We start from the raw sequence: 140,812 nt of genomic DNA, 5'->3' as shown, positions 1-140,812 counted from the left end.
GAAAGAAGGGTAGGAAGCAGCCCCGGGAATGGGACTGTAGTTATGGGTCACTGAAACTGTAGTTACGGGTAACTGAAACTGATTATAGAAGTACCGGTTCCCTAGGGCCGTGGGTCAGGACCCAGTGGAGAAGGGTGAGCCCAGGTCCCCCTACCTCGGCCCAGTCCCACCGCCAGAGGCAGCTAATGCCTGGAGGGGTGAACTTTGCCACTGAAGAACAGCCTTACCTACTCTGGCCATTGGGACATACTACCCTGGGCTGCAGGGCCGCTACATAGACCCTGGCCACTTGGGCTGTCAAATACCCACTTGGATAACCCCCAGAATCTGACACTCCATGATGGGGTGCACCTACCCCACAAGAAGATGTCAAAAAAGAGCTGTGTGAGTAAAATCTGACATCTCATGTTCAAATGTAATTATTCAAGTCTTAGAAGTCTGTACAAGCCTTTTGTGAGGTCATGTCTCCTGTATTTCTAGCAGGAAATGTGTTGTAAATGCTGTTTGCATTCATGAAAAGCTCTTTCACTGTGACAGAAACAAAGAGTGAGGAGGAAAAATCTTACTAACAAATCTGCAGAAAATACCCTGAAGTGCTATTCTGTGCAGCACTGATCGGGTCAAGAGTTAAATTTTCTTTATGTTGGCCATGGCATTTCTCAAAGAATGAGGGCGTGAAAGGAAGGGGCGGAAGATGGGCCCCCTCCAGAGATATCTCCTTATCACAGTGCCCTCAATAAGCACCCTGGAACAACTCAGAAGATTCCGTCTGTGTCTTTTCAAGAGCCTTTCCTTCCCAAAAAGCTCTGTTCACAGCCCTGATCCTTCATCTATACTGTCAGGTCATGTGTGTTTTCTGGCCCTCACCTCAGGCTGTCTCTCTCCTGCTCTCATGAGCTTTATCCCAGCGCTCGCTCTCCACAGTGCAGTTCTTTTCTCCTTGGCATTAAATGTGACAAATGCATCCCACTTTCTTTAGCTACTTTTAGCTCCACAAAGTGCCCTCATTTACTACTCCTCAGCTGTAGTAATAACATGACCTCTCTTCATTTTTCATCCTTCGGCTCTCCTGCTGTTTTAACCTTGCCTACACCTTGCATGATCTGGAGCTTTAGTCTGCAGGATTTTTATACAACCCCAAGTGCAAGGAAACCTGTATTGTGCACAGTTTTCTTTCTGCTCTGTTGCAGGTCACAACTTATAACTCCATATATCCCTAACAGCAATCACTGCAAGGACAGCAGCTCACTTTGGATGACGGATTATGCTCCACTTGAGTCCTGTTTCTGAGTTGTAAGTGATGCCCAGACATTGTACTAGCCATCATCACAGAGATGAATTTCTTTCATTGAGAATTCTTGGTACCAATGTGACAGTTCCTTGTTTTCCATCTGTTCTTATCCTTGCTTTCATTGTATTTTTTTTTTCAGCTCTTTGATGTTAACTCTACCAGTCATCATCTTGACCAGCTGAGCAGTGGACCAGCTGAGCAGCGAACAGCAGAGCGGCTAACAGAGGGAGTTTGCCTGGGATCTGCCTGAGAGGAGGTACGCTAAGGGCTGCTTTAAGGAGGCTGTGTTGGTGAGTATCTGAGTGCCTGTTGTGGGGACAGTTTGACCGTGTGCTTGATTGGTGGTTTGAAAAGTGTGAATAGGGAGTGCTTTGTTCCAGGTGAGCCTTGAGTGGGCCTGACTGTATAAACGCCAGTCAGCCAATCAGCTGCGAACCAGCTGAGCAGCGAACAGCAGAGCGGCTAACAGAGGGAGTTTGCCTGGGAGTTCGCCCGGGGAGAGCCTGCTGAGGCTTATATCTGGCCGGCTTCTCTGAGTAGTTACTACAACTCCTGAGTGAGCTCATGGAAGGAAGGTAATATGGATGTGGGGTGTTCAGCTGTTGTGACCTGCACTGGATGTGCCATGTTTGTCTTTCTTCCAGAGGACAGAAGCGACTTTGTCTGTACAAAGTGCAAGCTGGTCTCCATATTGGAAGAGAAGGTTCAAGGTCTGGAGCAACAGGTATCGACCCTGCGTTGCATAAGAGAAACTGAAGATTTCCTGGACAGACGTCAGGATATGCTTCTACGGGCACAATGTTCTGAAGATTCAGAGCAGGCTGCGCAGCAGGGCCAGGAGGACAGTTGTCACGGTTCCTCCCCACTCTGAACTCTAGGGTACAGATGTGGGGACCTGCATGAAAAAAACCTCCTAAGCTTATCTTTAGCAGCTTAGGTCAAAACTTCCCCAAGGTACAAAATAGTCCACCCTTTGTCCTTGGATTGGCCGCTACCACCACCAAACAAATACTGGTTACTGGGGAAGAGCTGTTTGGACACGTCTTTCCCCCCAAAATACTTCCCAAAACCTTGCACCCCACTTCCTGGACAAGGTTTGGTAAAAAGCCTCACCAATTTGCCTAGGGGACTACAGACCCAGACCCTTGGATCTTAAGAACAATGAACAATCCTCCCAACACTTGCACCCCCCCTTTCCAGGGAAATGTTGGATAAAAAGCCTCACCAATTTGCATAGGTGACCACAGACCCAAACCCTTGGATCTGAGAACAATGAAAAAAGCATTCAGTTTTCTTACAAAAAGAATTTTAATAGAAATAGAAGTAAATAGAAATAAAAAAAAAATCCCCCCTGTAAAATCAGGATGGTAGATACCTTACAGGGTAATTAGATTCAAAACATAGAGAACCCCTCTAGGCAAAAACCTTAAGTTACAAAAAAGATACACAGACAGAAATAGTTATTCTATTCAGCACAATTCTTTTCTCAGCCATTTAAAGAAATCATAATCTAACACGTACCTAGCTAGATTACTTACTAAAAGTTCTAAGGCTTCATTCCTGGTCTATCCTCGGCAAAGACAGAATATAGACAGACACACATACCCCTTTGTTTCTCTCCCTCCTCCCAGCTTTTGAAAGTATCTTGTCTCCTCATTGGTCATTTTGGTCAGGTGCCAGCGAGGTTACCTTTAGCTTCTTAACCCTTTACAGGTGAGAGGAGATTTCCTCTGGCCAGGAGGGATTTTAAAGGGGTTTACCCTTCCCTTTATATTTATGACAACGGTGAAGAAATTTGGCAGCATGTGACCTCCAGAAGAAGAAAGGGGAGCGTCCATGTACCAGCAACGCAGATACAGGTAAGTAACTGTTTTCATGTTCTCTCCACAGGTACTAATGCGGAGAGTGGACTAGATGATACATCTGAGGGAAGGGAACAGAAGGAGACTCCGCTGATTGGAAGGCATGAGATGCGCTGTCCTAGGGTTGGGGGTTCCACGACCACTGCTCCCAAGAGAAGGAGGCGGGTGGTGGCGGTCGGGGACTCCCTCCTCAGGGGGACTGAGTCATCTATCTGCTGCCCCGACCGGGAAAACCGAGAAGTCTGCTGCTTGCCAGGAGCTAGGATTCACGATGTGACAGAGAGACTGCCGAGACTCATCAAGCCCTCGGATCGCTACCGCTTCCTGCTTCTCCACGTGGGCACCAATGATACTGCTAAGAATGACCTTGAGCCGATCACTGCAGACTACGTTGCTCTGGGAAGAAGGATAAAGGAGTTTGAGGCGCTAGTGGTCTTCTCATCCATCCTCCCTGTGGAAGGAAAAGGCCTGGGTAGAGACCGTCGAATTGTGGAAGTCAACGAATGGCTACGCAGGTGGTGTCAGAGAGGCGGCTTTGGATTCTTTGACCATGGGATGGTGTTCCAAGAAGGAGGAGTGCTAGGCAGAGACGGGCTCCACCTAACGAAGAGAGGAAAGAGCATCTTCGCAAGCAGGCTGGCTAACCTAGTGAGGAGGGCTTTAAACTAGGTTCACCAGGGGAAGGAGACCAAAGCCCTGAGGTAAGTGGGGATGTGGGATACCGGGAGGAAGCAGGAGCACGTGAGAGGGCAGGGCTCATGCCTCATACTGAGAAAGAGGGACGATCAGCGAGTTATCTCAAGTGCCTATACACAAATGCAAGAAGCCTGGGAAACAAGCAGGGAGAATTGGAAGTCCTGGCACAGTCAAGGAATTATGATGTGATTGGAATAACAGAGACTTGGTGGGATAACTCACATGACTGGAGTACTGTCATGGATGGATATAAACTGTTCAGGAAGGACAGGCAGGGCAGAAAAGGTGGGGGGAGTTGCATTGTATGTAAGAGAGCAGTATGACTGCTCAGAGCTCAAGTATGAAACTGCAGAAAAACCTGAGCGTCTCTGGATTAAGTTTAGAAGTGTGAGCAACAAGGGTGATGTCGTGGTGGGAGTCTGCTATAGACCACCGGACCAGGGGGATGAAGTGGACGAGGCTTTCTTCCGGCAACTCACGGAAGTTACTAGATCGCAGGCCCTGGTTCTCATGGGAGACTTCAATCACCCTGATATCTGCTGGGAGAGCAATACAGCGGTGCACAGATAATCCAGGAAGTTTTTGGAAAGGGTAGGGGACAATTTCCTGATGCAAGTGCTGGAGGAACCAACTAGGGGCAGAGCTCTTCTTGACCTGCTGCTCACAAACCGGGAAGAATTAGTAGGAGAAGCTAAAGTGGATGGGAACCTGGGAGGCAGTGACCATGAGATGGTTGAGTTCAGGATCCTGACACAGGGAAGAAAGGAGAGCAGCAGAATACGGACCCTGGACTTCAGAAAAGCAGACTTTGACTCCCTCAGGGAACTGATGGGCAGGATCCCCTGGGAGAATAACATGAGGGGGAAAGGAGTCCAGGAGAGCTGGCTGTATTTTAAAGAATCTTTATTGAGGTTACAGGGACAAACCATCCCGATGTGTAGAAAGAATAGTAAATATGGCAGGTGACCAGCTTGGCTTAACAGTGAAATCCTTGCTGATCTTGAACACAAAAAAGAAGCTTACAAGAAGTGGAAGATTGGACAAATGACCAGGGAAGAGTATACAAATATTGCTCGGGGATGCAGGAGTGAAATCAGGAAGGCCAAATCACACCTGGAGTTGCAGCTAGCAAGAGATGTTAAGAGTAACAAGAAGGGTTTCTTCAGGTATGTTAGCAACAAGAAGAAAGTCAAGGAAAGCGTGGGCCCCTTACTGAATGAGGGAGGCAACCTAGTGACAGAGAATGTGGAAAAAGCTAATGTACTCAATGCTTTTTTTGCCTCTGTCTTCACGAACAAGGTCAGCTCCCAGACTACTGCACTGGGCAGCACAGCATGGGAAGGAGGTGACCAGCCCTCTGTGGAGAAAGAAGTGGTTCGGGACTATTTAGAAAAGCTGGACAAGCACAAGTCCATGGGGCCGGATGCGCTGCATCTGAGAGTGCTAAAGGAGTTGGCGGATGTGATTGCAGAGCCATTGGCCATTATCTTTGAAAACTCATGGCGATCCGGGGAAGTCCCGGACGACTGGAAAAAGGCTAATGTAGTGCCCATCTTTAAAAAAGGGAAGAAGGAGGATCCTGGGAACTACAGGCCAGTCAGCCTCACCTCAATCCCTGGAAAAATCATGGAGCAGGTCCTCAAGGAATCAATTCTGAAGCACTTAGAGGAGAGGAAAGTGATCAGGAACAGTCAGCATGGATTCACCAAGGGCAAGTCATGCCTGACTAATCTAATTGCCTTCTATGACGAGATAACTGGCTCTGTGGATGAGGGGAAAGCGGTGGACATGTTGTTCCTTGCCTTTAGCAAAGCTTTTGACACGGTCTCCCACAGTATTCTTGTCAGCAAGTTAAAGAAGTATGGGCTGGATGAATGGACTATAAGGTGGATAGAAAGTTGGCTAGATTGTCGGGCTCAACGGGTAGTGATCAATGGCTCCATGTCTAGTGGCAGCCGGTATCAAGTGGAGTGCCCCCAAGGGTCGGTCCTCGGACCAGTTTTGTTCAATATCTTCATAAATGATCTGGAGGATGGTATGGGTTGCACCCTCAGCAAGTTTGCAGATGACACTAAACTGGGAGGAGAGGTAGGTACGCTGGAGGGTAGGGATAGGATACAGAGGGACCTAGACAAATTAGAGGATTGGGCCAAAAGAAATCTGATGAGGTTCAATAAGGACAAGTGCAGAGTCCTGCACTTAGGACAGAAGAACCCCATGCACCGTTACAGACTAGGGTCCGAATGGCTCGGCAGCAGTTCTGCAGAAAAGGACCTAGGGGTTACAGTGGACGAGAAGCTGGATATGAGTCAACAGTGTGCCCTTGTTGCCAAGAAGGCCAATGGCATTTTGGGATGTATACGTAGGGGCATTGCCAGCAGATCGAGGGACATGATCGTTCCCCTCTATTCGAAATTGGTGAGGCCTCATCTTGAGTACTGTGTCCAGTTTTGGGCCCCACACTACAAGAAGGATGTGGAAAACTTGGAAAACATTCAGCGGAGGGCAACAAAAATGATTAGGGGACTGGAACACATGACTATGAGGAGAGGCTGAGGGAACTGGGATTGTTTAGTCTGTGGAAGAGAAGAATGAGGGGGGATTTGATAGCTGCTTTCAACTACCTGAAAGAGGGTTCCAAAGCGGATGGATCCAGACTGTTCTCAGTGGTAGCTGATGACAGAACAAGGAGTAATGGTCTCAAGTTGCAGTGGGGGAGGTTTAGGTTGGATATTAGGAAAAACTTTTTCACTAGGAGGGTGGTGAAACACTGGAATGGGTTACCTAGGGAGGTGGTGGAATCTCCTTCCTTAGATATTTTTAAGGTCAGGCTTGACAAAGCCCTGGCTGGGATGATTTAGTTGGGGATTGGTCCTGCTTTGAGCAGGGGGTTGGACTAGATGACCTCCTGAGGTCCCTTCCAACCCTGATATTCTATAATTCTATGATTGACGGGAGACTTTCCCAACTAAGGAGTCTCACAAGTTTGATAGGTCTCCCCTTTAGATGTTCAGCTAGTATCCCATGCTCATATTTTCCATTCAGCACCACCAGATGCCCGCATTTTGCTTCTTTGAACGTCATCCTGGCCCATTTAATTAACTCCTCTAATTGGAACTATCTGTGATTTAACTTGCATTACTGTGTTTTTTGTCATTATTTCATCAGTGTAGGCCATCCCTACAGACTACTTTACTCTCCTGTCCTGTGTATACTCCTTCATTATCATATTAATTGAAGCTGCAAGCAAAATCACTTCACATGACTTTACCTTTTCCTTTGCATGCTTAAAGGATATAGGGCTAATAGAGTTTGGAACTAACAGAGATTTAGCCTCTACAACTGTTACTTGTCATTATAATTGTTTCAAATGTATAAGCTCTAGAGACTGCTTTGCTATCCTCCTACTACAAGCTTGGTGTAGTTTTCATTATCACATTCTTTGTAGCTGCAAAGAGAATTAATTTACCTGACTTTACATTTCCCTTTTCACATTTAACATGTATATAGCTAATAAGGTTTAATAGTCAAATACAATCCAATTGACTGATGGAGTCTTGTGCCCTGAAAATGTTGTTGTACTGTTCTAGCTGGCCAATAGTTTTGGGTGTTGGAAGCTGATTAACAGGATAACTTGACCCTGTGGGTACTTGATCCAAAGCCTATTGAAGTCAATGCACATCTTCAGTGAGCTATGGATCAGACCCTGTGATTGGGTGTCTGCCCCCACATAAGGCCTGACGATGTAAAAAGGGTCAGTTAACCCTGCGACAGGCAGAACCTGGAGATGAGTCAGGGCTGATAAGTTCTGACTGATGATGAAGCCTAGCTGGGCAGGGGCAGGCTGAGCTAGTATAAAATCAGGAAGTAGAGAGCAAGAGGGGCTGTGGGAAGGAACTTTGAAGTCACTCCTGAGAGAGAAGGGAAGTTGGCAAGAGATGAGGAATCCTAGCGGGGAGTAAGCCCTGGGATCCTGCCTGGGACTACAATCATAGAATCATAGACTTTAAGGTCAGAAGGGACCATTATGATCGTCTAGTCTGACCTCCTGCACAACGCAGGCCACAGAATCTCACCCACCAACTCCTGTAACAAACCCCTAACTTATGTCTGAACTATTGAAGTCCTCAAATCGTGGTAAGACTCTCTGGCAAGAATCTGAGAGGGGGTGAAGAAGTCATGGGGAGCAGAGGAAGCTTTGGTGGCAATCCAGGGGAGCAGAAGATAGGAAAAGTAGGAAGGATGCTGAGGAAATAGCAACAGGATCTGAGATTGTGTAGACCATGGTTGCTAGGCATAGGGTCCCTGGGCTGGATCCCAGAGTAGTGGGTGGGCCTGGGTTCCCCTACCAGCCACTGGAGAAGTGGAGTCCAGAGAGAGAGAGAGAGAGACTCCCGCCCACCCCCCCATGGTGAACAAACAAAGGAGGGAGTGTCAGACTGGTTGAGAGCCAACCCCTAGATGGTTGTGGCACCAGTGAGTAGTGAACCCTTTGACAGATTTTAATAGAGAAACTTCAGCAGAGTCATTCTGATGCTGCAGAATGTATAGGGCAAAAGCACCCTCTATTTGAGATTTTCACATAATACAACAGCTCTTCTGTTGCGCTTTCATCTTTATACAAGCCATAGAGGATCCTGGGAAGTATGGACCAGTGAGCCTTATTTCATTAATTATCATTCCAAACAAACTTGTTGATAAAGAGAGAATTTTAAAACAGCCAGATGAATATGTGCAAATAAGTTTATTTAGCCTCTGTAAAGGAACATTTTGCCTTTCCAATCTAATAGCATTCTTTGACCTAGCTACTATTTTGTTGACAAAGGGAGAATCCCTGAACCAGCATGCCTCAGCTTTCAAAAACCCTCTGACAAAGTCCATCTCAAGAAGCTATTAAGGAAACTAAGCAGTGATTCGAGGAAGTGGTCTGTCATGGATTATAAACTGGCTAAGAGACAGCTGGCTTTAGAGTAGGAATACAGGGACAAGTATCAGGGGGTAGCCGTGTTAGTCTAATCCACAAAAACAACAAGGAGTCTGGTGTCATCTTAAAGACTAACAGATTTATTAGGGCATAAGCTTTCATGGGTAAAACACCACTTCTTCAGATGAATGGAGTGAAAATTACAGATGCAGGCATTATATAATGACACATGAAAGGAAGGGAGTTACCTCACAAGTGGAGAACCAGTGTTGACAGGGCCAATTTGATCAGGGTGGATGTAGTCCATTCCCAATAATAGAGGAGGAGGTGTCAATCCAGAAGAGGCAAAGCTGCTTTTGTAATGAGCCAGCCACGCTCAGTCCCTATTCAAGCCCAAATTAATGGTGTTAAATTTGCAAATGAATTTTAATTCTGCTGTTTGTTTCTGAAGTTTTTTGTTCAAGTGTAGCTACTTTTAAATTTGTTCTAGAATGTCCAGGAAGATTGAAGTGTTCTCCTACTGGCTTTTGTGTGTTACCATTCCTGATGTCCGATTTGTGTCCATTTATTCTTTTACGTAGGGACTGTCTGGTTTGGCCAATGTACATGACAGAGGGGCATTACTGGTACATGATGGCATATATAACATTAGTAGATGTGCAGGTGAATGAGCCTCTGATAGTGTGGCTGATGTGATTGGGTTCTCTGATGGTGTCGCTAGAGTAGATATGGGGACAGAGTAGGCAACGAGGTTTGCTATAGGGATTGGTTCCTGGGTTAGTGTTTCTGTGGTTTGGTGTGTAGTTGGTGAGTATTTGCTTCAGGTTGGGGGGCTGTCTGTAAGCAAGGACTGGCCTGCCTCCCAAGGTCTGTGAGAGTGAGGGATTGTTTTCCAGGATAGGTTGTAGATCATTGATAATGTGCTGGAGAGGTTTTAGCTGGGGGCTGTACGTGATGGCCAGTGGTGTTCTATTATTTTCCTTGTTGGGCCTGTCCTGTAGTAGGTGATTTCTGGGGACCCGTCTCGCTCTGCCAATCTGTTTCCTCACTTCCCCAGGTGGGTATTGTAGTTTTAAGAATGCTTGATAAAGATCTTGTAGGTGTTTGTCTCTGTCTGAGGGATTGGAGCAAATTCAGTTGTATCTTAGGGCTTGGCTGTAGACAATGGATCGTGTGATGTGTCCTGGATGGAAGCTGGAGGCATGTAGGTAAGTGTAGCGGTAGTAGGTTTCCACAGATATGCACTGGCTGAAATTATGAACAAAGGGCATCACTTGCCCTGTAACCTCAGCCGTACAGAATGCAATGCCATCCACAGCCTCAGAAACAACTCTGACATTATAATCAAAGGGACTGAGAAAGGAGGTGCTATAGTCATAATGAACAGGTCAGATTATGAACAGGAGGCTGCCAGGCAACTCTCCAACACCACATTCTACAGGCCACTATCCTCTGATCCCACTGAGGAGTACCAAAAGAAACTACACCATCTGCCCAAGAAACTCCCTGCTACAGCCATGGAACAAAACTACACGGACACACCTGCAGAGCCCCAACCAGGGGTATTCTATCTGCTACCCAAGATCCATAAACCTGGAAACCCTGGATGCCCCATCATCTCAGGCATTGGCACTCTTACAGCAGGATTATCTGGCTATCTGGACTCTCTCCTCAGACCCTATGCTACCAGCACTCCTAGCTGTCTTTGAGACACCACCGACTTCCTGAGGAAACTATAGTGCATTGGTGATCTTTCTGAAAACACCATCCTGGCCACCATGGATGTAGAATCTCTTTACACCAATATTCCACATGAGGATGGACTACAAGCTGTCAGGAACAGTATCCCTAATGAGGTCATGGCACACCTGGTGGCTGAGCTTTGTGATTTTGTCCTCACCCACAGCAATTTCAGATTTGGGGATGACTTATACTTTCAAGTCAGTGGCACTGCTATGGGTACCCACATGGTCACACAGTATGCCAACATTTTTATGGCTGACTTAGAACAACGCTTCCTCAGCTCTCGTCCCCTAGTGCCCTTCCTCTACTTGCGCTACATTGATGATATCTTCATCATATGGACCCACGGGAAGGAGGCCCTTGAAGAATTCCTCCTGGATTTCAACAATTTCCACCCCACCATCAACCTCAGCCTGGACCAGTCCAAACAAGAGATCCACTTCCTGGAAACTACAGTGCAAATAAGTGATGGTCACATAAACACTACCCTATACCAGAAACCGACTGACCGCTAAACTTACATTCATGCTTCCATCCAGGACACATCATACGATCCATTGTCTACAGCCAAGCCCTAAAATACAACTGAATTTGCTCCAATCCCTCAGACAGAGACAAACACCTACAAGATCTTTATCAAGCATTCTTAAAACTACAATACCCACCTGGGGAAGTGAGGAAACAGATTTCAGAGAGAAACAGCAGAACTAAAATTCATTTGCAAATTTAACACCATTAATTTGGGCTTGAATAGGGACTGGGAGTGGCTGGCTCATTACAAAAGCAGCTTTGCCTCTCCTGGATTGACACCTCCTCCTCTATTATTGGGAATGGACTACATCCACCCTGATCAAATTGGCCCTGTCAACACTGGTTCTCCACTTGTGAGGTAACTCCCTTCCCTTCATGTGTCATTATATAATGCCTGCATCTGTAATTTTCACTCCATGCATCTAAAGAAGTGGTGTTTTACCCATGAAAGCTTATGCCCTAATAAATCTGTTAGTCTTTAAGATGACACCAGACTCCTTGTTGTTTTTAATAAATGGACAGTTTTCAATATAGCACAGTGGGGTGACCTCCAGAATGTTGGTACTAAATATCGTCATTAATTATCTGAAAAAGGAGTGAACAGTGAGGTGACGAAGTTTCCAGAAGATACAAAGATACGGGGATTTTCTAGTTTCTTCAATACTAGAGAAAACTTCAAACCAATGTAGCAAATCTATGCAATGTGGCACATGAAACTCAGTATTAGCGAATGAAAGATAAGTTATTATTAAAAGGAATAAGGTGAACTGTTGGGTTCTCAGTTAGCCATCACCATTCGGAGGGGGAAAAGACCTTGGCATTATTTGTGGACAGCTAAGTAAAACGTCTCCTCAATTCACAGTGGTGATGAAAAAAGCAGACAAAATGTAGGGATACATAAGGATTGAGAGAGAATTCTGAAACTATTATGTCCAAGTATAAATCTGTAATAAACCATCCTCCAGAATCCTATCACCAGTTCTGCACATGAAATATCAAAAAATCTATAACAGAAATGGAAAGATCTAAAGATGGGTAACAAAGATGATTGGATGCATGAAAAGATTTTCATTTGAGGGAAGAGAGCTAAGATTATTCAGAGGGGAGAGACGGATGGGAGCACATGACAATGAATGGTCTAGAGAAGGTAAATCAGGTACTACTATCTATGCTGTCTCATAAAACAAGAAGGGGGCACCAAATGAAGTTAAAAGGCAAGAATTTTAAAACGAATAAAGGGAATTAGTTTAATACAACACATAATTAAGCGTGGAACTCATTACCACAAGATGTTGAGGCTGAGTGCTTGGCGTGGTTTTTTAAAAATTGATAGGACGCTTGCATGGCTAATGGAAACATTCAAAGGCTTCAGTTGCCTTGCTGCAGTGTAACCACTGGAATTTAGAAACCAGTTCTGCTGATGGTGCAAAAGAAGGGATAGAATTCATATTGCACTCTTATGGGTGTGGTTGACTGCGCTGGGACTAACAAGCAGTCAAATTTACTACTTACGACTGTAATCAGAATCCTCTCTAAATGCAAAGAGGGAGCAGATCTTTTGCACTGATAGTTACTTTTGAGAGTAGAACTGAGCTTTGAGCTCTGAAGGGGTGGCCAAGAATATTTAGAGTGTGGGGAGGGGACTCAAATGTGAGAAACAGTGTAAAAATAGAGGAAATATTTTCACTTAGTTATTCAAGTTGCCTGTCCCTTTTACTGCTGGTGCTACATTTTGAGCCAAATTTAAGCCATAGCAAAGGCTAACTGTTGCCATCTACATTTAGGTAAATATATATATTTCAAAGGGTATCATCTGCAGTTTTGCCTTAAACATTATATTCCACCCTTGATGAGTTTTTCAATTCAGGAGATAGTCATTTTCACAATAACCAGTACTCCAGTGCTTCAGTTTCTCTCTCTCTCACATATGATCAATATATATGTGTATACTCACTGGGGTAGTTAAGAAAACCAGCATTTTGATTCATTTTGAATCTCTCTAACATGGAATATTCCAAGGAGTTGGAAACAGTTAACAAGCTGCTAACTGTAAATTACAGATAAAACTTACCTTTTATTGTAAAGAGCTTTGTGATCTTTGAATATAAAAAGCTATGTAAGTGCTAAGTATTATTATTATTATTATTTATTATTTATTAATTAATCTCCTGAGTTCTTCCAGTTCTCTTTTGGTCAGAGAGATGCTTTTGATGCCAAAACTTGTTATTGCAAGTATATAAGGCTACATCTACACTAGTACTTTTGTCGGTAAAACTTTTGTCTGTGAGGGGTGTGAAAAAACCACACCAAGCAACATAAGCTTCACCGACAAAAGTGCCAGTGTGGACAGCACTGTGTCTCTAGGAGATGCTCCCACCAACATAGCTACCACTGCTCATTGGGGGTGGTTTAATTTCGCCGGCACAGGGCTGCCAGCTCGAGGCGGGGAGGCTCTGGTGGCAAGGCTCCAGCTGTGAGTCCTGTGCAGGGCTGACAGCCAACAGGTGATGTAAGTAACACAGTGTCTACACGGACACTTCATCCCCCTAACTACATTGATCTTAGCGCTGCACCTCTCATGGAAGTGGAGTTATTAGGTTAGTGTAATGGGTGATTTACATGGCAGAAGCAATGTTGCAGTGTAGACACTTACAGAGTTAGCTCAACACTGCCTTATGTCGACCTACCTGTAGTGTAGGTCAGGCCTAAATTACCTAACAATTCTTTTCCATCTGTAATTACTCTGAATCTATGGGTGGTAGGTACCTAGCTAAAGAACATTTCTTGAAACATTTCTTATAGACCAAAGGTTGTCACACTGCAGCTGATGGACCTTTAGTGGTCCATGAAGAGCTGGCTGATCACACGGCACTCACTTTCTCTGACTTCCAGCTGGTCAGCTGCATTAAAAGTCAGCGACTATATTAAAAAATTCCTAATACTACTTTTCCTTCTAAGCAACTGCCAAAGATGTTCTGCAATGACCAATGGGGAGTAGACCTGATCCAGAGAGAAGCTCTGTATTCAAATGTGGTCTACATTAACCCAAAAATTTTCATAATCTGTTCTGGTCTCTTTGGGCCTTATTTTTCTCCCATGTCAGTTTTACTCCATTGACTGTAGTGGATTTACTTCTATGTACACTATTTAACTATTCACTCAGGCCCTCTATTTCTGTCCCGCCTAAAGGAAGAAGCGCAGCTCTTTCTTTTTCTGTGGAAGTCAACAAAAACTTATTTAACGGGCAGATTTATTTCCTGTGATGAACAGCTTGCTTTGTAGTATACCACCTCTTCTCCCATGCCCTCCAAATGCCAGAAATTAATTCACAACCAGGTGAATGTGTTGTATACTTTCCAAACAGGAAAAGGAATTTGGAAGGTAGGCAGTCCTAGCAGGAATCTAGCAAGAGACTGACTAGCCTTTCCTCTAAAATGGATGACTAGATCTGGCCAAATTTCAGCAATTAACTTGGACCCAGATCCTCAAAGTATTTAGATGCCTAACTCCCATTGTTAGGAGTTGGGTGCCTAAATACCTTTGAAGATCTGTGCCTTGAAGATCTGTTCCTAAATTTTTAATCTATATTTTGCTAATATCTGCCCCAGACTATTCCCAGCCATTGACATCTTTGTTAGGTCCCCTCATCAGACAACCAGCAATGCTGTTTGGAAACCCCTGTTGACAGAGGGGAAGCAAGAGCCCAATGAACAGCTGTAGTAGTAATAACAGCTTCTTAACTGATTGATTTTTGTACTGTCTCTCTGACATACCAGCCTCCTTGTAGTTAGGTAAGTTTAATATAGAGCTGGGCTTGAATGTTCAGATCAAAATTTCCCCAATGCTCGGGGGTGTTAGAGGTGGGACTTTTGGTATGGCTCCACTTTACTTTTACTTTACTAAAAATACTCTGTATATTTAATTCTTCAGCCTGACTTTTCTACAGAAATGCTTTTGCCTCATGTATGAAAAATGTTCTAAATACCTCATCTAATTACTTCTGTACATCCTGGGTGGTGGTAGTTTGTTTTTTTTCAATTTTATTATTTATTTCTCTCCCCCACCTCACCCCGACAAACACCAACTTCCTTGCTGTTTTGTTTTCTAATCCCGTTCTTGTCTCATTAAAGGAACTGGGAGATCTACCATTTATTTTCAAATGGAATCTAAGATTTCCCCTTTTCTCTTTTCTTCCTTTCATTTTGAAGGGATATGGGTCCTGCAAAAAAATTGTTCCTTCAAAGAAAAACGTATCTTCCTGCCCACCCACTGTTCTCTCAAATATGAGTAGTGGCTAAACCACTGAACTACTCACCTTTCATTTGGGGCCCTGAGTTCAAGGTTACTCTAACAGGCTGAGAAGCAGAGTTCATTTCTCACAGGTCCTTCTCATGACTTTCACTTTTCAGAAAGCCACAACTAAAAAGCTGGGTCACAAGTGGCAGGAGCTGTAATGTGATGGTCTGGCACAAACTGCCAGCCTCTATCTACTGAGGTGCACCTCTGGAGTATATGCACATCATCTGATCTCTGTCATGCTGGTAAATGACTTTCAGGGCTCAGAAGGGCAGCCCTTATGCTGGTTAGTATTTACACAAGTGGTCTCGCTGACCTGAGTGGGCCTATATATGAGAATAAGTGCTGTCTAATAAGAAGAGGGGTTCCACTACTGGTCCCTTAGCTAGCAAGATAAAAGGTATGAATTCCAACAGTTATGAGAAAAATCAGACCTAATGATACAAGTTCCCTTCACTGCAGGGTTGTAATTCCTATTCACATTAATGGGAGCTAGTATATGCATTAGGAGCAAAGAGTATATGTCTCAATCCATATTCCATTTCAGATGAGACACCCTCTGCCCAACCACAAACAAATTATTAGGAGCCTATTGAGAGAGTTCTTTCTCTTTTATGTCACTTGGATAATTCAGTTTATACCATTCCATTTTTAGTCAATTTTCGTTCACTTACTGTAGTGTTACAGTGACTCTCAGGAAAATTACCTGAAGGAATAATCTTCCATTGTTGTTTACTGTGTTGTTGCAGCCATGTTGGTCCCAGAGTATTATAGACAAGGTGGGTGAGGTCATATCTTTGATTGGACCAACTTCTGTTGGTGAGAGAGACAAGCTTTCAAGCTTACACAGAGCTCTTCATCTTCTTCAGGTTCTCTTCTTCTTCCGGTCCTGAAGAAGAGCGCTGTGTAATCTGGAAATCTTGTCTCTTTCACCAACAGAAGTTGGTCTAATAAAATATATTAATTCCCCAACTATGTCTCTTTAAGGAGGTAAGGCAAGTACTCTCTTTTCCATCAGACAGTTGGGCAACAAAAACATTATGATTAACAGCTGTTGTCAGCTCTGTTAACAATAAATCTTTTACAGGTTTGAGTAATTATTTAATGTATTTTAAGCATAATTTATTACCTATGGTGCCCTGTTCACCTCCCTCATCAAAATTAAAATTCCCACTTCCTTCACAACATGCTGTAGCTGGAAGAGAATTTGCCCTACATAATTCTAGTCAGATTTTAATATACTTTAAGAGGAAGGTCATCTTGGGTTTTACTTACCCTCTCCTCCCCATACACCCCTCCAAAAAAACCCAAAACACATCTTTCACATAGAAGACGCGATGTACTCCATTTCACTGCTCTTAGAGAATGTTAACTATTTCTTGCTGGCTCTTTCATTTTGTGTATGTGTTTGTAAAATAAAGGCACACACTGACTTTCATGCTGTTTCAGAATTAATCAAAAATGCCATATACAGTGTAAAAAGAATTATTTTGACCAATTGGTTAAACATAAGAAATTTCAACAGAAGCCCTACCTCATAAATAGATTGATCCTTCCTAAATTTACATAAATTGCATGACATTCATTCCACATAGAGCTCTGGTTCTCTGAGACATTGCAGTGCAGGGTGAAGTGTATGAGAACAGAAGATAAAGGGACAGATCCTTAGCTGGTGTAAATTGTTATAGCTCCACTAACTTCAATGAAGCTATGACAATTTAACCGGCCCCAAAGCATTCTCGGTTAACTTTGTTGGAGGTCAGGCTAACTTTAAGGCACACTGGAAGGCCCTCCCTTTGAGAGAGCCTTCCTATTGTAACTGGAATGATATGGAAGGAGAAGAAACAAATGAAATTATGGATATATATCCCACACAGAGCCTTCTATAACCAGGAGTGGGAAGAGCAGAGACAACATGATATCAGCTAGGGACTTCACCATGTGGACTCTAGTTTTCCTAACAAGTGCTTACATACTGTAGCGCTGAACACTATAGAAAACCCAATGACAGATCAGAATCGAGCCTTTACAAGATTTATATAACCTACTGTGGATACATCTATTTCAGATAGGCCAATCAGTGATTGCTAACAAATACTGCTTCAGTGATGTTTTTAAGACATTAGAAATTGATTATAAAACATCTTATAATGAATTACCTGTAGCTGGGATAGCTGTGCAAAATGTCCTTTGTGAGACCCATGAATTGGCCAGAAGGGGTCATCCAAAGAAAAGGTCAATTATTTCTGTTCCTCTAGGGAGTCTGCCAAACTGGAATTTATATGTAGTATTGTTGTAGCCATGTTGGTCCCAGCATATTAGAGAGACAAGGTGTGTGAGGTAATATTTTATTGGATCAACATCTGTTGTTGAGAGAGACAAGCTTTCGAGCTACACAGAGCTCTACCTCTGGTCTGGGAAAGGTACTCAGAGCCCTGGTCTACACTATGAGTTTAGGTCAAATTTAGCAGCATTAGATCGGTTTAACCCTGCACCCGTCCACATGACGAAGCCATTTTTGTTGACTTAAAAGCCTCTTAAAATCGATTTCTGTACTCCTCCCCGATAAGGGGATTAGTGCTGAAATTGACATCGCTGGGTCGAATTTGGGGTAGTGTGGACGCAATTCAACAGTATTGGCCTCCGAGAGCTATCCCAGAGTGCTCCATTGTGACTGCTTTGGACAGCACTCTCAACTCAGATGCACTAGCCAGGTAGACAGGAAAAGCCCTGGGGACTTTTGAATCTCATTTCCTGTTTGGCCAGCGTGGCACAGGTGACCATGCAGAGCTCATCAGCAGAGGTGACCATGGAGTCCCAGAATCACAAAAGAGCTCCAGCATGGACCGAATGGGAGGTACTGGATCTGATCGCTGTATGGGGAGACGAATCCGTGCTATTAGAACTCTCTGTTCCAAAAGACGAAATGCCAAAATATTTGAAAAAAATCTCCAAGGGCATGAAGACCAGAGGCTATAACAGGGACCCACAGCAGTGCTGTGTGAAAATTTAAGTTGCTCAGCCAAGCCTACCAAAAAAACAAAGAGGCAAACGGCCACTCCAGGTCAGACCCCTAGACATGCTGCTTCTGTGATGAGCTGCATGCAATTCTACCCTACCACTGCCCCACCCCTCTATGTGGGCTCCTGCAAGTGGGGAGTCTCACGCAACAGGAATGAGGATTAGGGGCCGAGGAAGATGATGATGAGGAGGAGGCGGATGAAACCATTCTCCCTAACAGCCAGGAACTGTTTATCACCCTGGATCCAATACCCTCCCAAACCCTCCGAAGGCAGGCTCCCAGACCTTGAAGGTGGAGAAGGCACCTCTGGTGAGTGTACCTTTGAAAATATAATACATGGTTTAAAAGCAAGCATGTTTAATGATTAATTTGCCCTGAAGACTTGGGATGCATTTGCGGCCAGTACAGCTACTGGAAAAGTCTGTTAACGTGTCTGGGGATGGAGCAGAAATCCTCCAGGGACATCTCAATGAAGCTCTCCTGGAGGTACTCCCAAAGCCTTTGCAAAAGGTTTCTGGAGAGGGCAGCCTTATTCCGTCCTCCATGGTAGGACACTTTTACCACACCAAGCCAGTAGCACATAGTCTGGAATCATTGCATAACAAAGCATGGCAGCATATGGTCCTGGTGTTTGCTGGCATTCAAGCAACATCCGTTCTTTATCTCTCTGCGTTAGCCTCAGGAGAGCGATATCATTCCTGGTCACCTGGTTGAAATAGGGGAATTTTATTAAGGGGACATTCAGAGGTGGCTGTTCCTGCTGAGCTGTTTGCCTGTGGCTGAAAAGAAATCATCCCCGCTTTTAGCCACGTGGTGGGGGGGAGGGGTGAAGCGATCATCCCAGAGAATTGGGTTTGGGAGCGGGTTTAGTTGGGTTTGTGCTGCACGTTAACCTGAAAACTGCAGCCCCTCCTTTTAAATGGCCAACCCAACGGGTGCTTGGTATGGGAAATGAGGGCGCTGCTGTTTGAAACCATTCCCATGTTATGAAGGTTAAAGAAGCCAAAAGACTGTGGCTTACCATGGCCGCCTGCAAGCCGAATTCTGTTGCCTGGCCCTGCATGTGTGATCTCTCACACCAAACTGGCAGGCCCCAATAAAGGAGGCAAAATGAGACCTTGTACCGAAAGCACATGTACTATGTAATGTTAACAGCTTGGTTCACCATGAAAGAGTCTACCCATTGTTCTCTAAAATGTGTCTTTTTAAATCCTACTCTCCCTTTTTTTCCTCCCATAGCTGCAAATGTTTCAGCGCTTCCCCTGTCATCTCCATCCCAGAGGCTAGCACAGATAAGAAGGCGAAAAAAACGCACTCGCGATGAAATGTTCCCTGAGCTCATGCAGTCCTCCCACACTGAAAGAGCTCAGCAAAATGTGTGGAGGCAAGCAATGTCAGAGTCCAGGAAAGCACAAAATGAACATGAGGACAGGAGGCGGCAGCATGATGAGAGGAAGCAGGATGCAGTGCTGAGGCTACTGGAGGATCAAACTGATATGCTCCGGCGTATGGTTGAGCTGCAGGAAAGGCAGCAGGAACACAGACCGCCGCTGCAGCCCCTGTGTAACCACCCGCTCCTCCCCAAGTTCCATAGCTTCCCAACCCAGAAGCCCAAGAATGTGGGGTGGGGGGAAGGGAGCACTCCAGGCACCCAACACCTCCACCCCAGAGGACTGCCCAAACAACAGAAGGCTGGCATTCAATAAGTTTTGAAATGCAATGTGGCCTTGTCCTCCCCTCCTCCACCACCCCACCTGGTGCTTTCCTCCTCCCCCACCCCTCACAGGCTACCTTGGCAGTTATCCCCCTATTTGTGTGATGAATTAATAAAGAATGCATGAATTTGAAACAACAATGACTTTATCACCTCTGCAAGCAGTGATCGAAGGGAGGAGGTCAGTTGGCTTACAGGGAAGTAGAGTGAACCAAGGGGGCGGGTTTTCATCAAGGAGAAACAGACAAGTCACACCGTAGCCTGGCCAGTCATGAAACTGGTTTTCAAAGCTTCTATGATGTGCAGCGCACCCTGCAGTGCTCTTCTAATCACCCTGGTGTATGGCTGCGCGTATTCAGCGGCCAGGTGATTTGCCTCAACCTCCCACCCCACCATAAACATCTCCCCTTTACTCTCACAGATATTGTGGAGCACACAGTAAGTAGTAATAACAATGGGAATATTGGTTTTGCTGAGGTCTAACCGAGTCAGTAAACTGCGCCAGCGGGCTTTTAAACATCCAAATGCACATTCTACCACCATTCTGCACTTGCTCAGCCTATAGTTGAACAACTCCTGACTACTGTCCAGGGTGCCTGTGTATGGCTTCATGAGCCATGGCATTAAGGGGTAGGCTGGGTCCCCAAGGATAACTGTAGGCATTTCAACATCCCCAAAGGTTATTTTCTGGTCTGGAAAGTAAGTCCCTTGCTGCAGCTGTTCAGACAGACCAGAGTTCCTGAAGATGCGAGTACCTTTCCCGGCCAGCCCATGTTGATGTTGGTTAAACGTCCCTTGTGATCCACCAGTGCTTGCAACGCCATTGAAAAGTACCCCTTTTGGTTTATGTACTGGTTGCCAAGGTAGTCCAGTCCCAAGACAGGGATAAGGATATGCGTTCCGTGTATCGCCCCACCGCAGTTAGGGAATCCTATTGCAGCAAAGCCAATCACTATGACCTGCACATTTCCCAGACTCACTACCCTTGATAGCAGCAGCTCAGTGATTGCACTGGCTACTTGGATCACAGCAGCCCCCCACGGTAGATTTGCCCACTCCAAAATGATTCCCGACTGACCGGTAACTATCTGACATTGCAAGCTTCCAGAGGGCTATCGCCACTCGCTTGTGAACTGTGAGGGGCTGCTTTCATCTTGGTATTCTTGCGCTTCAGGGCAGGGGAAAGCAAGTCACAAAGTTCCATGAAAGTGCCCTTACGCATGAGAAAGTTTCGCAGCCACTGGGAATCATCCCAGACCTGCAGTCCCACCAGTCTGTGCTTGTTTCCCGGGCCCAGAATCGGCGTTCCACGGCATGAACCTGCCCCATTAGCACCATGATGCCCACATTGCCAGGGCCCGTGCTTTGAGAGAAGTCTGTTCATGTTCTCATCACTCTCGTCACCGCGTTGCCATCGCCTCCTCGCCTGCCTTTGCAGGTTCTGGTTCTGAACATACTGCAGGATAATGCGTGAGGTGTTTACAATGCTCATAACTGCTGCAGCGATCTGAGCGGGCTCCATGCTTGCCGTGGTATATTGTCTGCAGGAGCGCAGAGTTGCAGCGGAAGCAGTGGCTGATGATGGATGCCACGAGAGTAGATATTTATAGAGAACAATGAGAGGACCCGCGAGGTGGATTCAGGAGAGCAGGGTTGCAGCGGAAGCGGAAGCCCATGAGAGACAACATGGAGAAATTTGCTATCGAGACAAGAGCAGGAGAGCAGAGTTGCAGTGGAAGCGGTTGTTGGATTACCAGTTTTGCTTCTCTCAAAGCACCGTCTGCTGCCAGCAGCACCAGGACACAACAGTGGCGGTGGCGGTAAGCTGAGCTGAGCAGGCTGCACGCTTGCCATTGTCTGGCGAGTGAAGAGCAGGAGAGCAGAGTTGCAGTGGAAGCAGTGGATGACGACGGTCATATAGAGGACCTGCGAGGTGGATTCATGGCACCAGAAGAGCAGAGTTGCAGCAGAAGCGGTGGTTTGATGATGATGGTTAGCAGTCCTGCTGCACCGTCTGCTGAAAGCAGTATGGCATCCGCTCGGAAAAAACAGCGTGAAACGATTGTCTGCCATTGCTTTCACGGAGGGAGGGGCGACTGACGACATATACCCAAAACCACCCACGACAATGTTTTTGCCCCACCAGGCATTGGGCGTTTAGTCCAGAATTCCAATGGGCGCTGGAGTCTGCGGGAACTGTGGGATAGCTACCCACAGTGCAATGCTCCAAAAGTCAACACTAACCACGGTACTGTGGATGCACTCCACCAACTTAATGTGCTTAGTGGGGACACACACAATCAACTGTATAAAATCGCTTCCTAAAAAAATCGACTTGTATAAATTCGACCTAATTCCTTACTGTAGACATACCCAGAGTGTCACAGCCAAGTATAAGTTCAAGCAGATACTTTACCACAAGTAGTTAGCACATATTCTAAGGGACCCTTCAAGATGAAGTGGCCTGTTAACACCCCTGTAGTCACAGGACAAAAAGGGGTGTTAGTGAGTTAGGCTATGTCTACACTATAGCTTATGTTGGCATAATTTATGTTGCTCAGGGGTGTGCGTAAGCCACCCCCCTAAGCGACATAAGTTACACCGACATACGCGCCGATGTGGACAGCACTGTGTCAGCGGGAGAGCTACCACCACTCGCAGAGATGGTTTTATTATGCTGACAAAAGAGAGCTGGGCATAGGGCATCTTCACCAGACGCACTGCAGCGGGACAGCTGCATCGGTGCAGGGCTGTATGTGTAGACATAGCCTTAGATTGTTGTATAAGCCATAAATCTAGTGTCTTTACTAAGACCATGTTTTTTTTTAGTGTCTAGCGGAGAAATTAATTTAAGCTACCAAGCTCATCTTTTGAAAGTGTTGTTCAGGTTTCCTTTGAGGATGAGGATTGATAGGTCAGGTATAGAGTGATGACTTTGAGAAGAGTTTCAGAGTAGCAGCTGTGTTAGTCTGTATTTGCAAAAAGAAAAGGAGGACTTGTGGCTTTAGGACCTTAGAGACTAACCAATTTATTTGAGCAAAGGCGCCACAAGTACACCTTTTTCTTTTTGAGAAGAGTGTTCGCCCACAGGTGATAGGGTGTTTTTTTGTCTCTGATCATATTCCTGTGCGAGTTGATTGGAAAGCATAGCAGTGATTGTCTTGTTTCACCCACATAGGGTTTATTGGGGCATTGACTGCACTGGATGAGGAATTTGGAGGTTATTCTCTGCTATAGGTCTGCTGCTTAGCATGCATGATTGCTGGAGCTAACCCAATATTCATATAATTAAGTATGCTTTAACACTACACTGTTGCTGTGCCTATGTATAGAATCTAAACATTAGCCTGAGAGATCCTTCAATTTCCGAAAGAAAATCTGTCCTGCAACAATAAATAAAAACACGGTTCTGATTATATCATGGCATTTCATTCATCTCAAATGTTTCATGTCCTTGGATTATAATGAAGGAGCCTATATGCCAAATTGATTAAAAAAAAATCTCTAGTAGCAGAGGCTTTATTATGCAAAGCTCTTTGGTTAGCACTGAACGTAAGTGTGGAATTGATGGTGGCTTCAGAGTTACTTTGCAGATCTGGAGAGTAATTAAGCTCTTGAGAAGCTTCCCTTTGTTTCTGGAGCCTATATTTTTTAACCCACTTTTTGATTCAGAGCATTTGTGAATTAAGACATTCAAAATAAATTCTCTTGGCAGTCTTTCCATGGAATCTCTCTGTAGTTATCTTTGAACTCATAAATGGTTTCTGCATTCATCTTTTTCACAAACATCAGCATGCCAAGATATTTTTCTTTAGGTGCAGCGGTAACACATGTTTCATGCTAGATCTCGTTTAAAATTCTCTTGCACTCACGCCCCCAATCACATGCACATTTTGTTTCATTCAGGTTATGATCAAATATAATTAAACCAAACACCTACAAGTACTTAGAGGAGACCCCTTGCTTTAGTTTTCTGACAGATTGAACTTGCAGAAGTAATGACAGTTCTATTTAATAATTATTGTAAAGGGCATCTGCTGTCTTATGAAGCAAGTCTATTTATAGACCATTCTGCATATGCTGCTTGTTCCATATTTTCATAATTTCTTTTTATTTTTTTCGTACTTATGGACACTTTAAAGGGAATAGGATATTTTGCTTTAAGAGTTCATCTGCTGTTACTTGTCATAATCTGGAAGTTTATATCCTCTTTGTGATATCACACTTTCATGGCAACCCCCTATGTCAGAAAGAGAATGGTATAGCTTTAATTGTGTGGAATATGAATAAGGAATAGTGCACATCAGCTTTTAGAGACAATGAGCTATTTTGTACCTTTCTTTAGAAAAACCATCGGGAGAAGGACAGAGAGCCCAGGAGACTCAATAGCCTGGTCTATACTAGGGAAGCTTTATAAAAATTTCCCACTATTGGTAACACCAGTAAATCTGGTCTAACCAAAGAAATATGTGCAGTAGGAAAATGTACTTGGTTAAAAGATGTTAACATGTTTTAACTAGCATAGTGTTTACGTGCAACAGCATGTAGGGGCAAATCATGGTTAACCCTAGGTTGTTCCTACAGTTAACCATGACTAGGACCTTACCAAATTCACAGTTGATTTTGGGCAATTTCACAGTCATAGAATTTTAAAAATCTTAAATTTCAGTTTCAGATACTTAAATCTGAAATTTCACGGTGTTGTAATCATGAGGGTCCCAACCCAAAAGGCAGGAATGAAGGGGTCAAAAAGCTATTATAGGGGAGAATGGGGTATTGCCACCCTTACTTCTGCGCTGTTCCTGGGGGAGGTGCTGCCTTCAAAGCTGGGCAGCTGGAGAGCAGCAGCTGCTGGCTGGGTGCCCAGCTCTGAAGGCAGCAACACCAGCAGCAGCAGTGCAGAAGGGAAGGTGGCATGGGTATGGGGGAGTCCTTACTTTTGGGGGGGGGTTGGCATTATGGGTGGGAGATGTGGGTGACCGCCCAGGGTGCCATGGTTGGGGGGGGGGAATCTTTGATCACCCCTCATACACACAGCCAGCCAAAGGCCCCTTTAACTCCAGAGCGCCAGATCCAGGGAGGGGCAGGGCTTGGGGCGCCCTGGCCAAGGGCTCCTACCATACACCAGACTCCAGCTGCTGGTGAGGGACGGGAGCCCTGCAGGGGCTGCTCCTGGGGCCAGGTCAGACCCACCTCCAGGAACCTCCTCCAGCTGCAGGAAGCTCTGCGGCTCCTGGCTGGGAGCCCAGCTCTGAAGGCAGCGCCACTGCCAGCAGCAGTGCAGAAGTAAGGGTGACATGGTATGGTATTGCCTCCCTTACTTCTGCGCTGCTGCTGGTGTGCGGTGCTGCCTGCAGAGCTGGGCTCCCAGCCATCATCTGCCTCTCTCCAGCCACCCAGCTCTGAAGGCAGCACAGAAGTAAAGGTAGCAATCCGCTTCCCCCCGACAATAGTCTTGTGACCCCCCCGAAACCCCTTTTGGGTTGGGACCCCCACTTTCAGAAATGCTGGTTTCCCCTGTGAAATCTGTATAGTATAGAGTAAAAGTACACAAAAGACCAGATTTCACAGTCTGTGATGTCTTTTTTTCACAGCCGTGAATTTGGTAGGGCCATGTCCAATGGACACATTTTGAAACAAGAATAACCCATTTTCACATCACATTAAAATGTTAGTTAACATGATGCCTTTTCGTATTGCAGACAGTACTGTAGTCTCAGCAGGTTTACTGATGTTAGCAATGGTGGGGAATCTTGACAAGATCTAGGAGCTAATCAGTGTGGCGTTTAAAAAAGGCCGTGACCACAGGAGTCTTGTCTTTATGCCGATCTTAAGGTTGCTAACACCACTGCAGCTGCACTGTTGTTAACAACGGACGGGGGGAAAATTTTAATCAAGTGTTCTTAGTGTAAACAAGTCTTCTGAAGGGTCCCCTCCACAGAGCTTTCTCTGTGATCCCATGCATAATATCACAGCATGTAACTAACAACTCCAAACGGTATTTAGTTCTTGTGTTCTTTTTCTTTCATGAACAATTTGCAGTCTGATGTGATTTTCCACATTATTCAAGCCTGATCCTATGATATCCTGTGTCTTCCTTTGCCACTGAAGTCAGTGGCAATTAAGGACTCAACTTCCCAGGTTATTATAACATTCCCTTACAATGAAAAACATAGGAACTGATCAGGTTCTCCATCCATGACATTGGTGGTATGATGCCATTGTAACTCTGATTTCATTGGGTTGGCTTTAAACCAGTGTAACACAGAGGTGAATCAAGCCCAGTACCTCTCTTGTTTTCATCTTTGTTGGTGAACAAAAAAATCCCCTTAGAATCAGCACATTTAATCTGCCTCAGCCAGAAGTGGATTTCTGGATTTTGGCTGGCTTCTAACTTCTTCCACTGAATGTGAGCAGGATTTACGTTATGGCAGCAGACTGAGACATAGTGTTACTCCACAGGGATAAAGTTGTCCATTTTCTTCACTATTATTTCTTTATTCTTAAAACCATTCTCTGTCTTAGAATATGTAATCTTAAAACATAATTTATGTTCCTGTGCAATATTTTGTATCCACTGAAGATAGTAACCCCAAAATAGAATACTATGCATAGTACGAGACTGTATGTTACTTGTTTAAAACATATGGCTCCAAATTCATTCCTGGTGTAACTTTATTAACTTCAAAGAGGCATCTAATACTTAGCATATAAATTGGGAAGAATTTTAATATAAGATATTCTCTTCTGTTCTGGTTCTTATATTGTGTCTATCACTATGGTACCTGAGCACCTAAATCATGTTTGGATATACTGATTATAATTTTCTGTTAATACAATTCACTCAAAAGCAGTGATTTTTCAACAGTGCTGTCACAAAGTGACACTGGCCATTTAAGAGGGAGCAGGGCCAGCATGCCTATGCCACATCAACTGACCCAGATGAGGCTTTAAAAGAGGGCGCTTGAGGAAGGGGAAGCTGACCTTGGTGAGTCAAAGCTAGGAAACAGGAGGACTGCCAGAGTTCCCTTGGGGGAGAGGGGAGGAGAAGCGAGGTGAGGCATCAGACCCTGAAAGGTAAAGGGGAAACATACCCTGGGGATTGTAGACCAGGGTGAGCTGAAGAACTGTTTTCATTTGTTTTGTTGCGTATGTTTGAAAAATAAAACTAACTAAAGAGAATGTGGGTGTGGCAACGAGTCCCTTAGCAAGCTGGGGAGAAGCCCTGCCTTGTTGCAAGTTTCTTGTTTGTTATTTGTATTGCAGTAGCATCTACATGCCCTAATCCAGTGGTTCCCAAACTTGTTCCACTGCTTGTGCCGGGAAAGGGCCGGGCCGGTTTGTTTACCTGCCGCGTCGGCAGGTTCGGCCGATCGCGGCTCCCAGTGGCCGCGGTTCGCTGCTCCAGGCCAATGGGAGCCGCTGGAAGAGGCGCGAGCCGAGGGACATACTGGCCACCGCTTCCAGGAACTCCCATTGGCCTGGAGCAGTGAACCGCAGCCACTGGGAGCTGCGATCGGCCGAACCTGCGGAAGCGGCAGGTAAACAAACTGGCCCAGCCCGCCAGGGGCTTTCCCTGCACAGCGGAGGAACAAGTCTGGGAACCACTGCCCTAATCAAAGATCAGGGTCTCATTGTGCTAGACCCTGTACAGACATGCAGTTGGCCAACTATTTTACAACCTTACAAATAAAATTTAGTTTGTTAATTTCTAAATACCTCAATCTAGCTTCGGCTGTTATATCAGTGTAAGTCCAGTGTAACTCCATTTGCTCTGTAGTTAAACCTATGTAACTGACATTGGAATCTGGCCCCTGATATTTTATCTGTGAATGTTTTTAGCCAAAATGTGTGCCACAAATGACAACGTTCATGCCAGAAAAGACTAGCAGTAAAAACATCTTTGAGTCTATAAATCAATGTAGCAAACTCAGAAAAATGTTCCTAAAAGTAGTATTTCAGCTTTCTTTTTTTCTTAAGTAAGCAACTAAATGTGTGTGTGGGGGGGAGGAAATCAGCTCTGCTGAAAGATAATCTCCTTGTCAATCCCAGAACAAAGAAAAGAAGTATGTTAACATGAATTAACTTGTCAAAAAGAATGAACCAGGCAAGATAACTGATATTCTTGATGTCCCAGTAATCTTTGGTATAGTTCATTGTTCATCTCTCTCTAAGCATTGGTATGCGTATATATAACCTGTTGTATTAATTTAGATGGAATAAATGGGGCAAAGGTGTTAACATGATGCAGTGTCCAAAATTAAACAGTGTTAAACAAAGTCTGGGTTCAGTATACAGAGACCTCAGCCAGCTTAGAACCATGGCAAACATACCATTACAAATCAATTGTAACTTTTTAAAAAAAAGATAAAGAAAAGAAGGAAAAACAGTTAAAGCATTTGAAATGCCAGGTAATAAATAAGGCCTGCATTTTAACAACATCTCTTGTTCCTTTCCATTTAGCTGGAGGGAATTTTTGGAAGGAAAACCTCCTGTGTGACAGCTGTAGATGACATCAAAGATAACTGTCCTTTTGGGGAAAAGAGAAAGTTAGTTAAAATGAGTTAAAGCTGTTGCTGCTGCTGCTGCTGTTTAAGTCTGATCCTGTTTCATCCTAGATGGTGATGATTTAGCTGGGGCCGGTGGAGGTGGAGGTCATCTGGATCACTCTCTCTGGCCCATTCTGGTCAGGACATGTCTCAGAATCAGGACGATGAAGGCCTTGCATCCCAGGAGATGGTGGGGGTGGCAGCCAGGAAAGTGAAGCTCACTCCACTGGTCCATATTTCTCCCCAGAGTCTTTCTTTAAAGGCCCACAAAGGGAATAATGGGTGGAATAGCCCATCTCATTATTTTGTCCACCTGTTTGGACTTCATTTCTGACACACCAATTTTAGTTCACTGATTTCTGGTTCCACGCTTTTCTCGTTTACCAGGTGTGATCTTAACACAGCTCTTGAGTTAGATCAGCTGGCCTTTTTGCTTGGACTAATTCAGTCTTTGTGTCCCTTTCAGTCCTTTTCCCATCAACATTTGTTGTTGTAGGTTATTGTGACATCTTATGTATTTACACTCACTTTTTACAGTTGAATTCACAAACGGTAAATTGGTAGGCCCAATTATCACAACATATCTAAGGTATCTGGGACATCAAGAATCCATTATCCTGGTCAGCTGATTCTTTATATAAACATCATTATGGCTTAGTCTATTGATTTTTTTTCCCCTCCCACCCCCATCATTGCTAATTGGCTGTTTTATTGGTACTAGAGAAGCTGCTTATGTACATGCTGTTCTGAGACATTTGTTCATCAGAGGCATTTGCAATAATGAGTAACACAATGAAGTGGAAATCAGCAAGTTGGTGAATCCAAGTACCAAGTAGGGGCAGAAAGAGTTAGGTTGCAGGAGGCAGTAGGATAGAGGGCATCTGGAAGTTGGAGAGAATCCCTTCCGCAATTTTCAGAAATGGGGTGCACTCTGATGCCTAATTTCTAGGGAAGCCACAAAGTGGCATTTCAGAGGTAAAATAGCAGCCAGTGCAACACTACCCCAAACACACAGTTCACTAGCTAAGAACAAAGAATATCTTTTGTACTCTATACTTACTTGAATGCGAGTACCAGCAAATTGCCAGCATTCATTCACAAATCAAATATGAACTGAAGATTAGTCACTGTTATAACCTTGTATGTAAAGGACTCCTTTGCAGGTTGAGACAAATTACCCACCTACCTCGTCTATAAAATAAGAAGTGAACTGTGAGGAGAAAAGTTCGCAGACAAATATATTTTCAGGTACTAGTAGTGGTAACAGCAACCCTAATTCGTCCTTCAAGTAGGGCCTGATCTAAAGTCAAGTGAAGTCAATGGGAGTCTGTCCATTGACTTCCATGGACTCTGAATTGGGCCACATAGAGATGCATTGCGGATTAAATTCAGGAGAAGATGCACCTGTGTGAAGGTGGTCAGATATGGCTCAGAAAGAGACCACAATTCTAGGCAAAGGAAATGTCCTTGTCTATAAATGTTCCTTTCCTCTCCCACTCCCCAGGTGTTGTCTTCTCTTTTCCGTGAAAAAGTCAAATTTCAAGGGAAAGAGACTCCCATTGATTTCAGTGGGCTTTGAATCAAGCCCTCTGTGAATTCTTTTTGTCATCCAAAACTCCCATTGACTTCAGGGGGAAATTTGTCTTCTTTCCATTGTTTGCTAAAACACTCATAGATGTTAATGCTCATGAAACAATCATTACTATATTTTTGTTATTGTTTTTGCCATATCTCACTCTTCAGACAGGATGCCTCTTCATATTCCTTTCACCTGAACATTCATTATAATGTACTTTTTTAATAAAGGAAGTATATAAAAGAGATTGGTGCTGGCTGTGCTTCACGGTGGAAACTAGTGCTATCGTGTACGTTTTATTTTTTATTTTAAAACATACTGCATCCACTTTCACTAAATCCTACACTCTTTAAGGAAGTGGCATTAAGATAGCTGGAATGTTACAGCTCTCTCTACTCTTCTATAACTGCTCATCTTTTTCTGCTGCTTTAAATTGATCCTCTACATGGCTTTGCGAACTGGAATATACTAAACTAATCATCTGAGTGTTTCTCAGCAGGTAAGGAACAACTTTTTAAAAATTTAAAAGGGTCTTAGAAGGCACACGGTAACGACGGTCATTTGCTCTGAAGATGATCCTTTCTTTGAGTCTGAAGGACGCTCTAAAATCAACAAAACAATGGGGACCATGAAACTTTAAATACCTGCATTAACTTAAGCCCCAAACTGCTTTTCTTGCTGCCAAAAAATGGGTTGGTGCTCAGCACTTTCTGAAAATCAGGCCCCTCTAAGGTGTCTGAGGTTGGATTCCTGAAACTTGAGGCACCTAAAATTATTGGCCACTTCTTTAAATCCTGGCCAATAGCATTCTCCTTGCTTTATGGCCTTTCGTCACCTCTTCTGCCTTTCCAAGAATGCTCTGAATCCCATTGTGTAAATAAATGATTGCCATTGAGACTTGCAAAAAATGGTGTCATCTATAGAAAGATTGGAGGTGATGATGCCTTGTAACACTGGCAGTCGCTGAACTTCATAATCACTAAATTGTAACCACTGAAACTGGCAATTATTATTTTAATGTGATGTTGACCACTTTTAAAGCTATATCTTGAAGCTCAGAACTAATGACACATTTAATATTCTGGAATAATTCACCTACCTGCACCAGAATCTAGTAAAAAGGATCCCCTGTGATACTGCCTGTGGCTGGCATGGCTTGCTGTACATTTATCACCATGCTCCAGATAATATTAGTATTTAATGACTGTGCTATGATAAATCTGAAACTGGATGAACAGAATATCTTCCATCTAGTTGTACTTAAGGTAACATCAGCTTTCATTTGTATCATAGCCACTTGCAGCCATTCAAGGATGTAAGCAGAGTCAGGATGAGCTCCACCCTGACATCTGGTGGTGAGGTGTGGCAAGTTGTGGAAAAGAACTTCAGGGGCTGATCTCATTTGCATAGGCACACCCACCCCGCCTAGAATGAGCCCATAGCTGCCCAAATGGTCACTTTGGCTGCTGTGGGATCCCCAGTGTCTCTGTTATTGGGGCAGGAAGAATAAATTGTTATTACCCTGATTATGGGAATCAAGGACAGTGGAACTGTATTTGGCCTTTTGTTATGATGGAGGGACTCGCCATCAACTAAGTAGCACTCGCTAGGCAAGGGACATGGGTTCCAAAACTGTGAATTGAGAGAGGCTGGAGAGAGGTATTAATACCTGGTGGTGTGGGCCCCTTTATGAGGGCCTGAAATATCAATTGCACTTCTCTCTTTCTCCATTGTGGACTATCAGAGCTAATTTTGGGTCTATTAGTAGTCTAGCTACAGGTGCTGAGCTGAATTCACTTTGGCCTTATGGTACACCAGCACTAAGGCTCCCACTACTACAAGATGAAATCACTAAAGGGCTAAAATTGCTAAGAGCTGAAATCACTGAGCACTGTGTTAAGTAGTGGGGAGCCTGAAGATCTAGAGCGGAGCGGAGCCATTCGTGGACCAGCTGGTGGAGCAGTTCGTGGGATGGCGGGAGCTGCTTGTGGGACGCTGAGCGGAGCAGTTTGTGGGACGGCTGGTGGAGCGGAGCAAAGCAGCTTGTGGAGCGAATCGGAGTGAAGCCCCATGGAGCTGCAGGGCAGTCAGCTTCAGATCACGTAAGGTGCCCCTTACCTCTTCTCCCCCACCCACCATGTGCACATTCTCACCCAGACTGGGGAGTAACACTCCTGTAGATGAACTTTTGAACTCTGGGGCTGGACTTTTGGGTTGTTGGACTTTTTGGACTTTGGGTGATTTTTGGATTGCTGGACTCGAGATGTTTGGGTTGTGGGACTCAAGAACCCGAGGGAAAGGACATGGCCCAAATTGCTGGGGTGGGTCTTTGCTCATGGTTTGGTTGATGAGCCCTAGTTGTGGTATTTTCCCAATTTAATGCTGATGTCGTTTACCTCATGTTGTTAAAGATTCTCTGCTACACCCAGACTCTGTACTTGCAATACTTCCCCTCTCGCCTCTTTGAGACGTCCAGGGGTGTGTGTAAGATTTTCCCAGGTCACTGGGTGGGGGCTCGAGCCAGTTTTGCATTTGCTTTGATGAGAGGGAACCCCTGTGTACTGCTGCTATCAACTCGGCCTGGCAGAAGGGTTACAAGTATACTCCAGAAATGCTGAAAGGGATACTCTGTCAAATCACAGCTGAATGAAAGACCATAACAATGAGTCAGTCTTTCTTACTGTCTTTGGATTACTTTAATAAAAAGCATTTGTATTCCAGAAAGGAAGCAAAAAATATAATTAATCAATGACACAACTGAATAGGCACACTGTCTAAGTGATTCATTAGGAAGTAGTTTCAAGAATATTTATTTTGATATACACTTTATAATTCATTAGCAGCATAATAAAGTGAAGACACTCAAATGGATGCATTTCTATTTTAATACCTTTGAATTAAATATAACAATGCCCCAGCTACCTGCAGCTGTGCTGGAAACACTGGGCGTTTCTGCAGTAAGGGTAACAATCATGGTGGATGCAATTAATGCAACAGGGAGCCTTGTATTGACAGGAGACCTTGTTGTACTCATAACTACCAATCAGGCCAGGAATCTGACACACAAAATCCAACATCACAACTTAACATCCCTGGTGGCAGTCTCAAAGAGACTGATAACTGAATGTTTGTGAATACTGAAAAGACAGTTATCTCAAAGAACACCAGTTATGGAAAAAGGTGTGTTGCTCATGTCCACTCAACTTTGGTGTGTGTGCTCACCACATGCACCGATGCCACAAGTTTTTCCCTCAGCAGTATCCAGAGGGGACCGGCTCTGGCGCCCCCGGGAGTGGTGCGCACATGCCACCGTATATAGGGGGCCACCGGCTCCCCCCACTCTCAGTTCCTTCTTGCCGGAAACTCCGACAGTGGGGAAGAAGGGCAGGTTGTGGAATGAACATGACCAACACATCTCGAAGAACACCAGTTATGGAAAAAGGTAACTGTCTTTTCTTCTTCGAGTGCTTGCTCGTGTCCATTCAACTTAGGTGACTCCCAAGCAGTACCCCTTGGAGGTGGGTAGGAGTTCATGGATGTGTAGACTGCAACACAGCTCTGCCAAACCCAGCGTTGTCCCTGACCTGCTGAGTTATGGCATACTGGCCCATAATGTGTGCATGGAGGACCATGTTGTGGCTCAACAGATATCCTGGATCGGGAAGTGTGCCAGGAAGGCTGCCAAAGATGCTTGTGCTCTGGTCGAGTGGGCTCTGATGATTGGCAACAGAGGGACTCCCACTAACTCATAGCCTGTTCGAATGCAAGAGGTGATCCAGTTAGAAATCCTCTGGGTGGTCACCAGGAGGCCCTTCATCCTATCAGCTGTAGGGATGAAAAGCTGAGTTGACTTACGGAAAGGCTTTGTCTGATCTGGGTAGAAAGCCAGGGCCCTTTTTATGTCCAAAGTGTAGAGGCACCTCTCTTCACTAGTCTCATGGGGCTTAGGGTAGAAGACCAGAAGGAAGATATCCGCTTTCCATGTAAGCCAGGACATCACCTTCGGAAGGAAGGCGGGTGGGGCTGGAGCTGAACTGTGTTCTTATAGAAGACCACGTACGGCAGTTCTAAGGTCAAGGCTCAGAGACTCGCCTCACTGATGTCACCACCACCAGGAAAGCTGAAGATTTAGTGAACATCCAAGATATTCTAAGAAAATAACACATAACCTCTCACTAATTTGTCAGAGATACAGGAAATGAAGCAACTTGACAGTGATAAAGGAAGAGAAATAGAGTTGTGAGAAACCAGTTAGTGGATATAAATCTGAGAAACCCAGGGGAACTACCTTCTAAAGAATTAAATCAAGCATTATGTTAATGACCTCATCATGAGGAAATCCAGTAATTCTTCTCCAAGGGAAGATAGGATGCCAGTATCCCTTAAATGAGCAGTGTTTAGGTCCTTGCTCAAGAAACCATCTCTTGACCATAATGATATCACCTAATTACTGCTCTTTAGTTTGGAGGCAGGGCTGTTCAGAAGGAGATAGCAAGACAACCTTGGCATTTTATGGAGTAATCAGATTTCCTTGATATTGGTAAGATGAGTCATGGTGGTGAGTCTCTACCTCTTTTATGTAGCCTTATGTCTTGCCCATCACTGTCATAGGTGGGCTCTGTTTCATGGGTTGATGCTGATCCTCACTTTCATATGTCCATGCTGATTCTGTTAGCTCTAACAGCACGAAAGCTTATGCTCAAATACATTTGTTAGTCTCTAAGGTGCCACAAGTCCTCCTTTTCTTTTTGCGAATACAGACTAACACGGCTGCTACTCTGAAACCTTTGATACCACTGAGTTCTAACTTGCTCTTGGCTGCCAAGAGGTTGTTCCCGCAGCTGGGAATAGCCAAATCACAGGGTCATGCCATTACACCAACAGCTGGGAAGTGGGAGGATAAAATATAGCTGCTACACTGGCTCTATGCCACCTAAGGAATCCCCCTACACTGTGGGAATTCCTGGGTAGATGGTTGTCAGCACTACTGCTGCTTTATGCTGCCAGAACTGTGCAAAGGCAGCAGTTTGGAACCAACAATTAGACCCTTGATATCATTCATCTGACTTTCCTTTGTATACTTTCTTACAAGTGCATGAAATTTTTACAGTTAAAAATGTGTAATTTATATTTTGCATAACTGTTGCATGGGACAACACCTGTTGTAATTTGTTTTTGTATTTATTATTTCATTTGATCTCAAAATGAATCATTTTAGCCAGATAAAAAATACAAAACTTTTGAAATGAATCCAAGAGGAGACTAATTACTCAGCTGGCTGATTCAAAGCATGATAGGCAATGTAAGGATATCCTCATTATGAGATTTTTATATCCATTCTATTATTTTCCTACTCATCTTGTATGTATACTCATATTTGTAATATGCATCAGTCATGAGAAAAATTGTCCTACAGGAAGATGGGATCTAAGGCAAAGATTTTCAAATGTGATTTTTAGGTCCTCAGGTTTTTGAGCTTGGGACATCTCATAAGGGCCTGATTTTCACTGAATAAATGCCCAACACATTCTGAAAACCAAGTGTCTCGGTTTGGGACTCAAAAATTAAGGCCCACAAAATGACAGGTCACTTTTGAAAATCTTGATCTAGGTCTCTTCCCTTCTCTGCCTATTTTGTGATGCCCTAATAAACTATTTGAAAGCAATGATAGTTTTGTTAGTAAACAAGTACTGACTTTTGCCTTTTTCCACACTAATTCCACCAAATATTCACTTTTTTTTTTGCAGTTTATTGCACCAGTATATGCAGCCTAGTGTACTGCACTGAGACTAAATTTAGAAGGATATTTGTAATCTCAGTCCCAAATCTCAATGGCTAGAAAATACGTGATATAGATCTGAGTGGATTAAAATAGGCAGCATCATAGCACATTAACTGAGCCTGGATGATCCATGCTGTGGAAGAATTTAGTCATTGCTTGAGACCAAGAACAACTGGAAAAGTATCTCACAGATAAGTTACCAAAATGCATTAGAATTTCTCCTTTCTTCTGTAATGAAGAGCATTTTTAATTAATGAGTAAATCATTAATCATTAAGAATCACCAGTAAGAATTTATCAACCAATATATTAATTAATCTCATTTCCCAAGGTCAGTTCCCCACATCAGTTATACTGATTTATATGAATGATTGGATCTTTATAGGTAGTTTAATTAGAAAAAAATAGAAACTTCAGAAGTTCTCTTCTCTTCATCTCTATCCCATCTGTTATTAGCCCAATGAAAAATAAACATAATGGATCAGGTACATCCTTAAGGCAACTGGGAATGAATGTGAACCAGTGATCAGAAACCTTCAACTCTATCCTTATATTTGAACTTTGTATACGTGAGACAAAGATCACTACAGTACAAGGAACAATAAAAATAATCATGGAAAAATGTAAGCCTGCATAACCACTGGTTTAATAGTGTAGAAATCTCAAATAAATGGTGTTGCTAGAATTAAGAATTTTTCATGACCTAATATATAAATCAGGTTTGAGAAAAGAATAGTGACTATTACTTCACACTCTCAGAAATGAGTACTTTTTAATTAAATGTTAGAATTTTGTGCTACTTCTAGGAAGGGAGTGGGGGAAGTATGTCAGACAACTAGAGTGAAATCCTAGGTCAACTGAATTCAATGGGAACCTTGCCACTGACTTCAGTGGGGCCAGGATTTCACCCAAGTTGTTTTTGGCTTGGCTGGTCTATAGCTATAACTTAGGTTGACCTAGCTATGTTGATCAGGGATGTGAAAAATGGTGTGCCCTGAGCAACGCAATTAAGTGGACCTAACTCCCAGTGTAAATATGACTAGGTCAACAGAAGGATTCTTCTGCAGACCTAGCAACCACCTCTCAGAGAGGGGGATTATGTACATCAACAGAAAAACCCTTTTAATCACTGTAGGAAAAGTCTACACTATAGCCCTACAGCAGCACTGCTGCACAGCTGTAGCGCAGGCATACCCTTCGGGTGAAGTGGGAAAAGGAGGGATTAGCTATACCATACAGTGACAAATATAAAGCTTGGTAACTACTTTCCAATCAAGATGCCAGATGCTTTACTTCAGTGTACATTTTGTTAAGGAAGCTTCAGCCCAGAGCCAGCAAAGCATTTAATCATGTGCTTAACTTTAAGCATGTGAGACATCCCATTTAATTCAATTTGTGTCTGCAAAACAATAAACACAATAGGCTCACTTTGGACCTATTCCAGCACAAAACATTTAGATATCTTCTTCATTCTCAGGATTTGAGAAGGCCCACTGAAGTCAACTCTTTCATCTTTCAGGTACGTAAGCAAGCTTGGCTGAATTCAATTTGTATTTTTTTATAATTTGAGGGGTAATACTGATGTTTATTTTTAAGCATTTTTTAAATGTTTATCTATTTAATTTTTCTCTGTTGTGAGAAATTATGTGGAGGAGTTAGACAACAATTATTTAATGACAACAGACGTAGCGATTCAAAAAGTTTACAACTGGTAAAACACAAATTGTCAACATCATATGTCACAATATACAAAGTAAATATCCTTAAATCGAGCTCTCTAATAAGTTCTCAAGCAGCATTTTCCCCACCTTGCCTATCTGTAAATTTCTATTATTGATGGAAATATTTTTGTCGGTTTGTGTGTGTATGGTAAAATTGATGTGTACTGATAATAAAAATCTAATCCTTCCAAGCATATCCTCCTCCTATTTATGTTGTGCTGTTGGCTTCAGAGGGAGCGCAGGATTGAGTCCAGAAATGGAAACACTGCAAAAATATAGCTGAAACTTTTTAAAAATATTACCTAAAAGTTGTGTTCACAACACCTAAAAGGCAGTTGTTTAGAAAGGTGCTGTAAAGGCCTCTATCGTTAAAATTTTAGGTTAATAGACTTAATATTACCCTAGTAGATAGGCATGTTTTTTCCTGAAAAAGGTAAGGACTGTAGCCAGACTATGGCGTTTTGTGGATCTATGTAATGTAGGGCTGCTGTTGGAGCTAATGATTCTGATGGTCTATTTTTCAAGTATTAGGAGAACAAATGAATGAAGAAGCATGTGTCTTCTTCCCTGACAAATTTGGAGCTCATATTTAAAAACATGGAGAGAGAAGCCATAGAAAGTGGATCTGAAAGTTGTTGCAAGAGGTCCCAATTCTGCAATTTAAAATGCATTGGTAGATTGCTGCACCCACTCCCTTTCTTTCACCAGGACTACATGTGGGCACAGCAGTTTAACTGTATATTTTAATTTGCAGAATTGGGCCTCAGTCCTCACAGCTGGCCACTATAATATGATATCACTGGAAATCACAACTGAGACTCCGCACACTTAATGTTTAAAATGGGCATAGCTCAAACTCTAGTTCAGGGGTAGTCAATAGGTGGACCGTGGGCCAAATATGGACCGCCAGACACTTTTGAATGGACAGTGAAATCTTTTTATTTACTTATTATCATTGTTGTTGTTTTCTCTAGAGTCTGGACCTTGACCAAGAAATTTGGACCTTGACAAAAAAAAATAATTGGTTACCTCTGAGAGTTGGCTTCTGTAACAACTGGAACTGTGCATTTTATATTCTGCAATTTTTATGTATTAGTCTTGTAATTCCAAGTTAATATCTATGTCAATCCCTAAATTATATTTTCCCAAAGTGGCCACTAAAATTTGCAATTAACATACTAAAAGAGATATGCATCAACACAGGGTTAATACTTTTAATTAGATCTTGTGACACATTTGTTTAGTCTAAAACAAGACAACTGAAGACAGGGTACAAACAGAAGCATTACAATCATGTAATGCAGAAATATAATTTTCATAGTGCATTTCAAAGGAAATAGCAATATATGCTGGGTAACTAGAAAAAAAAGAAGGAAATTAGATTTTTGTTTAGTTAACTATGTTCTCTAGAACTATTCATTTCTAAGGTAATGGTTTAAAGGTAATTCTAGTTGGTTCTATTGTTATTTTTGTTTTTAAATACCTGGAGAGGCACTCTGTGATAGCAGTTGCATATAAGTATCTAGATTGTCCAGTGAGGAGAGAGATAGATGACACTTTACATCACTTTTAAGATGGAGAAGGAGTTTATAAAATGAGCTCTTTGGCTAAGCAGGCTTTGACCTGATCTGTCACAGCTGGCAGTGCTGCAGCTATATCAGGTCAGGGAAAAACATGACAGAGTTCTCAACTGCTAGGACCCTAGTAAAATCTGCAGTATTCTGGCTCTTCCACTTCAGGGCTAGTCTGTAAGTGCTTTTCACATTGGGCCTGAATAAGGAGTTTGCTAAGGTAAGATGTTCAGGATCTAGCCCCGAATCCATAACAGGTACATATTTTCTAAAGACAGGTTTCAGAGTAGCAGCTGTGTTAGTCTGTATTCGCAAAAAGAAAAGGAGTACTTGTGGCACCTTAGAGACTAACCAATTTATTTAAGCATAAGCTTTCCTGAGCTACAGCTCACTTCATCGAATGCATCCGATGAAGTGAGCTGTAGCTTGCGAAAGCTTATGCTCAAATAAATTGGTTAGTCTCTAAGGTGCCACAAGTACTCCTTTTCTATTTTCTGAACACTGTTTTTTCTTTCTTCCCTCTGTTCTGTATTTTGGCAATAAAAGTTAACTGCTTTTTGTTTACTCTGAACTGTGGTTTTAACTGTTAATTAGGGGCATTTCCCTGGCGATGCTCTCAGAAGAAACTGAACTCTGTCCTTAAGGGAGGCTACTGTCTTCCCTCCACAACTGTGCCCCAGAAAAAGTGGTGGACAACAATGAGCCCCACATGCTGTGATGAACATAATGTACTATTACAGTTTTTACCCTATTAAGAAGTACCATAAAATGGGGAGGGGAAAATAGAGAAGTTAACAAATGGTAGGCAATGTGTATGGTCATAGTTTTAATTATATGATCTCCGCTACCTCTGTGATGCACTGTTGCTAATTTTCACCATTTTATCCTGAGTTTTGTGATATTTGCTGTTTTTCTTAAAGCCTCACCTGCAGGAATTATGTTCTTATCTGAGAACCTAAGCTTTCCTTTAAAAAGAAAAACACCCTCATGACTCCAGAGAAAAGCTTGAAAATGAGAACCCCAGGTGGTCTAACAACAGAAGGCAAATCAGAAGAATCCAAAATGTATTACTTGAAAATATCTCATTATTTTCTTGGGGCGCCCAGCTCCTGATTACAGGGCTATTGCTATATCCCAAATGTATACCTAGTAACTGTGGGGCAGATTCGGCTAACACCTTGGTCTGCAAATACCTCTCTTTTCTATTGCTTCTACTCACGGTGAGTAAGGGGACAAGCGCCGCTTCGGGTTAACAAAAAATCCGTCACGTTCATTTCTCTTTAAAGACTGTTGCTTATTCTCCATTAAGACCGCAATAGCCGTAACGGCTCGCAATGGGTGCATGTAAGGTTCAGCTCAGCCCCCCAGCCTAAGCTCACCTGGGATGCGCCCAGAAGCTGGACACGACGCTTTGCTCCCCACATCCCCTTCTCAGCAGGTTTGTATTGGCCGGGGGGAGGGCGAGGGCGGGTGTCTGTTTTTTGGTCCACAGCAGAAGGCAAACGCAAAGCAGTCCAGGGGGTGAGGGGAGCACTGCTATGGACCGCCTGTCTTCTGGCTCGCTCGCATCTATTAAGACCTGCAAGCGCTTGCCAGGACGGACGGCGCATTTCCCCTCCCTCGACCTCAGCCCGCACCTGCCCAGCCCGGGAACGCTGCCGGCGCGAGGGCGGGGGAGCGGGGCCCCTTCATGGCCCGGCCGCGCAGAGCGCCACGTGGCCGGAGCCCGCCGGTGCCTCCGTCGCCGGGCAGCGGCTGGTGGTGCCCGTGGCAAGCGCCTGCGCGCTGCGGTCGCTCGCTGCCTGCCCCGGAGCTGGCGCCGCCCGCAGCCCCCTGGCGGCTCCCTGCCTATTTTAGTCCAAGCGGCCGCTCGCTGGCAGCGCGGGGGCCTGAGCAAGCAGCAGCGAAGTCCCCGGTGCCTCCGCCCTGGAGCCGGGAAACTTTTCCCGAGGCGCCCGGCAGGGGGCTAAGGGCCAGGTAAGGGGGGCGCGGGCAGGCTCCCGGCGCACGGACACGCACCTCCCACCCCCCCCGCCGGGGCAGCTGCTGTTTGCGGGGGTCTCCGGGCAGCGGAGCTGGAGCCGCCGCTTGCCCGGAGGGACCGGGCGAAACTTCCCCGGGGAGACGCGCCCGGGCCAGCCCCAGCCGGGTGCAGCCCCCGCCCGGACACTGGCGGCCCCCGCCCTATAACCCCCCTGGGCCCCGCTGCCCCCGGAGCCAGCCAGAGGGGGGTTGTGTCGGGGGCGGCTGCGGCTCCCGGGGTCACCGCCCGCCCCGCCTGCTCCCCCGCCCCGAGCCCCCCTGCCGGCCGCGGGGTCCCGCGGCGGCGAGAGCCGGGCTGAGCCGAGCGTTGCTCTCCCCGCCGGGTTCCGCTGCCCGGGCGGGCTGCGCTCCGAGCACCCGCACCCCGCCCGTAGCGGCGTCCTGGCCCCGAAGCGCCCCTCTGCTCCCGGCAGACCGCTGCTCGTGACAGTCTCTGTGAACGGGAAGCGGTAGCGTTGTGTTTGTGGCTGGCTTTAGGCGTGGTACAAAGTAACTTCGCAACACTGGATGGGATACATGAATCCAGAAGGAGGACCGCATTCCAAATGGAAAATCAAGCTGTAGTATCACAAATATGTAATATCATCCGCGGGAAATGCTTAGTTAGGAACTAAGGACAACTGTAAACAGTCCATATTAATTGCCGAAATAACGGATTTCATTAGAACGCCATTCCTCTGTAACAGGCTTCACTTTAAAAGTAGTACAGTAGTGAAATGCAGTAATTTTGTCTGAAATGTTTTGAGATCACTTAAAGGTTGAAGAGCTCCCTGTTGCCTCATAAAATGTTCCATTTAGACAGAATATTGCTTGCATGACATTTGCTCTAAAGCTATCTTTCCTCTCTGATTAGTAAAGATATGCATGCAAGAATTCCGAGTTTATTTTCCCAACTGGAGTCCTAATCTCTCTACCTGATCCTGCAAATTTTCCATGTGTATAACTCCTTTTGCACATGGAGCACGCAGAGGAGTAGGTTTTTTGTGTAGTAATAGTCTTTCCACAAGAACCAACTAGGGGCCAAATCCTTCTCCCTTTACTCAGGGAAGTAGTCCTATTGACTTCTGAGTTGACTTTCTCTTGCCACCACCAAATAATTATATCTTAATTGAGTAAGAAACAGTAAGAGCAATTACATTAAGACCTGGTCTTTATATTTGCTTTTTTGAACATAAACAAAAGGAGAGTAACACAAAGCATGAGACTTTTTTTTTCTAAATAGAATGTTTTACAAAATCTTCCACAACCCACCAGCTGTTCCTTAAAGCTTTGTGTACATTTAACCTGCCAATCACTTTATAGGCAAATATTTTATTTTACTTGCTCTCTTATAATATTGAATCATAGAACCACCTGGTAATGTCATAAAGATGTCATTGATGAAATCTGGCTTCCAGAAATTAGTTTTGTTGCCATTCTGTGGATTCATGGGAGTTTAGCTGCATACATCCAAGGGAAATGTATGCGGCAGTCAAAAAAGCGAACAGAATGTTGGGAATCATTAAGAAAGGGATAGATAATAAGACAGAATATATCATATTGCATCTATATAAATCTGTGGTATGCCCACATCTTGAATACTGTGTGCAGATATGGTCCCCCCATCTCAAAAAAGATATATTGGAATTGGAAAAGGTTCAGAAAAGGGCAACAAAAATTATTAGGGGTATGGAACGGCTGCCATCTGAGGAGCAATTAATAAGACTGGGTCTTTTAGCTTGGAAAAGAGACGACTAAGGGGCGATATGATAGAGGTCTATAAAATCATGACTGGTGTGGAGAAGGAGTAAATAACACTTCCTTAACACAAGAACTAGGGATCACCAAATGAAATTAATGGACAGCAGATTTAAAACAAACAAAAGGAAGTATTTTTTCCACACAACGCACAGTCAACCTGTGGAATTCCTTGCCACAGGATGTTGGGAAGGCCAAGACTATAACAGGATTCATAAAAGAACTAGATAAGTTCATGGAGGATAGGTCCATCAATGGCTATTAGCCAGGCCCGGGATGGTGTCCCTAGCCTGTGTTTGCCAGAAACTGGGAAAGGGTGACAAGGGATGGATCACTTGGTGATTCCCTGTTCTGTTCATTCCCTTTGGGGCACCTGGCATTGGCCACTGTTGGAAGACAGGAACTGGACTAGGTGGACTTTTGATCTGACCCAGTATGGCCTTTCTTATATTCTTATGAAAATGACTTTAGTGACTAAAAGAAAGCAAGAAAGGGCTTTCACCTGTGTAGAGTTGTTGCTATCTAGGCATGACACAATACTGTGTATGATGCCAGATCTTAAAGTAGTATAGAAAATCTTCAGGCAGGTACTTTATGTTGTATGCCAGTGACTCATTCAGTATCCCTTGAGTTGCATGTGCTGATAGTAAGGAAATTAGATGCTATTCAAGAGGGAAGCATAATACGACATTTTTAATTTTGAGGGAGAAGGCAAGTTTTTCCCTTCTCTTACAAGTTTTGTTGTAAGAAAATCTCTTTAAGATAAAATTTGATCAGCAGGAAATTTATTGGAGTAGGAGAAAAGGACTGTTAGCTGAAACTAACTTTAGTCTATCTGTTTAGATTGTAAATTCTTGGGGCAGAGACCACTTTTTTGTAATGTGTACGGTGCATGGAACAGTGCGTGTCTAGAAGCTACTACAATACAAATAATAAATAATAATAGCCTGATAGTTTGATTATATTGGGATAAAGAATTTATAAGTCTCTTCTGACAATGGTAGGCAGAAATGAATCTATTAACGTACTTGAAAGTGATACTAAATGATCTCTCTCTTTCTGGGTGTGCACGCTTCTGTATGGAGTTGCTTTTGTGATAGTCCGTATGACACTTGTTCCAAAAAAACCCTACCCCCCTGTCTCAGTTAAGCACAAATTAGAGGTATATTTTCAAACCTGAATGCCCAAAGTCAAGTTAAACTATTTTAGTAACCACTAAAGCAGTGGTCTCCAACCTTTTTATGCCCAAGATCACTTTTTGAATCTAAGGGCAACCCAGGCTCTACTCTGCCCCTTCCCCAAAGCCTCACCCCACTCACTCCATCCCTCCCTATCTCTGTCACTCGCTCTCCCTCACTCACTTTCACTGGGCTGGAAGAGGGGGTTGGGATTCAGGAGGGGATGCAGGCCCTGGGCTGGGACCGAGGGGTTCGCGGTGTGGGAGGGGGCTTTGGGCTGAGCCTGGGGCAAGGGGTTGGAGTGCAGGAGGGGGTGAGGGGTGCAAGCTCTAGGAGGGAGTTTGGGTGCAAGAGGGGGCTCCGGGCTGGGGCAGAGTGTTAGAGTGCAGGAGGGGGTCAGCGCTGGGGCAGGAGGTTGGGGTCCAGAAGTTGGTACAGGGTGCTGGCTCTGGGAGAGAGGTCAGAGCTGGGGGTTGCGGTGTAGGAGGGGTTTGGGGTGCAGGAGGAGGAGCTTCCAGGAGCGGCATGGGGCTGGGGTAGGCAGGGAGTCTGGCTTAGCGGCAGCCACACTGCACCGCTGGAGATCACAATCGACTGGGAGATCCTCTAGGATTGACCAGTCAATCGTGATAGACCGGATGGTGACCACTGCAGTAAAGTATCCCAGTTACCATACTGGAATGTGTTTTGGAACACATGGGATAGGTAAAGTGATATCCCATGTTTTATCATGTTTATCTGTTTGAACTGGTAGCTAACTATTTTTCCTCTTTTGTAGTCTTGCTTTCATATTGGTGCATTGTGATGAACCAAATCTCAGTGTTTACTTCTGGGTTTGGAAATAACCAGCCATGCTGCATGCACTTAATTTGTTGATGCATGAATTGTAGGATTGCCAGGGGGAGCTCATATGGTTATGCAACATACAAACTAATTAATTTTAAGCTGAACTGTGTTTGCATGGTTCAAGTGCAGTTCATTAACACAGCTGTAAAACAGCTTTTAAAATATGCACTGTTACTGCTTAGCAGATTCCTTGAAAACGGTTTAAAAGCTGTAATGTGTAAACAGGAATGCCGTTTGATTTCACTTTACTGTTTTCTTTGCAAAATGCAATAAGTTTAAATCATTACATTGTTTGACCAACACAGTATGAATCATGTTTAACATATGTGAATTTTATTCAAGTTTTCTCAAGTGCAAGTAATCCACCATACTTGAAAATAAAAGATCTGGATTGTTTCATTCTGTGCCAATAGGCTTCATGCACAATGTTCCCCCTTATCTGAAAGAACTAAAGAAAAGATGCTAACTAGCCTATTTTCTATAACTCAGATTTCTGCAAGAGTACTATGTGCTTTCTATGTGTTATTAGTCCCCATCCAAATTGGAAAAGAAACTGTAATGTTTTTTAAAAGAAAACGTTATTTAGAATTAAAATGTAGATATCTCCAATATGGGCTATTGTCTGGTATGTTTTACAGTAATAAAGAAGCAATTATTGTAACTTACCTAAAATTTTAAACAACAGTAAATTGTTAAAATTTTGAAGACAAAATATTTGTAACATCAAAAGCTTTCACTGTACGTGATGCTTTTGATAAACCTTAAATAAATTATTCTATACACTTTTTTTTTTTTTTTTTAAATTCCGGGGCAGTTTAACAAGTTAGAAAAGGAATGATACAATTAAAAATAGTATCCTTGACCTTGTTTCACATACAAATTCAACTAAGCCCAGTGAATTGAAAGTCCTGAGACAGAGTACACATAAATACTCAAGTTTGTTTAAGAACTTGTATGACTTTCTAAACTATTCTGTCAGTCCTTGTTGTAGTACACTTCTGACATCCTGTGCTATATTTTTTTTTTTCCTCAGAAAAGTTGACCTACATACACAGAAAAGGGCAACTTAAACTTGAAACAGGTTAAATTTTGTAAAAACAAGCTTTTATAAAGCTTACCACAAATGGAAGTGTTTCCACAATTATTGAAATTCCAGTGAAAACATTTGCTCTTAAGCAAATAAGCAGTGTTTAAAATGCAAACTTAAATGCACTAAGAATCTGAAAGTGAAACTGACCATAAACAAAAGTGAAGCTGAGTTCATTGATTTGTTCAAGCTGAGAGAAATGCAAAATATAAATGAAGGGTATAAGTGAGAGCTAAATCCAGCCAACCCATGCAGTTTTAACTAGTGCAGAAACCCACAGATCTTTCCTTCTGAATACTTAATATGCTCCAACTAAAGGGCAGTTTGCTTGAAACCTGAATAAGCACAGTGTGCTATTGCTTTACCTCTTGACTTAATTGAAAGGACTGAAGTATTAGAAGACCAAACAGATCACATCTTAAGTTTTTCAGAAATTAGTGTTCCCAGTATTCTCTGCAGGTGAATAATTAATATTCAAAGAATACCACAGCTAAAGTATTCAGTGACAAATATATGGTGATATAATACAGTTATGAAAACAGTAATTTACATAAGCAAAACATGTTCTGTATGGACTCTGCAATGTCCTCAAACACTTTTCTGCATATGGTTGTTTCAAATAAAATTTACATTTTTATCTGATTAATCTTTGATATGAACAGATATGAGTATAGCCCGTATCACAATTCTGGCTTAATATTTCCTTGTTTTGGGGGAGGATTAGTGGAATATTGCCATTCTATTTACTAATTTTTAATAAGGTTTTTTTCTTATTTTAATTATTTCTTAAAGCCCTCCTCAAAACACTTCCACAAAGCCAGTTCAGTACTTGCAGAAATACTACCGTTTGTTTTAAAAAAAAATACTGTAGTGGTATGTGATCACAGCTCTTATGTCAGATATGTTGATCTCTCACTAACTGATTTGCTTCTATTGTGACAATGGAAGTTTTGCTATTTATTTCACAGGAAGCAACATGAACCCTTAAACTAAACTTTTCATACTTGGGAAATCAGATCTTGAATATTTTGATTATTATTAAACCAGAAGTTCATCTTCTAATGGCAGTTTTGACTACGAGAATGGAAACATCTCAGTGAAACTGTGGTGTTCCTATATATAAATTGTAGTGTTCCTATATATATTTATATTTTTATTTATTTATATATATATATATATATATATATATATATATATATATATATATATATTGTGGTGTTCCTATATATATTTATATATATAAATATATATATAAACTAGTACTAGACGCTTGTTAGAGTGGTACTAAATGGCAGAAGCTTTGCAATTAATAGCACTGTTGATTTCCCTGTACTGGGGATAAACTGAATAGTGTCTGTATAGTGGCCATTGTGTAGCCCTTGGAGCTATATGTCCTGCACCTAGAGGAACTAGGAAGTATCAAGGAACGCACACACTGTTTGCTCTGCTCTGCCAAGTACTTTGTTCCATTAGTCTCAATACTCCTGTGGCAAAAATTACCGACAACTCTTGGCCTCCCATAATTTACAGGAATGTCTCTCCCAAAATAATGGCAGAAGCAACTCTGATTTGGGGGCCTGATCCTGCAAGTTATCTCTGTGCAGAATTCCCATTGAAATTCCCATGTGGTAGGTTTTGGAGGACTGGGTTCATTGTGAGCATATCCAGCTATAAATGCAGAGAATTTTTTCCATGGTCTTGGAGCCTTTAAATCTTCCTGAGCAAATGGGTTCCATTGCCATGGTGGTGTACATAAGAACGGCCATACTGGGTCAGACCAAAGGTCCACCTAGCCCAGTATCCTGTCTTCCAACAGAGGCCAATGCCAGGTGCCCCAGAGGGAATGAACAGAACAGGGAATCATCAAGTGATCCATCCCATCACCCATTCCCAGCTTCTGGCAAACAGAGGCTAGAGACACCATCCCTGCTCATCCTGGCTAACAGTCATTGATGGACCTATCCTCCATGAACTTATCTAGTTCTTTTTTTGAACCCTGTTATAGTCTTGGCCTTCCCAACATCCTGTGGCAAGGAGTTCCACAGGTTGACTGTGCGTTGCGTGGAAAAAATACTTCCTTTTGTTTGTTTTAAACCTGCTGCCTATTAATTTCATTGGTGATCCCTAGTTCTTGTGTTATGAGAAGGAGTAAACGGGAAATAAGCAAGTGTTTTCACCACACCAGTCATGATTTTATAAACCTCTATTATATTGCCCCTTACTCATCTCTTTTCCAAGCTGAAAAGTCCCAGTCTTATTAATCGTTCCTCAGATGGCAGCCGTTCCATACCCCTAATAATTTTTGTTGCCCTTTTCTGAACCTTTTCCAATTCCAGTATATCTTTTTTGAGATGGGGCAACCACATCTGCATGCAGAATTCAAGAGGTGGGCGTACCATGGATTTCTATAGAGGCAGTATGATATTTTCTTTATTATCTATCCTTTTCTTAATGATTCCCAACATTGTTCCCTTTTTTGACTGCTACTGCATATTGAGTGGATGTTTTCAGAGAACTATCCACAGTGACTGCAAGATCTTTCTTGAGTGGTAACAGCTAATTTAGACCCCATCATTTTATATATATAGTTGGGATTATGTATTCCAATATGCATTACTTTTCATTTCTCAACACTGAATTTCATCTGCCATTTTGTTGCCCGGTTTTGTGAGATCCTTTTGTAGGTCTTTTCAGTCTGCTTTGGACTTAACTATCTTGAGTAGTTTTGTATCATCTGCAAATTTTGCCACCTCACTGTTTACCCCTTTTTCCAGATCATTTATGAATATGTTGAATAGGACTGGGTCCAGTACAGACCCCTGGGGACACCACTATTTACCTCTCTCCATTCTGAAAACTGACCACTTATTCCTACTCTTTGTTTCCTATCTTTTAACCAGTTACCAGTCCATGAGAGGACCTTCCCTCTTATGCCATGACTGCTTACTTTGCTTAAGAGCCTTTGGTGAGGGACTTTGTCAAAGGCTTTCTGAAAATCTAAGTACACTATATCCACTGGATCTCCCTTGTCCCCATGCTTGTTGACCCCTGTCAAAGAATTCTAGTAGACTGGTGAGGCATGATTTCCCTTTACAAAAACCGTGTTGACTCTTCCTCAACAAATTTATGTTCATCTATGTGTCTGACAATTTTGTTCTTCACTATAGTTTCAACCAGTTTGTCCAGTACTGAAGTCAGGCTTACTGGCCGGTAATTGCCGGTGTCACCTCTGGAGCCCTTTTTAAAAATTGGCGTCACGTTAGCTATCCTCCAGTCATTCGATACAGAAACTGATTTAAATGATCGATTACAAACTACAGTTAGTAGTTCTGCAGTTTCATATTTGAGTTCCTTCAGAACTCTTGGGTAAATGTCATTTGGTCCTGGTGACTTATTGCTGTTTAGTTTATCAGTTTGTTCCAGAACCTCCTCTAATGACACCTCAATCTGGGACAGTTCCTCAGATTTGTCATCAAAAAGAACGGCTCAGGTTTGGGAATTTCCCTGACATTGTCAGCTGTGAAGACCAATGCAAAGAATTCATTTAGTTTCTCCGTAATTGCCTTATTGTCCTTGAGTGCTCCTTCATCCAGTGGCCCCACTGGTTGTTTAGCAGGCTTCCTGCTTCTGATGTACTTAAAAAAATGTTTGCTATTACTTTTTGAGTCTTTGGCTACCTGTTCTTCAAATTCTTTTTTAGCCTTCCTAATTATATTTTGACACTTCATTTGCCAGAGTTTATGCTCCTTTCTACTTTCCTCACTAGGATTTAACTTCCACTTTTTAAAGGATGCCTTTTTGTCTCTCACTCCTTCTTTTACTTTGTTGAGCCATGGTGGCATTTTTTTGGTTCTCTTACTATGTTTTTTAATTTAGGGGTGTACTTTAAGTTGAGCCTTTATTATGGTGTCTTTAAAAAGTTTCCAGGAATTTCACTTTTGGCACTGTACCTTTTTAATTTCTGTTTTAACTAACTTCCTCATTTTTGTGTAGTCCCCCTTTTGAAATTAAATGTTATAGTGTGGGGCTGCTGTGGTGTTTTCCCTGCCACAGGGATTTTATATTATGGTTGCTATTATCAAGCGGTACAGCTATATTCACCTCAGATCCTGTGCTGCACTTAAGACTAAATCAAGAATTGCCTCTCGTGGGTTCCAGGACTAGCTGCTCCAAGAAGCAGTCATTTACTACTTCTGAGTTTGTGATGCCATTTGATAACTTGGTAAACTGTCTATACCGCAGGGCTGCCCAGAGGATTCAGGGGGCCTGGGGTCTTCGGCGGTGGGGGTCCTTCTGCTCCGGGTCTTTGGGGCACTTCGCTGAAGACATGGAGTGGAAGGACCCCCGCCGCCAAATTGCCGCTGAAGACCCGGAGCGGAAGAAGCGGCGGCGGGTCCTTCACTCCGAGTGTGTCCGGCGGCACTGAAAGACCCCCCGCCGCCGAATTGCCGCCGAAAACTCTCGTGCGGGCCCCTGTGGGGCCCAGGGCAAATTGCCCCACTCCCCCCCCGGACAGCCCTGCTATACCTTGGTATAAATAGGAAGTAAATTGACTATGCAGAAGAGAGATGTTTTGAGGGACTTTATAAGGTTATGAAGTATTTTAAATGCTTGTCATTTTGTGAAACATTTTCATACACATTTTTAATCAAACTGAAATCTGGCATAGGAGGAAACTCTATTGACTTCAATAACCCTTCAAGACTAAGAAATTTAAGGTCAGGAACTGACCTTCCTTATCAAGTGGAAATAGTACAAGTGACACTGGATTTGTGGTGTTTTGGCTCTGTGCATTAATCTTGATATCCGCGTGTATGTCTTGACAATGTACTGCTCTACTTTAGTGATTTTGGTCTATCTTTTAATGAACCTAAGCCAATCTGTGTTTACATGAGTTGAAATACAGGAGTTACAAAAGCTTTGAGTTAACTGGTAGTGGCTATCCAAAACCACCGGAATTCTAAGGCTGCACTGTGTCAATTTCGGTTACGTAACTTAATAAATGCTCAGTGTAGTGTGAACTAGATAGTAGTACTGATCATTATCTTATTTACATCATACAGGCAGAGTCCCCCATAATATTTTGACCACAATCTCATTAAAAATGCAGCAGTTTACTTCATAGGAATTGGTACTGTATTAATTTGACAATTGGTAGACGTGGTATTGTTGACATTAAGCTAGAAATATCTATGTTATCAAAAGTAAAGTAAACCACAACATAGGACCAGGTTGTCTTAAAAAAATCCTTTAAAAAAAAAATCACTTGTTCTGCAGTGGACTAGCAGCAATCTCACTGCTCTGCCAAAGGATTTCAGAATAGAAGACTCAACAGTCATGTGCTTTTTGTCAATTTTGTTTCTTTGAGTTCAACAATCCTATATTTTGATCCTACTTGTTGTGCCTAATGATCTCTCCATCTAAGTAACTTAAGAATTTTTATTTGTAGCAGAGATTACTCTTATCAACTCACTTGGTCAAAGTGCCAAATTCTGCATTTAGTTACATTTCTGTAGTAACTCCACTGACCCCAAGATTTACACTCGTGTGACTGAGAACAGAATTTGGAGAACAGCTCATCTTAAAGCTCCAGGATATCTCTTCTACAGGATTTAGGGTCCAATAGTGCCAGATAACTCCCGCCTTTTAACAAAAATATATATATATATAATGCGCTGTGGGTGGAAACAAAGATCATGTTTCCCCATCCCAACCCCCCCGCCCCCACACACACACACACTCTCTCTCTCTCTCTCTCGCAGATCTTAGTACGCAGAGACGGGCAGACCTCCAAAACTTCTCATCGGTACTGCCTCACTATATTCCTCTCAACTCTTCTAGATTTCACCATTTTAGCAGACATGTCTTGGAATCCTACAGCTAATGTTCCTTTTCTTAGTAAATTAAAACGAATTAAAGCTCAGCAGCTAATAAATGTGCTATTGATCTATTCCATGCACCTCTATGAATTGTCATTTCAATGGTGGTACTTCTGAACTGCTGGATCCACTCAACACACCAGTAGCATTTCCTCTAAGTATTGACTTCAGTGGTTCCTGGAAAATCAGTTCCATTTGATGTCCCAAGAAATCTAGTATTTGCAATAGGTTTCTCTTTTTCCTAGTAAAACAGCAGTGGAACTGACATTTAAAGTTGGGTATTTTTCACTTTTAATTACACCACTGATGAATTTTGATTTTACACTTCCTACCAATGCTACACTCATTTTGGATAAGTATACTTTGTTTGAAAATCTGACACAGAAGCAAATATGTTTTTTAAATTCTGGTGATCTCACAGAGCTCAGATATTCAGTGGCTTTTCCTGGAAATAAATCAAAATGAGCAAAATGAATACTGGAAGTGTTAAACAGTATGATGTATATTATAACATGTAGGCTAAATTACAGTGGTTCTCAAAGCCGGTCCGCCGCTTGTTCAGGGAAAGCCCCTGGCGGTTGGGCCGGTTTGTTTACCTGCCGCGTCTGCAGGTTTGGCCGATTGCGGCTCCCACTGGCCGCGGTTCGCTGTTCCAGGCCAATGGGGACTGTGGGAAGCAGCAGCCAGCACATCCCTCAGCCCGCGCCGCTTCCCGCAGCCCCCATTGGCCTGGAATGGCAAACCGCGGCCAGTGGGAGCCGCAATTGGCCGAACCTGCAGGTGTGGCAGGTAGACAAACCGGCCCGGCCCGCCAGGGGCTTTCCCTGAACAAGCGGCGGACCGGCTTTGAGAACCACTAGAACTCTAATGCTTTGTTACATACTGTTCTCTTAGTAGTTGCTTTTGAGAAATTCTTTCTGTATTTTCATGCTTGTATTATAAGAGCAAGTTCCTTTGTACTTGGTGTACACAGAGGCACTCTTAAACTGTGTGGCTTTACTTATACTAGACAGGTTTTTTTGCATGTCAAAGCTGAAAAGTGTCATTTTACATGTGATGAAAAAGGAACACCCTGCACTATGCTTATGTTCCGTATTGACTCATTCGGGGCCAGATCCTTCAACCCTGAAGTCAGTAGATGCTTTGCCATTGACTTCAGGGAGTACAAAAGCGTGTGATCTAATTTGTGCCAATAACATTTCAAATATTAAGAAGCACTCCTTATCATGTTGGGAAAAGTTATTTGTAAGTTTAAAAAAAAAAAAAAAAAGTAAACAAAAAAGCTAGATCATGCCCTTCCTAGGAAGGGAAAATTTCTAATATATTTTGGGTATCTCCACAGGGTCACCCACTCAGTGAGGTGGAGATGGTAGCTAGCCATAGGTCCTACATTATACAAGTAGGCTGGGGATCCATGAGAAACTCTGTAGACTACCCCCTCCCCAACCATGCTTGAAGACTTTGCTTGTGACTGGAAGGCTCCACCATTTCTTACACCAGCAGTTCTTATGCTGCCACTGTTTCCCTTGCTATGGGCATGATCCAGAGTGCACTGAAGTGAATGAGAGTCTTTCCATTTATTTCAGTGGGCTTTGGATCAGGCTCCCTGGCTTCATATTCAGACCTTCTCCGCAGGTTGTTAATTCAGGCATGAACCAACATTTACCGCTGTGACATTATGTCAGAGTTGAATTCCCTACATCAGAGAATCATGCCATCTAGCGCAGAGGTTCTCAAGCTGTGCTCAGTGAACCACCAGTGGTCCGCAAGCTCCATTCAGGTGGTCCACGGATCGTTCCCTCTAAGGTGCACTCGCCTGGGCAGCCGCACACGAACGAATGAAGGGCCACCCGCCTAATTAGTGGAGCTGCGTAAGCATGGTTCCACTAATTAGGTGCCTGGATCCTGGAGAAGACGCACATGTAAGGTGAGGTGGTGGCCTTGGGGGGAATAGGAGGTAGGTGGGAGAGGGCAGTGGAGTGAGAAGAAGGGGTGGGGAAAATTTGGGACCTGCAGGGCTGCAGCGGCCAGAGAAAGAGGCGACCTTCACCAGCTCCAGGGCTGCAGCTGCCGGGGAGAGGACCCCCAACCCCCGGCTCCTTCCCAGCCTCAGCTCTGTGGCTGCCGTGGCAGGGGAGAGGCCCCCACTCCTTTCCGCCCATCTCAGTGGCTGCCGCGGCGCAGGAGACACCTCCCCCTTCCCAACCTCAGCTCGGGGGCTGCTGTGGTAAGGGAGAGATTCTCCTCCTTCGCAGCTCAGGAGCTGCCATGGCGGCGGGGAGAGGGCACATCCATTGCATTAGAAAGGTAAGACTACTGATATTAAAATAGGAGTTGTGTGCTTTTATTTGTAGAACAAAAAAAATTAAGTATATAGCTTTTATCCAAAGTGCTTTACAATAGTTAGCTAATGGTACAAACAGCATTTGGAAAGATCATTAAGTGGTCCACCGAGACCCTCAGCAATTTTCAAGTGGTCCGCGTGAAGAAAAGTTTGAGAACCACTGATCTAACGTGTTCTTTGGATCTACCCACTTGGCTGTCAACAGACATTCCCTCCTCCTCACGTTCCATTTCCAGCAGATCTGCCTCAACACATCTTGTTTACAGGGAGGCCTTCCCAACTAGTAGATCGTTTATTTTGGTATTTGTAGCCCTCATTTAAAAAGTTACTACTTGATATGTTTCAGAGTAACAGCCGTGTTAGTCTGTAGTCGCAAAAAGAAAAGGAGTACTTGTGGCACCTTAGAGTAGTCTCTAAGGTGCCACAAGTACTCCTTTTCTTTTTACTTGATATGTGAGATTTCATAGAATATCAGGGTTGGAAGGGACCCCAGAAGGTCATCTAGTCCAACCCCCGAATTTGATTTGATAGGGTTTGAATATTAGTCAAACTTTTCGTCAATACTCTGCTTTTTATGGAATAATAGTAGAAATAGTAGCACTATTTGTTGAGTGATACCAGATATTAGGACTTGCATTAGTCATACTATCTATTTTCGACTACATTTTATGAATCACATTTATTTATTAAATTACACTTATTAAATGTGCCCTTTCAGATGTCTCAGGACACAGAATGTACACTAGAACGTATTTCTGTTGGCCATATAGTAAAAGAAATTTTACATGTTTATGTATAATGTAAAGTTAGTAACATTTTAGGGGAGGTTTCATGGTGAAGCAACGTTTACATAGTGGTGTAATATTGGGCCATGTCTACATGGGAATATTCAAGAAAGTTAAGGCAAGTCTACTAAAGATGGTGTGAACATAAGTTAAAGCTTGTTTAACATCAATGTGGATGATTGGGTTTTATTTCCTTAAATATGAACACATCACTGTGGTGCTGTACTCTCTTTATTGGCTCCCCATCTAATACATTGTCGTGTTTAGGTCTTTGCCCTAATCTTCAAAGTCCCCCATTGGATTGGCCCTGTCTATTCGAGAGATTGCTTCTCACCTTGCAACCATGACTTCCCAGGGCAGCTATATTCAGTTGTAACAATGAAACTGCCAGTCAACAAAGGGAAGCTCATGAGAGCAGGAGACAACTTTCACAGGAGCTGGACCCAGCCTATGGAACCCATACCCTCAAAAGATAAGAGTGACCCCCAGATCTCACTGTTAAATGTAAAACTCATTTGTTTTTCTTAGCTTTCTCTCAATAAGTTCTCCTCTCTCATACTCTGCAAACAAAATTCCCCCAAAATACAAATTAATCAAGCTATTGCTCCAACAAACTGTTTTGTTTTGTTCTTATTTCTGTTTGTAAATGCTTGGGAGGATCACCAGTACTACAGTGATGGAAGGCCATAGATACATAGAACACGTTTGGAAATCTGAACTGAAATTCAGCCCAACTGATTTATCCTATTAAAATATTAACAAGAATATGTTGGTACTTACTCCTACTTTGGTGTTAATGAAACTTGTATTCCACTGCTATCATCCTTGCAATATTGAATTTTGCTCCTTAAATTTTCTTTTTGACTTTTTTGTTTATACATGGTCCATAGTTCAAAATATTAATAAACAGTGTTCTTGTATGTTAGCATATAATTATTAAGGCTCTTGACATAGCTATAAAATAACCCCCACAACACACAATCTCTCCTTAATTTGAATAAGGAATCAATCATGCCAAACTTGTCATTCCTTCAGTGCTGTAAAAGGACTGTTGCTGAATATCTGACAATTAGGGCTGTCGATTAATCGCAGCTAACTCACACGATTAACTCAAAAAAATTAATCGCGATTAATCGCCGTTTTAATTGCACGGTTAATAAATTTCAATTTGTATTCTATTGTTTAAATATTTTGGATGTTTTTCTACATTTTCATATATATTGTGTTGATTTCAAAGTATATATTTTTGGTTATAAATATTTGCACTGTAAAAATTATAAAGAAATAGTATTTTTCAATTCACCTTATACAAGTACTATAGTGCAATCTCTTTATCATGAAAGTTGAACTTAGAAATGTAGATTTTTTTTTTTTTTACATAACTGCACTCAAAAACAAAACAATGTGGGCTCTGAAATTTTACAAGTCCACTCAGTCCTACTTTTTGTTCAGCCAATTGCTAAGACAAACAAGTTTGTTTGTTTGCATTTACAGGAGATAATGCTGCCCTCTTCTTATTTACAATATCACCAGAAAATGAGAACAGGCATTTGCATGGTACTTTTGTAGCTGGCATTGCAAGGTATTTTTATGCCAGATATGCTAAATATTCGTATGTCCCTTCATGCTTCAGCCACCATTCCAAAGGACATGCTTCCATGCTGATGACACTCGTTAAAAAAAGATGTGTTAATTAAATTTGTGACTGAACTCCTTGGGGGAGTATTGTCTGTCCCCTGTTCTGTTTTACCCGCATTCTGCCATATAATTCATGTTATAACAGTCTCGGATGATGACCCAGCACATGTTGTTCATTTTAAGAACATTTTCACTGCAGATTTGGCAAAATGCAAAGAAGGTGCCAATGTGAGATTTTTAAAGATAGCTACAGCACTTGACCCAAGGTTTAAGAATATGAAGTGCCTTCCACAATCTGAGAGGGACAAGCTGTGGAGCATTCTTTCAGAAGTCTTAAAAGAGCAGCACTTGGATGAGGAAACTACAGAACCCAAACCACCAAAAAAGAAAATCAACCTTCTGCTGGTGGCATCTGACTCAGATAATGAAAATGAACGTGCGTCAGTCCTCGCTGCTTTGGATTGTTATTGAGCACAACCAGTCATCCGCATGGACACATGTCCCCTGGAATGGTGGTTGAAGCATGAAGGGACATATGAATCTTTAGCGCATCTGGCACATAATTATCTTGCAACGCTGGCTACAACAGTGCCATGCGAATGCCTGTTCTCACTTCCAGGTGACGTTGTAAACAAGAAGTGGGCAGCATGATCTCCTGCAAATGTAAACAAACTTGTTTGTCTGAGCGATTGGCTGAACAAGAAGTAGGACTGAGTGGACATGTAGGCTCTGAAGTTTTACATTGTTTTATTTTTTTATTGCAGCTTTTTCGGTACATAATTCTACATTTGTAAGTTCAACTTTCATGATAAAGAGATTGCACTACAGTACTTGTATTAGGTTAATTGAAAAATACTATTTCTTTTGTTTTTTACAGTGTAAATAACTAATAAAAAATAAAGTGAACATTGTACACTTTGTATTCTGTGTTGTAACTGAAATCAATATATTTGAAAATGTAGAAAATATCCAAAAATATTTAAATAAATGGTATTCTATTATTGTTTAACAGTGTGATTAATCACCATAACTTTTTTAATCGCTTGACAGACCTACTGACAATATGTTGTTAAGAAAGATATCTAAGACAAGGAAAGTTGTGGTTTGTTTTTGTTTTTTGTTTTTTTGCTAGAAATGAGGTGTGCAAATTTTTAACAGTGAGAGTAATTAACCATTAGAATAACTTACCTAGGGTGGATTTCCCCCTTCACCTTACTTCTTTAAGCCAGAAGTTATGATGAGCTTGAGGCTGGAGCCACTTGGTGAAATTCTGTGACTTGTATTATGCAAGAGGTCAGACTAGATGAACATAGTGCCCATTTCTGGCATTAAAATCTGTGAAATCTTATCTGAGCTAATTTATGCAAATGTTTGTATAAATGCTCCTCTCTTTTCTTCACTTGGCCAGATCCGATCACGTTATGGATCCAACCAAATCGGAAGGATACATGAGTTGGTGAGAAAGAACATGGACTTCTGAGAACACTAACTTCCTAGATGCTTAAAATAGAAGAGCCTAGGATTATGGTGATCAGTTACCAGTGGCTACAAAGATGGAAGAGCAATGGACCCCTCTACCTGTACCTATATAAAGTTTTAGAAAGCAGAGAGAACTTAAACTGAACCAAATAATTATTTCAGCCATGGGAGATAATGAAAGTTTTTGGGAGAGCTTGATATATGCACATCCTACCTGTGTAGCCTGGAAGCAAGAGGCAGAGGGATCTATCTACCATCTAGCTAGTATTTTATTTGTTGTTGGCTTCATGGGAGGAAGTGGATTCTTTGGGCTAATGTATGTCTTCAGTTTGCTTGGATTGGGTTTTCTCTGCTCTTCTGTATGGGCTTGGCTGGATGTATGTGCTGCTGATATATTCTCCTGGAATTTTGTCCTGTTTGTGATATGCTTCATACAATTTATTTATGTAACCTACCAAGTTCGGAGTGTTTCCTTTGAAAAAGAATTCCAGGAACTCTACAGTTCTCTTTTTCAGCCTCTGGGAATCTCCTTGACTGTTTTTAGGAAGATTGTCTTGTGCTGTGATGCAGAAGTGGTTACTTTGGAGAAGGAGCATTGTTATGCTATGCAAGGCAAAACACCTATTGATAAACTCTCTATGCTTGTGTCTGGAAGGTTTGTATCAGTTTGTTCTTATCTATTTACAGGGTGGGTTTTTCTTCATCCTTCCAAATATAAAAGTAAACAGTAATTCCTTATTTGTATATTGTTTGCTCACAATTAATTCAAGTACCAGAGATTAAATAGGTTGACAGTTTAAAAACTGTAAACATGTCCAGGAAGTCTCCAGCATGAGAACACTTTGAGCCCAAAAGCCTAACAGCTTAAAGAACAAGGAGACTAATATTTTTTCAGACCATTGTATTATACCACTTCCATTTTTCCTTAAGTAATTCAAATAAAGGGAGCATGAGTGCATTAATCAATGTGTACACTGTATTTGTTTTGTTTTAATAACATAAGAATATTTTAGAAGTGTTATCTATTAGTATAACCTGACTAATGAATCCAATGAAGTGAGCTGTAGCTCACGAAAGCTTATGCTCAAATAAATTGGTTAGTCTCTAAGGTGCCACAAGTCCTCCTTTTCATTTTTCTGACTAATATGGGAAACAAAATTGTTCTACACCGTATAGCAGTGAATGCTGTGTTTGTTTTAATAGCGTATCACTACATTATAGCCTAGATTGTACCTGGCTGCTTCATGGGTGTCCAAGGAGTGGAAAAAGGCATAAGAAACAAACAGCCTCCCTCCACGACAGCTGGGCACAACCACAGTCCCTGCTAGTGTCTGCATGAGTGCTAGCTATGCTGCAGGGGTAGTGTACATCCCTCCACATTGGCCAAACATGCAGGGAAGTGCATGCTACACTCCTTCCTGGGGTACGACAAAAGACTTGCACTCCCATGCCCATGGGAGATGAGAGCATTAAGCCCCATCCTGAGTAGCCCTCAGAGAGGCATACAAGGTCCAGTTGAGTCCGAGATAATTTTTTAACTCATGAAAATCTTGGTCTGTGGAGGACTAGGCCATTCATACAGAGACCCAGTGTCTCCATGCTATTCCCCTGGCCTCAATCACAGCTTCTGAAACAGCATTATCTTGCATGGGAAAACCATATATGTTACATGAGGGATGTCACCCCAGAGGGCTACCATGCCTCCCTCTCACCTCAGCCCTCTAAGATGCAGAGCCACAAAATAACAAAGGGGGTTCCATAGGTTTTAGAAGAAGGTGAATCATGCTTTTTCACCATTTCTATGTATATCCGCCATATCAGGTCACCATATGCCTAACATTCAGCCCTTCCACATGCCAGTCACCTTTAGAATGATCTTGCCTTGAGTAAGGACTATAGGATTTGAAGCTTAGTTGCTTGCTTGCTGTTTTGTGTGTGCTTGTTCCAACTGCATATAAAAACTTAAAGAAAACAGTATGAACAAATCAGCATAGACCTCACTGACCTCAACTCCCTATACTGAGTATTAAAGTACCTCACATCTAGCTACTGTTTAATATGAGAAGTAACTTACTATTCTGTCTACTTTTATGAGTGCAATATTGACATATCCACTGTATTTTGGTAGGATCAGAGTGACAGTTGATGGAGAGTTTCTGCATTATATTTTTCCCTTTCAATTTCTGGATTCTCCTGAATGGGATTCCCTTAGACCCACAGAAGAGGGTATTTTCCAGGTAAAACATGAGGTGTTTTTGTGTACTTCTTTAAACTGTTGCATAGTTAATCACTTTAGAAATTAATGTACCGTATTATTTTTGTTACTGAAAATGCCAGACTTGAGTCTATAGGGGAGGGAGGTCTGGTTACTCAGTTGATTGCTGATGTCTGTATTCTGTTGGTATCTCCTTTCTATTTAGTTTTATATTGTTGCTGCAAAATCTGATTGCTTAGAAAAAATGATCGTGTTTGGCATTTCAGAATTAGACTGCCTTTGTATTCTGTAATGGTATTTTTACGTTTCGTCTGGGCTGACAGCTAGAGAACTTCCGGATCCAAGGAAACTAGAAATTCTTGGTTTCTTCCCCACCTGTCCTTTATCTGCAATGAGTCTTGGGTCATATTCTCAGCTGGCTTAAACTGACATAGCTCAGTTAACTTCAACTGTTGTAGATACAGAGCAGAAAGACTAAGGCACCTGCACAGGCAGCAATCCAAGAAGCGCTAGTGGCACTTTCAGAGGACTATTCGTAGGATTTCTGTGGCCAACTGTCATAAAAGCCTGATTCTGCAGTTTTTACTTGTGCAGCTTTCTCATTGAAGCCATAGGAGTTTCTTCTGAGTAAGAAGAACAGGCCTGAGCCCTTCATACAATTGTATAGTCAACATCAGCACACCAGAATTTAGCTATTTTTAATCTCATTTTCAGGTAACTCTTACAGCAGAGACAGACTGTCGATATGTGGCTTGGAGGAGAAAGAAACTGTATTTGCTGTTTGCTAAACACCGTTTCATCTCACGTCTGTTTTCAATTTTAATTGGGAATGACATTGCTGATAAACTATATGCCTTGAATGACAGAGTGCACGTAGGAAAAGGACTTCGATACGACATCCGGTTACCAAACTTCTACCAAGTGGCAGTACCAGGGACACCCAAAGTGCAACCTGCAGAACAACTTGTGAGCAATTCAAGACAAAAGTTCACTAACTTTGGAAACTGTGACTCTTCTAAAAAATAATACACACAAAAAATGCTAAATTAAATAGGGAAATACAAGTTGTTAACAGGAAAATCAAGCTGAACAATACCTAGTAAAGCCAAACTTGATTGAAAGTGCCATTTACTTTAGTTAAAATAACTTGCATCCCTTTTCTCCCTGCTGAGCCAGCTGGTTGGCTTGTACATTTTGACTAATTATGCATTATGATTAATTTCTTTTGTTGATCTTATTACTTTTACGGGGGGGAATGAATCATGAGGGGATGAAGCTTTATTGTAATTGTGGTGCCTTCTGTGGGTTTTTTTTTTTTTTAAGATATTTGCATAGCGCTCTTGATCATATTTATTCCAACTTACTTGTCATAATGAATTATGGAATCCAACAAGCAAGTTATCTTATCTTATTTTGAGTTGCTTGTTACATTCATAATTACAATATCTGAACCTGGTCTTTTTTTAAAACCATCAGAATCTTAGAGAAGATTACTTTAAAAACATTTTTTAACTCAGATTGTCTTGTTTTCTTTTTTTAAAAAGGGAAGTGACAGAATGAATTTTTTCCATTCAGTCCATGAACAGTTGATTTCTCTGAGGCTATAGGAAAGAAGCATTACAAAAAACACTAATGTAATTGCCGACGTGAAAAAAAAGTAAAGCAATCAATGTAATTGCGGCAAAGTATATAACAGGAAAAAGATTGTGTAGTGCTTTTAATAGAATGTGATGCTATAGTAACTAGACTTAAAAGGTGTAAGTGCCAATCATAATGTAAAATAAATACTGTACAACAATCCATCACTAACACATTAGAGTCCGAATTTTACAGCAACCCTTTCAGCCAGGTTTGTCATAAAGTGACACAAATCAGTAAATACATGGGGCTACCAACATAAAACAGCAAACTGTTCTTAGTAGTGAAGTACCCCTATTCAGCTTGCAAAGTCACTTTTCTGTGCCTATAAACTTTTTAATTTAAAATACATCTTCTCCCTAGTATGTGTGGGTGTCTTTAATAGTTTATGAGGATTCAAGATCAACATTTGGTTGGGGAAAGCTAGTTTTATACCTTTTCCAATTGATCTTGAGGTCATTGTGCCTTTGGGGAAGAGGTGTTTGAATGTCTTTCCTAACTTACTTCCTTGCTCTATGCTTGATGCATGCCTGTAATCAAAAAGGGAAAACCATTACTATTTTATGAGACAATATTAATGCTTGATACATATCAAGGTAGATTGCCTTTTTAATATTTAAAATTTAAAAAATTGCTCTAGGGCTTGGGAGGAAAAGTTAGTGCCTGCCTTTTTGCTTTTTTCTTTTCTTTTTTTTTAAACTAGATCTTATGAGTCATTGGTGGAGGTTTAAAGCAGTTGCCACAGTGTCTACCTTTGAAGGTAATCTTACTGTGTAAGAGAGAAACTCTTTCAAAAACACATTCATCCTGGAGCCTGAGTCAGTGGTTTTCAGTAAGAGTGGCTTTACAGAACAAACCAAATAAATCCATGTATTTTAAACAAAGTTATTGCAAGTGATGAAAAAATGTATATATTGTACATCACTCAATACAAATAAAAGTAGCATTGTACAATGCAAGAACACATTCTGCTTTTAGCTTTTGTCCATTTTCTAGTGAGATAGATGTGTAGTGGTGCCATGTGATATTGCAGAACTACTCGTGTATAATGGGGTAATCCCAAATTCATGCTAATGAAAACCTCTTTATTGTGTATTCCCTATGTTATACCACATGATGTCACAATGTCCATAAAATTACTTTGTTTCTGTAACCCTGTGGCAATACCTGCTGCCATTTAATTAACTGAAAGATGCTGAGTCCCTAAATTAATTTTGGAGCTGAGGATGTACAGCATTTTGCAGGAAGTGGCTTGCACCTCATATAATTGGGTTCTCTTATTGCTCTGTTGACTTCTCACTTGTGTTCTGCCAACTCATCCATCTCAGCCACAACTATCAAATATCTCACTCTTCAGATAAACTTTCAACATCTTTTTTTTTTTTTTTTTTAAAGTACCCCAAAATTATTTTTTCCTCACCAAATCTGATGTAGATAAAAACCCAGGATTGAATATGTCCGTTGCTATATAATTTGTTTTGGACCAATAAGAGATTTTACAATATTTTATGACGCCCTAGGACTAGAAATGCCATTATAAAGCTAGTATTCTAGCTTTGACAGATATTGACAAAGCACTGATTTATTGTTCTGTTAGACCTTAAAATCAAGACATCCTGACTTTTTCTTTTAAAAAAAAAAAAAAAAAAGCTAATTTTAAATAGAGGTTTTACAAAACTTACTAGTACTGATTTCCCTTGCTTGTACTATCAGATATATGGAGTAAAATTCTGGTCTGCTTTGAAATCAATGACAAAACTCCCATTTAAAATTCTATGACCATGAAATTGACCTTGAATTTGGTAGGGTCCTAATTATCAGTGTGAGTATGTACAGTGAGACAGATATAGACTTTTGGCCTGATTCTAGTCTCACCCCACTGTGTAAATCAGGAATAATGTCATTAATCAATGAGGTCTTACTGGTTTAAGTGACAGGGTAATGTCACTTAAAGTCAATGCTGCTCTTTGAAGCACAGAGGTCCATATTGTGAATCCCTTGCTTGGACTGTAGTGACTCTGCTTGAGTAGCACCTCGCTCTTTGAATAGCTGCATTGTCTTGAGCGTGGCTATTGACGGAGTTGGGTACTGTTATAAGTAAATGTGGCAGAATCTGGCACAATGTGACTGTTTTATAAAGCAGCTGTTTGCCCTTTCATCTGTGCATCAGTCTGTCAACTGATTAGTGCTTCTAGCATTTTTGAACATGTCAGGCAGGAATCCCCCTTCTAAGTTGCAAATTTCATGCCACAGACCAGAAAGATAACTGTGCCCCAGGAAGAATTCAGGTCAAAGAGAGAAGATGATGTTTGCACCACCAGCATTCTCAGGAGTTCCCCTAGGGAATGGTTCATTTTAATTTGGGGTTCTGACTCCATATGAGGCTCACTGGCAGCATCTGCCTACAGGACACTCCAAATCAATGTATCCTCTTCATACCATTGCTGTGAGCCCTCCACAACTAGTGCTGCCCACTTTTGAGGCGTGGCTGGCTGGCTGGCTACAGTCCTTTGACAGAATAACACACAGCCGAATCAAGCCTGTAAAGCTAGGGGCCGGACTGCCACTCATTTGTAAAGTAGCTCTTACATTGCAAGCAGTCCCATTGAAATCCAAATAATGTGAGTATGGGTGACAGAATTTAGCCTTGTGTAAAACGCAAGGGTTATATTCTACTCCACTGCCTGGGGTGACAACCAGGGAGAACATAGCTCTATTTATTATAATACATGGTGCAACTTCTAATCAAGAATTATTTGCCTTGGACCAAAACAGAAACTGTGGCTCAATCTGATCAAAGACGACTTGATCATGGAGTAGATTATGGTACATAACACACAAGATTCAGCCTGTTTTGAAGAAAAATGGGAAACGAGCATGAATAATAATGTTATAGACTTACCACTCAGCTGAAGCTATGTAATCTTGCAATGATGAAATGATGTTGATACCACTTTCTAGAAAAAAGTTTGATAATATGAAATTGTGACACAATGCATTGCCTACCGTTATATTCTCAACCTACAAGAAAAATTACAATAAAGTATTTTGCCACTGATGTGAACTGGTCTTGCAAGACCATCTGTTATTAAAAACCGATTCTGAATTATTTAGGTACATAACGTGAAGGAAAAAAAACTACACTGAACTCAGGGGTGTAAAAATAGATTAAATTACTCTACTTTCTTTATACTGCTGTAATAGTTGAATTTATATTAAAGTGGGAGTATTTCTGAAATACTCTGAGGTAGCTGAATAGACACACTGTCAAACCAATTCCTCAGCCTACCTTTTGAAAGTGTTTATTTTGATTATATTAATATGCATGAAAAATATAAAAGTACCATAATGGATTCATGATTCCAGAGGGAGTGCATCAATTTTTCATCCGCATAATTCATACTAACTTGTTTCTTCTTGTAGAGTTTTGTGTGTGTCTGCAGTTTCTGCTTAATTTTCTGTCTAGTGTAGATGCAGTAAAAGCTGTAATGGGCCTTGCATGTTTCGGACAGATTGTTATAGTACACCATTCACAGAACCTGACCTTGTAAACACTGATGTTTGAATTCTGTGGTATTAGTAATCCCACACAAAGGTGCTCAAGAAGACAAGTGCTATACATAACCCACTTTGTTATTTTAACTTTCAAAGTCTTCACCTCTGTTCTATGCATGCCCACATCCCAATGTGAATCAAAGGAATTAATGAAACTTAACATGCAAATTAGCAATTTAGCCTGGTAACTTAACATGTAAATAAAGCCACATCATCCTGGTGAATCAAAGAGTGTAGGTGGAGCTTCATAAATACAAATGTGTAGGAGAAAATCAGTACAAGTGAGGCATGTGACCTACCCGGCTGCTCTGGAAGGCTTAAGCAGCAGCTGTGACTTCAGTGGGACTAATTGTGTGAGTAAGGATTTACAGGATCGTGCTTAAGGTCAAAAAACTGCTGTCAGATTTACCTACAAAGGCAGCATACAAACATCACCCATGGGGAAGGTAAGAAGCTTCCAAGAGCTTGAGGAAGATGTTCCAGTAATTAAAGCGCTAGCTAGGGTTCTGGGAGACCTATTTTAAATCCCTGTTCCATCATTGACTTTGTATGACCTTGAATAAGTCACTCAGCCTAAATTCCTCATCCATGAAATGGGAATGATAGCACTTCCTTACCTCACAGTGGTTTTGTGAGTCAGTACGTTAAAGATTGTGATGTGCTCAGAAGCTAATGATAGGTGCCATATAAGCACCATAAGAAGTTGTGATAAAATAATAGAGAGTGAATAATGTTTGCTCCTCTCAGTGCTGGCACTCAGTTCTAGCCCTGGAAGATCTTCAAATACCTAACTTCAAAGTCATGAGACTTATACACAAAAAACTGTTTTTAATAACTTTTAGATATTTGCACAATTATTTTTTCTTTCCCTGTACAATGTGGGCTCCTGGTAGCGGAAATCTTGTTGAATTGAGATTCAGCCATTGGGGGCTCAACTCCCAGTGTAACTGCACTAATACAAACCCCAAGTATACTTAAAAAAAGCTGCAATTTGCATTAGTTGAGTTTACTGCTGCCTGAAATCCTGGCTTTCCTTGTCTACAGTTGGGACTTGCACTGGTGCAGCTAACACCAGTTGCTGGCTACCAATGGCTGAAAATGCCAAGTATAGACAAATCATAATGATCATAATTGTACAGGTAGAAGAATACAAAAGAAAACCTCAGTGTAAAATATTTAAATTTCTCTAAAGCATTCTTAAAATAGTTTTTTTTCCATAGTACATATGGCATATATGTAATAAGATGGTATGACGTTTCATTAACATTTATTTGTAATAACTTGCATTACTTGTCAAGTTATTGAGTTGTGCAACCATTACCAATTGCTGCTCATAAAACCTTTATACCACACCATGTCTGTTTGTGTGTGTGTGTGTGTGTGTGTGTACATACGCACGCACATTTCATACAGTGTAGAGGATGGACTGTGCTCTGGAAATAGCTCTGGGAGTGTGGTGAATGAAGATGTTGTTTGTATGACTTTGTAGTGGAGCAGCTGCCCCACTCCTGCAGAATAGAGGATAAAAGCAGCCCTGGAGAGGGCTGCAGCAGGGAAGAGGAGTGAAAACAGCTGGGGGAGGCTGATTGTGTAGCTGACCACAGCTGTGGCCAGCTCAATCAGGGCCCAGTGAGCCCTTATAAGAGGGCTGTGGGCCAGACACAAAAGAGTCTCGCTCTAGCCCTGGAGTGGGAAGGGCTAGCTGTCTGGGAGCAAGGCACCTAGAGCTGGGCAGAGGCAGCTGGGGAGCTCCAGCCTGGTGAACCCCCAAGCTGCAGGCCTTGGTAAAGGCCCAGAAAGGACTGGGACTGGGACTGCAGAGGTGCAGCCTGGGAATAGGCAGAGGCAGCTGGTCCTAACCCCTTGCCAATGATGAGTGGCCATTACACTGCAGTCTTCCCCAGTGAGTGGGGCCTACCTGATGACTGGCAGTAGCCACTAAGGCAAGGTGGGTTTAGAGGGTTGGGGGTTCCCCTGGGAGCGGAGACCAGAGCAAGGGGGTATTGCTGGGGCAGAACCCTGAGGTAAAGGGCACAGAGGTCCAGGAAGGACATGGGACCCAGTGGCAGGCAAGACACTGGCCTGCAGAGGGTGCTCCATATGCTGGAGAGCTAATTCCCTGGACGACCAGCAGGAGGCACCACACTGGTGAGTCATTGCTTCGCTACAGACCCGTTTCATTTCTTGCAGAAGCTGGAAGGTTTGTAGTGAAGGAAGCAAAATATGGTCCTGTGTCTAAAGATGTTGAACGCCAGCTCTGAAATGAGGGTAATAATACCATCTAATCTCAAAGGAGTGTTTTGAAAATTGAATAATATGTGAAGCAGTGAGGCCCAGATCCTCAGAGGTATTTAGGCATCAAACTCACATTGAAATCAATGGGAGTTAGGTGCCTAAATACCTTTGAGGCTCTAGGTCAAAGAAACTATGGTGAGAGCACCATAAAAACAATTACGAAGAAATTACTTAGGGCAGCATTGAAATGGTGTGTGGTGCATAAGGCATGGAACCACATACTAAATGTGAGGGATAAAAAGAAATGTTGAATCACTACCTATTCACTCAGTGAGGCAGGGGTCCTTTGGAAAAATAGCAGGTGATAATGTAATTAAAAATTGTATCATAATTAAGGTTAAGAGTTTGTCAGTTATTTTTAGTTAGTCACATACAGATCACAGGCAATAAACAAATTCACAGATGCCTGCAACCTGTCTGACTTTTTTTTTTTTTTTTTTTACTAAAAAATAACAGGGGAAGGGTTGAGGGGGGAGGCAGGAATGACTGTTGGAACCCCATGTGGGGGAACTGACAGCCTGAGCCCCACCACCATGGTGAGGCATAGCCCTGACCCCCAGCTGTGGGAGGGAGGTGCAGAGCCCTAGGCGAGGGCAGCCCAGGCCACAGCCACTGGCTGTGGGAGATATACAGCCATGGGGGGCAGGCACAGCCGCAGCTGGGGAGGGCGCAGGATGCACAACCCTGGCTCTGGTCCCAGCTGCTGACAGCTGAAGCCAAAGAAGTCACAAAGGTCCAGTAAAGTCATGGAATCTGTGATCTCCATGACTAAATATTATCCTTAATCATAATGCATATTATTCCTGTGGGAATTCTCCACCACTGCACATGCACAGAATTCATGGGTCCTGCAGATTTTTTTTCCGCCGCAGAAAATACATTCTGTCGGACAGGCGCTGCAGTTCTGCCTCTCTCCCACAATACAGCAGCCAGCTCACTGCTCACTAGCTCTTGCAGTCAGCAGCCAAGAAGGAGAGAGCAGAGGCTCATTCCTCACAGCACCCTGCTTGCAGGGCCAGGTGAGGAGGCATGGGATATATGAGGGGGAGGGGGCAGACAGACCAGGCCACATGGAGCTGCTAGGCATCATATAGACTGGGGTCCAGAAGGGCTAGCGGGCAGGATAGTCTGGACCAGGTGGTCAATGGGAGTGGGGTTGCAGGGACACATGGACATAGGGGAGAAGGTACGGGGACAGGGGAGATGTACCTGACTGATTGGGAAAGGCTAGGGGTCAGTCAGGGTCTGTATGGAAGAGGCTCCCCAACTTCCTAACAATCCCTCCTCCCCCTCACAAAAAAAACCGTTCCATACTTCTCCCACCCACATCCAACAACCCTCCAGGTTCACTTTCAGGCTCCTTCCCAGCAATTACTTTCCTCTATCTCAGCTCCTCCATTACCCCTGACTCCCTCAAACCTTTGCACTGCTTCTGAGGGGTGAGGGAAATATGGTTCGGTATTGCAGTTTAAATGAATTATTACTCAAAGTTCTGTATTAATATGTCTAGTAAGGAATCTATTTGTCCAAAAACATTTCCTGAATCTTTTTTGTTGTCTATATTGTTACAGAAATACTTGCTGAGAGGTATTTTGAAATAAATTACCAAAATAATTAAAATGGGAGTGATTTATATAGTGTTTTGACAAATAAAATATGCAAAATTTTAAAATATAGTGTGCAAAATTTTTCATTTTTTTTGGCAGAGAATTTTTAAATTTTTGGTGCAGAATTCCCCTCAGGAATAGCATATGCAGAAGGAGGCTGAAATAAGGTTGCAGAGGCAACTTTAATTCCTAACTTCTGAGAATTTATTTAACTCTGCAACTTTGATGTTCCTTTAGTTTTTATTTATTGTAACTATATATAATTTTGATGTAACTTTGTATTTTGCTAAGAGATTTAGCTGATAAACATCTTTTATATCTTTTAAAATATATATCAAACTTCATAACTCTTATTTTAATTTCTAGAAATCTCATCCTATGTTTTTAAGCAGAACTCCCGCAGTGAAATCAGTGCTTAAAAATCAATACCAGGATACAGCCCTTACTGTTTTGGGTTTGTGGGGTCTTTTTTTTTTCTGAATCTCCATTTTCTGGTTCCAATTCAGTTATAGTTTTTCAATACAATTAAAGTCCATTTGGCATATATAAAACAATTTGGAGATTCATTATAAATGGTAAGAACATAGCAGTATGTAAATACTGAGGACCTGAAGTCAGATGTGGAATATAAAATATTATACTGATCTATGATTTTACTAGCCAGTGTACTTTGTTCTTCACCATAGTTATCTGAATAGGTATTTTAGGTCAGAACAGCATTGTATACACAATGCTTTATGCATTTATTGAAAATAGCATTTGGTGCAAAAACAATAGACATACTGCAAGTGTGTGTGTACACTGCAGTGTCTACTTTTAAGGGCTCAGTTTAATAGGTTTACTTTACAGAGCAAAGAGCTATAATAAATGTTGTTCATTAGACTGGTCTTTAGCTGTATTCAGTGAAATTTGGGGAAAAATTTTAAATGATTCTTCCTTTGTCTAGTATTTTGAAAGATCATTCAAAATTGCTGCAGGAATACTTTATCCTGACTCTTCTGGCAAGGATTAAAGTAGTCCAGAATATATATTGGCATGCATTCTGCTATAGTGAGTTTAAATAAAGAGCGTACATGAGATCAGCGTTGGGCTCAAAATATTTCTGATTCTATAGTCCTGCACTGTGTGTTTTGAATGCAAAATCAGACTCTTAATGTCAATTGTTTTATCTTTTTAAGTGATCACACACTACATTACTTTAGAATTAGAAGTTAATCCAGCCAAGGAACAGAATAGTTACGTTAGGGTCCCCTTAGCCCAAGTTAATGCTGAAGGCAAACGGTATCTTGAAGTCTCTTGCTCTGAACAAACACATGAAATACTCACACTTGGTCTCCAGGCTCCATAGATTCTTTCCAGTGTGCTGGGAGAGGATCGTGCACAGTCACAGGTTGGCTAGATGCTTGCTCTTGACCCTCACTTCCCAGAATGTATCTGATTATTACCCTTCCCTGGTATTTCTTGTCTTTTCCCATCTCTATTACTCTTCTCTCTCCTCTGTCCCTGACTCCAGGGAGTAGAAAAGGATGACTGGAAAATGCCCTTTTACTACCTTTCTTCTCATCTGGCCTTGTCCCCATATACTACTCCTCAGATCTCATAATATTTTTACCCTTAACTCCGATCTTCTTTTATTGTCCTTTCGTTAAATGATTTTATAGAATCACCTTCCAAATTCTAGCTTTTAATTTTTTCCCCCTCCATTATCATCTGCTTCTTCCTCTAGTTATCACTTAAATTGTCTTTTCAACATTTTCTTCCATTTTTCTTTTCTAGTACCTCTTTGCCCTGCTGGAGATTTTAAACATTTCCCATCTGACATCTTTCTCCCTTCATAATAAAAATAACAATAGGAGAAAAGACTGGGAAGAAGGGGCATAAAACCTGCTTGCTTGTGACATAAAATCCACCATCTGCATGTTGTTGCTGACTCCAAGAAAGTGAATTACTTTCTATAAGACTAACCACATAGGCACAGACTCCATGGGTGCTCTGGGGCTGGAGCACCCACGGGGAAAAAAATAATGGGTGCTCAGCACCCACCGGCAGTCCTGCCTATTGCTCCTTGCCCATCCACCAGCCAGTCCCCCCCCCCCTCCCCTGGAGGCACGGTGGGGGAGGTGGAGGAACAGGGGTGGGGCATGCTTGGGGGGGGGGGGGGAAATGGGTCAGGGGGGTGAAGTGGTGGTCAAGCACCCCTTGGCAAATCACCACCTCTGGTTAACTGTACCAAGATTAAATATTTGGGGGGGCTGGGGGGGGGACTATGTTATATTGGAGTTAAAGTTAAATGCATTTTATTATGTAAGGGAGAAAATCCTTAACAGAACATTGTAATTTTAAGACACATATCTAGAGGCCAGGAAATTCAAAACTAAAGTTACACTTCCCAATAAACACTGGAACGTAAGGAAATGCAGAATTAAAATAAGCCTAACAGGGTAATAAAATATTCACAAACATTTGTTCTAACAGAATCCCATAAATTCACTTTGACCGTATTCACAGTTGGTTTGCTCCACACATTCATTTTTGTTCACAAAAATGTTTGCAGACAGATAAATTATTGTGGATGGTCATTAATATGGATTTGAATGAGGATTAGCACCAAAAATGTTTGGGTGGTCATCTTAAACTCCTTAGGTTTCGGAGTCATCCAACAAGGGAGCAGGAAAATCCTGATTAGTTCAAAAAAATGCTGCCAAATCTGCAGCTGCAATGACCCCAGAGGAGCGGGAGCAAGGGGTGCGGCCACACTCCCTGTCTTGAAGTGGTTTCCACCATATGCAGGGTTTACAGTTTGGTTCAATGGCTCTCAGCACCCCCCCCCCCCCCCATACAAATTGTTCCAGTGCCCCTGAATGACCCTTCAGAAACGTGACCTCCCTCAACCAGGAACAAGTTGAAATGCTAATGTGTTATTTTAGTGCTCATGTCACAGTGTTATGCAGCATGCAGTAAGAGCTGCTTCATGCCGACTCAAAGCAATATGGTGGTAGTAATTTGAGTCTCTGGCAACTGGGATGTTTCCCCTGGCTTCTCAGCCCTAATTGGGACACATCAAAAGTTCCCCTCTTGAAAACCTTTATCCAATATTCCCTAACTCTCTCCAGAAATGTGCACACAAACTCTGGACAGATTCACTACTGTTTCCCCACCCTTACTGCCAAGCTAGCATGGCAACAGGTAGTGAAGGCTGCACACTGAATCCTGGCCTTGTTGGCTTCAATAGTTTTTGATGGAGAGTTTTAGTTCTTCTTTGAGTGCTTGCTCATGTCCATTCTATATTAGGTGTGTTTCCTAGAAGTTTTTCCCTTAAGAGACTGGCTCTGGTGCCCTCTGGAGTGGCACCCACATGGCATGGTATAAGAAGCGCCACCAGCTCCCCCCACCCTCAGTTCTTTCTTGCCGCCAGCGACGGTGTTGTAACGTCTGCTGCTTTGGCTAGCGTTAATTGTTCTCCGTTCTTGCAAACTTTGCAGAACCTATAATTTAGTTGTATAAACTTAGTAAGTGAATTAGTTACCCTTAGTAGTAGTTCTTAAAGCCTTTATTAGTCCCGAACGGGACTCAGTCTGGGGATGGGGCATGCCCTAGTCCCCAGGCTTCAAGCCCTGTGATTGCTACAAGCAGCCCCTGTCCATCCACAATCCCCATAGTAGCTGTCTTAGGTGCTTGGGTGAAGGGCTTATAAGTGACAGGTGTCATTTGCAAGTCCTTCAAACCCAGAACTAAAAAGCATGACAAATGCCTTAGAGCGCTCCTGATAGAGTTGGCAGTCACTCCGGCACCAGAGCAAAGATCCGTCTCGGCACCAAGCACCGCAGCATCGGTGCGGAGTGCCCCACCGGTGCCGTCCAGAGGCCGGCACCATTTTCCCCCTTCATGGCTCTGGCCAAGAAGCTGAAGAGGACTGTGAGGGGACAATCTCCTACTTCCTGCAAAGGAAAGGAGAGGGCTGGGGGCGAGCCAAGACCCGCACTGGACTGCTCAATGCCCTCTCCAGGAGGTCGGGCCTAAGCTCAAGGTGAGAGGTGCAGCCCATCTCATGCCTTGCCTGAGTCCCCAGACATTGACACAGGCCTCCATCAGCTTCAGGTGCCATTGACATCTGAAGCCCTGCAGGCAGTTCCGGAGATTCTGATGCTCCCAGTGCCACCTGCACCAGTGGTACCCAGGTCATGGGGTAAACCCAACTTGGGACCTCTGCATACGTCCCCGCCTCAACAGCGCCATTCCCCATCGCGAGGGATGTCCTGCCACGGCTCGGCCATCTGAAGCCATCATGCTTCAGAGCAGAGAGACAGGCCCAGCAGAGCCCTTTTTGGTCCCCAGACCTTGTGCACCAACAGCGGGATTTGAGGCGTACCTCGTCAGTAGCCGGGCGTAGACCCACCGGGGTACGCACCCCTTGGCAGGAGCACCGAGACCGACCCCTCGCGTGGCCAAGAGCTCAGTATGATCCTGGGACCAATTAGAGGACTGAAGCCACCGGTAACCAGCCTGCTATCATTGGTTTCCAAGACGGGGATCGCCATATTCAGGAATATCCTCCTGGCAACTGGCTCGTAATAGCTCCCAGTCCTGCTCGACATCCCGGTACTAGTCCGGTAGCTAAGGTGTAGATCACCGGGTTTCTAACGCCAATTCGATGAACGCCGTTGTTCTCCAAGGCCCAGACCAAAATGTTCATCTCGCTGTGCCTGGAGGTAGACCTGTCCGAGCAACTGGCCGCTGCTCCACCCAATCCTGGTCACCTGGTGGCGACCAATCCGATTATAGCTCTGGCACAGTTCCCTGACTGCGGGACAGCTCCGATGTAGATGGCGGCATAGTCCTCATCAGCATCAAAACCTGTCCCATGGCCCCAGACACAGTGGCTGGTGCCATGTAACCCATGGAGCCCTTGGGGGTTCACCCAACCTTCCCAGGCTGCCCGTTCAGTGTTGGGAGCCTCAGACAGGCCAGAGGCCTCGACATCCCAGACCCCTCCAGTACTCGAGGCTTCCAGGGGAAAGACCTCACAGGTCCAGGATGATCCAGGGGAGTAGCCTGCTGGACCACCAATGGTCGTCGAGGATTCAGCTGTGGCTGCACTGGCCTTCCTGCTGAAGGTGGTATCAACGGTCCATCTGAACAAGGACATCTTCTTCCCTGTGCTCTGTCCCAAACCGCACAAGACCAGTGAAGAGAGGCATCTTCGTGCACTGGACGTCCGAAGGGCCTTGGCTTTTTACCTAGAGCATACCAAGCCTTTCTGTAAATCAACTCAGCTCTTCATCACCACAGTGGATAGGATGAAGGGCTTTCTGGTGTCCTCACAGAGGATTTCCAACTGGATCACCTCTTGCATATAGACCTGTTATGATCTGGCGGGGGTGCTGCCGCCGCTGATTGTCAGAGCCCACTCCACTAGTGCTCAGGTGTCCTCAGCAGCATTCCTGGCACACATCCCTATCCAGGAGATCTGTAGAGCCACGATGTGGTCCTCTCACCACACGTTCATGGTGCATTATGCCATCATTCAGCAGGCCAGAGATGATGCTGAGTTCGGCAGAGCTGTATTGCAATCTACACGTCCATGAACTCCTACCTGCCTCCATTGACACTGCTTGGGAATCACCTGATATGGAATGGACACGAGCAAGCACTCTAAGAAGAAAAGACAGTTACCTTTTTCTGTAACTGGTGTTCTTTGAGATGTGTTGCTCATGTCCATTCCATGACCCACCCTCCTTCCCCACTGTCAGAGTTCCCAGCAAGAAGGAACTGAGGGTGGGGGGAGGTGGCGGCACCCCTTATACCGCTCCAGAGGGCACCAGATACTGCTAAGGGAAAACCTTCTGGAACCAGTGCATGTGGTGAGCACATACACCTAATATGGAATGGACATGAGCAGCACATCTCAAAGAACACCAGTTACGGAAAAAGGTAACTTTTTTTTTTTTCTTGAGCTAGCCTTGCAACCATGTGATTTAGGTGACCGATTGTTGAGAACAAAGAGCAAAAACTTGAAGCAACAGTTTCAGAAATTCATTTGTAAGCAATCCGTAGGCTGGAAAATGTTCAGATAGATCATTCCTTGAACAATTTCAAATACTGGACAAATCTGTAAAAATCAGATGGTTCACAGATAATTCATGAACAGGAAAAGGGGCTTAGTTAATCGAATAAATTGTCTGTTGTGATTAGTTTGCATAGCTCTGTCAAGCTTCCTCCCCAACTCTGAACTCTAGGGTACAGATGTGGGGACCTGCATGAAAACCTCCTAAGCTTACTTTTACCAGCTTAGGTTAAAACTTCCCCAAGGTACAAATTAATTTTACCCTTTGCCCTTGGAATTTCCACTGCCACAACCAAACTTTAACTGGGTTTACTGGGAAATGTAGTTTGGACACGTCTTTCCCCCCAAAATCCTCCCAACCCTTGCACCCCACTTCCTGGGGAAGGTTTGGTAAAAATCCTCATCAATTTGCATAGGTGACCACAGATCCAAACCCTTGGATCTGAGAACAATGAAAAAGCATTCAGTTCTCTTACAAGAAGACTTTTAATAGAAGTAAAGGAATCCCCTCTGTAAAATCAGGATGGTAGATACCTTACAGGGTAATTAGATTCAAAACATAGAGAATCCCTCTAGGCAAAACCTTAAGTTACAAAAAAGACACACAGACAGGGATAGTCATTCTATTCAGCACAGTTCTTTTTCAGCCATTTAAAGAAATCATAATTTAACAAATACCTAGCTAGATTACTTACTAAAAGTTCTAAGACTCCATTCCTGTTCTGTCCCCGGCAAAAGCAGCATACAGACAGCCACAGACCCTTTGTTTCTCTCCCTCCTCCCAGCTTTTGAAAGTATCTTGTCTCCTCATTGGTCACTTTGGTCAGGTGCCAGCAAGGTTACCTTTAGCTTCTTAACCCTTTACAGGTGAGAGGATTTTTCCTCTGGCCAGGAGGGATTTTAAAGGGGTTTACCCTTCCCTTTATATTTATGACAAGCTCTAATACCAAACAACCTTTCCCTGCCCTCATAGCCCCATGACTCTCTGATCCCTTCAGATTACATATCTATCTGTCTGTCTACTATCACAGGGGTTCTCAACCTTTTTCTTTGTGAGCCCCCCACCCCTCCCCAACATGCAATAAAAACTCCACGGCCCACCAATGCCACAACAACTGCTTTTCTGCATACAAGAGCTGGGGATAGCAAGCAGAGCAGTTGCCTAGGGCCCCATGCCATAGGGGGCCCCACAAAGCTACATTCCTCAGGCTTCAGCTTTAGCCCTGGTGGTGGGGCTCGGGGCTCAGGGCTCCGGGCTTGGCCCCTGCCTTCAGCCCCAGACAGTGAGGCTTTGGCTTTCTGACCTGGGCCCCAGCAAATCTAATTCTGGCCCTGCTTGGCGGACCCCCTGAAACCTGCTTGTGGTCCCCTAGAGACCCCAGACCCCTTGTTGAGAACCACTGTACTATCATACTATTATCACAGCTAGTGGACCTGTTAAGTTTCTTTGAGACTAAAATTCAGCCCCTGACCCTTACTTTGCATCAATCATTTGGAAAATGATTTCGAAAACAGCAGGATCCTGAATCTATTACACAGTGTTTTATATCTCCCATTCAGAACATGCTTACAGAAACACAAGTGGTCCTTTTCTAGTGCACAGAAGATGCCATTCCTTCAGACTTCTAGTAGCCACTTTTTGATATGTTGCCAAACCACATACATTGTAATTTCTCTATTCCACTTTTTGAGGAAAGATCAAATTGTATCTCAGTGCATGCTTTTATAATTAGCTTAGTTCGTTCAACCCCTAAAAGGTTGCAGTATTATTTTTCACCCCCATGCAATCTCTTCCCAGACAAATTTCCTTCTAATAATAAATAATACATACAGGATGTTTTTTTGATAAATCCAAATAGTAGATAGATGTTTCCTGGATATATGACACATAACAACACCACACAATGACTGCTCCCTTCCTACCTTGTCCTGACCATTCTTTCTTAAAACTGGAGAAAACCCTGGTTACATTTACAAATGTTGCCACTGTTATACATTATTGTGTGCCTGTATAAAACATTTAGGGTCCAGTGTTAGAGCAACTTCACTTGCAAATTGCCCATTCACTTTAATGGGAATTTTGCCCAGAAATAACTGCAGGATTGGCTCCATTATAGCCTCTTATAGAATAGCAATATAATTTAAGTCCTAAATAAATTTAGGGAAATTACTTTGTTTTATACACATGAATATGCTCCTCAACACTCTGTAAGTAGGCGCACTGGTCTGCGAGTCAAGAGATCTTGGTTCTGTCTCCAACTCTGCCACTAACTTGCTCTGTGACCTTTTCAAGAGACTTCATTTCTCCTTGCCTTTGTTTCCACCCTCCGCTCATTGTCTGTCTTGTCTATTTCAACTGTAAGCGTAACCCTTTTGGGGTTTACAGAGCATGGCTCCTTTAAGTATTTTTCCCAGGTGGGGGGGAGAGTGCTGATTGTTCCAGGAGTTAGTGCTATTGTTGGAAAGGGGGGGCGGAGAGCAACTGCAGCAAGCCAGCCCTCACAGAGCGAAGCAGCCAAGAACCTGCCTGAAGCCTGGGAGGGGCAGAGTGGCCGATCCTGGACATCCCAGGACAGGAGCAGGACAAACCGGAGCTGGACCCAGTATCACTGCTGCCCAGAGCTGTATGGGGCCGTGAGTACTGGGCTTGTGACTTTGCATCGGGAATGAGGGAGGCTGTTAGCTAGTTAAGTGGGGAGGTGGTCGCTCTGTGTAGCTTTGCAGAGAGCGGCAGAAGAGGGCACTGGAGGGGTTTGTTGGGGAAAGTTTGGCACTCAAGATGACCTGGAGCATCTAAGACTCACCAGTGGCTGGAACTTTATCCAGGACTCCTGAACTGTGTGCAGACACTTTGCGCCATGTCTGCCCTTTCAGACTGTGCTACCACTGGGCCTGTGGGGCCTTGAATTGAATGCAACCCTGTTTTATCGCTCCCTTATGTTTCCCCCTGTTTTTCTCCTTTCATCCCTCTGTTAATATTTTCCTTTCCTATATTCATTGTACTTTTTGTGCGTGCATGCGCGTTCTGGAGGGGAACAAGTGTCCCTGGGATGGAAAGGACTTTCCCTGCTGCATTCCTGAGTGCGCCTTCTCTTGGCCAGAGGTGCCTGCAGAACAGACTCCATCTTGGCCACGAGGGTGCTAACGTTACATAAGTGTGCGGTTTTTTTTGTTTGTTGGAGCAGTGGCTGTTTGCACAGTGCCTAGAACAATGGGACACAGATCTCAGTTGGGACTTCTAGGAACTACTGTTAATATACATACATACTATTATTCCTATACGTATGAGGAAACAAAGACTTTATGTGACTTTGCCAATGGTCACAAAGCAGGTCAGTAAAGGTAAGAACGGAGCCAAATCATTTTGTTTTAACTAATGAGGCCACATTTTCTGCCATAGGCCATTAGTTGTAGAGACTATCAGTTAGAGCAGGGGTGGGCAAACCAAGGGCCACATCTGGGTGGGGAAATCGCATGCAGGGCCATGAATGTAGGACTGGGGTAGGGGTTTGGGGTGTGGGAGGAAATGTGCGGTGAGGGGGAGGGTGCAGGAGAGGGACTCAGGGCAGGAAGTTGAGGTGCAGGGGTTTGGGGTGTGGGGTGCAGGAGGGGGTCAGGGTGTGGACTCCGGCCCAGTGCCGCTTATCTGGAGCGGTTCTGGGGTGGCAGTGGTGCACAGCAGGGCTAAGACAGGCTCCCTGTCTGCCCTGGCCCTGCGCTGTTCCTGGAAGTGGCCGGCACCATGTCCCTGAGGCCCCTAGAGGAGGGCGGGGGCAGAGGGCTCCGCGCACTGCCCTTGCCTGTGGGTACCTCCCCCGAAGTTCCCATTGGCCACAGTTCCCCGTTCCCGGCCAATGGGAGCTGTGGTGGGCAGTGCCTGCAGGTGAGGGTAGTGCATGAAGCCCTCTACCCCTCCCTTCCCCCAGGGGCCTCAGGGACATGGAGCCAGCCGCTTCCGGGAGTGGCCTCACGGGCCGTATCCAAAGCCCTGACGGGCCGGATCCAGCCCACAGGCCATAGTTTGTCCACCCCTGAGCTAGAGAATTGAAGAAACTATTTGCTAGAGAGCTACACAGACTTTTATAGCTAAAGAGATATGTGAGAGAGAGAACTCTAGGCAGCTGTACAGACTCTTCAGTACAGGTGGGCCTAAAAGTGCACCAATTCAACTAAATTAATCTGGCTAAACTGGCACAACCCCTTGAGATAGGCACACTTACACTGCTTTAGTCCTTTGCCTATAGCAGTTTAGCTTGCACTTGCAATATTTTTTTTAATAAACATAAACAAGGGTTAAACCAATTTAAATGCCCCTATATTAAGGCTTCACCTTGGTTTAACTAGTTTGGTTTTAAATTAATGTAATTAAACTGGTGCACTCTTCTAGACTAGACAAGGCCAGTTTTAGAGAATGCTCTCTAGTTAGCTGTGGAGACTGTTCTCTTTTAGCTATACTGTATAGACATTGTTAGATTTTTATTGATAAATGTCAATTTCACTGTATGCAGTGTTGTTATAGGCCAGCTGGTCCCAGGATATTAGAGAGACAGGAGGGGTGAGGTCATGTCTTTTACTGGACCAACTTCTCTTGAGGATGGAGGCAAGCTTTCTCCCAAAGAGAAGTTGGTCCAATAAAAGATATGACCTCACCCACTTTGTCTCTCTAATTTCACTGCACACCCACAAACATTTTTTTCTGTGGATAATACTTGCAATTTACAAGACAGGCAAAATGAGAAAAATGCAGCTTGAGAACTTATTTAGAATTTGATTTACTATTTACTTTGTGTATTTTGACATGTGATGTTGACCTTTTTGTGTTTTGATGCTTTTATAAAGCTTTAGCTTTTTGCCTCTCAACCATCTCCTATTATTAAACAATTACTAGTTGATCCCCCCCCCACATTGTCTGACCCCTCCCCAAGCTCTCACAACTGTAAACATTTAAAATCAATAAATATGAGGCAAAAAATGCTTGAAAATGAACATGGATGTTATTCCATGGAAGTCATAAAAAAGGACTATGGAATCCTGCCAAGCCCAATTCTACACAGCTCGGTATGGGGGGGCAGGGGAGGTCTTGGGGCAGTGGTTAGAAGAATGTATACAGTGGTGGTGCTGAAAGCCATTAAACCAAACTGTAAACTCTGTATACAATAAAAACAATGAGGAATTCAGTGGCACCTTAAAGACTAACAGATTTATTTGGGCATGTGCTTTCGTGGGTAAAAACCCCACTTCTCCAGATGCATGGAGTGAAAATTACAGATGCAGGCACTTTTTTCAGAGTAACAGCCATGTTAGTCTGTATTCGCAAAAAGAAAAGGAGTACTTGGGGCACCTTAGAGACTAACCGATTTATTTGAGCATGAGCTTTCGTGAGCTACAGCTCACTTCATCGGATGTGAAGAGAAGGGAGTTACCTCACAAGTGGAGAACCAGTGGTGACCAGGCCAGTTCACTCAGGGTGGATGTGGTCCCCTCCCAATAACTGATGAGGTGTCAATACCAAGAGAGGGAAAATTGCTTTTGTAGTGAGCCAGCCCCCTCGAGCCAGCAGGTCCTGCCTCCCCTCCAGCCCCTCCGCCATGGGGGTGTGTTCGGTCTGGAGCTAGAAGCGTTGTTGTCCCAGTCCCAGGGGACTGTGAGCCTTGGGGTATGGAGTCAGTATCTGGGGCCCCTGGGGGAGACTCAGCACGGGGGAGGCGCAGCACAGCAGGCCCCCTCACTCCCAGGGCAGGCAGCGCGGGTACTTGCCCTGCCTTGGCCGGGGGCTGAGCCGGGACCGTTCTCTGCCCCTTCGCAGCCCCGCGGCACCGCCCCCTGGCGGGCCCCGTCTGCCCGCCGCCCTCGGCCCGTCTTACCCCGCTCCCGGCTGCAGCAGCTGTTCAGTGTCTCGGCCGCCGGGCAGCGGCTGGTGCCCGTGGGAAGCGCCTGCGCGCTGCGGCCGCTCGCTGCCTGCCCCTGGCGGCTTCCTGCCTATTTTAGTCCAAGCGGCCGCGGGTGGCAGCTGGTGCGGGGAGCAGCCGCCGAGTCCCAGCGACGGCGCCCCGGGGACCCTGCGCGGGGCCAGGTAAGGGAGCGGGGCAGACGCACCCCTTGCGGGGGCAGCTGCTCTTTGGGGGGGTCTCCGGGCAGCGGCGAAATCGGAGCTGGAGGCACCGGGCGAAACTTCCCCAGGGAGACGCGCCCGGGCCAGCCCCAGCCGGGTGCAGCCCCCGCCCGGCTCTGCGGCCCCTGCCCGGACACTGGCGGCCCCGAGCCCCTGGCGGCCTCCGCCCTATAACCCCCATGAGCCTCCCGCCCCCTGGTAGGTCAGCTCTTACTGAAATGGCTTTAAAACAAATTGTATTGAAAGCCAAGAGAGGCAAGCAAGACAGCATTATTCAAGTGGAACCTCACTTACAAGTGAGTATACACCGCACATGAGGTTGCAGGATTTAGTCAATATTTGATGACAGTTGAGTGACTTGAGCTTCTTCAGAACACGTTTTCTTTTCCCAATAGAAGCTTGTTTAAATTCGTTTGGTGTAGGACTGGTTCAAATAGGCGTACTCAAGACATTTGTGTAGTATTGTAGTACTAGCACATTTTTTAAGGTCGCATCAGTATTTCCATGTTTTAGGGGGTTGCCACTCTTGTAAAATATGCTTTGCATTAAAACTTCGTATGCTAAACGTTATAGGAAAAGTCATCATAATCTGATAATATTTAGTATGTTTGGACACCACTCATCTTTTAGGGATTCCACCATAGTGTTTTAGATTGGCAAGCAGTCCTGCCCTTGCTGTAGTGGTCCTAAGACTGTGGAACACACTCATCCTTGAAATGAGTCCCTTCATCCCTTCCCACTTTTAAACAATGTTAAACTTTCCCCCCTAAATATATAGGTTTGAATAGGTGGTAAAGACGGCATCATTTCTCCCTCCCTGTTTTTTCCTTTTAGGTAATCCTAATCTTAAAGGGTTTTTTGGGAGGGAGAGTGTGATGTGCCTAATTGTTGAGCAGCACCCTGAGTGACTTGATAGGACGGGTGCTTTAGAAAGAACATTATTTTATTATTATAAATGCAAGTGTTCAATATCTTAATTTTATTGTCTCTGATTTAAGACACGTATTTATAGTTTTTCCATATTGTGAATTAAAATTAAACTTCTGTTATTTTGAGAGAGAGGTTGAGGATTACACAGTGACAGTTATAGATGGTTCCCTTAACAGATCTTTTTCCATGCGTCTTTGTGTTATGTAACCATAACACAAATTTGTATCTGCAGTTAACACCATTCCCAGCACGCATCTTTACCATTATGACTGTTGATACTGTGAGCAATATGAAGAATTTAACATTGATGCATTTTCTTAATACATAGAATGAACATACTGTTAATTTGTATCAAGAACATTACACAGCCCAAGGCTAACAAATATTTCAGTATAGAGACATTTTAATCTAAAGGGGTGCAGGGCTTCACTTGCATAGCATGTCCAAATACATGTTTTCTTCACATTCCTCTGTTTCTCCCTTCAATCCTATTTCAGGAGTAAAAGAAAATTAAACTAAACTACAACACGCCTAATTAGAATAGCACTAGCGGTCTGTTTTCAGCTCTCAAAATTAATAGTTACAGGCAAGGCTCTATTGCGAGCTCTATTTGCTGCAGAACCATAGCAAAGTAGACTGAAGAAAAGTTCTAGAGCTAGATTTAAAAAAAAAAAACCCTGAGGCCCAATCCTGCAATTAGATCCATGGGGAGCAATCTGTATGGATACAGTTGCAGGACTGGTAATGCAGGACCAGATTTTTAAAAGGTATTTAGGTACCTAAAGACTCAGATAAGATTGATTTCAGTAGCAGTTAGGAGCCGGGGGCTAGCCACCTAGAGCCCTTTGGGGATCTAACTTCCACTTCATGTGCCTAAATCCAAAATTTAGATCCACAAAATCCCCACTCAGCTGCCATCTAACTCTGAAGGCAGGCTCCTGAAGTCCCTAGGTATATAAAATTCCCTAGCCACCTAAATTTCTATCAGTGGGCATATTCAAAGCCACCTAATCCCTGATGCCCAGAGCCTGATTTGTACCCTAAACCCTAACAGAACCCTCAGGCTGGGAACACCAAGTCTATCTGGTAAGCGTGCTATTGGATCAGGTCTTGCACAAAACTGCCACCCTTATATCCAGTAGCCCAGTGGTAGGGCAGGGCAATCCCCTGGGGAGTGGGAGACCTGGGTTTAAATCCCTGCTTCAAATAAGGCAGAGGTGGGATTTGGACCTGGGTCTCCCATAGCCTGGGTAAATGCACAAACTCCTGAGTTATTGCATATAAGGGTGGTAGTGATGGCGGCGGCGGCAGCAGCACATCTTCTGCCGAGAAGGAGCTCAGGCATCTCGCTCCAGGGGACAGTTCATGGGTATGAATCCTGAGCAGAAGGAGGTGCCTCCATCCAGCCTAGATTTAGGCACCTGTGTCCATTAGAGGAACAGGGGGAGGCCATACCCCTCGTGGCATTTCCAACAAGTAGCTTAAAGTAGCTCCTGCTCGGAGTGCTGGCTTTTGTGGATCCTGTTCTTAGGCACCTAACTTTCCCCAGGCGTTGCATAGGGAGCCTAGGCACCTAACGCACAGCTAGAGAGTCCACTAAGTGGCAGGGCACCTAAAAGTCATATACCCTGCATTGCAATGCCTAAATCCCCCTTGTGGATCTAGCCCCTGGGCGTTTCTGAAAATCTCATTATCTGCATCTCTAGCTGCCTAAATATCTTTACAAATCCATCCCTTTTAACATATTTGTGTAACATATTTAATTCAAAGTATCTTCACTCTTGTTGGTTTAATATTGGTATTAATATTCTGACCACTTTCCAGACAACACATAAACAGGTTTTCTTGTTGATTATAGCATCTTGTAGTAGATTTAGTGAGACATTGTCAATTTAAGCATAAACATCCAATTTATTTTCACTGTTTGTTTATTTACTACTTGTTTTTCTCTTAGCTCCCATAGTGGAAAAACAATGAAATTGGTTTAATTATAAACAAATTGAGTTTTCAGTCTCAGATTCTGAGTGCCGTAAACTGGGAGAGAGTGTGTGTTTAAAAGCAATTGTTTTAATTTTGAATTTTAAAAATGTATCAAACATTTTATTAAGTTTTTTAAAAAGCATCATTTTACAAAATTTAAATGTTGTGTCAGATTTAAGTTGACAACGTTCCATCCATTTTTTCCAAATACACAATAGTTTCTGAAGATGAAATTTTATGACTTCTATTTAAATATCAGTTTTAGAGGCGTTTTTGTAAAGAATATATCTTTATTACAGTTTATGTTAACACACTATGTTATAGTTCAAATTACACTATTGTAGTAATCTTTCTTATAAGCAGGAATCCTAGTTTTCCGTGATAAAAAAACAAAATTCTCTTATAAACATAAATCCACATTTTTCTGCAATTTAAAATGAAATCTGACAGCTGGAGCCCTACCTCCCTGGGCTGACAGCCCGAGTCCCATCTCTGTTTTTAACAAAAAAAAAAAAAAAAAAAAAAGGGGGGGGGGGCAAATTCAGCGTTTTTTCCATGGATTTCTAGGATCCCTGCTTATAAGTAAGCTGAATTGAAAGCACTAGAAGCTTGATCTTCTGCTCCTTAGCTTCCCATTTACTATGAACTTTTGGTATTTTGAAATACCGAAGGTCCGAAAGTGAAAACTAGATATGGATCCTTTGAATAGAATTTTTCATGTTTGTGGTTATAAACAAGTTAGGACTGAAAGATCTGAGCTAGGACCAGAGGAAAAGATGTAAGTTTCAGAATTATGTCTAACAATTTATTTCCTGTAACTATCTATGGATAAATACCCAGATTGCATACCTAGTTTAAGTAAAAAGAAAAGGAGGACTTGTGGCACTTTAGAGACATCCTCTAGTTTAAGTAGTATCTCCATCTGAAATTAGTGGGCAGTCTTGTTTAAGACCCAGTGGCACAATCTGTCACTTTGTAGATAGAGTAAATCTATTTCTGCAGGCACTTAGAAGTCTGTTTATCAGAAACAGCCTTCTGCTATCTGTCAGTAGCACTCCTATATCTGTATGTCAGTAATAAGTCAACTTGAACTTTAGAGGATTAGACAGCAAGATTTTAAAAGGAAAACTGAGCCAGAAGTTAGGTTTCTAAATCCTTATTTAGGCACCTGTGAAGGGGTCCCACTCACCACACGTGCACCTGGCTAGACCTGGGATGTAAAGAATGTATGAGTGTGGTTTGGTGGTGTGACAGGTTGAACCCTCCCCTCGCGGTGTCACCTGGTGTGATGGGACACCACAAAGGCAGACTATTCTGCCAGCCTGGGCCCCCTTTTACCTGGTCTTGCTGGGCTAGGCTCCTCAGCCTTTTCCAGCCAAGCACACAGACAGGGCCACACCCAGCCGCACAGAGAGACAGAGAGCCGCTCTGAGAAGGCTCAGCTTAAGGGGCTTGACACAGCACCCAGATGTCCACCTCCCCTTGGAGTACAAACCCAAAATTATATGAAATTTGCCTCTTCCCTCAATGTGGAAGAGGGTGTGCACAACTTCTTGCCCCCCCTCCCCCCGTTAGAAATCACATAAACTGGGTTATATTCTAAACCAGAAATAAATGTATTAACTATAACAGGTGTATTTTAAGTAGTTAAGGCGGTAACAGACAGAACAAGGCAGATTAATAAGAAAATAAAACAGAGCATGCAAACTAAGCTAGTGTCAGTAAAGAAACTGGTTACATGTAAGTTCTCACCCTAAATGTGATTCTAATAATCTTCTTCACAGGCCAGGTGCCCTTCCAGCCTGAGGACAGTTCTTTCCCCCAGTTCAGTCTTCGTTGCTTCCAGCAGTCATCTTGGGTGGGATAGCAGGGGAGAACTGACTACCGGGATTACCTCACTCTCCACCCTTAAATAGGATTTGCATAAGGCGGGAGTCATTTGTTTCCTAGTTTGACCCCCCCCACCCCACCCCTCCAGCTTCTCATGGAAAAGTACAGAAATTCAAGATGGGTTACAGTATCCAGTGACATGGTCACATGCCTCTGTAGGGTGCCTGTAGCCATTCTTCACAGACTGACCCACATGTTCACAGGAAGACAAAGCTCTTTTATAGTCCATTGGCTCTTGCTGATGGGCCTGAGCACTCAGGCTTTTTCATTGTTGTATCTGAAGTTGTTAGCAGGGGGTGTTGCCCAAAATAACATAGTTGAAATATAGATACATAGACAATATTCCTAATTTCAGATACGGAAATGATACATGCATACAAATAGGATAATCCTATTCAGTAAATCATAACCTTTCCAACGATACCTTACAAGGCTCATCTTGCTTAAAGTACAACTTAGTTATGTCATATTCCTATCACAAGCATATTTTCGTAAAGAATATGGAGTATAATGTCACAGGAGGGTGCATGAAAGAGCAAGGGAATGTCTGTACAGGATTTGTTACAATGCATACTCCATAATGTGTTACGGGAAAAGAGTGTTTACTCGCTGATGCAAACGTAGTTCATTAATGGGAATCAAACAGAATTCCATATAACCTTTTATATTGCAACCAGTAGATGTCCTAAATACTTAGCTGAAAATAAGATTTACTTTACTTTCTTTTAATATGAAATGAATCATTGTTTCTTCAGTTGAAAAATTAATCTTTGTGTATTAGGTATATCAAGTTGCTGTCAATCTTGATGAGGAAAGGCTGTCTGCAATAGGCTTAAAAAAGGTAATATCTTCCCAACTTCCTTTTCAGTTAATCAGAGTTATTTAACTGTGTTTTGGAATGATATTGGCTAAGGGAAAAAAACTTTATTGCTTCTTTTTGTTGTATGAAAAAGGCCTACAAGATTAAAGAAAACAGTGAAGATTTTTAGCTAAGGGAACAATTTACCAAGGTTCGTGGTGGATTCTCCATCACTGGCAATTTTTAAATCAAGATATGTTCTAATAATTTGTGCTGAGAAGTTCCACGGCTTGTGTTACACAGGAGGTAAGATTACAGGACTACAGTGGGTCTGTTCTGTTCTTGGAACCTGAATCTGTTTTACGTTAGAAAGTCAGTTCTCTTCTGCCCAATTTTCCTGAAAGAGTCAATGGATGACTGGAGAGCTAGAGCATTTGTTATCAGAGACACCGAGCAAATGAAACCTGATCAACTGAGAAGGGAAATAGTTTTTATTAATTCTCACCCTAACACTCATGTATGGAATGAGAGAGCTTTGGGCATACATTTTTGATCTCCAGGGAGTTCTACAGCAAAACTGGAGAAGATCAGACTTGGTGGTTGTTTTGTTTTGTTTTGTTTTTTTAACCTTACAAATATCAGTTCTCCTCCCTCCTTTGAAAGAAAGAGAAAATACTTTCAGGACAGCTTTATACATTGTAAAGAAGAATTAAAAGACATAAATTCTCTTTGGCTTTTTTGGCAAGCTTTCTTTAACAACAAATTATGATAACAGGTTCCTCTGAATTTGTATTTAGCTTTGCTGTTCTATAGGTACCACAGCTATATACTGCTCTTGGTATTCACATGTCTTCTGATTATGAGGGCCTGGAAGGAGTAAGCCTGGATGGTCCAAAGGACCATTTAACAAGCAGCAGAAGTTACCATTATGGTGCCAGTCCTGCAAGCTGCTTAGCATGGGTGGACCCCTGTACTCTCACATCTTACGAAAGTCACTGGGCATGTATCTGATAATACATTGTGTGTGCAGGTTGTCAGAATATTGACCTTTATCCCTTCTTCAAGCTCTTAGTTTTTGCCTAAATGTGACTGTAAAATGTTTTTCATGTGTAGGGATAAAGTTGCCAGATGTCTGATTTTCAGCCCTAAGGCCCGGTGGAAAAGGGACTCTGGCGGATCCAGTCAGTACCACTGACCGGGCCATTAAAAGTGCAGTTGGTGGGGCTGGCAGGCTCCCTACCTGGCTCCGCATGGCTCCCCGGAAGTGGCAACATATCCCTGGGCTCCTAGGCAGATGCACACTCTTCGTGCTGCCCGCTCCTCGGCAGCACCTGTGTGCGGAGACAGGGCGTAGAGCCAGATATGCCGGTCGCTTCTGGGAGCCGCCCAAGATAAGCGCTGCCCAGAGCATGCACCCCTCACCTCCTCCCACAACCCAACCCCCAGCCCAGAGCCCCCTCCTGCACCCTGAACCCCTCATTTCTGGCCCCACCCCAGAGCCCGTAACCCCAACTGGAGCCCTCACCCCCCTCCTGTACCCCAATCCCCTGCCCAAGCCTGGTGAACATGAGTGAGTGTGTGAGGGTGGGGGAAAGCGAGCAACAGAGGGAGGGGGGATGGGGCCTCGTGGAAGGGGCAGGGCCTATGAGAAGGGGTGGGGCAAGGGTGTTTGGTTTTGTGCCATTAGAAAGTTGGCAACCGTATGTAGGGACTTAGTTTAACTTTTGAAGTATGTGTAGAATTTTTGTTCATATTAAGGAGAAATATGTATGCACTTGAAGGAGAGAATATACCCCTAAGTCCCATGACACATGTCATTGTTTTTCCGTTGTATTCGTGCTCATTACTCTTAATGCCTCTTTTGTATTTTTACAGGATTCTTCAAGATGAATACTACAGAAATCAATTCATTCACCATGACCCCATTAGGTTTTATACCAGATTTTAAAAATGCCACCCTTGTACCTGTCAATGAGACTGCGTGTGAAAACTGGAGTGAGGTTCATCATCTGGTTTTTCATGTGGCAAATATTTGTTTTGCAGTTGGATTGGTTATTCCAACCACTCTGAATTTTCATATGATTTTCCTGCGAGGCTTGCTTGCTACAGGTAGGCCAAACAAAATTTACTTTTTACAACTTTAATGTGGCTGAAATTCCATTTACTGACCTATAGAAAGTAGGGCTGTCAAGTGATTAAAAAATTAATTGTGCGATTAAACAATAATATAATTTATTTAAATATTTTTGGATGTTTTCTACATTTTCAAATATATCGATTTCAGTTACAGCACAGAATATAAAATGTACTGTACTCTATATTTTTGAGTACAGGTATTTGCACTGTCCAAAAAACAAAAGAAATAGTATTTTTCAATTCACCTAATACAAGTACTGTAGTGCAATCTCTTTATCATGAAAGTTGAACTTACAAATGTAGAATTATGTACAAAAAAACTTTTATTTTTGAATGCAATCCAAAATTCTAGCGCGTGCAAGTCCACTCAATCCCACTTCTTACTCAGCCAATTGCTAAGACAAACAAGTTTGTTTACATTTGCAGGAGATAATGCTGCCCGCTTCTTGTTTACAATGTCACCTGAAAGTGATAACAGGTGATTGCATGGTACTATTGTAGCCAGCATTGCAAGATATTTACGTGCCAGATGCACTAAAGATTCATATGTCCCTTCATGCTTTAACCACCGTTCCAAGGGACGTGTCCATGCCGATGACGGGTTCTGCTGATTAACAATCCAAGCAGTGCAGACCCGACGCATGTTCATTTTCATCATATGAGTCAGATCTCACCAGCAGAAGGTTGATTTTCTTTTTTGATGGTTTGGGTTCTGTAATTTCCGCATCGGAGTGTTGCTCTTTTAAGATTTCTGAAAGCATGTGCCACACCTCATCCCTCTCAGATTTTGAAAGGCACTTCAGATTCTTAAATCTTGGGTTGGTTAGAAATCTCACATTGGTACCTTCTTCGTGTTTTGTGAAACCTTCAGTGAAAGTGTTCTTAAAATGAACATGTGCTGGGTCATCGTCCAAGGCTGCTATAACATGAAATATATGGCAGAATGTGGGTAACACAGAGCAGGAGACATATAATTCTCCCCCCAAGGAGTTCAGTCACAAATCTAATTAACGCATTATCTTTTTAAGTAGTGTCATAAGCATGTTCTCTGGAATGGTGGCCGAAGCATGAAGGGCCATACAATTGTTTAGCATATCTGGCACGTAAATACTTTGCAATGCCAGCTACAAAAGTGCCATGCAAATGCCTGTTCTCACTTTCTGGTGACATTGTTGTGACGTTGCACTCTATATGATTTTACAAAAATATGCTAATGAGTGTGAGTATAATGTAACTGGAATATGCTTCATGCAAAAGGTCTCTTGTAAGGTATCATTACAAAGCGTATCATCTATGGTGTGTGGTCATCCTATTTGTATAAATGTATCGCTCTTGGTCTGAAACTAGAAATATGAAATATAACTCTGAGGTCCTATTGTAGTTATGCAAAGTGTGGGCCATTAATGTTTGTTTGGAATCTTAATGGCTCCCATTAACCAAGACAATTGACTGTAGATGGCTCTGTTTTACTTGTAAGTCTTCCTGTATACCTGTGGGCTAAGTCTTACAATGACATGTGATCATGTCACCTGAACTGGAATCCATCTTTAACCTGGTGCTCTTCCATTGAGAAGGAGGGGTGAGAACCCAGAGGGACAAAGGAGTCCCACCTTATGCAAAAGATATATAAGTGGGGGGGGGGGCGGCGGCGGCAAACAGCTGTGCATATCTCTCTATCAGTGTTATAGAGGGCGAACAACCTGAGTTTACCCTGTATAAGCTTTATAGAGGGTAAAACGGATTTATTTGGGGTTTGGACCCCATTGGGAGTTGAGCATCCGAGTGTCAAGGACAGGAACACTTCTTAAGTTGCTTTCAGTTAGTCTGCAGCTTTGGGGCATGTGGTTCAGACCCTGAGTCTGTGTTGGAGCAAACTGGCGTGTCTGGCTCAACAAGACAGGATGCTGGAGTCCCAAACTGGCAGGGAAAGCAGATACCAAAGTAGTCTTGGCACATCAGTTGGCAGCCCCAAGGGGGTTTCTGTGATCCAACCCATCACAATTGCAAATGAGAAGAGGGCAGCATTATCTCCTGTAAATATGAACAAACTTGTTTGTCTTCATGACTGGATGAACAAGAAGTAGGACTAAGTGGACTTGTAGGCTCTAAAGTTTTACATTGTTTTGATTTTGACTGCAGTTATGTAACAAAAAAATCTACATTTGTAAGTTGCACTTTCACAACAAAGATTGCGCTACAGTACTTGTATGAGGTGAATTGAAAAATACTATATCAGTTTTACAATGCAAATATTTGTAATAAAAAATAATATACACTTTGATTTCAATTACCACACAGAATACAATATATATGAAAATGTAGAAAAACATCCAAAATATTTAATAAATTTCAATTGGTATTCTATTGTTTAACAGCACAATTAAAACTGATTTTTTTTTTTTTGAGTTAATTGCGATTAATCGACAGCCCTAATAGAAAGTATTGTCCTGGGCTCACTTGTCTTCTGTTGGTGGTATTTCAACATATTTTAATTGTTTTAGCATGATTTGGGGCCTGGTCAACATTCTGACATTGCAGAACTTATTTGGATAAGGTAATGCAGACCCAGTCTCTTAACTCCACAACAACTGCATAGAGAATTTTGAGCATCTGTGCAGTTGCTGAAACACCTGACTGTGTGGTTTGGGCTTTACTGTATTTTGTTTTGTTTTCCATTTCTTCATCTGTTTTTCTCCACTCTCGCTTAACTTATCAGAAAAAAATCTATACTTGGACAAAGTATGGGGAAAAAAAATTGGCCCCAAAATTTTTCGTTATGAGTAAATGAAAAAAGTAGAGCTCAATTTCAGTTATAGCAAGATAGACTTATACCTTTTACAATATAAATCTCTTGCACTCTCAGACCACTGATATAATAGGAAATACCTCCTACACCTGCAATATTTAAGTTTTTTCCTTGGAAAGCTTCATGTAGTGACTAGCCCCAACTCTTCTTAAAATATGAGGTCTGAGATGACATCGCATACCATGGGAGTGAAGTGTGAACATATTTTAAACATATTTTCTTGAGGATGACTAGATGTCAGCACAAGCTGAACATCGTTAAAACAGATCTCTTCATCTTAACTTCCCCTTTTTCCCCCCTCCCAGCAGTACCTCCTTTTTGAGTTACTGTAGATCACACCACCATCCTGCCTGTCACTCTGGCCCATACTGTGGCATCCTCTCCAATCTCTCTCTAGGCCTTCATGTCCAGGCTATGTCTAAATCTTGCGGATTTATTTTGCGTAACATTTCTAAGATATGGTCTTTCCTATCCATCCACACATCTAAAATGCTCATCCAGGCTGTTATCTTGCTTCTTGATTACTGCAACATCTCTTCAGTTGTCACTGCCCTTGACAAGTGCTGTCTTGCCCCACTCATATTCATTCAAATGATGCTGCAAAGATAATTTTCCTAGCCCGTTGTTTTGACCATACTTTCCCTTCTCAGTTGCATCAAACATAATCCACTTGTCACTTTCAAGACCCTTCACAGCTAACCAAAGCCTGCCTATCTTCTTTCATTTTCTACTGAAATGTTCACTCCCATCTATCTGTGATGCCAGCCTCCATTGCCCACTTACAGAATTTTCAAACAAGTATCTTTGTGCTTTCTACCTGCTGCCCCACCTGCTTGGGAGGCACTTCCTCTAAACATCTTCAAAACTAACTCATTATCCTTCTCCGCCTTAAAACTCTCCTTTTCCATGAAGCCTGCAAAAAACTTGACAACCGTTAGCTTCTGGCACACTAAGACTGCTGCCTATCATGCTGGCTAATATCGTCGTCTTCTTTCCTTGCACTCCCCTGTTTGTCTCCATCTGTTGTCTCTTGTGTGATACTTAGATTGTAAGCTCTTTGGGACAGGGAATTTTTTTTCAATTCTGTTCATACAGCACCTAGTGCAATGGGGTTCTGTTCCATGATAGGGCACTCGGGCATTATGGAAATACAAATAATATTCCAAGTCTAATACTATTGTAATGCAAAGAGCTAACTAGAATGTCCTTTTTCTGATAGTAGTCAAAAAAAGCAATTTACTGTTGGAGTCTTGGCCTGATTCATTATTAACCACCTTAAATACCCTAATAATAAAGATAAATAGTTGGATAATAATAAAGATGTAGTTGGATTCAGAACAGTGGAATACAACACACTTGGCAATCTTGTGTGCTCTGAGAAATTAGAAAGCAGGAGGAATTCTTAATGCTTTCAGATAACGTATGGATGCTTCTCTTTGTTCTAGCATTTCATTTCATTCACTGCTAGCTTAGAAATAGTGTTAGCTTTAAAGCTAGGGTGAAATCCAGGACCCATTGAAGTCAAAAGGGGTTTTGCCATTGACTTGAATAGGGCTAGGTTTTTACCACTGAAGTACTGTAAGCACCTCATGACAGTAGGTGATGCCAAAACCTTGTTTTCAGCTGCATTGTTAGGAAGAGTTTAAACATGATTTGAGTGGGGCCAAACTGTTCGTAAAGTCTTAACATAGTTCAGGAACCCTGTAAGTGATTTACCTCTCTGCCATTGTACTGTGTGTAGAACCAAAGTCTTCAAGACCCATTGAGGAAATGTTGAGAAAAGTTATGACCCTGTAAGGTGTATTTTTGAGAAATACCACTTTTGTTTTTTTTACAATATAGAACATGTTCAGTGTTTGAGAGAATCTATTTAATTACCAGACCTTTATGTTGCTTGTAAGAATTTTACAGTAATTGTTCCATATCTCTTTTCACACTTACAAAAGGCTATTTTACCAAAATCAGTTTCTCTAATGGCCAGGAACCTCAGTTTTTGCAAGACCTTTTATCTGTTGAACTCTCATTAAAATCAACAGGAGTTCTGCACGTGGAGGGTTCATTGATTTGGGCTCTAGTTTGAATTTTGAACTGGCAAAAATGTATGGAGTATGAATTTTTCAAGCTGAGATGGCAACTTGAAAGAGTAACATTGTAAGAGAAAGATGCATAATTAAGAACTTTATCTAGTTTGTTAGCTCTCACTAATCAGAGCAAAGGAATTAGTATTTGAAAATTATGTAGAAGATACTCATCAGTCATTCTGTTTTCCTAACAAATGGTATCTTGAACAATGGCATAACTCACAGCAGGAAGCCAGATTCATAACATGTTATGGTAGTGTTTTTCTTTTAAAACTGAATCTCGGTGGATGGCATTTAGGGAGCTCCAGGCAAATAGTGCTTGCTTATTCATGTTTTGTTTGTCTACAGGCGACAGCCCTAGAAATAAATGTTTATCATCAATGCTTATCATCAGGGTGCATTTGATTTTAATCACTAGTCAGGAAGCCTCCATTTAATCATGGATTTCTACATAGAAGTGCATTCTTATTGGTTGTTATAACCTTAATACGTATTCTTCACAACTCAGAGATAGATGTAGGTTTCATTTTTAGAAGGTACACACTATACATTTTTCTAAGTGATTTATTTTGAAAACTTTTCAGATTAGTTTTACAGCTATATCAGAAAATGAATGATTGTTTGGTTATTTCATTTTCCAAAGGTAATTGAAGCAGATAGTTCACCTGCCAATGACTTCATAAATATCTCCAATTCAACAGGTTAATCATTAATATTTGGAGGATTTTCTTGCCATGCTGTATTAGGAGAAGAACATCAGACAGACATTTAAATTGTTTTTCTTTAACTAAATCAACAACACTATGTATTCTGGATTTTTTTTCTTCAACAGCAAACATAATATTTTAACAAAACAAGCATATAAATTTTTGAATTTAGTTAAACATTCAAGTTTTTTAAAATCAGTTTTGATTTTGTTAATTTTTTTTTACTAAAATAGTTAAATGAAATATTAAAAAAAAAAAAACCAACAAAAATTAAATCAACTATGTCAGCCAGGTCAACATGAGAAACGTAAAATATTGGCTTCTGCTGCTAACTCAGTCATCTTCACCTTCATTTTCCTGTTTGTTCATAATCTGGAAAAGAAAAACAAGCTTTCCTGCTTTTTCAGGTTCCAAATGATTTCTCAATTTGGAATGGATTGGTCCAAAGGAAGAAAATATTCTTTCTACTCCGGCAGAAGAAGCTACTGCTGTTAAAAGTGAGATTATCACTTCAATAGTCTCTGAATCCAAGTGCTTAGGTGACTTCCACCTAAGTGACTTCACTGGTGTGACTTTCTTTAAAACGTCATCAGCAAACATATATTTCTTGAATGGTTCACCCTTAGCTCTGAAGTTTATTATAGTTGGCATTATGAAGGGATGATTGCTGGATGTCCATGTCATAGCCAACTCCTCTTCTTCAGCAGTTAAGGTTTGACCCTGCTACTGAGAATTGACAATATTTGCAAGAAAATGAGCTGCAGATAGTGCTTGTCCCATTCTTTTTTTTTTTTTTTTAATGCTTGTCATTTAACTCTGTCATTGCATATTTCTCTTTTTAAGATCTCACTCAGTTCCTTTCAAATTTCAACAGCATCAACAATAAAACAGCTATTTCCCTTCATTTTGTTCAAGGCTACAGAAATAGGCTTCAGGATACTCAGCATGTGTTCAACATTTCTCTTAAGCCCAATGTTGAGAATTTTTTCACAATTTTGTTCACAAAATGTCATCAGATTAGGCCAGTTCTTGATATAGTGCTCAAAACAGTCCACTACTGAGTTCCATCGCATGGCTTGTGGGAGAGTTAGCTTGGTTCCTCACACTTTTTTCAGAGCAGCTGCTGCAAAGTGGTTGTTATGGAAGTATTTTGCAATTTCGACAACATTAGCCTTTATTTCTGAAACACTGAAATCTTTGACTAGGAGGTGCATCAAATGAGCACCGCAACCATATGTTGTTAGTTTGGGACTCTCTTCTAAATCATTTCTTCTCATCTTGGATACATTTGCAGCATTGTCTGTGACCAAGCTGCGTAGTAGACATTTGAAATTTTTCCCGCAGTTTGTGATAGCTTTTATTGCTACTTCTTGTAAGTACTCCGCTGTGTGTGCATTTCCTGATGTATCAATTGTTTCTGTAAGGAAGATGTTCCCTTCTTTTATTGTCACACAAGCACATACAACAGGATCATTGCGGACATTGGTCCACCCATCAAGACTCAGGTTAACAATTTTACCCTCTAGACCTTTTGCACACTGCTCAGTTTCTCTTTCATACACTTTATCCAGCAATTTGCCTGAGACATCTGCTCTGTTGGGTGGACTGTATCCTGGTCTTAATGACTGAACCATGTTAATGAAGCGTGGGTTCTCAATCATACGGAAAGGAGAGTTTGTTGCATAAACAAACTGGGCAATTTTTTCATCAATTACCTCTTTTTGTAATCTTACCTATGGTTGTTTTTGGATGATGGAGATTTTGCTACAGGTGGTATACTGTGGCTACGTGACATACATGGTGTGACTGAAACACTATCCTTGGCAGATAGCTCTGAAACTATAGAAAATGATAGTGATCTTGAGGGTGGATAGTCTTCAGAATCCTGTATGTTGAGGATGGATTCTCCTAAACAAAATAAGCCAATGCAGTTATTTAATTATTATTACCATACTGCTCGTTTAGCATTACTCATTGCATTCACTGACACTCAGTACTACTTTAAAGGTGAAATTGTAAAAGGAAGAGCTGCCTATTTCAGCTATTTATTTTTTTATCACAACTGCATCTAAAATGATAATACCATAGAGTAACAACTATATATTTTTTGCTCAAACATGAGAATTCAAGAATAGTTCAGAAGGAAGACAGGCAGTCCTTAAAGTATGAAATAAAAAAGTTTACCAACCTGAAGATCCTGCATGTTCAGACATGTTCCTTTCATCCTCTTCAACACAGCTTCCTCCTGAGAAGGAACACTTCTCATGATGTTGTTTCATTTAGGCAACCAGGCCTTGTATTTCTTTGTTACACTGTTTGCATTTTGCACGCATGCCTGTCTTACCCACAGGTAGAGGAGCTTCATTAAAATAGTATGGCCTACTGCCATTATAGGTTTTCCCTTCTAGTGAGAGAATAGTATGGTAGACCTCAAATCAATGACGGCTACCCTCAGAAAGACCTCAAGACTTATGGAATATGTTGCTCAAACAGTTTCACTTTTGTTTCTACTGCCTGTCCCTCCCTTCTCACATTTATCTCCAGACTACTTCTCCTTGTCCAAATCTGTTCTGCCACCAGCAATCTTCTATTCATTGAACTTTTTGGAACTTTGCACTTTTAGAGAGAGGTAAGGGATTGACTCTGTGTATACAAATTTGCAGAGGGACAATAGGGTGGAGGTCTGTTATTTCTCACCTCTCTATGTATATTTATTTATTTAAAAACATTTTTGCTGTTAACAAGCATATTATCTCTGGAGACCGAAATGCACAGTTTGAGAACTGCAAAACTAAGCATCTCTGATAGTATCTTCTAGACTGAGCACTGTGTCCCATTGGGTAGATAGAAAGATGAACCTAAATCTTGAAGCCCCTGGAACCCCAGAAGATTGGGTCCCTAATCCATGAACTATTGGAACTCATTTACAAAACTTTTCTTAAACATTACATGAATATATTGTTTCATACTACAGAATTTAGAATTTAGAATTCCTACTCCATAATGAGAGATCTTTTGAGCTATAATGTATCTTAATTAAAACTATCTTTAGATAAGTTTTTTTCCTCAAAAAGCATTTTATCAAAAAATCTGATTTTAAATAAAAAATCCAATTTTTTTTAAATCATTGATTTTTATCCACCCTGTTCTCATTTTTGTCTCAAATCAGTGTAATGCCAGCTGTATGAAGCAGTTGTATGTTTTAGTTAAAATGCTTCTTGTAACTAAATAAAATTAACTATTATACTTACACTTAATAAAACATTGCTTACCTTGATCCATAGTACCTAAGTCTGAAACTTGTGAAATGCATCACTTCTGAACATAATCACTGTAATCTAAAATAGGGTGCTGTATTATCTATATCAAAAGAATGAAGTGTGTGTATATATATGTGTGTGTGTGTGTGTGTGTATATATGTGTGTGTGTATAAAATAATAAAATCTGGTAAAAAATATTTTTGTATCTTTTAACTTCCTGCTTTATTTTTCACAGGATGTGTACTTTTCATCATCTGGGCCATTCTGTACCGCTGTGCTTTGGATATAATGATCTGGAATTCGGTGTTCTTGGTTGTCAACTTCCTGCATTTTATATATCTACTGTACAAGAGAAGACCGGTATGTAAAGAGTATCATCATTACAGAGTCTGGTAGGGTACAAGGAATGGACCAAGTCCTATGGCTGTGCTTGGGCAAGCCTCCCATTGAATTCTGTTGGAGTTTTGCCTGAGTGGGTTAGTTATCAACCCCAGCAGGTACCAGCTAACATTAGTGTGATTTTTATCCTGATAGTTTGTGCATCACTGTCTGATGTAGTACTTCCATTTTAAACCTCTTTTTTTTGTTTGTTTTTTGGTCAGGCATCCTTTCCTTTATCTAAAGGACAAGGACATACATTTCAAAAGTGACTAGTGACTTTTGGATGCACAACTGGAGCATTTCAAAGGGGCCAGATTTTTCAGTGGATAGGTGCTCAAAACTTCTGAAAATCAGGTCCGCATATTTCAAGGTGGACATCCATAACTAATTATTCCTGGAAAATTAGGCCATGACCTCTTTGGGGATAAAACTTCTCTTGCTTAGTTTAAACCCAGAAGTATCTGGTGTACTGATGCGGACGAGGTTGAGAGTACATTTTGGCTCTTTATAAACCTGGAAATAAATGTAGGTGTTCATATACAAACAACTTTAATGTTGTTCTTGCAGTCCATTCATACAAAAATACCCTTTGGGCCATGTGTCCTCTCTCACCCTTTTATGTAGAGGGAAGGAAATCCACAAAGAAAACCCTGGTCAGACCCTACAGATGGGGAAAGTGATAAGTGAAATACTATTCCCTTCTCTATCAGATATCTGGGATGCCCAGGAATGAGCATGAGAAAGTGGGCAGGGTGATGGAAGATCCACATTCAGTGACATGATTCCTGCCTTTAACCAGTTTGGGGCATGGGGATAATTTGCAGGTCAAATCAGCGAAGCTAAAGCTGCCTAAACTCTGGCTGTGCACCCTGTGACTCCCCTCCATAGAATCAAAGGGAACAGCTAGGGGAGTGAGCAAATAATCTGGAAGGGTCTTCAGAGTAGTTTAGAACTGGAGTCAATCAACAGACTTGAGCACAGTCACTGAGGTTGGAGGCCAGGATCCTTGGGAATCCCCATTCCTTTATCCATCCTGCCACCTGATATCTTCCCATTCTGTGAGTACACAAATTCAATGGATGGGTAGGGATAAGGGTTAGAATGTGCCTATTCCATGGCTCCAGTGGACCACAGGAGTGTTTCCATTAATTTGTTCCCCTAATGTATTCTTTTTGTGTATGACCATTTATTTTTAAATTTTAGCACATAGCTAGTCCTGACTGCGGCCTCTTGCCTCTTTTTAGAAATCTTTAGGCTTAGAAAGAAAAAAGGGAAAATTTTATTTTTTGCTCACTTAGATTTTGTACAATATGAAGTCCAATCTTAAGAGAAATTTGCTATCTGAAGGTTACAGGAATATATATACTTGGGGCCAAATTCTGAGGTGTTTAGCAGAACAACTCTGTGCATTACTCAGTTAAGTACTGCAGAACACGGCCTTTAGCTTTGTTCAGCCAGTACCTGAAATCAGACCTACTCCTTCCAAAGTGTATCTTAGATCAGTGCTGGAAGAAAAAATTCCAGCTGGAACTGAATTCTTATACCAAATCAAATCCCCTGGCTGCCCTCTCACATACTCTCTTCCTTTCCTGGCAGGGCAAAGTAAAGCTTTATCTAGTTTTTGTCTAAAGCATCATCAGTCACTATTTTAAAACTAGATAGATTGCTCTACTGCTAACTGTCCCTTTAGCTACATGCAGTATATTGAGCCAATCCAAGATGAGCCTAAATTGCCCATTGCCTTTTAAAATCCCTTCAATTTAAAAGGGAGTAAGCACATTTGTTTCTTACTTCTCTGGCTGAGATGCTTACACAATTATTTTAGAAAATATTTTCTTGGTCTTCAGAATACAACATGATGATGAAACTGCACCTTTGCCTATAAACTCAGGTATTCTGTCTCTGTTATGCCCCACCCATTACTGTATCTAAGCACCTACTGTACACAAATTTTCATATGTATTATGTTATAGGCTCCCAACATGGATGTCATAACCTCCAGAGGGGTCACTAATGTGTCATGACCATCTTACCCTTCTTCTATTAGATTAGAGAGGGTGATGGGGGAGGACGGTAGATCCTGGTATTGAAAACACAGAGAACCACTGTATTCTATGATAAAGTAACAGAAGACCTTCTTGCAACAGATGTATGCAAAGGGCCAAGATTAAAATAGCAGTAAGAACTTTAACTCTGACTTAAGTGACTAAAATCTGAGACTTAATGCAATACTAACATACTTTTTTTTGTGTGCCACAGTAATAATTTGACTGTATAAAAGTGCCAGAGTCCACTAGGGACTTCACTTTTGCTATTGATCTTGCAGGAAAAGCACTCAAATACTACAGTGACGGGCAGTAGTATAAAACACTGATAGATATTGTTTATGTAGGTCCAAATAGAGAATATTTGAGTTTGAAACTCAATTTATAAACTACTAGTCAATGAAAGTGTTAGAAAATCCTTTCAACAGGTGGGGTGAGGGGACTTCTTGCCCATCTTATAACTTTGCTAAATTCCTCTTCTGTGTTTAGTTGGCTACTTATGCCCATACTGGGAAAAGTGCAGTTGGCTATTTATATATGCACTGTCCCTTGAGCGCATTATGGTTGACAACTGCCTTCCAGTGGTGTCTGAAAAGAAAATGATGTTTGTTTTTCAATTTTCATCTTCAGATTGCATGTGCCAGTAAAGCAATGCAGCCGGGACTTCTAAGAGCAGGCCATATTTGATTTTAATAGCAGCTAGTCCTTGGATGGAATTGAGTGTTCGGGAGAGATGCAACACTACATAAGAACCTCCATTCAGCCCTAGTCTTAGGTTGCATTTTTAAATGGTGACAAGCATTCATGTCCAGATTTCTTCACACCCCAATGGGACACCTCTCACGCATTGGCAAGAACATCAGTTTTGATTTTGTCATCTTGTCTTTCTACTCTTCTGTCTGTCTGTGTCCCTTTGATAGCACCCATCTCTGATGTGTGACCACTCACACTTGCTCTTTTAGAGGTAAAATACATACAAGCAAATACTGACCGTGAAATTGCTCATTTCATCTCTGTTGCTAGGTGTGTGTGTGTCTGTATGAGAGAGACAATGCTGTATCCACCCTTGGTCTAGGGGGAGAGGCAATTCATCATAAAATCCAAATAGCTAAATAAGTGCACAGTAATGGAAGACGCTGTCTCTGTTTCTTGAGCCAAAGAGAGTTTTACCATGAAGTGTTGTTAAATGAATAAGGACTACTGATCACTAATATTTGTGACTGTTTGACCATGTGGTTGGTTGGTTTGAAAAGTGTGAATTGGGAGTGCTTTGTTCCAGGTGGGCCTTGAATGGTTGATTGGAGGAAAGGCTTTGGGCCAGGGCAACTGCTTCAAGCCAGCAGCCTTATAAAAAAGCAGCCAGTTTTGAACAAAATGAGCGGTGAACAGAGGATAGGCAAACAGAGGGAGTTCGCCTTGGGGGAGTTCTCACAGAGTTTTTTGCCTTTCAGGCTTCTGTGAGTAGTAAATAAAACATCTGAAGAGGCTCTTGAAAGGAAGACAATGTGGATCATGAACGATCCGCTGTTGTGACCTGCACAGGATATACCATCTTGGCCTTTCTCCCAGAGGATAGACGTGACTTTGTCTGTATCAAGTGCAAACTAGTCTTCATATTGGAAGAGAAGGTTAAAGGACTAGCTACCCAAGTATCAACCCTGAGTTGCATCAGAGAAAATGAAGACTTTCTGGATAGATGACAGCGTTTAGTACTGCAGGCACAGCATGCTGAAGACTCAGAGGACAGTGCAGAATGGGGAAGAAAACTGGCAACATGTGACCTCCAGAAGAAGAAGGAGGAGAACTCCTGTACCCCCAATGCAGATAGAGGTAAGAAACCATTTTCAGGCTCTCTGCACAGATACGATGGCAGAGAATGATTTGGAAGAGTTACCTGAGGGAAGGGATCAGAGGGAGACACCATCGACCGGAAGGCATGGGAAGCATTGTCTTGGGGATGGGGGTTCCACATCCACCACTCCCAAGAGGCAGAGATGGGGTGGTGGTTGTCGGGGGCTCTCTCCTAAGGGGGAATGGAGTCATCCGTCTACCATCTAGACCAGGAAATTCAGTGTGCTGCTTGCCTGGAGCTAGAATTCAGGATGTGACAGTGTGTCTGCTGAGACTGATCAAGCCCTTGGACTGCTATCCCTTCCTACGTCTCCATGTGGACGCCAATGATACTGCCAAGAATGACCTTGAGTTGGTGACTGTGACTATGTGGCTCTGGGAAGAAGGATAAAGGAGTTTGAGGCGTAAATCATGTTCTCATCCTTCCTCTCTGTTGAAGGAAAAGGCCCAGGTAGGGACCATCGAATTGTGAAGATAAATGCGTGGTTGCTCAAGTGGTGTCCAAGAGTGGGCTTTGGATTCTTCAACCATGGGATGTTCCAGGAAGAAGGATTGCTAGGAAGAGAGGGAAGAGCGTCTTCCCAAGCAGGCTTGCTAACCTAATGAGGAGGGCTTTAAATTAGGTTTGCTGTGGGATGGTGACCTAAGCCCTGAGGTAAGTGGGATACCGGGAGGAAACACAAGGAGGAGGGTGCAACAGGGGAGGCCTCCTCATCCCTACTGAGAAAGTAGGGTAATTGGCTAGTTATCTTAAGTGCCCGTACATGAATTCAAGAAGCCTGGGAAACAAACAGGAATCATTGGAAGTCCTGGCACAGTCAAGGAACTATGATGTGACTGGAATAACAGAGACTTGGTGGGGTAACTCACATGACTGGAGCACTGTCGTGGATGGGTATAAACTGTTCAGGAAGGACAGGCAGGGAAGAAAAGGTGGAGGAGTGGCACTGTATGTAAGAGAGCAGTATGATTGCTCAGAGCTCCAGTATGAAACTGGAGAAAAACCTGTTTGAGTCTTTGGGTTAAGTTTAGAGGCGAGAGCAACAAGGGTGATGTTGTGGTGGGCATCTGCTATAGACCACCAGACCGGGAGGATGAGGTAGATGAGGCTTTCTTCGGACAACTACAGAAGTTTCCTGGTTCTCATGGGGGACTTCAATCACCCTGACATCTGCTGGGAGGGCAATACAGCAGTGCACAGAAAATCCAGGAAGTTTTTGGAGAGTGTTGGGGACGACTTCCTGGTGCAAATGCTGGAGGAACCAACTAGGGGCCATGCTCCTCTTGACCTGCTGCTCACAAACAGGGAAGAATTGGTAGGGGAAGTAGAAGTGGGTGGCAACCTGGGCAGCAGTGACAGTGAGATGGTTGAGTTCACGATCCTGACAAAAGGAAGAAAGGAGAGCAGCAGACTACAGACCCTGGACTTCAGAAAAGCAGACTTTGACTCCCTCAGGGGACTGTTGGGCAGGATCCCCTGGGAGGCTAATATGAGGGGGAAAGGAGTCCAGGAAAGCTGGCTGTATTTTATAGGTGCCTTATGGCGGGCACAGGAACAAGCCATCCAGATGTGCAGAAAGAATAGCAAATATGGGAGGGGACCAGGTTGGCTTAACTGAGAGATCTTCAGAGAGCTTAAACACAAAAAGGAATCTTACAAGAAGTGGAAACTTGGACAGATGACTCGGGAGGAGAAAATATTGCTTGAGCATTCAGGGATGTAATCAAGAAGGCCAAAGCACAATTGGAGTTAGAGCTAGCAAGGGATGTGAAGGGTTTCTACAGGTATGTTAGCAACAAGAAGGTCAGGGAAAGTGTGGGACCCTTACTGAATGAGGGAGGCAACCTAGTGACAGGTGATGTGGAAAAAGCTGAAGTACTGAATGCTTCTTTTTTCCCCCTTGGTCTTCACAGACAAGGTCAGCTCCCACACTGCTGCAGTGGGCAGCACAATACAGGAAGGAGGTGAGTGGCCCTCAGTGGTGAAAGAACAGATTAAGGACTATTTAGAAAAGTTGGATATGCACAAGTCCATGGGTCCAGATCTAATGCATCCAAGGATGCTGAGAGAATTGGCTGATGTGATTGCAGATCCATTGGCCATTATCCTTGAAAATTTGTGGCAATTGGGGGAGGTCCTGGACAATTGGAAAATGGCAAATATAGTGCCCATCTTTAAAAAAGGGAAGAAGGAGAATCCGGGGAACTACAGATCAGTCCGCCTCACCTCAGTCCCTGGAAAAATCATGGAGCAGGTCCTCGAGGAATCCATTTTGAAGCACTTGGAGGAGAGGAAGGTGGTCAGGAACAATCAACATGGATTCACCAAGTGCAAGTTATGCCTGACGAACCCAATTGCCTTCTATGATGAGATAACTGGCTCTGTGGCTATGAGGAAAGTGGTGGGCTTGATATATCTTGACTTTAGCAAGGCTTTTGGTACGGTCTCCCACAGTGTTCTTGCCAGCAAGTTTTAAAAAGTATGGATTGGATGAATGGACTATAAGGTGGAGAGAAGGCTGGCTAGATTGTCAGGTTCAATGGGTAGTGATCAATGGTTCGATGTCTAGTTGGCAGCCGGTATCAAGTGGAGTGCCCCAGGGTCGCTCCTGGGGCCAGTTTTGTTCAACATCTTCATTAATGATCTGTATGATGGGATGGGTTGCACCCTCAGCAAGTTCGCAGATGACACTAAACTGAGCGGAGAGGTAGATCTGCTGGAGGGTAGGGAAAGTTCCAGAGTGACCTAGACAAATTGGAGGATTGGGCTAAAAGAAATCTGAGGACAAGGACAAGTGCAGAATCCTGCACATAGTGCATGGGATCCTTCCATCCTGCGACAGGCTCGGGACCGACCGGATAAGCAGCAGTTCTGCAGAAAAGGACCTGGGGATTACAGTGGACGAGAAGCTGGATATGAGTCAATAGTGTGCCCTTGTTGCCAAGAAGCCTAACGGCATATTGGGCTGCATTAAAAGGAGCATTACCAGCAGATTGAGGGAAGTGATTATTCCCCTCTCTTCGGCACTGGTGAGGCCACATCTGGAGAACTGTGTCCTGTTTGGGGCCCCGCACTACAGAAAGGAATGTGTACAAATTGGAGAGAGTCCAGTGGAGGGCAACTAAAATGATTAGGGGGGCTCGGGCATGTGGTTTATGAAGAGAGGCTGAGGGAACTGGGCTTATTTAGTCTGCAAAAGAGAAGGGTGAGGGGGGATTTGATAGCAGTCTTCAACTACCTGAAGGGGGGGGTTCCAAAGAGGATGGATCTAGACTGTTCTCAGTGGTGGCAGATGACAGAACGAGAAGCAATGGTCTCAAGTTGCAGTGAGGGAGGTCTAGGTTGGATATTAGAAAAAACTATTTCATTAGGACGGTGATGAAGCACTGGAATGGGTTACCTAGGGAGGTAGTGGAATCTCCATCCTAGAGGTTTTTAAGGCCTGGCTTGACAAAGCCCTGGCTGGGATGATTTAGTTGATTGGCCCTGCTTTGAGCAGGGGGTTGGACTCGACCTCCTGAGGTCTCTTCCAACCCTAATTTTCTATGATTTGAACTCAGCAGTATAAAAGTCGTTTCATGCATGTAAATACCAGCTTAGAAATTTCCATCATGATTAGAATACTCCCTCCTCATGTGACAGACAAAGCGAAGTGACAATGTGACTGTATCTTCAAACAACTCCACTCTCTCTTCATTTGAAGATCCCAGTCCTGCTACTCCATTGCCTTACACCTTCTGTAGTCCTTTGCCCAGAAGATGGTGGGAGTGAAATGTTACCAAATCAGGTACTATTTTACGCTCACTATGCATTGATGTGAATGACTGCTTAAAGTGAAGATCATCTGTTCAGAACTCTCCTTCTTGCTTTGAAAACAATAGTCTGAGTACATAAGGGGCCTTTCACACACTCTCCCCTTTATTGGTAAGAGAGGCTTCTCCTCTGCAATTCTTGTCTTTGGGAAGAGCCCAAGTACAGTGCAGTGGTCTCTCTGGGGGATCCACACTGGCCACGCCACGCTCAGTACAACCCACCCCCACCCTGCTTCCCCTATTCTCAGAGGTGGTACAGAGCTGGTTGGGTTGACTGTGCACCTAGCATAAGGAGTTCCCAGTAGAAAGGGTAATTTCCCCAGAGAGGACTTAAACCTGCCCCTTTGTGCTAACCTAGCAAGTAGAAAGAGGCAATGGCACAATGAGGAATTGGACCCTAAGGGTCCAATTTTTCAGAAGTTCTCTGCACCCATAACTGCAGTTGTAAGCAGTGTGGCTGCTCAGCGCCTCTGAAAATCAGGCTCTGAATATCTTGCAACATAAACCCATCCATCATGTGAATTTTAAAAATACTGTAAAATTAAATGGAAACAAGAAAACATATGCCAGACAATATATGTATCTTCTTCATTATACCTTCTGAGCAATAACTCGTCTTGTAGATGCAACATCTGCTACTTACTCCACTCTTTGTAATTGCTGTGAATGTAACTTTGCTTTTACTATGAACTTGAAAGTTGGTGGTTTTAAACATAACCACAGAAGGTAGCAAAGAAGATGTTAAAAAATAATTTTTGAATGAGATTTTCTATCTGCAAGTATTGGCCACCACCCAGAATCATTTTTATTTACTTGGCCTCACACATCACATAATCTAGAAAGAATGGAAAAACAATTAAAATTCAAGCCGTATTGCAGAATGAATAATTGATAGATATTTTCAGTTAAATATTTATTTCATTAAATGTAGTCTTTGGAAAAACAGTGGGTTCTTTTCTGACCAAAATATGACTTCTTTGGCTTTAGCTTATTGAGGCTTTACCTACATGGTTCTTTTAAGAACCTCCCCCTAACTCAGAAGCTAAAAGATTCTAATCAGTGCCTCTGCAGCACTCTGGCTCGAGGCTTTGGCAGTACTCCAGAACTCTTCATCTATCACAGAGCAAAACTGATACCTACCCATATGGCTCATTTGGAAAATGGCTCACAATGACGTCTGCCGAAGCAATCAACTGTGCTTACTTAGGTTAGGGTGAACACTGCTTTGAGAGGGAGGGCTCTCAAAGGAGAATAATACCTCCCACCTGATCACTCGTTTTAAAAGCGGCACTTCAGTTATGCCTGCTTTCCACTTAGATACATTTACATATTAGATCATGAAAGCTCTAAACTTTGTTTTGTTTTCCTTAGTCAGTTTTGCCCTCACAAATGCTTGTGTAATTCCCAACTCTGTCCACGGGGGCTGCACATGCACATCTAAGAATAAAATTTGACCCTGTCTGTGAACTGGTAAGATCACATGCAGGGAGATACACAGCATTAAGTTAGAATTGCTGACACAAAGGAGGGACTGACTGGAGAAGAGATGTCAATTGCAATCAGTCCATCTAACCTCACAGTTGCACGGAACCTATATGCAGATATTAGCAACCTTAGGGGATTCTGTGATTGATCTATTATGATCCCTAGCACACTTCTCCCTACCATGTATGTTTAAATTGAAACTTTGCTTTGCCTGGGCATAGGCCCTTTTTAGCTGTTAAGAATTATGATGTGCAGCACGGCCTGGGGAATTGAAAACTTCAGTCTCCTACAAACATAGTTACTGTAGCTTGAGTGCTAACAACCTTATTGTTAATCTTGCCTGAGCATTTCCATTCCAACACCCCTCTTTCAGGTATTTAAAGGCTATATCATAATGCATATGCATAAGGAGGCCAGATTAAAGGTGCACAGGCAATGTTAATCCGGCCTTTCTTAGCTTTTCAGGGCTTGACTTTGCATCCTTAATAATGTTTTTTTGTGTGTAATTTTCTAGATATTTAAAAAAGCAAACTCAAAAATGGAAGTTCTTTCACGTAGCATTATATTGACACCCACAGGGATCATTAGCAGGTTGGAACCTTTTAGATCCACTGCATAGACCTCTGCCGCTTGAGCTAACAGAATAACTGATAGCAGTACTAGGTTGTTGTTCTCTATGTGGACTAGCTGTAGAGGGAGATGGGACACTTTGCCAGTGGGTTTCAAAGATATTTGCTGGCAGCAAAGAAATGGTAAGACTCGGGGATCATGGGTTCCGTTGCAGACTCTGGAGGAACGTGTGCTGCAATGGGCACTGACACTTCTGCTCATTTCCCCCCAGCTTGACCCCTTCTGTCCCATCACCTCCATGAATCCTCCTGCCCTTGTCTCTGCTCCAGTCCTCTGTATCCCAGTTTCATCCTCCTCATCTAGTCAGTGCCAGTCTCCACTTCTGAGAGGCTTCTGGTCGCAGCCCCAGGATCCCCCTTTTCCCACTCCCAGTCTCCCTCCCCAGTCTGTCTCTGTGTTCCTCCAGTACTCCCCTGCCCATGTTTCCCAGGCCTCCATAGGAGCCAATGCTCCCAGTCCCAATCTCCCTCCCCAGGCTTCTCATCCGTTCTCAGTATCCTCACCTCCGCTGGCTCCTTGTCCCAGTTGCTTTGCCCAGCCAGTCACATCCTGTCGTCTTGTCAGATCTTTCTCACCAGCATCCTTATCCCTTCCCATCCCTATGGGTTCTCAGGCTCCTTGCCCAGCCAGTCCCAGTCTCCACCCTCGAGCTCTGTGTCCCAGTCTATTCCCTGGCCCTCACTCACAATGCCCTATGTCTGGCTTTTGTCCCCTCTGCATTAGAATCAGACTATTCCTTCCACTGCGTTGCCTGGGTCCCAATAGAGTAGGGGGCGGAGGTCACTGAGAGCACAGGAGAGACCACTTCCCTGTTCTCAGTGCGGGTGTCTGGACACACCCTAGCCAGGAGCAGCCATAGCTAAAAGCCTAGCCTACCTTTGCCCCTGGACTGGAACATGCTCCATTGCTCTGTGGGGCTGGCACATGTGTTATCTGGTCAGCACAAGGAGCTGTGACAGGCCTCGAGTATGCTCAGTGGGGATAGAATCTTTCAAGACTTTTCACTGTTAAGCTATAGCAAATTTCAACTGAACTTGTGCAAATGTGCCTTTCAGAAGTGTAACTTGGCCAGATTTGGACGGATTTTCACAGTGATGGCAAAAAGCGCATCCCTGACACAAAGGCCACCTCCCTGCCAAAAGTAAAGTCCCTATTCCAAAGCATAGGGGCCTTTCCAATGAAAAGGTCACTAGAATATTTTTAACATTGAAAAATAATTTTATTTTCCTTAGTCTCATTCTTGGAAATGGCTGTCCTGTTTTGGATGAAATTTTCCACAACAATTGAGCTAGAGGCAGACACCTGGCATGGAAAATTTCAGCTAAAGTAGTTTAAGTTTGGCAAAGTGATAAGTGACCTGAAATTGGGGTCTTCTAATGGGAAGTGTTGGGCAACAATAACAGGTGGTGCTACCAGCTCCACCTATAAGTTTGTTAATCATTTTTTCTTTATTTTCCATTCTGAATATGTTTACTTCCCTTTTTATTCTCTGATGTCCACACCCTTTGTCTGTCCTGTTCCACCATCAAGCAGGCCTCTCTGCTCAAGGTTTCCTGTGCTTTGGGGTAGACAAGGACCCAAAGCACTAGCTGCTGTCTCCTTCCCAGTTGCTTTCGTTCAGGAAATACTTTCAGGCTTAGGATTTCAGCCAGCTTCCTTTCCCTCTTCCCTGCAGCCGAAGTTTGGGTGCGCTCCCAAGAGTGGGATGTTCATCTGGCAGTGGCTTCTTCCTCACTCATGACATGTGCGTATGGTGGGTTTCTGCATGTTGGCTCTGTTTTTAGGGCTTGCAGGCCTGCTGTCCCTCTGCATACAAGCCATGAATATGAAGAGGTGCTCCCTCATTCTTTCCTGAGGCACAGATGTGTAGTGAAAGACACAGGGGTCCTGATGTTCCAGATGCCTTTCTGGGCCAAACTCTATGTGCTCTTACAGCAGTATAAATCCAGAATGACTGTTTACATCAATTCAAATTCTATGGCTACGGAAAAGATGTTTAAAGTACCAGCATACCATCTTGACACAATTTTAGCTCTGCATAAACAAGTGCTATGTTCACCATCTGAGAGTCAACATTTGTAGAGAGATGCCAGTTCTTTCCTGCCCTATATGTAGACAAAACCAGAGGTATCTCAGCTACAACCGTTTTGGCAAATGGTGAATTTTTATAGCAACCTGTGGCACTGAAAAATAACCTTGCACTTCGGTTTCTTCACTGACCCATTCGCCTTTATGATGTCTGTTGTTGCATTCCAGATCAAGATAGAGAAGGAATTCAGTAGTCTGTACAAGAGAATGTTTCAACCACTCCACGTACCTCCAGAACTGTTCCAGAGATTAACTGGACAATTCTGCAACATTCAGACTTTAAAAACAGGTCAAGCATATGCTGCAGAGGACAAAACATCAGTTGATGATCGACTAAGTATCCTGCTAAAGGGAAAGTATGTGCTGCATCAAGTTTGGAGTCTGGTGGCACCTTAAGGACGAACAGATTTATTTGAGCATAAGCTTTCGTGGGTAAAAAACCCCACTTCTTAAAGTTTGGGAAAGTCTTGTGTATTGCATGAGGGTGGAATGAAAAACAAATTCAAAGGAAGGTCATTTTAAAAATAATTGTTCGCAATATACAGTAAAAGCTGTGTTTATCCAGCCCTGTACCAACCAGAAAGCTCTATTAAACTGACATTTCTAAACTTCATAGAAAGTCAGGTTTATACTCCAGTTGGCGCGGGGCCAGCAGGCTCCCTACCTGGCTCTGCGTGGCTCCTTGGAAGCAGTGACATGGGGAGGAACGGCCACAAGGGATTCAGAGTGTGGGGAGGGCTGGGCGTGGGGGTACCGGATCCGTGCGGGGGGAGCGGGGGTTCACCTTGGGTGGCTCCCCGCGAGCGTCAACCTGTCCCTGCTGCTCCTAGGTGGAGGTGCGGCTAGGCAGCCCTGCATGCTGCCTCCACCCTCAGGCGCCGCCCCTGCAGCTCCCACTGTCCGCAGTTCCACGCCAATAGGATCTGCAGAGCCAGCTGATTGGAGATGCACCGATTCATAAGTTCCCTTGATCAGACTTGTTCATGAAGCTGCTGTGGAGTTCTAGCTAGAGTTTAAAGCTGATATTCCCTGTAAGCTGTGGTACCACCATCTATCCTCTTTCCCTAGGCGTGCTAGTGGCACTCCATGTCACTATGCAGGTGGATCAAACCCAAGGTATTTGGAAGACATCTGATAGATATAGTATTCTGCCTACTGGGTGCTGCCTTCTGGGTAGACCTGGGCAATTTTTTTGGCCGAAACTCTTTCAGTGAAATACGCAGATTCGACAACACTGAAATGTTTAGTGAATTTGTTTAGGCTTTGCTGAATTGTTGGAGTGGAAATAAACCCTAATCAGTGAATAAATACAAAACCCAAACTGTTTCATTTTGACATTTTTCTCAACAGTGTTTCAATTTTTCACTTCAAAACAACTTCATTTTGAAATTTCTCTTTGGGCAATTGCTTCTAATTTTGATTGGGGGAAAAAAAATAAAAAGCTTTTTAACATGGTTGAAACTGAGACAAAATATTCACCAAAAACGTCCCAAAAATTGTTTCACCTTTGACCCGAAACAGTGCTGTTTTTTTGTTTTGGAATTGCTAGCAAACCAAAAGAATCCATTATTCACACAGCTCTGCTTCTAGGTTTTTATTCTAGAAATATAGCCCTGAAAGCAGTACTCCTGGGGATTATATCAGGCAACTTAAATTGGCTGATGCTGTGATGTTATTACAAATAGCACCGCCTTTTGAAGGATATACTTATTATTTCAAACCATGTAGCCTGTTTTTAGGATGTGATACTGCTCCCTTTAGAATCAAACTAAGTTTTGTCAAAACTCTCATTATTTGGCTGACAACTAGGTCAGATGCTTGGTGGAAATTCCCTGAAACATGGATTTGCAGTGACCTCTCTGAGTTCTGTATTATCATTGTCAATAATCCTATTCAAATTTAGATTGTTGTTCTACCTTATGGTTTTTAAATGTTCTAACAAATATTTTTATCATCAGAATGAAGGTCTCCTATCGAGGGCATTTTCTGCATAATATTTACCCCTGTGCCTTTATAGATTCTCCTGAATTTCGATCAACTCAGATGAACCGGGGTGAGAAATTCCAGGTATGTTTCTATTTGGCTGTCACTGGATATGAACTTAATGAGCAGGGAATTTATTGACTTGCACAGTTTTTGCTACGGGTTTTTTTATATTTAAAAAATATATATGTTAGGCCATTTAAAAGATACTCCTGACTAGTAATTCATTTCAAAATGATATTAGTTTTTTCACTGACAAACCTCAGTATTGACTTGTTCTATGCTGTTCTTTCTCCCTACAGTTCATATATTTAAATTCTGTTTAATAGGATCTGCACTCCCTGTGCAGGACATATAAATCAGAAGGAGGTTTGAAATTGTCAGCAAAATGTTGAGTGAAATATGTATAGGTTAAAAAGATGTTCTCAAACTGAATCTAGCAAGTGTTTTTGTTTTTGTTTTTTTTTTTTTTTTAAGTGAATTTCAGGTACTACAGCTACCTCTGGTTCCCCTAGTTTACAATCACACTTTTATATTTTTAATGTTCCTCCTTTCTACTATAGCTGTGAGTGTGACGCATACAATTAAGGCTGTGATCCTGCAAACAAGCACGTACTTCACTTTATCCACCCACAGGGACTACTCAGGTGCTTATCTACAGGATCTGGTCTTAACTGACTCTACTGGAAAAGTATATGCAAAAAGAAAAGGAGGACTTGTGGCACCTTAGAGACTAACCAATTTATCTGAGCATAAGCTTTCGTGAGCTACAGCTCACTTCATCGGATGCATACTGTGGAAAGTGTAGAAGATCTTTTATACACACAGCATGAAAAAATACCTCCCCCCACCCCCTCTTCTGCTGGCAATAGCTTATCTAAAGTATGAAACTGGCTGTATGCAACATGTTGTCAAATGCACAAAGACGAGAAACTGAAAAAATATTTTTCTTCTTTTAAACTCGTTTAGTTACAGTAATCTTAGGCATTCGTTATATCTGCTTTTAAAAAAAAAAACTATTACAAGTTTGAAGTTGGTGTCTCTTTAAATGTGTTCAGTTGAAAAAAAAAAAAAAAGCTAATGTGTGAAAATATTGCAGTTGTCATTCAGCAGTAATTACTTATACTGAGTCACTTTATTCATTTATTTCATTTTTGTGTTCCCAAAAATGTAAAATTAATTTATTATATGAGATGTTGTCTTTAAGGAGCAGGCCTCCTTTTTGAACACGTGCACACAAAAATTGTCCTTATGATTAAGAGCAAAAGTTAGTCTATATTCAGACAAAACTCCGAGTGACTTCAACAGGAGCATCACCAGAGGTGAAAGTGGGCTGGTACGGCATACCAGTAAGAAGTGGCAGCCGGTACCGGCCCGTACACAGTTGACCGCACTTTAACGTTGCTGCCCCTTTTGCCTCTCTTCCCCCCCCCCCCCCCCCCCCCGGACTGCCGATGGGATGGGGGGGCAAAAGGGGCACCTGTCCCTGGGCCTGGTGATTTAAAAGGGCCCAGGGCTCCTTGCCGCCGCTACTGCAGCAGCGGCGGGAGCCCCGGCCCCTTTAAATCGCCGCCAGAGCCCCAGGCAGCACGAGATGGTCTGCATGGAAGGGCTGGCTTGGGGGAGGCTGACCCCCCCCAGCCACGCCCCTTCTGCCCAAGTCCCCGCCCCTTCTGGGGGCTCAGCCAGGCCCCTGTACCGGTATGTCTTTTATATTACTTTCACCCCTGAGCATCATATAAGTGAGGCTGCAGGAGTTGATGCCTAGTATAACATGCCATAGAGTACCACACTGGAGACAGGGAGTGATCTTAGGGGTTCTCATTTTTAGGTTTAGCTGATCTGATACTATAACATAGAGTGACACTATTATTTGTATTATTGTATCCTCTAGGAGCCCTAGTCATGGACCAGGAGCTCATTGTACTAGGCGCTGTACAAATGCAGAACACAAAGACAGTCCCTGCCCCAAAGAGTTTACAATTTGATCTCATTACATTGGTGTGAATCCAGAGTAAAGCCAACAGAGACTAACGTGACTGGTAGCTGATGGCCTTGCACTCTGAAGGAAAACAGTGTGGTCCTAACATCTCTTAGGACTTGATCCTATTGCTTGATCTGATTCCCATTGCGGTCAATGAAAAGACACTCATTAACTTCAGTTGGAGTTTCTGCCATGTTATAGAACAATGCTGTTGTCTCAGAAATCCCTTATCTTTCTATCTGCATGCTGTAGCAGTGATCATGGTTTCTAAGGGTCTTGTCTACTTGGGGAAAATTCCCAGAATTACTGTACCAGTATAGTTTTACTGGTATAACTCACCATGCAGACACTCTTATGCAGAATAACAGTGGCTTTTTTCCCAGTTTAACTTATGTTGCTTTAACAGCTCTGGAAGGTGAAGAGATGGCTGAAAGTATTATATACTGGTGTGCAGCAGATAACAAAATATTAAGGAGGGAAGGTTTTCTACCCAAAATACTAAAATCAGTACCAGATGTTTTGCTAGTTCCTTAAAGTGTTACTATTCCTAACTATGACTGACTGTGCAGTAGTTACTGGACTGTGACACTCATCATGCCGGGAAGGGAGGCAGGGTTGGTATGGCATCTAAGTGATTAGGATAATATGTTCCAGTCAAGAACTCGGCATAAGGCCAAGGAGAGATGGTTGTGAAGATATATTCACTAAAGGAATCCTGTACACTTGCAGTCCTCTTCATCTAATCTCTCCTTTAGAAGATGATCAGACATTGATTAGTGCTATTGAAGGGAAATAGTTTAGCATCAAATTTCTCCTACCTTAAAATTATTATCTAGTATGGGATGACCTTCACTTTCTAGGTTTTTGTTTTGTTTTTAATTTCCACACTCTGACCTATATAAAAAAAATCTCATCAGGAATGTTCATGCAGGACTTTATATTTAAATGATCTATAGAACCTTTTGTGCTCCATCCGCTGGCTGTGCTGATGAACAAATACTCTTCCCAAACCTGTACTTCTAAGAACTATTACAAAAAACGTATCACTTAAAACCTGTGTCTAGTATGTGACAGTGTTCCCTTGCCTTCTGAGACTTATACCTTCTTTAATTTATTTTAAGGAAGAAAAAAGGCTACAAGTAACTTAGAAAAGAAGTAACTATATGAGTCCTACTTTTAATTGTTTACTTTTTTTTGTAAAATAAGTGATTTGATTTAAACATGGCTATAGCAGTACTGAACTGTGATTATAGTGGTTTTAGTGTGCCACTGCCCTCTTCTGGCTAAAATGCGAGACCTGCTCAACTGTTAATAAGTTTGTAATTGTCTTCCTGAAAAGGGGATGTAAACCTTTCTGTAACTTCCATAACAGTACTACTGATGACTAATTGCTTGGATTGTTTAGTACAGGTGTCCAAGGCTTGCCTTTACGAAAAGGTCACTAATTTTGTTGTAGCTAATGACAGAGCAAATCAAGCTGTAACAATTTGTATGAGATTTCAGAACATTAAAATATCATTCATAATATTTTTTTTCATATCCCAATTGCGTCAACGCGTAGTAACTATGAATAACTACTTACATAAGTAGTCTTAGAACATCAGTGGGACTATTCACATGAGTAAAGAGATTTTTCCACACTATCCTTGCAAAAATCTTTCTAGGACAAATTTAGCTCTCATGTAATTAGATGGGAATTGCATTAAGGTCACTGGATTTAATTTGATTGTTTTATGTCCAATGAATTTCAGTGGAATTAAAAGGTGTGTTCCTTATATTTTTATTTCTAAATATATCTCTGGATTACAAATGTTGATCTTAACTGTACTTATGGAGACAGCTCTATTTGGCAAGGGAAGGATTCTCATGGCATATACTTCCGCTAGTCCATTAAACAAATGAAAAATGAAAAAAAAAATCTCAGCTGAAAACATTTACTGCACTTATTAAAAAATGGAATTTAAAAAAAATAAGAAGCATCTTGGGTGCCTTTAAACTTGTAGGTGGTATGTATCTTATGGGATATACACCTGTTGAGTCATGACTGCCCTAGTTTATTTTTGCTGCATCCCCAAATTAAAATCTGGTGTGACCTGTTTTTCAAACAATAAATTGGTGTTAATTCTGTACATATGTTTTTCTTAGGTCACCATTACTGCAGATGACAACTGTAAGTTTCTGTGCTGGTCCAGGGAACGACTGACTTACTTTCTGGAATCTGAACCATTCCTTTATGAAATATTTAGGTATCTTATCGGTAAAGATATTACAAACAAACTCTACTCATTGAATGATCCAACACTAAATGATAAGGTGAGTTTTGAGGGAGGGTTCCCCTCCCTGTGTTATATTGTTAGGTGCTATAAAGACAGGTTAATTTTATCCTCTTAATCCTGCTCATATATTCCATTAAATTCACACACACACACACACACACACACACACACACACACACACAGACGGAATTGTTTTTTGTGTATCAAAAATGTGCTTAATGCAAAATATTTGGGTGTTTTGGATGGTAAAGGTGCTCATCAATGTCAGGTCAGTGCTCAAAAGAAAAGAGGTGTGGTTAAGGCCCAAGTCTGCACCACAAACTTTCACCGACACAAGTTACATTGGCATAAAGCTGATGCAGTTAGTATATCGCTTACATGCATGCTTGGCGCTTTGCTGTGGTGCTGTGCGTACTCCTCAGGAGTGCTTGTGTTGATGCACAGTGTGGTGCACCATGGGTAGGGATCCCAGTGTGTAATCTGTCACCGTCCAACGCACTGTCTTTTGGGAAGTTTTGGCAATGAATGGTGGGGCAGAAACAAATCATCAGTGTGACTGGGCGCAAGGGGTCAACTTCTCAGCATGCAACTGTCTCCATCCCATAATGTCAGCTATATCCCATAATTTTCATGCCATATTTAAAAATCTCACAAAACTTCACAGCCCTCCTCTGTCTGCCATCTCTGATAGAAGCATGGAGCCTACACAGCTCTGCACTATTGTCGTAAGTGTTGCAAGCACAGGACACACGATCCTCTGGTACTTGCAAAGCCGTAAGAAGAACCCACTGATTTGCGGGGATCAGGACTATTTCTTGGAGGACAGGTAGCTGTGGGCCATAGCAAGAGCCAGGTCAAGGTGGTTAGTGGTATTCATGGAGCAGCTGCAGATGGTGGAGCGCCATTTCTGGCCCCAAGAAACAAGCACTGACTGGGAATCGCATCATAATGGAGGCCTGGGGTGACGAGTGGTGGTTGCAGAACTTTTGGATGCACAAAGCCACATTCCTGGATCTGTGTGCTGAGCTCACCCAGCCCTCCAGTACAGGGACACTGGGATGAGAGCTGCCTTGACAGTGGAGAAGCAAGTGACAATAGTACTTTGGAAACTTTCAATGCCATATTAGTGCCATCCAGTGGGAAACAATTTTGGAGTTGGAAAATCCACTGTGGCAACCTTTGTCATGCAAGTATGCAGGACCATTATTCATGTCCTGTTATGCAGGACTGTGACTCTGGCGTGCTGGACATAGTAGATGGTTTTGCAGCAATGGGGTTTCCAAACTTCTGTGGAGCAACAGACAGCACCCATATCCCTGTTTTGGCACCAGATCACATTGCCATAGAATACATCAACAAAAAGGGCTACTTCTCAATGGTTATGCAAGCATTGGTCGATCACCAGGGACACTTCACCGACATCAGTGCTGGCTGGTCAGGGAAGGTGCATAACGCTCTCATCTTTAAGAACACAGGACTGTTCAGAAAGCTACAAGCTGGGACTTCCTTTCCCAAGTGGCAGATCATCACTGAAATGATGTTGAAATGACCTTTGTGCCCCTGGCTCATGAAGCCAGACACCTCAACAGCACGAAGGAAAGATTCAACTACCGGCTCAGCATGTGCAGAATGGCAGTTGAATGTGCTTTTGGTAGAGTGAAGGGATGCTGGCAGTGTTTGCTTACAAGATTGGATCTCAGTGGGGAAAAAAATCCCAATGGTTACAGCTGCCTGCTATGTCCTGCATCATAACTGTGAAGCTGAGGGGGAAAAGCTGCCGTCCCGGGGTGTAGGGCAGAGGTGGAATGGCTGTCTGCTGAGTTTGAACAGGCAGACACAAGTGCTGTTAGAAGAGCTCAACGTGGAGCTATACTGCTCAGGGAGGCTTTGGAAGAGAACTTCAACAGTGAGCCACAGGAATGCATTGTGGTGTACTGTGCCCAACCTGGCCTTATTTTGGGCCTGTTAGGAATTGTGTGGTGTTGGTTCACACCTATGAATATAACACTGTCAGTGCACCTATTCATTTTGTGGTGCTTGCTGTACATCTATGATTATTACACCATGTCACTGATCCTATGAGTTGTCACACTGTACAGTAACAAGTAAGCAGGTGCTATTAGAACTGCTAGGCACTCTGCAGCATATGTTGTGAGCTAATAAAAATGAATTATTTTCCAAATAGAATTTTATTCATTAACAAAACCACTGCAAAGAAAAATCTGTTCAATTTAAAAGGAAATACATTAAAAACTTTAAGTTCCGTTCCATTCATTTATTAACCAAGTGAAAGAAAATTCATGTCCATCTTACCTACGCATGCTAACCTGTGAAAGCAACCGTTGCTGTATGTGAAGCTGTAGTTGTCCTTAATGTCCCCCAGGGTGCAGTGGTAGGGGTAGGGATGTAGCCCCTGATGCCGCGTGGAATGTTGGGGGTAAAGGGGGAAGGGAGGTGCTGCAGTGGAGTTCTGCATGGACTGCAAAGGGAGGCAACACTGTGATCGTTGAACCGGTAGGTCCACAAGGGTCTGCAGCATCTGTGTTTACTGCTGGGGAAGCCCCATTCTATCCTGGTGTATCTCCCTCTCCTTTTCCTACTTGGCCTCCTGGGCCCATGGGCAGCACGTGAACCGCTGGCTGGGGGAGGCTAGCCCACAGCCCTGCCCCTTCCACCCAAAGCGCCCCCCCCCCCCGCAGCTGCTGGCCCCCACCCCCACGCAGGCTAGTGCTCCCAGCCCCAGAGCAGGCAGCGTGGCCACAGCCCCCCACCCCATCCCCAGAGTACCAGGAGGGCGGGTGGCACAGCCCGAGCTGGGGCTACTCCAGGAAACTGGAGCCGTGCTGAGTGGAAGCAGGAGGGCTGGGGGCAGAGTGTGGGCGGGCTACGCCTGGCTCTTTGGGGAGGTGCAGCCTCCCCCAACCTCTGATACCCGCTGCCCATGCCTGGGCCTGGGCCTGGGCCTGGGCCTGGGCCTTTCTCCTGTCTGCTTTTTCCTCATTCAGGCTGTGTGCAGTGTTCACCCTCCAGGCCCTTTGCTCATGGTCTGATGCAGCACTGGCTTGCAGGATCTCCTTGATCTCCCGTGACCTTGCGCAGTGGAGTTCACAATGGTGACCAAAATGGTTAGTGTCTGGTATTGTGGAACAGCTGCTGGAGGACTGTTAGAGTTGACATAAGTAACACAGTGTCTACACATGTGCTGCATCAACCGCAGTACATCAACCCTGGCTTAACGCTGCTCAGGGAGGTGGTGTTACATGTCACCATAACAGGGCATTTACCTGGGTGGGAGACCAATTTAAGTGTAGACACATGCACAACTAGGTCAGTCTGAGGCGGCTTACATTGACCAACTTTGCAGTGTAGACCAGGCCTTAGAATCTGAACCCATGACTGATATAAATATTTCTAGCTAAGTAGCTGATAGGTCAGGAAGTGATCATTGTTATAATATGATTGCCATCTCCACAGCAGAAGCGAACTCTCTCTTGTGTTGTGGGTATAGGTTCTTCTTCCAACGATTAAACATCAGCTATGGGACTGACTCTTATCTCAGTTACACCACTGTAAATCAAGAGCAGCCTCATTGAAGTCAGTGGAGATATACCGGTGTAATACCAGTGTCAGACAGGAATCCTCCTTACTCTCTTAGTTGCTGCTCTCAGCAGGCTGGCAGATTCTTCAATGAAAAGAAGCTGCAAATTTTCAGACAAGAAATCCCTTGCTGGGGTCAAACCACTGTTTGCCATTGATTATGAAGGAGGAATATGATGATTGTCAGCAATTGCAGGATGCAAACATCAAGCAGAGAATTAATTATTAGGGTGATTAAGCACAACATAGGCAGTAAAGCTTCTTTGTTTTACTCAGCCAATGTGCCTGTGCCTTCAGCTGGTAGGGAAACCTCCAGGAATGAGAAGACAGCATCATCTCTTCTTTTCATTTAACCTTGGTGTCTCTGATAATGCAGGTAATGGCACCAAGGAATGCCTGCTGTCAGGGTGCGATGTTAATGGTGGGGATACCTGTCAGATAAGAAAAGGACTCAAATCACCAACTAAATTCACAGGGTGGGATCCGCAAATGTTGCAAGGCTGAGTGTCACGGCACCTAGAAAATCCAGGAACAACAGTGCACTCCTCAATGCCTGAGTTAGGTGCTTAGACTCCCTAGGAATAAATAGGGAAAGATGGGTGTCTAAGAAAGCCAGCATGCTAGGTGGAGAGCCACCTAGGCTAACTAGTGGGAGGTGCCAACGAGAAGGGTGTGTGCTAAGCTCCACCCCCTCCCAAAGACAGGTGGTCCGGGCTCCAGGGAGGCATCTAGCTCTGCTTAGCAATCCATGAATGGAAACCAGCTTCCTGGTGTCAAGTGGCTTAGGTGCCTACGCTCTGTCTTTGGGAATGAGTTAGGGGCCTCCCTGACTCCACACTAAACAGTCAGAGAAGGAGGAGGGGATGGTGAAGCCCACCTTTATAACTTTCAGCCCAGTGGTTAGAGCCCTCACCTGGGATGTGGGAGACACTAGTTCAGTTCCCCCGCCTCTCTGCCACAGGGGGAGAAAGGATGTGAACGGGGGCCTCTAACCACTACGGTATGGGATAGTCTGATGTGGGGCTCCCCTCGTCCCTCCTGTTGAAACTGTTCCACTGTGGATAAATAATGAGTGATTTTTGACCAGCAGAGACGGGACCCTGGCTCTCTTACCTTGTACCATATCATAGCACCCTTCTGCGTTGCTGGTGGTGGCTCTGCCTTCAGAGCTGAGCTTCTGGCCAGCAGCCGCCACTCTCCAGCTGCCAAGCTCTGAAGGCAGCACTGCTGCCAGCAGCAGCGCAGAAGAAAGGGTAGCAGCACCGCAAATCCCCCCCCCCACCCCCCCACACACAATAACCTTGTGCCGCCCACCCCACAACTCCTTTTTGGGTCAGGACCCCTACAATTACAACATTGTGACATTTCAAATTTAAATAGCCAAAATCATGAACTGTTTATGGTTTTTTAAATCCTATGACCGTGAAATTAACTGAAATGGACTATGAATTTGGTAGGACCCTAGCTATATGAAAAAAGGTTATGTATATCTTTTAATAGGGAGGAAGCTGGACTAGGTGACTAGGGGGACTTTACCATCTCTGACTTCAACTGTTAGACTTTTTGGAGACAAGTCTTGATTCAGGTATTATGTGAGGACAAATACATACGTAACCTTGTGTTACTTCCATTGTATCTCCTTACATGGCTACATGGCTTTGCATTGTTTGGATAGAGGAGCTATGTTGTGCTTATGGGTCTTATTGTTTATGTAGTGGCTTCAGGGTTTTGATAAACATTTACTCTAGTAATACTGGACTTCTTCTGCACCACTTATACAACTTCCAACTACTTGTAGGGTTAGGGTTAGTCACTTTAGCTCTGGCTTCATGATTTTAATCCACTTGGATTTATCAACCCAAAATTCTTTCTTATAAGGTTGTTAATCAAAAATCTCCTAAGTAGGTCATATTATAGCTGCTATAATAAAGTTTTGAACTTAGTGGAAAATAATCCAAAATGAATTAATTGCCACTCATATTATAGAACAAATTTCACTCCAAAAGCATCCCTGGAATTCAGCATCAGTAATTCTACTGGATTTCTTCTCTGCCTCCAGACAGATCTGCAATAATCATTCGAGAAACAACATTGTCCTCCTTTTTTTTTTTTTTTTTTTTTTTTTAAACCAATGTAGCATTGCCTATACTGTCCCCTGCTACATTATACCTGGCCAATAAATGCATGAATACAAACTGCTGCTAAAAGTCAGCTAGAATATAAGAGACAGGCCTGATCCTGTAAGGACAGGTTTGGTGTTTTGGGCATATAAGAGCAAGGTTAAAAAAAAGTGAGGAACAGGGCAGGGAGCACACAGCGGAACTCTGTATTGCAATAATGAGGATGGTGCTGCACAGTTAGCAAGTGATTTTTGCCTATCTGGAGTGTGGCCTAAGAAGAGAACGCATAGAGGAGCGCATCCTTTGCATGCTAAGTTCCCTCAGGCAAACCCGTTTTCTCGTGTGCACTCTTCAGAGCATGGAAACAGGAATTTGAGGCTGACTTCTGTTTGGAGTAGGATACTGCGCATACTGCAGCCCTCACTTGAAACAGGCCTGTGCTTCCTGTTGTACATCATGCAAGGACTTGTAGGATCAAAGTCTTAGTATCAGTAATTCTTAAATAAAAAAAAAAAAGGGAATACATGTCCATTTGCTCCAAGTTGTGTAGCCGGTGTTTGGAAGTCAAGTGGCTCTTACTCTCCCTATTGGGATATTTTAAACAGACGTCCAAAGAGATGGTTATTGTAGCCTGGCTGCTTAGGCCCTAATGAAGTCCAGCTACAAACGGCTGGTAGGAAGCTATAACTAGCATTTGCATTGTATGGGACTTGCAAATTACAGGAGAGATCAGAGGGGAAAGATGGATTTACTGAAAGATTTGAGCTTCACTTCATCTGAGGTTCAGGCCATCCCCTCCAATATCTTAAACCTAGACACAATCTAAAAGCATTTAAATGCTAAAAGAGATCTCTTCTTGCTCTTTGTCTCATATTTCCATTCTTCGTTTTTTTCCCTAGCTTAGTTCATTTGAATTAGTGCGTTCTTATTGCTTCTAAAACTTCTCACTGCTTGAATCTGCTCTGCGTGGGACGGAACTACTGCCTCCTGTTTGTGGCTTTGGACACAATTTTCAAAATTGACCTGTGATTTTTGGATGTCTCTAGTTTTGGGGTGCCCCACTTGAGACCCTTCCAAAGGGACTCTATTTTCAAAAATTGCAGAGCACTTGTCTTCCTAAAAACGGACTACTTAAGATATCAGATACACCTAAAACTGAGTATCCAAAATGACTGGGCACTTCGGAAAACCTTGGCCATAAGCTTTTCTTGTAACATGGATTTTTCCCATCTTGATTTTCCTCTCTTCCCAACCCTTTTCTTTTGCCTCCTCTCCTCTTTTGTCTGTCTTCATGACCACCATCTTTCCCTTCTCTCTGCCCCTCCTTCCCATTTCACTTCCTCCTCCCATCCTTTCTGCTCTTTTCTACATCTCCTTAATCATAATATTTCTTGTAGGGTACCTTGGAGTAATGTGCTCTCCATCCTCCCGCTAGGCTTCCTGCTTCCCACGGTGTTGGGACCACTCTCATCACTGTTCCCACACTGCAGTGTCTGTTGTTGAAATGCTCCTTGCGACTGATGGGAATGGAGTGTTGACTGGACTCCCAGCACTGTAGACAGGGCTAGATAAGTGTTTAGAGTGGGTTTTTTTTTCCAGTTCTGCGCCTACACCCGCTACACTGAAAATGGTAAAAAAAAGCCTTGCTTAGTTCAAATATACCTATGTTAAATACATATGCATTTAGTATGAAGAGAGAAGATTTAGTGTAAATGTGTTTTGGTTAATACCCATTTTGGAGGTTATATCTTACTGCCTTCAATTTAATACAATGGATGCTTATTTAATTGTTCTTTTCCAGGTCGCTTCAGAAGATCAGAATCATATTGATGATGTGTATTAGGTTTTATTTGTTGCCAAAGAAAGGGGAATTTTTAAAAAACTTAAATTTATGTATAATTTTGTTTTTTTTTTGACCGTGAAATACTAATATGACTTTGTTTAAGATTATTATAGCTGCTGCTGCTACTACATTTTTAGTGCAACTGATATGAACATGTATTACATTCGCAAAAAATTAAAGCCAAATGTGTGGCTTGGGGGATTTTATAAAAATCTTTTTATTCTTCAAAGTTGGACCCCTTGAAGGCAAGCCATTCTGAGGGCTGTAAAACAAAATGATCAGTCAAGTAGTTTGCTTCATTTTCCATATGACACACAGCCACAGGTATGTGTGTCAACCTGGATGGGATTCGCTCCCCAATGCACATTTATAAATTCCTGTTCTCTCTCAAAGGTGCCTTTGTTGTATGTGCAGAAAGTGGTGATTCATTCTCCTTTTTTATGAGAAAGTCATAAATATTAAAGTTCAAAGGAACAAAGTGCCATCCCATTACATCTTTATCACTGATTATCACCTCTCGTGTGCACTTGACATATCATTGTGACATTTAAAAAATGATCGAGTATGATTATTTTCATATAAACTTTATAGTCCAAAGCCTTCTCAAGAGGAGTACTCAAAGCAAGTGAAGGTCCTGGGATCATACACTTCATCTGTATTCAGTAAACCCCAAAGCTAGATTGTAACACTTGGAGAATATATTCCCAAGCGCAGCAGTTGATTAGCCAGGAGTTAAGGTTGAATGAATGTATCCTTTATATCTACCAAAAGGTGGCAGGATGGGGGAGGAGTGGGAAGACTTCAGTAGCCTCAAATGCAAATGTCAGCCAGGAAATTCCATCTCACAGTTCTGCTTTACAAAAAAACCCCAAAGTATATGAAAGTATTCACATGCACATCTAGGGTCATGGTGGCTTACATAATAATTCTGCCCTGTAGTGCCATCCTGATAATAATGAGAAACCCAGAGACTCCTTTAGCCTTTCCTCACACAGGTTTATGTCACTAGTGACCACAAACACCATGCATACACATTAAGACTGAAAATGCAGTATGGATGCTGGATACGTTTATAGATCAGGTTCGTCTCTCTTGACTTTCTCATGGTTCTCAAAGTGGCACTGTGGGGCAGAATGGATTCTCTTTCCAAATATTTGCAGCGTGTGACAGTCCGATGTGCTTAGCTAGCCACAAGAGTGTATAAAGTGGTTGTTAAGGTTTGGTGTTGGATAAAGTAGGGGTACTGGCTGACTTTTTGTTATCTGTTGGAGATGGAACTGAAATCTTAATGGGGTGTTAGAGTGTGTTGTTCACAACGGTGTGGGCAAGATGAATGAATGCAGGATACTTCTCTCTTTAACGTCTTATTTCCATGGTTTTTAAAAGCATGGTGAGTGTCTCTTCCAAGCTCACTCCCCATTTTGCCTCCGGATCAATGAATCGAGCTCACTTCTCTCATTGGAGAATCGTTATGCTTACTTCAGTCTCACTTGCATGGAATGCCCACAGCCACTAATGCATAGGAGCTGCACCTCTGAAACCCATTGCCCCAGCTCACCTCTGATGTTAATAGCCATACTTTAGCCCAAAGATCCTACAATGGAGGAAGATTTGCTTTCATTTCTTTAAAGTGTAGCTGTAATATATTAAAACCTTTTTATTTCAGACTTCCAAAAAAATGGAGCAGCAGCCCAGCCTTTGCTCACAGCTTTCTGTGATGCAGATGAGAAACAGCATGGCTAGTTCCAGTGACAGTGAAGATGGCTTGCAGCAGTTTCTTCGTGGGTCTTCCACCGCTTCCTCTCTTCGTGAGTCCTCCAAAAAAGTGAAGCAAATCTTGGGCCCAGCCCTGTGGCCCATTAAGGACAACTGCAGAACTTCTATTGACTTCAGTGGGAGCAAGATTTGGGCCATTTGTGTGTTGCTGTAAATAAAAGGAGCTTTTGTACTAAGCTGTAGGGAAGTTGAGACATTGTATAGTGGCTTTGGATGGCAACCGAATCTACTTAATTTAAAAATTAGGGAGTGTTACTAGTACTAGAAATAATGATCTATATTATAATGTCTGAGATCAATAATATCAAACAGATATATTTGAGAAAGGGAGGCACATCACATGTGTAAATAACACTGAAAGTTTCAGTAATTGTATTCAGTATAAAAAATAATGCATGAATCGTGTACACAGGGGCTATAGCCTATAGCTCAGGGGTTCTCAAACAGGGGGTTGGGACCCCTCAGGGAGTCACGAGGTTATTACATGGGGGGGTCATGAACTTTCAGCCTCCACCCCAAACCCCACTTTGCATCCAGCATTTATAATGGTGTTATATATAAAAAAGTGGTTTTTAATTTGGGGGGGGGAGGGGTCACACTCAAAGGCTTGCTTTGTTAAAGGGGTCACCAGTACAAAAGTTTGAGAACCACTGCTATAGCTGCATCTAAGCTGCACTGGAGAGCGCTTGGTGCAGGGTGGGCAATGGTGGTTTTATGTTACCTTTACAAGCTCTTTGATGCTGGGGCTGGTTTGGCTCATAGTGCAATTTAGAGCAGCCTCAGAGCTGTCCTACATTGTGCTGGCTGGTAATGCCTATGAAGAGTCATTGTCAGGGACCATCTTTTTGTTCTCTGTTTGTCCAGTGCTTAATACAAGGGGGCCCTGGTCCATGGCTAGGTCTCCTAGGGTTCGTCTACACAGAAATAAGAGACCCAAGGCAGTGAGCCTCGGAACCCGCGTCAACTGACGTGGGCTTGGGCTGTGGGGCTAAAAATAGCAATGCAGATATTCAGGTTAAGGCTGGAGCCCAGGTTCTGAAGCCCAGCAGGAAGGGGGGGTCTTGGATCCCGGGCTCCAGCTTGAGCATTAACATTTACACTGCTTCACAGGGCAAGCCTGAGTCAGTTGACCCAGGGTCTGAGTCTCGCTGCCGGTGGGTTGTGGGTTGTTGTTTTTGTTTTGTTTTTTGTAGTGTAGACGTATCCTAAGGCACTTAAATACTACTGATAATTTTGCTCTCCAGGAATTGTCAGAGCACAGCACCACTCTGGTCATGCTCTTCCCTCTCTATCTGGCAATAAAGGGTATGGCGGGAGGAATAATAGAGCTAAAAATGTCTGCACTGTGCCGCATTGGAAATCTCCATGTAGGCAGTTAAACTGTCTTTCCACCTGCTCCGAACCCCTAGAGTAGCACAAAGTAGCTGGAATGGGGAAAGCCAGGATCAGGTTCTGTGTTTTTTTGCATCAGGATCTTATACCTTTATAGAAATTTTTTAAATAACTCAATTTAGTTTGGCTTTTTTCTCTGTGTTGCATGTAGAACTATAGGAAGCTTATTGGAGGTGTTTTAAAGACACGCAGTCTTACTATGTTATGCTGATTTGCCCACAACTGTGTGGTTACTTTCACGTTCACTATCACAGGCGTGCACAAATCCCTAAGTTATGTGGGCACCAGACTAGATGGTCACTTCCTCTGGCACGCACGCACACACGCATCAGGAATTTCTTTATTTTTTTCCAAATACGCATTTTAGATCCAGATTTTTTTTTATTTAAAAACAATTTCTTATAATCATCAGGTTCCATGATCATATTATATTACTTGTTTTCAACATATAGAATCTAACAAATTTTGCTTAGAAAAATAGGCTCCTCTCATCCTGCAATATTTACATTCACCCAAAATAGTTTATCAACTGTACTTGGGTCATATGTGTTCATGTCAATACTTTCCTTTTTGTCTCCCGCTTAACTTAAATAAGCTTTAGTAATCATTTTAACCTGAAATCAGATATTGGAAGAAAAAAAAAATGTGCCTCACCGAGCTGGCACAAGCTCTTAGTTTAACTGGGTCATACAGAATTAACTATGGTGGCTCTCGCGATCTCACTGTTTAGCTGTTAGGACCTTAATACATAAGAACTTGTCAGTGGTCCACCAATACCAAATTTCTCTCTTTCTAATATGAAAAAAAACAGATGACTTAATTGTTATTTGGCACCACCTTAATTATCCATTCTCCACTGTCTCCCTTACAATTCTTATCCAAGCCTCCAGATTTGGGGAGTCCTTTTCTTTCTACTTTTTACCAATGATCTATTGTCATCACAAGCCCTAGAAGTGTTCCACCGTGATTGTTAGGGGGTGACTGACAGGATGTAATTTTAGGGGGTTAGCGGCAGATCAGATTTGATTTTTCTTAATTTTCCTATGATCTTTTTTCCAGCAAGGCAGGGTTTTGGGCGGACATTTAATGTCTGAGCTCTCCCGCATACAACTTCCTCTCTTTCCTATGTAGGAAACTGAATGATTATATTTGTGCAATTGGGAGACTGTCATGGGCAGTTTTGAAGAGAACCTCACTTCTAGCTAACAGCTTCAGAGTGTTTACTCCAGTATTTCAACGTTATCTAAAGGCTTACAATTTTCAGAGATAATATTAATCCCCATTTAAGATAAACCTGAGTTTAATAATACTTGGTAAAGTCCTCTTCGCTATTGTATTCCTATTATTCTGTCTCTTTGTTTCTCTCAACAAGATTTCTTTGTGTTAGTTAATAAAGTGTCTAAGCTTCCAAAACTGATAGAAGGGGATCAGCTGTCTCATTGATATGCAGTGCTTCTATGGAATTAAATTCTTTGCCTAGACAGCTGGGCAGTCTGTTACCCCTATAGAACACTGTCTATATGACACAGTTCCACTGTCACAAATTAGCATTGCCTGAATGTAGGTATTGAGAAGAAGATTTAGCCAGGGCTCTCTTTCTCTCGGGTCCCAAAAGCAATCTGAACAAAAAGGTGGACATCTAGCTTTCCACTTTTATGTTTCAGGTAGCCCTGTCGCACCCGTAGGTGCAGCATATTCAATAATTGCTTTTCAGACTTGTCCAATGATGCATGCCAGTATGCCTCCAATTGTGGCATAAATGTACCAATATTGAGTTCCCCTTCCAGCTGCAGCCTAGAGCATAAACCAATGTACGTGTTTTTTTTTTTAGTAAAAACAAAACAGCAGTAAAACCCACAGTAGATTATTTAGAGAAGGGCAACAAGTGAAAAGCAAGTGTCTTCTGCCATAGGAGAAAACAATAAAAGGGAGCTTATCTGGATAAGGCTCTGCATAAATTATAACCTTCTATGTGACCAGTTCTTGTGTAGACAAAAGCTTCCCAGTAAAAAGATCTGATTATTTTTTGCTACTACAATGTAGAAAAATCCTACTCTTCTAAGTTTCATGTACTTACTGGAATACACTTGTAAAAACTAGAACTTCATCTTTGGAATGAGTTGAAAGAATTTTTTTTGTAAGTTATGACTTTGCTGCTGTGTTCCAAAAATATAAATTCTCTAATACATTTCTAAAAAGAAATCCATATAAAGACTTTATCAAAGTTTTATAACAGAAAGAGGGAAAACTGGTTCTATTAGCAAGAATATCTACTCACGTACTAATAAACTGTGTTTTAAGTTTAAATAACTAAAAACAAAAAACTAACACTCTGCTTTTATATTAAGGAAATAACCAACAAGAGTTCTATAATACTTATGGAGCGGGTCGTTTGCAGCATGATGTTTTCTGTTGATAACATCACATATTAACCCAACATCCTCAAAAAGGTATTAAAATGAAGTTTGCTTATGCCAGATTTGTACTTGAAATACACAATGCATCTGTGCACAATTTATTAGAAATGAAACTGTGAAGTAACTTTTTTTAAAAACATAAGTAAGTGGGGAAAGAATGAGTTGGAGCAGACAAATAATTTCAGCTAATTTTATCTTTGATGGTGTTTCAGTGTTATTGCTACAAAATAAGCCTAATGATTAACAGTAATAAACATGCAAGGTGACTTACTATTTTTTTTTTTTTAAAGAGACTATCTGGTTTAGCTCACTCAGTAGTGTTGCTGGTCTCTACAAAGTCTGTATTTGCAACCCTCTAAGGCCTAAGCTAAGGAGGAAGGTAGTATGAGGATTTTTTTTTTTCAGTAATGCTTTCATTGGGTGTTACTCAGTATGTTCAATGTTATACCCAGCTTGTGGTTAAAAGCAGGATTGGGTTTCACAGGAAATACCTTTTTTTATAGGCATTTGAACTTAGGAACTGGAGACAGTGCAATAGAGTATTGTATTGGAGGCCCAGGTTTGAGGCTCATTCAGGCTTTTGTATGTTCTCCTGACAAAGGATAGAGGCATGTCTAGGTGACTCTTCAGCATTTGGAGGAAGCAAGGGCATGACATTGGTGCAGAACATCGGCCCTGACTCCATGGGTGCTCCGGGGCTGGAGCACCCATGGGGGGGAAAATGGTGGGTGCTGAGCACCCTCCAGCAGCTGCCCATCAGTTCCTCCCCCTCCCCCCAGCACCTCCTGCCCTCAGGCGGGCCCTGCTGATCAGCATCTCCTCCTCTCTCTCTGCGCCTCCCACCCACCACAATCAACTGTTTTACAGCGTGCAGGAGGCGGAGGGGGCAGGAGCGAGGATATGGTGCACTCTGGGGAGGGCACAGAACTGGGTGGGGCCTTGGGGGAAGAAGTGGGGTGGGCCTGGGACAGAGCCGGGGGTCAAGCACCCCCTGGCACTTTTGAAAGTCTACTTGCAGAAGAAATTTACAGTATGAGAGCAGACTGCCAACTCTGTTCAGCAGGCTTGTGCCACCGTGCTTCTGCCTACTATGGAGAGACATGGGCTTTTCTGAATAAAGGAAAATAATCTTTGCTCATATCACCCTCAAAATTATTAACAACTACTAGTGACATCTAAAAAAGAAATTGAAACTTTAGTTTTAAATTTTCAGGCCTCCATTTTTATGGGTGTAATTTGTGCCCGCTATTTAGGTCACTTAGATATCTAAATCCATAACTTCACCCACAAATCTCAGATTTAAACATCTCAGGGTATGTCTACACTGAACAAAACCACCACCACCACCCATGGCAGCGTGTCTCAGAGCCCAGGTCAACTGACTCAGGGTCACGCTACAGGGCTACAGTGTACACGCTACAGTGTAGATGTTTTCACTTGGACTGGAGCCCAGGCTCTGAAGCCCAGCAAGGAGGGAGGGTCTCAGAGCCTAGGCTGCAGCCTGAGCAATAATGTCTATACTGCTCTTTTTAGCCCCAGAGTGCAAGTCCATGTCAGTGGAGCTGGGCTTGGAGACCCACTGCTGCGGGGTTTTCATTGCAGTGTAGTTATACCCCTAAGTGGCCTAACCTGCACTTGCAATTTTTACTCACAAAATTAAGTATCTGAAAACAAGGCCTTTGTAATCCTGTATTTAATAATATACATAATAATCTCTGTATAAAGCCAGCTGAGTAATTAAAGTAGTTTGTAAATACTGGGGGGGGGGCAGAAAGTACTGCATAATACATTTACTACATGTGATGGTCTAAAAGCATTGATTAATGCCTTCCAGTGTTTGCATGAGTGTAATTTTTTAAATCTGATCCCAGTAATGGAAAGCATATACTTGAATTGTAAGCTCCCCGGGACAGAGACCATCTTTCTCTTCTGTCTTTGTACAGCACAAAGCACCATGGGCGTTGGTCCATGACTAGGGCTCGTGGTAATATGGTAATAAAAATAAAACATTATTAATTATTGCATAGTGGATGGATTGAAGTTTAAGTAGTTTTATGTAATAAGTGTCAGTTTACTAACCATATGTTATGACTGCAAAGATTCTTGAAGGGAAATGTTTTTCTTATCTGCATATATAGTGTGTTTCTTCTACTGTTTTTCTTCTAGGATAATATTTTAACATTTTAAAGGTTTTCATACTGTTTTCAGTCATCATATGCAGGCTGTTTATAAACTGTGCCAGTCCAAAGCCTACACCAGTTGTGAATGAAGGACTGCTGAACTCTTAGGGAATTGAGAGAAGACAAGGAGTTAAATACAGTTTTCAGATTGGAGGACATAGATTTACCTGTCAGATGAGAGTTATGAAACTAAATCCCCCTCCACAATATGTACTCCTATAGATTCAAATCTTGAAGTCCATTCTCAGGCAAAATGTCCATTAACTTCCAACTGAGTGTGTGCTTTTGTGTGCTCTGCTTTAGAGGGTTTTATACATTGCTGCTTTGCCTGAAGGCTACCACCTACTGCTAGAGCAGTGAACCAGTTTCAGTCATTAACTACATGGTGCATATTATTTAGTCCTACATTTGTTGTTAATATAACATACTTGTTTTTCATTATAGTTGTTTATGCAGTGGGATTTGCATCTTACCCCTCAGTATGTTTTATCCCATGTTGTTGCTTATGAAGCAGTGGAGCTATGATCAGTTACTCTGGCTGAGATCTGCCAGAGTAAACTTAAGAATTTTGTCATGACTGCGTATCCTGAGGCAAGTACTCAGAGATACCTTTTGTGCTTAAGTCCTCCTATTTTTTCGGGCCAATTTGTGCATGAATACAGCAATAAGAAAAATACCTATCGGGAACACAATTCCCTGAGTAAGAAGTGCAGAAAACTCCCATTGACACAAAAGGAGTTTTTCCTGAGTATGGACAGTAGCATTTGGCCCTAAAAGATTATGATTCCTATCCCCTTTACCTGGCATCCATGATTTCCTGATGCTATAGTACAGATGTCAAATTAATTGACTTTCACCTGGAAGATATAAATTCTTCACATTTGGGAGAATCATCAGATTTGCTGTGTCCTTATCACAAATAAGTCTATATCATGGCGGGGGTGTATTCTTCAGTTTAACTTTTTCTTCTCTTTGAAATTGTGGCAGGCCGGACATCTCCCTATATGAGAGCTTCAGCAAAAATGAAACCGATAGAAGAAAGTGGTGAAGATGATGTCTTTGAACTACCATCTGCTGTTAAGCCTGAAGTTCAGTGACTGCCTTGAGTAGACATGGTGCTGTAGACATGGCAAAAGCAAGAAGCTTATTTTGATGGGATTCTGAAAACTATCAGCACCCTTTACTTTCAGAGAATTATACCACAATATACCTGTGTGAGTGGCTTCTAGGTAAAGATGCCAAGTTTTATTTATTCTCCTTTTAAAAAAAAAAAAAAAAAAATTAAAAAGACATAGTATTTTTACTTATTGGCCATGATTTTTGAATGGTTGTATTTTCACTTTAGCTCTCTGCCTAGTTGAATTCAATTTTAAGCAACAGACTAGTCTGAAATTTTATTTGCTTATTGAGGACCACTTTCAAAATCGCCCAAGTCCCATTTTTCTAAGCCACTTATGAGCCTAAGTCCCAGTGAAAGTGAATGGGAATGTTTGGAAAATTTGACCCAATATCATTTGTACTGAACACCATAGTTATTAATATTGCAATTTCAAAATGAAGTTAATACAGTTTTTTGTGTGTGCATGAAAGTGTGTGTTTATATTTTACACACACAAAACAATTTAAAAAGAACATTAAAGTTGCACAGCCAAGCACTCAAAAGTTAGGAAAAGCCAGAATTAAGTTTCCCATGCAACCTATATTTGGCCCCCTTATGTGTATGCATTATGATGCAATTTTTAATTACGTGATCACATTCTATTTTCCACAAGGATTTGGCAAAATGTATAGATTTGACACAAAGGCCATCCTTCTGCCAAATTTCAAGTCTCCGCTCTAATGCATGGGGGTTCTAAAGCATCTTTAAAAAAAAAAAAAAAATCACCAGAATTTTTAAACGTGGCCAAAATAATGTATTTTTCCCTAGTTTTGTTCTTGGAAATAGCTGCACCGTTTTGGCTAAAGTTTTCCAAAAAAGTTCTCCTGAGGGAGACACCCACTATGGAAAATTTCAGCCCAAACAGTTATGGTCTGGCAAAATTATAAGTAGTTCAAAAAAGGGCCCTTCATAATGGGAAGTGTTGGGCAGCCTTAATAATAGGTGGTGCTACCAGCTCCACCTACAGTGTGTGTGTACATGCCTAAATAACATCAATGTATTTATCACAATAATAAACTGTATTCATTGTCAAAGAACATAATGGCAGATACAACAGTCTATGTAAAAATTTAAGATGACAGAATGTGGAGACTAGAATATGACAAATAATGAGATTGTGGATAACCGTGGGAGTCTGGCTTAAACTCACTCTGATCTTTTTACTGTGATCATCGTCCTAGTATTGCCAGTGAAGCTAAGCCTAAGAGTGTCCTTGAATCAGCCTGTGCCTATGGTATATAATCTGTTTTTACACTGTTCTGAAGCTCTTGCAATGCCAAAGCACAACACTTGTTTTTGTGGCTTTAAATTTAATTTTTAATGTTACTTCAGTGTGTCTTGTGGCTTGTTTTTTGCATATTAAAAATTCTCATTGAGGTGAGCCATAGTTACCAGTTTATGTAAATATATGTTAAATACATTTTACATCTCACATGTATGCAATAGATCACGCTGGCCCCTTTTGGAGTGGAGGTGATTTACCGTATAAATTCACTGAGTTTTGTAAAAACCTTTATTTACTTCGTAGACAATAAGAGCTCCTTTTGGATCCATTGCCATCTCTTGTATAAGTACTTAAACCGGTTATAAAGATACAGATCTGATAAAATCACCGCGGCTAGGTATAAGCTCAATGAGTGTTGTGTGGTACTAGCATTATCCGCATTTAAGACAAACTTAAAGACATGAAAAAGGTTATGCCACATTTATAGTAGCTGATTGTCAAATAACTGTACAGCATGACCTTTTAAAAAGAAAATACTGTAGATAGCCAGAGGACTTGATATGTTAGGGACAAGTCTGCAACATTTATTTTCTAAACAATAAAAATGTTTGAATTAAAGGAGCATTTGAAATTTGTAACTCCTAAATTTTTGCACTTATACTAAATGCAGAGGATTGGGCTTGGGATTGGGTTACTTTGGTGTGTAGAATTTACTAAGAAATTTTGTCTAGCATGAACTTTTATAGGAAGTTTTCAGAGAAGAGTTTGAGTGGAAATGCTGCTAGAGACTCTTTAATTACAGCAGGGATGGTGCACCAAAAATGAATATGGATGATCCCAGAAATATTACAGTGTACTGTGAAGATCATAAATCCAGAACTTTGAAGTTCTTGGCTTAAAATACGCCAGTCTCAAACACAAATCCACCCTTTTTATGTTTGTTCTTGAGAATTGTTTCAGTCAGTTTGATTGTCAAGCAGCCATGCAGCCAACTGGTGAGGGAGCCCGGGATTGTGGTCCAGATGCCAAGCTTGCTTGTGCACTGGGAACACTGGTCAGCAGCAGGCTCAGCCTTCTTAGTGGGAAGTCATGTCTTTCATGTTTTAAGTGACTCCTCTGGATAAAAATGCCTCCAGCTCTCCTCAGCCAGAGGAAGATCCCCAGGCCACATGAGCTTTGAGAAGCAGGGCTAAAAGGGAAGAGCTCTTTCCCATCCGTCACAAAAATTGCTTTAACCAGTAGAAAACTGTCAAATCTTCATATGAACATCACATAGGGACTGGCTAACTTCCTTGGGTTTGTTTGGGGCCACTGGAAAGATGGGTACTTTGCCAGGGAGGAAGGAGGTTCTTCTTTGAGATGTGTTGCTCATGTCTGTTCCATTCTAGGTGTGTGCATGCCCATGTGCGCAGTTGGAGATTTTTGCCTTAGCGGTATCCGTAGGATTGGCTGTGGCGCCCCCTGGAGTGCTGCGTTCATGCTGCGGTATATCAGGCACCACTGGCCCTATACCCTCTCAGTTTCTCCTTATCGCCCATTGTTGTTTGGTCGGAGCGCCTCTCTTCCTTGCCTAGCAAGTGGCCAGCAGTTTTCTTCTTCGCTTCATGTATTAGAGCTGTAAATAGTTTTATTTACTGTAGTTAGTAAGTTAGGATCCCGGCAGGGACTCTGGCCCAGGCAGGGCATGCCCCTGTCTCCGGCTGACTGTAACAGGCCTATACCTGTTAGTGACCCCCATGGCAGCTGTCTGAAGTGCTTGGGGGAATCTCATGTAAAAGAAAAGTGTCACATCTGTAAGAACTTTCATCTCAGGACCCAAAAAGAGCATGACATCCATTTGAGAGCCCTCCTCATGGAGGCTGCTCTCCACCCAGCCTCGGAGCCATCCTGCCCGGACCCTACTCCCCGTACTTTGGCCTTGGTGCATAGCGCACCCCCAGCACTGGGCTCTACCCGGCACTGACCCCCTTAGCCTGTGCCCAAGAAAAAGTCAAAAAAGCAGGACCTGGCACTGAGCAAGGGGCATTGAGTAAAGGACTCTGAGCTGCCCGCCTACTCCAGAACCACATGGGGATACATTCCCCTAGGGGAACTCCTACCCTCCCCAATGGATCTGCCACCGACTCCAGGGAGCAGTAGGGGACCCAAACTCATGGCGGAGTCCACCCCCTCCCAGCACCCAGAAAGCAAAGGACTTTCAGAGAATATCAGGGTTTGAAGGGACCTCAGGAGGTCATCTAGTCCAACCCCCTGCTCAAAGCAAGACCAATCCCCAATTTTTGCCCCAGATCCCTAAATGGCCCCCTCAAGAATTGAACTCACAACCCCGGGTTTAGCAGGCCAATGCTCAAACCACTGAGCTATCCCTCCCTCTGTGTGCTGTGATGGACCCAGCAAAGGCTCCCTACGAGGGCAAGCCAGCCGTGAAAGCCCCCAGAAGGTGAGTGAATGCTGCCGGTCTCCGGAGCCAAGGCAGAGCTCTTTGTTGCCATGCCCCTGGTCTCCACATCAGCCCTGGTCACCGGTTCACCCCTTCAGATCACCAGCACCATGCTCCCAGTCTCCGCCCTCTCAACGAGAGTCACCTAGAGGGAGGCACTGGTCACTGTATTGTCGGCGCTAGTCATCCTCCCGCCGACCCACTCTACAATGTCAATTGCAGTCATCTAGACCACAGGAACGTTCCCCAACAGTGCTCACATGGCTTATCAGAGGTCCATTCAAGCCCTTGGCTTCCTGCTCCCTTCTTCTGCTCTCCTGGAAGGTGTCATTCCTGGTGGCAAGAATGCCTGCCCGAAGGTCTCTGGGATTAGGGCACTTACCACAGCACTGCCCTATACAATGTTTTTCAAGAATAAGCTTTCCTGCCCAAGGTGGTTTAACAATTTCACATGAGCCAGGACATATTCTTGCCAGTCTTCTTCCCAAAGGCTCATAAGTCTGAGGAGGAGCAGAGATTGCATTCCCTGGACGTCAGGAGAGCGCTAGCCTTCTACATTGAAAGGACCAAAATGTTCCGTAAGTTGACCCAGCTGTTAGTCGCCGTGGTGGATAGGATGAAAAGTTGTCTGGTGTCTACCCAAAGAATTTCATCATGGATCACCGCCTGCATCCAGTTTTGCTATAACCAGATGAAAGTGCCTCCGCTGGCGATTGTACTTGACTACGGCGCAGGCCTCTTTGGCAGCCTTCCTGGCCCATGTGCCAATTCCAGATATCTGCAGGGCCGCCACCCGGTCATCCATTCACACATTCACTACACACTTATCCAGCAAGCCTGAGATGATGCTGGCTTCAGCAGAGTAGTATTGTAAGCTGCTCACCTCCAGTGATACTGCTTGTGAGTCACCTAGAATGGAAACATGAGCAAGCAGTCAAAGAAACAACGGTTACCTACCTTTCGTAACTGTTGTTCTTCATGATGTGTTGCTCATGTCCATTCCATTACCCACTCTCCTGCCCATCTGTTGGAGCTGCCAGCAAGAAGGGACAGAGAGGGCATAGGGCTGGTGGCACCTGATACACCGATGCATGAGTGGGGCAGTCCAGAGGGCACCACAGCTGACCCTATGGATATTGCTAAGGCAAAAATCTCCGGCGATTGTGCATGTGGGCGCACACACACCTAGAATGGAATCGACATGAGCAATGCATCTCAAAGAACAACAGTTACAAAAGGTAGGTAACCGTTTTTTATTTTGCCTGCTTGGAGGCAGGATGGTTGAGACTCTTGGGGTGAATATTCCTGCCCTGCCTTCCCCATCCCATGCACCTGGTGTAATTCTCACTCCTGCTGATTTGCAAATGCTTTCTTAAACAACAGGGCTGGGTACATGGGGGAAGGGTATCTTTCGGTCCAGGAAGGAAATAAGTGCAGAACAAGGAGCAACTGAGGAAATAAGAGCAACATTTCTGTATACTGTTGTCAAGGTTCCTTCCCTACTCTGAACTTTAGGGTACAGAGGTGGGGACCTGCATGAAAAACCCCCCAAGCTTATTTTTACCAGCTTAGGTTAAAACTTCCCCAAGGTACAAACTATTTTACCTTTTGTCCTTGGACTTTATTGCTGCCACCACCAAGCGTCTAACAAATATAACCAGGAAAGAGCCCACTTGGAAATGTCTTTCTCCCCAAGTCCTACACCCCCTTTCCTAGGGAAGGCTTGAAAAAATCCTCACCAATTTGCATAGGTGAACACAGACCCAAACCCTTGGATCTTAAGAACAAGAAAAAAGCAATCAGGTTCTTAAAAGAACAATTTTAATTAAAGAAAAGTAAAAGAATCACCTCTGTAAAATCAGGATGGTAAATACCTTACAGGGTAATCAGATTTAAAACATAGAGAATTCCTCTAGGCAAACCCTTAAGTTACAAAAAGACACAAACAGGAATATACATTCCATTCAGCACAACTTATTATATCAGCCATTTAAACAAAGCAGAATCTAACGCATATCTAACTAGATTGCTTATTAACCCTTTACAGGAGTTCTGACCTGCATTCCTGCTCTGGTCCCAGCAAAAGCATCACACAGACAGAGAGAACCCTTTGTTTCCCCCCCCATCCAGCTTTGAAAGTATCTTGTCTCCTCGTTGGTCATTTTGGTCAGGTGCCAGCGAGGTTGTCTTAGCTTCTTAACCCTTTACAGGTGAAAGGGTTTTTCCTCTGGCCAGGAGGGATTTAAAGGTGTTTTTACCCTTCCCTTTATATTTATGACAACTGTATTATAAAAAAAAAAAACTGTCTCCATTGTTCACGGTCTCTTTTCTCCTTTGCATTTTTCCTAGCCTTCTAATAGTCTCTCTTGTTGTTTGTTGTGTTGTCTAAATCAGGCACCAGCATGCCATGCTTAGATGTATCTCAGCAAAGATAAAGTCTATTCATATTTTCTGCAATTCTAACGTAACTCATAAAAGTTTGCAGGATTGGGCCCTTAATATGCAAATATGTATTAAATATGTTGTCTAAAATAAAAGTGGAACAAGTCTTTCATATGGACATACCATACAGGACATGCTAGGTAGTACTGTTCTACAGGATCCTAGGCCAATGTTTTCAAAGTTAGGCACCAAAATCAATACTTAAGCATTCAAATAAGTGGCCTTATTTTTTTTGAGCTGTTAAATATTCACAACTTTCACCAAAGTCAACGAGTTGCGGCTGCTCAGCAGGCCACTTATTCAGGTGCCTAAAGTTTGGCCGTGTGTGTATTCGATTCAGTGATGACGGAAAGTTAATTAAATACGTTCAGAATGGGTAAAGTCGGCAGTTAAAACAATTTCAGCCAAATGAATGTCGTTCAGATAAGGCTATTTTTATTAAAATTGGTGTTCATATAAACAGATCCATTGTATTTAAATACCAAAAACTAAGTACGATCATGGTGAAATATAGCATGAAAACTGTAGTCTGTTTTTCCATAAGACAGGATTATCATAAGCTATACAGTGAGAAGGGACGATAACAAAATGCTAATGCGCTAGAGAAAAGTCAGTACTCTGCTTAAAGTGACCAAGACACTGGCAGCTTAGCAGTTACCAAATTAAAGAGGAAATTCAGTAGTAAAACCCTGATACAGTAAAATATTAAGGAATGGATCCTTCACTACGTACTTTGCAGGCCCATCCTTGCTTCCGTGGAGAGCCTGTCATAGAACTGAGGCCTCAGGAAGTCTCTCTCTCTCTAGGCATGAGAGATGGCAATTTCACAAGCAATGTTTATGGAGAGATCTTCACACTACACATTCATAAATCATTGTCCTAGAATCTCAGAGAATGAAATTTTGGTGACATGCTTTTATGTTGTTACTAGGAAGAACAGTGACAGTTATTCCAATTATGGGTTCAGAAATGTGGTAGTCATAGGAAATGGTGGTTGGACTGAGTAAAATGTCTTTCCTCCCTCACGCAAGGCTAGTCCCAGCTGTTTCTGATTAGGAAAGAGCAGGTTCCGAGTACTTAATGGATGAATAAGGGAAGACAAACTGTCTTCATTAATTAGTCCTGACATTTAAACTTCCTGTAAGCATGATAATATGAGAGTCATTTAGAGATTTCACAGAGGCAATGCTAAAACAAAAAGTTCCAAGTATTCAGCAGTAACGGGGTAAAGTCTGTATGCTTCTCACCACCAACAAAAGTCTGCAATTGTACATTGGTTTGGAAAAAATGGCACCATTCTATTGGCTGCTAGCTGT

General features: G+C 42.7%; 2 protein-coding genes and 3 long non-coding RNA genes across 20 annotated transcripts; 3 read left to right on the top strand and 2 right to left on the bottom strand.

Moving 5' to 3' along the window:
* Positions 1 to 37,386: 37,386 nt before the first annotated feature.
* POPDC3 (popeye domain containing 3) lies at positions 37,387 to 63,221 on the top strand. Of its 6 annotated transcripts, XM_043542723.1 has the most exons (5): positions 40,983 to 41,254; positions 55,444 to 55,680; positions 58,223 to 58,948; positions 60,422 to 60,530; positions 61,223 to 63,221. In XM_043542723.1, the coding sequence occupies exons 3-5, from the start codon at positions 58,458 to 58,460 to the stop codon at positions 61,532 to 61,534; spliced, it is 912 nt and encodes a 303-aa protein (XP_043398658.1). In that variant the 5' UTR covers positions 40,983 to 41,254; positions 55,444 to 55,680; positions 58,223 to 58,457; the 3' UTR covers positions 61,535 to 63,221. The 6 variants fall into 6 exon arrangements, with proteins under 6 accessions (XP_037750479.1, XP_037750478.1, XP_043398658.1 ...); XM_037894551.2 differs by lacking the exons at positions 40,983 to 41,254; positions 55,444 to 55,680 and adding an exon at positions 37,387 to 37,504; XM_037894550.2 differs by lacking the exons at positions 40,983 to 41,254; positions 55,444 to 55,680 and adding an exon at positions 40,576 to 40,715.
* LOC119565769 lies at positions 62,540 to 87,546 on the bottom strand. Of its 2 annotated transcripts, XR_005224656.2 has the most exons (3): positions 86,442 to 87,546; positions 65,049 to 65,103; positions 62,540 to 62,676 (listed from the first exon to the last, which is right to left on the bottom strand). It is a non-coding gene; the product is annotated as an uncharacterized LOC119565769 (long non-coding RNA). The 2 variants fall into 2 exon arrangements; XR_006289523.1 differs by lacking the exons at positions 62,540 to 62,676; positions 65,049 to 65,103 and adding an exon at positions 82,736 to 83,197.
* BVES (blood vessel epicardial substance) lies at positions 81,193 to 135,236 on the top strand. 10 transcript variants are annotated; one of them, XM_043542719.1, is made up of 11 exons: positions 81,506 to 81,740; positions 87,361 to 87,420; positions 89,422 to 89,487; positions 98,605 to 98,729; positions 106,351 to 106,434; positions 110,831 to 111,018; positions 111,731 to 111,778; positions 112,621 to 112,729; positions 116,775 to 116,942; positions 126,132 to 126,273; positions 133,218 to 135,236. In XM_043542719.1, exons 3-11 carry the CDS (start codon positions 89,457 to 89,459, stop codon positions 133,325 to 133,327), a joined length of 1,005 nt encoding a protein of 334 aa, XP_043398654.1. In that variant the 5' UTR covers positions 81,506 to 81,740; positions 87,361 to 87,420; positions 89,422 to 89,456; the 3' UTR covers positions 133,328 to 135,236. The 10 variants fall into 10 exon arrangements, with proteins under 10 accessions (XP_043398656.1, XP_043398654.1, XP_043398655.1 ...); XM_043542718.1 differs by lacking the exon at positions 81,506 to 81,740 and adding an exon at positions 81,859 to 81,977 and having other exon boundaries at positions 87,361 to 87,419; positions 89,252 to 89,487; XM_043542720.1 differs by lacking the exon at positions 87,361 to 87,420.
* Positions 96,868 to 97,945, bottom strand: LOC122465013. Its single transcript, XR_006289524.1, has 2 exons — positions 97,297 to 97,945; positions 96,868 to 97,016 (listed from the first exon to the last, which is right to left on the bottom strand). It is a non-coding gene; the product is annotated as an uncharacterized LOC122465013 (long non-coding RNA).
* Positions 126,280 to 129,943, top strand: LOC119565770. The gene is made up of 2 exons (XR_005224657.2): positions 126,280 to 127,255; positions 127,321 to 129,943. It is a non-coding gene; the product is annotated as an uncharacterized LOC119565770 (long non-coding RNA).
* Positions 135,237 to 140,812: the final 5,576 nt, after the last annotated feature.

The sequence above is a fragment of the Chelonia mydas genome, chromosome 3 (assembly GCF_015237465.2).
Source record: "Chelonia mydas isolate rCheMyd1 chromosome 3, rCheMyd1.pri.v2, whole genome shotgun sequence".
Taxonomy (NCBI): Eukaryota; Metazoa; Chordata; order Testudines; family Cheloniidae; genus Chelonia; species Chelonia mydas.
Note: the sequence above shows the minus strand (reverse complement) of the source record. Positions and strands in the feature narration are given on the sequence as shown.

Excerpts from the sequence above, each read along its gene's own strand:
- POPDC3 (XM_037894551.2), top strand. The coding sequence starts at position 58,458 with ATGGGAGATAATGAAAGTTTTTGGGAGAGCTTGATATATGCACATCCT. Across the intron at positions 58,949-60,421 it reads TCTATGCTTGTGTCTGGAAG|GATCAGAGTGACAGTTGATG; the intron begins GTTTGTATCAGT and ends GTATTTTGGTAG. Across the intron at positions 60,531-61,222 it reads CAGAAGAGGGTATTTTCCAG|GTAACTCTTACAGCAGAGAC; the intron begins GTAAAACATGAG and ends TCTCATTTTCAG.
- BVES (XM_043542712.1), top strand. The coding sequence starts at position 81,998 with ATGGCTTTAAAACAAATTGTATTGAAAGCCAAGAGAGGCAAGCAAGAC. Across the intron at positions 87,420-89,251 it reads TCTGCAATAGGCTTAAAAAA|AGGATTCTTCAAGATGAATA; the intron begins GGTAATATCTTC and ends TTGTATTTTTAC. Across the intron at positions 106,435-110,830 it reads GTGAAATGTTACCAAATCAG|ATCAAGATAGAGAAGGAATT; the intron begins GTACTATTTTAC and ends GTTGCATTCCAG.